This window comes from Thrips palmi, unplaced genomic scaffold (assembly GCF_012932325.1).
Source record: "Thrips palmi isolate BJ-2018 unplaced genomic scaffold, TpBJ-2018v1 HiC_scaffold_16, whole genome shotgun sequence".
NCBI classification, from domain to species: domain Eukaryota; kingdom Metazoa; phylum Arthropoda; class Insecta; order Thysanoptera; family Thripidae; genus Thrips; species Thrips palmi.
Window position 1 is genome coordinate 9,502,843 of NW_023144625.1, and position 115,937 is coordinate 9,618,779.

At 57.1% G+C, this 115,937-nt stretch overlaps 13 protein-coding genes across 22 annotated transcripts in view; 5 read left to right on the forward strand and 8 right to left on the reverse strand.

The window, feature by feature from the left end:
- LOC117642978 (doublesex- and mab-3-related transcription factor A2-like) overlaps positions 1-1,823 on the reverse strand; it is a 47,268-nt gene extending 45,445 nt beyond the window's left edge. Inside the window, exons 1-2 of the mRNA XM_034381615.1 lie at positions 1,688-1,823; positions 1,079-1,401 (exon numbers count right to left, since the gene is read on the reverse strand). Of these exons, the coding sequence (XP_034237506.1) occupies positions 1,079-1,401; positions 1,688-1,756 (392 nt within the window). The 5' untranslated portion in view covers positions 1,757-1,823. The remainder of the gene's footprint in view (positions 1-1,078; positions 1,402-1,687) is intronic.
- Positions 1,824-2,595: 772 nt separating this feature from the next.
- Positions 2,596-14,985, reverse strand: LOC117642979 (doublesex- and mab-3-related transcription factor A2-like). The gene is made up of 3 exons (XM_034381616.1): positions 14,584-14,985; positions 12,684-12,786; positions 2,596-2,774 (listed from the first exon to the last, which is right to left on the reverse strand). The coding sequence occupies exons 1-3, from the start codon at positions 14,848-14,850 to the stop codon at positions 2,596-2,598; spliced, it is 549 nt and encodes a 182-aa protein (XP_034237507.1). The 5' UTR covers positions 14,851-14,985.
- Positions 14,986-23,314: 8,329 nt separating this feature from the next.
- Positions 23,315-25,272, forward strand: LOC117643172. Its single transcript, XM_034381900.1, has 6 exons — positions 23,315-23,472; positions 23,807-24,045; positions 24,119-24,245; positions 24,455-24,631; positions 24,724-24,896; positions 25,025-25,272. The coding sequence occupies exons 1-6, from the start codon at positions 23,409-23,411 to the stop codon at positions 25,148-25,150; spliced, it is 906 nt and encodes a 301-aa protein (XP_034237791.1). The 5' UTR covers positions 23,315-23,408; the 3' UTR covers positions 25,151-25,272.
- Positions 25,273-26,959: 1,687 nt separating this feature from the next.
- On the forward strand, positions 26,960-28,572 carry LOC117643173. The gene is made up of 6 exons (XM_034381901.1): positions 26,960-27,083; positions 27,366-27,604; positions 27,678-27,804; positions 27,878-28,054; positions 28,140-28,312; positions 28,431-28,572. Exons 1-6 carry the CDS (start codon positions 27,020-27,022, stop codon positions 28,536-28,538), a joined length of 888 nt encoding a protein of 295 aa, XP_034237792.1. The 5' UTR covers positions 26,960-27,019; the 3' UTR covers positions 28,539-28,572.
- Positions 28,573-28,680: 108 nt separating this feature from the next.
- On the reverse strand, positions 28,681-41,138 carry LOC117643169 (battenin-like). Of its 3 annotated transcripts, XM_034381890.1 has the most exons (9): positions 40,796-41,138; positions 36,819-37,006; positions 36,483-36,604; positions 35,764-35,925; positions 35,537-35,677; positions 35,029-35,233; positions 34,803-34,952; positions 34,584-34,724; positions 28,681-29,411 (listed from the first exon to the last, which is right to left on the reverse strand). In XM_034381890.1, the coding sequence occupies exons 1-9, from the start codon at positions 40,932-40,934 to the stop codon at positions 29,283-29,285; spliced, it is 1,377 nt and encodes a 458-aa protein (XP_034237781.1). In that variant the 5' UTR covers positions 40,935-41,138; the 3' UTR covers positions 28,681-29,282. The 3 variants fall into 3 exon arrangements, with proteins under 3 accessions (XP_034237781.1, XP_034237780.1, XP_034237783.1); XM_034381889.1 differs by lacking the exon at positions 28,681-29,411 and having other exon boundaries at positions 33,678-34,724; XM_034381892.1 differs by lacking the exons at positions 28,681-29,411; positions 40,796-41,138 and adding an exon at positions 39,173-39,436 and having other exon boundaries at positions 33,678-34,724.
- Positions 31,592-33,644, forward strand: LOC117643171. The gene is made up of 6 exons (XM_034381899.1): positions 31,592-31,745; positions 32,418-32,656; positions 32,730-32,856; positions 32,943-33,119; positions 33,217-33,389; positions 33,498-33,644. The coding sequence occupies exons 1-6, from the start codon at positions 31,682-31,684 to the stop codon at positions 33,603-33,605; spliced, it is 888 nt and encodes a 295-aa protein (XP_034237790.1). The 5' UTR covers positions 31,592-31,681; the 3' UTR covers positions 33,606-33,644.
- A 28-nt stretch (positions 41,139-41,166) lies between the features above and the next one.
- Positions 41,167-47,459, forward strand: LOC117643168 (splicing factor, suppressor of white-apricot homolog). 2 transcript variants are annotated; one of them, XM_034381887.1, is made up of 16 exons: positions 41,167-41,378; positions 41,613-41,788; positions 41,869-42,068; positions 42,159-42,384; positions 42,481-42,545; positions 44,276-44,384; positions 44,527-44,554; positions 44,643-44,773; positions 44,872-45,165; positions 45,258-45,860; positions 45,934-46,014; positions 46,100-46,169; positions 46,256-46,335; positions 46,421-46,484; positions 46,557-46,709; positions 46,786-47,459. In XM_034381887.1, exons 1-16 carry the CDS (start codon positions 41,197-41,199, stop codon positions 47,087-47,089), a joined length of 2,766 nt encoding a protein of 921 aa, XP_034237778.1. In that variant the 5' UTR covers positions 41,167-41,196; the 3' UTR covers positions 47,090-47,459. The 2 variants fall into 2 exon arrangements, with proteins under 2 accessions (XP_034237778.1, XP_034237779.1); XM_034381888.1 differs by having other exon boundaries at positions 46,560-46,709.
- Positions 47,460-47,652: 193 nt separating this feature from the next.
- Positions 47,653-51,712, reverse strand: LOC117643170 (cysteine protease ATG4B). 6 transcript variants are annotated; one of them, XM_034381894.1, is made up of 11 exons: positions 51,522-51,712; positions 50,888-50,976; positions 50,667-50,811; positions 50,417-50,581; positions 50,099-50,276; positions 49,906-49,985; positions 49,702-49,814; positions 49,536-49,614; positions 49,302-49,456; positions 49,049-49,217; positions 47,653-48,922 (listed from the first exon to the last, which is right to left on the reverse strand). In XM_034381894.1, exons 3-11 carry the CDS (start codon positions 50,779-50,781, stop codon positions 48,861-48,863), a joined length of 1,116 nt encoding a protein of 371 aa, XP_034237785.1. In that variant the 5' UTR covers positions 50,782-50,811; positions 50,888-50,976; positions 51,522-51,712; the 3' UTR covers positions 47,653-48,860. The 6 variants fall into 6 exon arrangements, with proteins under 6 accessions (XP_034237785.1, XP_034237787.1, XP_034237784.1 ...); XM_034381896.1 differs by having other exon boundaries at positions 50,667-50,783; positions 50,880-50,976; XM_034381893.1 differs by having other exon boundaries at positions 50,667-50,783; positions 51,522-51,711.
- Positions 51,713-52,403: 691 nt separating this feature from the next.
- LOC117642677 (chitin-binding lectin 1-like) lies at positions 52,404-53,346 on the reverse strand. Its single transcript, XM_034381098.1, has 2 exons — positions 53,241-53,346; positions 52,404-53,130 (listed from the first exon to the last, which is right to left on the reverse strand). Exons 1-2 carry the CDS (start codon positions 53,269-53,271, stop codon positions 52,703-52,705), a joined length of 459 nt encoding a protein of 152 aa, XP_034236989.1. The 5' UTR covers positions 53,272-53,346; the 3' UTR covers positions 52,404-52,702.
- A 451-nt stretch (positions 53,347-53,797) lies between these two features.
- On the reverse strand, positions 53,798-55,252 carry LOC117642980. Its single transcript, XM_034381617.1, has 5 exons — positions 55,204-55,252; positions 55,103-55,131; positions 54,748-55,013; positions 54,630-54,705; positions 53,798-54,561 (listed from the first exon to the last, which is right to left on the reverse strand). Exons 3-5 carry the CDS (start codon positions 55,002-55,004, stop codon positions 53,851-53,853), a joined length of 1,044 nt encoding a protein of 347 aa, XP_034237508.1. The 5' UTR covers positions 55,005-55,013; positions 55,103-55,131; positions 55,204-55,252; the 3' UTR covers positions 53,798-53,850.
- Positions 55,253-56,613: 1,361 nt separating this feature from the next.
- Positions 56,614-59,317, reverse strand: LOC117642315 (zinc metalloproteinase nas-4-like). Of its 2 annotated transcripts, none has more exons than XM_034380388.1 (6): positions 59,268-59,317; positions 58,753-59,175; positions 58,321-58,443; positions 58,051-58,233; positions 57,645-57,778; positions 56,614-56,801 (listed from the first exon to the last, which is right to left on the reverse strand). In XM_034380388.1, exons 2-6 carry the CDS (start codon positions 59,096-59,098, stop codon positions 56,694-56,696), a joined length of 894 nt encoding a protein of 297 aa, XP_034236279.1. In that variant the 5' UTR covers positions 59,099-59,175; positions 59,268-59,317; the 3' UTR covers positions 56,614-56,693. The 2 variants fall into 2 exon arrangements, with proteins under 2 accessions (XP_034236279.1, XP_034236280.1); XM_034380389.1 differs by lacking the exon at positions 56,614-56,801 and adding an exon at positions 56,815-56,964.
- A 1,032-nt stretch (positions 59,318-60,349) lies between these two features.
- LOC117642598 (ubiquitin recognition factor in ER-associated degradation protein 1) lies at positions 60,350-62,521 on the forward strand. Its single transcript, XM_034380903.1, has 7 exons — positions 60,350-60,527; positions 60,940-61,054; positions 61,147-61,301; positions 61,386-61,658; positions 61,752-61,876; positions 61,960-62,116; positions 62,205-62,521. The coding sequence occupies exons 1-7, from the start codon at positions 60,525-60,527 to the stop codon at positions 62,274-62,276; spliced, it is 900 nt and encodes a 299-aa protein (XP_034236794.1). The 5' UTR covers positions 60,350-60,524; the 3' UTR covers positions 62,277-62,521.
- A 123-nt stretch (positions 62,522-62,644) lies between these two features.
- On the reverse strand, positions 62,645-105,032 carry LOC117642597 (D(4) dopamine receptor). Its single transcript, XM_034380902.1, has 7 exons — positions 104,657-105,032; positions 86,252-86,576; positions 66,313-66,703; positions 65,897-66,232; positions 64,607-65,325; positions 64,149-64,348; positions 62,645-64,044 (listed from the first exon to the last, which is right to left on the reverse strand). Exons 3-7 carry the CDS (start codon positions 66,686-66,688, stop codon positions 63,804-63,806), a joined length of 1,872 nt encoding a protein of 623 aa, XP_034236793.1. The 5' UTR covers positions 66,689-66,703; positions 86,252-86,576; positions 104,657-105,032; the 3' UTR covers positions 62,645-63,803.
- Positions 105,033-115,937: the final 10,905 nt, after the last annotated feature.

Sequence of the window (115,937 nt, forward strand, 5' to 3'; positions counted from 1 at the left end):
TGTGACCCCATCAATGGATTGCTCTCCGAACGAGGAATCCATTGGTGGGGTCACACGTTCGGTTCGAGTCCTGTTCAGCGACTCTGGAGCTCAAAACGCGTCTAGAGTTTTGGCCGCCTCCACCGGTCCTCTGTCCCACTGTGCGTCGCCGCGCTGCCCCGCGTATCGCCGCGCCGCGCGCTGCCGAGTGAGCGACCCATTCCCCGGATCCGTTATCTCAAGAAGCACCTTTCTCGCCCCACGTGCCGTGCCCCCACAGTGGCGTGGCGGGACGCGGTGCGGCGGCGACGCGACGCGGCTAGTCACGGCGCGACGCGCCCCCTGGCTCTGGCGGTCCTGCAGACTGATTCCGCGTCGCTCTGTCCCTCTCCCACCTTTCGGGGGACGCCCCGTGAGCGCGAGAGAGACAGAGCGACGAAAACGACTCTTGGACTCAGTCTGCAGGCCCTGGCGGCAGCTGCCTGCCTCTCTCGTCAAACCGACGCGGCAGGGACGGGGACAGAAGACGGGGACAGAAAGCGGGAAGCACGGGGTTCTCGCGGCCCGGGGCCCGGGGAGGAGCGCGCCATGGACGGACGGTCTCCAAACACACGGTGAGGCATTCATCTTTGGTTTGCGCTGCAAGGTTTCTCCGGCGACATGCAAATATAGTAACTAAAACAGTTGGGGGCTGCTCTCTTTTGTACTCACGGCTGTTCTCGGAGAGGCCCCCGACAAAGAGCATTCGAATGCCAGCATGCCGGCTTAGCCTGATTCGCGTCATGCTGCATCACCTGGGGCGCCGATGAGCAGACGCACTCACACACTCACTCCCTCTCCCATACACACGCGCGCGCACACACACGCGCGCACACACACACACACACACACACACGCACGCACGCTCACATCACAACATCACCTCGCCGGCGATGACGCTCTCAATCACAGAGGAAGACGGCCCGGCCGCGGCCGGCGCGCGCGGCGCTACTCCGAGTAGCTGGTCTTGTCGGAGCCGGAGCCGGGCGAGGACGCGGTGTTGGCGTCGTGGTGGTGCGCGGGGCCGTGCGGGCCGAGCAGCGGCAGGGCGTAGTCCAGCGGCCCGGGCGGCCGGATGACGGTGGGCAAGTACCCCGTGCCGGCGTACGGCGCGGCCAGGAAGCGTCGAGGGCTGTAGCGCTGCGGCGGCGCCAGCGGCGAGAAGGCCGACTTGGGCTCGGCCTCCACCGCGGCCGCCACCACGGCCTCCTGGTCCAGGCACAGCATCAGGTCCATGGCCTGCAGCACGTCGCCGCGGCACCGCGACAGCAGCGCCTCCACGTCGCTGCGCCGCCGCCCCGGGAACACGCGCAGGAGGACGTCCACCGGGGACCGCTGCTGCTGCTGCTGCTGCTGCTGCTGTTGCTGTTGCTGCATCTGTTGCTGCAAAGAAACGTGAGAGTTTAGATTCGGCTCAGCTCAGTACGGGGTGCAAGGCGGACAGTGGGCCAGAAGGCCGGTGGAGGCGGACAAAACTCTGGACGCGTTTTGAGCTCCAGAGTCGCTAAACAGGACTCGAATCGAACGTATGACCCCACTAAATGGATTGCTCCTCCGAGGGAGGGTCACACGCTCGGATTGAGCCCCATCCAACGACTCTGTGGAGCTCAAAAACCGTCGGCCGCCTCCACCGGTCTTCTGGTCCTCTGTGAGGCGCCCCTTCGCTTACCATGGAGTGGTTGAGCTGCACGAAGGCCTGGTGCTGCTGGAAGTGCTGGTACTGCTGCGGGTACTGCATGAACTGGTGCTGCAGGTGGTGCTGCTGGATCTCCTCCCGCCGCAGGTCCCGCTCTCGCTCCCGTTCGCGCTCCCGTTCGCGCTCCCGCTCGCGCCGGCTCCTCAACGCCGCGGCCGAGGGCTTCTTGGGCAGGGACAGGTTCTCCGGGAGGGTGAGGGGCAGCGGCAGGTGCGGGGGCGTGAGCCGCGGGTGGGGGCCGTCGCCGTCCTCGGAGCCCAGGTGGTCGGCGTCCTCGCCGCTGGCCGCCGCCTCGGGGGACGGCGTCGGCGGTCCGCTCGTGTGCACTGTGGAGAGAGGGGCGGTCAGAAACCCCTCCACAGTGGGCCAGAAGACCGGCGGAGGCGGCCAAAACTCTAGACGCGTTTTGAGCTCCGGAGTCGCTAAATGGGACTCGAACCGGACGTGTGATCCCACGAATGGATTCCTCTCCGAACGAGGAATCCATTGGTGGGGTCACACGTTCGGTTCGAGTCTTGTTAAGCAGCTCTGGAGCTCAAAACGCGTCTAGAGCGAGGGGGAAACGACTTCGGTTATCCGATGTACAGCAAATTGGTTATCCGCTATCCGGATAACCAGAAATTTCGAAGTGATCCGGGGAAATTCTGAGGTAATCCGGGGAAATTCTGAGGTAATCCGGGGTAATCCGGCGTAATCCAATGGTAATCCTGGAAATTTTTCGATGTAATCCGGAGGTAATCCGCGGGTTATCCGGGGTTATCCCTATCCGATGTACACAAAATTTCTCAGTCGTTTCCCCCTCGGTCTAGAGTTTTGGCCGCCTCCACCGGTCTTCTGGCCCACTGTGCAATCAACGCGAGGCTGAGTCAGCTCCAGCATGTTCAAGGTTCCGGGTACTCACTGAGCGGCAGGGGCTGGTCGTTGTCCTGCTCCGGCGGCGTGCCCGACCTGCTGGACCGAACGCTGCCGGCCCTCTTGCCGCCGGACTCGGACCGGTCGTCGTCGCCGTCGTCCTCGTCGTCGCCGTCGCCGTCCACCGATATCCGCGCCCGCTTCACACCTGCGGAAGCACAAGCAGCGCACGATCAAGCCCACCGTCTCGGTTACACACTGTAGTGGGGGTGGAAACAGGAAAACGGGCAAGCTGAGACGCCGCTACACTTTAAAGTAGCCAAGGACAGCCGATTCAGTGGAGTCGTTTCGTCGCTCTGTCTCTGTCGCACTCATGGCGCCGTCCATAAGGGTGCGAGAGAGACGGAGCGACAAATCGCTCTTTTGAATGGCGCGGCTGGCACTCCCCTCGCCGCCGCCACTGCACTGCCGCGCCACTGCGACACCAGATGCCTATCTTCCGGGGGCTGCCTTTTCCACTCCGTGTTTTATCCCCCGGTTTGTCATTGTTCACTTTATTGCTATTCTTTCGCGCGCGACACTCGACACGGGATGCTTATTGACACTCGCTGACAAAGGACACCTTGCCGAGCGGCGGATGATGCCGCGCTCCACATCGCGCCACCCTCCGCAGGCCGAGAGTCGTCGCCCTGTCTCTCTCGCACTCACGGGGCGTCCCGTACAGGTGCGAGAGAGACAGAGCGACGAAAGCGACTCTCGGAATCAGCCGGCCGGCCCTTTGGCCCTTTGGCCCGTGACGTCGCACTTCGCACTTCGCGCGCAACACACTAGGCAAAAGGGGCGCGAAAAAATAATTTGAAGGCGAGCGCCGCCAGCGGGAGATTATTGTAAAATACACGCACACCGACACACACACACACACACACACACACACACACACACACACACACACACACACGCACGCACGCACGCACGCACGCACGCAAGCAAGACGAAACTGGGGCGTAAGGCGCGCGTCTCGCCGCGGCCAGGTGAAATACAAGAAAAGCAATATGTCCCCGACAATGGGTTCGCGAGGAGGGCGGGGCGAGGCGGGGTGGGCGGGGCAGGGCGGGGCGGGGCGGGGCGGGGCGGGGCGGGTGGGGCCTCTACTTTGTCGTGGATTCAAAACGCTGATGCTATATCGTAATCATATTCCGCCCCGCCTTTCTCGTCCTGAATGGTTGCAGCTTCCAATGAAGAATCCTGCTCTCCGCGCGCCCCGCGCTGCAAACATTCTATTAAGTTTTTTATCCCACTTCAGATTGATCTCTCTCTCTCTCTCTCTCTCTCTCTCTCTCTCTCTCTCTCTCTCTCTCTCTCTCTCTCTCTCTCTCTCTCTCTCTCTCTCTCTCGCTCCCTCGTGCAAAAGAGCTTTCCGATCGGACCGGCGGCGGCGGGGATGAAAAATCATGATGAACGGGACTGATTTTTCATATCGAGCGGGGAGAATGATTAACAATGACTGCGGATGAGTCGGTGTCACAATTGTGACAGCGGGGCGGGAAGCGTGACCCGAGTTGACGCCCCTGCGACGGGCCTGTGGCCTGCGGGCTTCGGAAGAGTCGTTTCATCGCTCTGTCTCTGTCGCACTCATGGGGCTCTCCGTCAGGGTGCGAGAGGGACAGAGCGCCGAAGGGGAGGCCCGCCCCGCGCGAGGCTAGGAGGGTGGCCGCGGGCCTGGGGCTTGGGGGGACGCGGCCAAACCGCCGGCCCACCGCCCTGCTCTCACCGCACCCACCAGAGAACCGTAGCGGAAAAATGCCATAGCGGAGAGTGTGATATCCAATTCCTCGGTGTGTCGGGGTCGGTGTGACTGTCGGCGGCGCGGCGGCGCGGTAGGGGTGGCGGGCCGCGGGGCGCTCTCCATCGACAAGTAGAGTCTCTTTGAGGAGGCGCCAAAGGTCCCTGCCGCCACGTCACCTCCACGACAACGCACACGTTGGCGAGAAGGACTCCGCCTCGGCGGCGGGCCCCCGGGCCTCGGGCATAACATTTATGTGCAATATCGGGGACGTCCCTGTAGCCAGGGGGAGGTGCTAGGCGCTCCAGGACGGCGGCGACACTTCGGCGTGGAAACCCGTCGGAGAACCGTTCCGTCGCTCTGTCTCTCTCGCACCCCTACGGGCCCTACGAGCCGCCCTGCGAGTGCGACAGAGACAGCGAGACGAAACGAGCTCCACGATGAGAATAAAAGCGGCGTTTAATTCACATCTCGGCTAAAACGCTGCGCCGCCGCCGCCGTCCGCTCCGCTGCAGGCCGTGCAGTTCCCAGAGTCGCTCTGTCTCTCTCGCACCTACACGGGACGCGCCATGAGTGCGAGAGAGACAGAGCGACGAAAACGACTCTCGGAATCAGTCTGCAGGCCGTGCAGGCCGAGAGGGTGGAGACGCCGCGTCACCCCTTCCCTCCGCCCCGCCCCGCCCCGCCCCGCCCCGCCCCGCGGCTGGTGGTCCTGGTGGTCTGTGACAGACGCGGCCGTGTGCTCGCGTGGCTGGCTGCCGCCTGCCTGCCTGCTGGCTGCCTGCTGGCTGGCGGCGTGTTGAGTTACGGCTGTGGGAGGGTCCAGGGCGGCCCGGTCCGGCGCCTCTCGCCGCGCAGTGCCATGGCTGTGCCCGCCGCGTGTGCGCACATTATCCTAAACACTGACAATAGCTCGCCGATTTACTGCCCCGTTCCCCGGCCAGGCACTGGCCAGGGCCCCGTAAACAACTGGAAGTCGCTTTCGTCGCTCTGTCTCTCTCGCACCCGTGCGCGGAGTAAGGCCCCGCGCGTGCGTGCGAGAGAGACAGAGCGCGCTGGACGCATAAGCGCCGCAGCCGTCACCACCTGCGTGCTGCCAGATTATTCATTACAGAATCAATGGCTTCATCTCCTCCTCTGCGGGCTGAGTCCTGAACCGTACTTATCTGTCTCTCTCGCACGCACGGGCTGAGCCACAGGGGGGCGAGAGAGACGAGCGCATAGTGGGATTCGAAGACCGGAGGAGGCGGCCAAAACTCTAGACGCGTTTGGATCTCAAGAGTCACCAAATGGAACTCGAACCGACGTGTGACCCCACCGATGGATTGCTCTCCGAACGAGGAATCCATTGGTGGGGTCACACGGTCGGTTCGAGTCCCATTTAGCGACTCTGGAGCTCAAAACGCGTCCAGGATTGGCTGTCGCTCCACCGGTCTTCTGGCCCACTGTGGAGCGGGGCGCGCCTCGTCCAACCGGCCAGGCAGTCAGGCAGGCGTTCTAACCGCGAAGCCTCGCCGACTATCGCAGTGAAAAAACACATTCGCTATGGAAAGTTATCGGACCAGGCGGGCGAGGGCCTCTCCGCTTCCGCCAGGGGGAAACTGAATTCACGCGCGTTTCTAAAACGTTTTCGCGTTGCTCTCTCGCGACTCGCTCTTTGATTCACGGTTTGGAATACACTATTCGTTTGCGCGATTGCGCGCGAAGCGGAGGCAGAAGCACTGAGGAGGAGCCGGGATCTGGGGCGGCCGTTTTCTACTCATTCGTTCCACATCATAACACAAATACAAACAACACCTTCGCTGGGAAAGCTCCGGCTCGGCGCGGCTCGGCGCGGCTCGGCGCGGTGCGGAGCGCGGCCGAGTGAGAGAGGAAGAGAAGGGGCGAGGGGAGGGCGTGGCGGCCACATCGTTTGCGCCGCGTGGCGGGCACGCGTGCCGGGCACGCGCCGGATCAATCATACGGTCACTGCGGGCTGGCGCTCTGTCTCTCTCGCACCCCTGCGGAACGCGCCGTGAGTGCGAGAGAGACGGGGCGACGAGAGCGAGCGCGCGGTTAGCAGCCTGCTGCGGTCGCCGCGGAAACCCTTCGCACCACCGCGACGACCGCGACGACCGCGACGACCGTGACGACCACGACGACCGCGACGACCGCGACGACCACGACGACCGCGAACCACGACGACCGCGAACCACGACGACCACGACGACCGCGACTACCGCGAGCGCAGAACGCCACCAAGCAGACCCATTCGAGGAGAGTTTTCGTTTTACGACACCTTCGCCTCGCGAGGTCGACCTCCTCCTCCTCCCTCGCCACCCCCGGCCTCCTTGAAGAACCTCCCCACGCCGCTCAAGGTATCCCGCCTTTGTGCTGGCGCCCTGGGCCCCGGCTTGCCAGTGGGCCGTAGACTGATTCCGAGAGTCCCTTTCGTCGCTCTGTCTCTCTCGCACTCATGGGGCGCCCCGTATGGGTGCGAGAGAGACAGAGCGACGAACACGACTCTCGGCATCAGTCTGCTGGCGCCCTCCCAGCCCAGCCGGCCGGCCCCATTGTCCCACGAGGGATGGATAGTATGTAGTCTAAACGCGCGGAATGAACGCGCCGCTCGTCACTAATGACTCCGACCTCGCGTCGCTCCGTCTCTCTCGCACCCGTGGGGCGCGCCGTGGGAGAGCGAGAGAGACAGAGCGACGTCTCGGCCGAAAAGTAACCAGCGCGGGGGTTCGCAATCATTATCCTGGCGCCGCGGCCGGCCGAGGCTGCATCCTTGAATGGAGCGCCCCGCACTCACTCGCACTCACTGGCGTGGAAACATATAATAATTCCGGCCGCACTAACACACAGGCACACGCACAGACACACAGACACACGCACACACACTCACACACACGCACAGACACAGAGCGACACACACGGAGGACGGCCAAGGCTGGCCAAAAGCGACCCCTACATGAATGGCGCCCTGCACAGTGCCCTGCCGCCACCCTGAAACCGGCCATACAGAGAGTCACCAAGTTATATGAAATGCCGCTCGCCCCGCCCCCGCCGGGGCCTGGGCCCCGGAGCCCTCCACTGGCAGTAAGCTACAGTAATAGCCCCGCCACGCCCCGCCACGCCCTCGGCCACCCTTTATGAAACGGTTTTATGGTTTCTGCGCTTGTGGCCGCTACTATAGAGACAAAGGAATTTCACAATAAGCCCGGGGCAGGAATTTTCTGATTGGCGACCAAGGCGGAGGTCCGGCCGGGCGGCCCGGCAGCCCTGAGCTGCGCGCGAGGTCGCCGACGACCGCCAATCGATAACTGGTGCCGGTTACACCGTTACCACCTTCGGCGTGGACATCGTCTGCTGCGTCGCACATCGACTAATCCGCGCAAATTTTGTTTTGTATTCAAATTTGGGACAACACTGCCTTGGTCTAACTCGAGATTTTTGGAAAGAAAATGAACTACTCTCATACCGAAGTTTCAAACATAAAACCACTAGGATTCTTAATCGAAACTTAGGGTTCAATACTTCAGATATTTTTTCATCCCATCCAAGCCTAGAAAGTAAGAAAAAATACAGATGGCGAAAAACATGTTTCGAAAGGGGGAGTTGTTTTTGCATTTCAGATAAGTCCAGTTTTGCTTCCACGTTCATTGGAGAACCAAGGGGATGTTGGAAGTGAGAGAGGAGAGAGCGGGAGAGAGAGAGAGAGAGGGGGGGGGGGGGGGGGGGAAGGAGGGCACTGGAGAGGGCTGAGCCCGAGTGGCCACAGCTGACCATATAATCGGCTCTGGCCGCAGTTGTACTGTATTTCCGCAGAATATGCCACTCGACGTTGAACACATACAAAACACAGCGCTGGAGTGGCGCCGCCGCTCGACCCGGCCGACCCCGGCGAGCTGCGCGGCCATAGCTATACGCGGAGTACAGTGTAGTGGTAGTGGCGGGGCCCTCGCGGGGCGCGGCGGGGCCGGGCCAAGCCGCGCGCAGCCCCGCGCCAGCAGTTCGGTTGTGACATTTGTGTTTTGCAATGGCCACCGCGTTGACAGAGAGGCCGGCGAGGCTCCGCTAGTTTCCCCACGTCGACACACATTTTCATCTCTTGGCGAGCCGTGTCACGTGCGCACACACTCACAAACACACACACTCACATACACTCGGCCTCGTTTACTTCCGCTCCAAGTTCCAACTTTACTCGCGCGGTTGTGAGCCACGCACTCCGGTGTGAAAATAAGCCAACACCTTGTAAATCCGCATCTAATTGCGAGTGGCGCCGGGCGTGGTGGGGCGGGGCGGGGCGGGGCGGGGCGGGGCTCGCGGAGGCACTTGTGGCGCGCGGAGGGCGACTAATTGCGATAATGTCGGTACTTGCATCCCAAGTGCTTTCCAGACTAGCCAGGGTTATTATTTCATTTGGTCAGTCTCAATGCCGCGCCGTTTCCTTTCCCATTTCTCCCTTATTTATTTTCCTTTTGCTTATCGCAGCTTTCTTATTTCTGCTTCTCTCTCTCTTTCTCCTTTGATTGCGAATGCCCTAATGCCAACGCCGGGCATTGACTAGCGCGCGTGAGAGAGAGAGAGAGAGAGAGTGAGAGAGAGAGAGAGAGAGAGAGAGAGAGAGAGAGAGAGAGAGAGAGAGAGGGGGGGGGGGGGAAGTAAAGGGCGTTTGCGCCGCCTGAAAACGAAAGATCGAGAGTCAAACTGAGCGAAGAAAGAGTGCAGAAGTTTTGGAGCGGCGAGTCGTTCATTGTTGGCAACGCAGATCCGCCTTGGCCAGAACGAAACTATCGAAGGATTCTGGGAACGGTAACCAAGACAGGAACTTGGGGAATAAGTCGCAGGGCAACGAGGAAAGCGGAGAGGAGCACTGACCGAACTTGGGAATTTTTGAGTAAATCAATTTGTTTTAGTTTGTTCCATTTGCCCCAAGTAAATTATCATGGATCAGAAGAACCATTTTGTGGATGAGCGCGCATGGCGCTCAAGATACTGCTAGAATCTCGATTTTCCTTCTTATGGCTTCATCGGCATGGCAAACAAAAACAAGGGAGGGAGGTAAAACATAAACGCCCCAGTCTTGCCCGTTTAGGTGCACGGTGTGGCGTGGCGGCGAGGCTGCAGACTCATTCCGAGAGTCATTTTCGTCGCTCCGTCTCTCTCCTGCCGTTAGGGGAAGGACGTCCCATGAGCGCGAGAGAGACCGAGCGACAAAAACGACTCTCGGAATCAGTTTTGCTGGCTGGGCCGGGCGCCAGCACCGCTGGCCCGGCAGCCACACCACTCGAATCAGAAATTGCTTTCGCATGACACGTCGTCGCCTCGCAGCCAGGCAGCCAGCCAGGCAGCCAGCCAGGCAGCCAGCCAAAGCGGGGTGTCGAACCTCACGCACACACGCACACACGCACACACACTGACACGCGCGGGGGCACAAACGGAAATTGAGAATATGAGCGAATGGCAGCGCGGCGCGCCCGACGTGTCTCGTTGAACGTTATCTTTGAAGTCCGCCCCCGTTTCCCGCGTTTTTGTCCCGCCTTTTTCCGAGGCGTTGTTCGCGGGATTCCCGGAAAGTGGCCAGAATGAGGTCGGGAAAAAAGAGAGACCCAAAGTGGGCGGACTCGGTCTCGAACGAATCCAACACGTCCAAATGGCCGCGTGCCGCATCCGACCGACCGGCGGCTGTTGACACACAGTGGGCCAGAAGGCCGGTGGAGGCGGCCAAAACTCTACACGCGTTTTGAGCCCCAGAGTCGCGAAATGGGACTCGAACCGAACGTGTGACCCCACCAATGGATTCCTCGTTCGGAGAGCAATCCATTGGTGGGGTCACACGTAAGGTTCGAGTTCCATTCAGTGACTCTGGAACTCAAAACGCGTCTCTAGAGTTTTGGCCGCCTCCACCGGCCTTCTGGCCCACTGTGTGACACTGCCGACTTGATTGTGGCGTTGGCGTTGACGTACCCACGGCGGGTACTCGTCTGGATTTGCGTTCCGTTCCCCGAGCCCAATTACCATGTCGAGGCACCTCGAGACGCTCCCAGGGATGATGCTACTCATGGAGGAGGAGCGGCGGATAGCAGCTGCTGCGATTCGCTGCTGTCCTCCATGATGCCCGTGATGCACCCGACGAGCCGTCGTGTCGTGTACATGCAAATAACGCCAAGCACTCCGGCGGGCTCGTGTGTGTGTGTGTGTGTGTATGCTGGTAGAAACGCCATTACAATATGCCATCTCTTCTTGAAGACGCCTCAGTCGCGGGCTCACTAACACACACAAACACACACACACACACACACGCACACACACACACACACACACACACTCACACTCACACACTCACACACACGTGCGTGCGCGTGGTGAGACTCGCACACGCTCACACAGCCGAATTCCATTTCCCAACGCGGAGTGTAAATAAATGCCAACACTTTTTCGTCTCGCTCCCACCCGCTAGCCTGGCCGCGCATCGCGCCGCTCTCTCCCTCTCTCTCTCTCTCTCTCCCGCTTCTCTTTTTTTCCCATCCCGTTTTCGTCCTCTTTTTCAGCGCGGCGACGCGCGATGGCCGATGGCTGATTTCCCCGATGGCGCAGCCCAGCCGAAAATTCCGGCCACCCTCCGGCCGGAAAATAGTCCGGCCGGACTCCGTTATGACTCCGGCCGTATTTTGGGTAAATTTCCGGCCGGGACGCGGAGTCCGGCCGGAGCAGACATCAGTCACTCTGACCACAAAGACCATGGGACAGTGTCCAAGGTATGGTCGGAAGGTCAATTTTCGATTCTGAGTCGATTGGTACCATCGCCATACCCGTAGGACCATCCGTTCGCAAAATGACCCAAAAAGTGGAGCGGGTTGCCTACCCAATTGTCATACAATTGTGCCTACCTTCTGGGCGGTGGCTCGGGTCCGGCCGGAATCTGAGGCTCCGGCCGGAGATTTTCAAAAGTTCCGGCCGGAACGAAAAGTTCCGACCGGACTTCAAAAATGTCCGGCCGGACCGAGAAATCCGGCCGTAAAAAAGCCACCTCCGGCCGGAAAAAGGCTAAGTTCCGGCCGGAACTAGAAATTCCGGCCGGAATCAGGGCCGGAATTTTCGGCTGGGAGAAGGCAAATGCAGGCAAATGCCGAGTGCGAAATGCGTCTGATAATGTGCTTCCGCCTGGAGAGCTTTTTCAAATTACCCGCCATCCCATTTCCCCGCTCCGCCCTCCTCCGCCCTTCCTTCCCGCCCCCGAGTCGGAGTTGCCCGTCTCTCCCTCTCACCCTCTCGCACTCGTGGGGCGTTTCGTACGCGTGCGATAGAGACAGGCCGACGAGAGCCCCAGCTCTCTCGGAGTGACCGACTTGCCGAGCGATTCAGAAAGAGTCGTTAGGTCACTCTCTGTCGCACTCATGGGGCTTTACGTAAGGGCGTGCGAGAGAGACAGAGCGACAAGCCGCTCTGCTGAGTCGCTGGGCTGCCGGGGCGCGACCTCAGAGAGCCCCGCTCCGTGGCGGAGGCGGTGGCGGACGGAGACGAGGGGGGAACAGCTTCCCACATCCATTGTACAAAATTTCACACTAAATTCTTGTGGACTTTTTTATGCATAGTTATGCATGCTCAGAAACGTCCATATGTTATGCATAATATTATGCATCACTGTGTACATTTTATGCAGGAAGATGCATAAAATGTACACAGTGATGCATAATTTTATACATAACATATGGACGATTCTGAGCATGCATAACTATGCATAAAAACTGCGTCTTTATGCATTTAAAAAGTCCATAAGAATTTAGTGTGTTGACCAGAGTCCACATTGGCGAAAACGCCTGTAAGTAGGCAACGTGTGTGGCAAAAACGCCTGTAAGTAGGCAACGTGTGTGGCAAAAGCGCCTGTAAGTAGGCAACGTGTGTGGCAAAAACGCCTGTAAGTAGGCAACGTGTGTGGCAAAAACGCCTGTAAGTAGGCAACGTGTGTGGCAAAAACGCCTGTAAGTAGGCAACGTGTGTGGCAAAAACGCCTGTTAGTAGGTGACGTGTGTGGCAAAAACGCCTGTAAGTAGGCAACGTGTGTGGCAAAAACGCCAGAAATCTTGCACATTCAGACAATCATAGTGCACAAAATTTTACGGTGGGTCGCCCCTCGGGCGGAGACCTCGACGCCGGGTTGGGTTGAGTACTCACTGTTGGGGCTGTCCCGGCTGTCCCTGCTGTCCCGGCTGTCCCTGCTGCCGGGCTCGGCGCCGGGGAAGGCGGGCTGCGTCCGCGGCAGCAGCCCGGCCAGGCCGAGGTCCGTGGCGCCGGGCGTGGCGGCCGGCGGCGAGGTGAGCGGCGCGCTCAGGGGCGGCGACGGCCCGCCGACGGGGGCGCCGTTGGAGCCGGCGCCGGGCGGCGTCGCGTACATCAGCCCCAGCTCGCGCGCCTCGCTCTCCTCCTGCGCTTGCTGCCGGCGGAGCGCGACCTGCAACAACACGACGACCCTCACCATCACGAACGCCATCGCGACGACGCGCAGTGGGCCAGAAGACCGGCGGAGCCGGTCAAACCTCCAGACGCGGTTTGAGAACCAAACGTGCGACCAATGGATTCCTCGTTCGGAGAGCAATCCATTGGTGGGGTCACACGTTAGGTTCGACTACCATTTAGCGACTCTAGAGCTCAAAACGCGTCAAGAATTTTGGCCGCCTCCAGCGGTCTTCTAGCCCACTGCAACGCCGAGCTGGCGGACACGCCCCTTCAGCCGCAACAGCCGCGCCACCAGCAGATCGACTCTGCACCGTCGTCCTTTCCTCCCTCTGTCTCTGTCGCACTCACGGGGCGTCCCATCAGGGTGCGAGAGAGACAGAGCGACGCTGCGGCATCGCCCGACAGGGCCACAGAGGGCGGAGTGGGCGCCGCCGCCCCCGCGGGGCCAGGGCAGGCCAGGGCCTTCAACAAGTGACAGCGCGCTACAAAAAGAACACTGAAGCAGCGCGCTCTGCTCTGCCGCACTGCTCCCGTGGAGGCGCTTTGTGGCTCGAGCGCTCTCCACACGAGAGCTCTACACCTGGCTCATTAAGACACGCGCCTTAACACGCGTGCTTGGAGCGCGTTCCATCGTGCGGCCTGCCCGGCGGCTGGACACCGACCAAGGGGACTCCAGCCAAAGTTTGTACACCAAAATTCATCAAACTTGTGATATTCACTAAAATTCAGTAAAATCATCAAAATTTATTATGATTAAATTCTTCTCAAAATTCAGTAGTTTTTGCCTAAAATTTATCAAAATTCAACTGAAGTTCATTGGATTTGTTCACTGAAATTCACAGTGATGTTTCTTTGACACCGACACCGCGCTTCTACTGCACTCAAATGACCAACCGGGCTCGGATGCGTCAAAATGGACACGCTGGCTAGCTCAGCATTTTAGTTCAGTACATTTAGCTGAATCTGTATAAAGCTGTATATGAAATAGTAGAACAGTTAATGATGAGAGGATATCCAGGGGGTGGCGGACGTTTTGAACGTTTAAAACCCTCGATTGGGTGCTTTGCTCAGTAATTATCTACACAGTCAGCCTGAGACACCGCGTTAAATAAGCTTCTGGACCTGGAAAACAACTTAACAAAATAAAAGTAACTTTTACTGTTAAAAATACGTAAATGGGAATGTCAAAAAAAGTTTGTTCCAAAGGCCGCTACTCAGTCCATGATCATTTATAAACGTAGTCAACACCGTTCACTAACAAAATATTTTAAGATCAAATCTCCCGGACAGCCTTTTGAATACAATGCGAAACACGTCCGAATGGTTTCAAAAGCGTCTCTCTGCTCTCGACCACACAAAATATCGTTGTCCGCGGGGCTGCTATCGGACGCGACATACATGGCATCTATGACAGTTCGACCGCTACATCTTTGACAGTCTCCGATTGCGGTTGCGACACATTGTGACAGTGACTGTGACGCGACGGTGACAGTAGTAGGGGTCCACCAAAGTAGCGGGCGGCCTGGTGTGTCCCACCAGGGGCAGATCCAAACGACCCGTTACAATGTCCGACCTGGTTTGGGTTGGATTCGGTTGTCTATTGCACTGACAAAACCTTACATACTATTTCAGGCCTTACAAAGCAAAGCAGTTTGTTAGAACAAAGTATTTTGAGCATAGATAAGCTTACAAAGAAAATACTTCGTACGTAATTTACGAACTATTTCTTCGTCTAACAAAGTAGATTAGTCTGTACGTATGTACGTTCAAAATACTTGGTAAGGTTACCTACCTGGGCGGCCATGACGCGCTGCCTCTCCGCGATGAGGGTGCACTTGGCGCACACGCAGTCCCGCCAGCGGCAGTAGCGCTTGTGGCCCTTGAGGGCGGAGACGACGCCGTGGTTGCGGCAGCGGGCGCATTTGGGGGTGCGCTGGTAGCGCTCCGAGGCGCGCAGGAAGAAGGCGGGCGGGATGCCGCCCAGCACGGGGTGCTGCGACATGGCCAGGGCCGCCGTCATGTCCATGCCGGCCGACATGTCCATCCCGGACATGGCCATGAGGCCCGCGCCGAGGGCCAGCCTACTGTCTCATCCGCTGCGCGGCGGCAGCAACAGGCTCACAACACACAAACACACACACACACACACTGGCGCAGAGGGGCTGTCGTGGTCCTGGGTCGCGTGGCGCGCGGTCGCCGGTTCGACATGGAATGAACAGGCTTCCTTCCCGGCCGCCCCGCTGCCGCCTCGCCGCCTCCACCGACGCCTTCTCCAGCGGCCGGGCAGGCCGGGCCAGCCAGGCCGCGCTCCCATTGGCTGGCCGCGCCGGGGGTGGGGGAGGCCCGGCACCCGCGGCCAACCACGGCGCGGCCAGCGCCGCGTCCCCCCCGCCGAGGCCGCCGACGCTGCATCCAGGCGGCCGCGTCGCCCCGCGTCGCCGCGCGGCCCGGGGGGGTCGGCGTGGGTCTGCGCGGAGGGGGCAGCCAGCCAGGCCAGCCGGGGACAATGGCTACACGTATCTGTTACGGAGGTGTCCTCTTACAGGAAGCTGCAGCTAGTTATGAATGATATGTTGTACATTATTTCATGTTTCCTTCGGGACTGCCTGTGATTCCTTTCCATTGTGCGCGCGGATGTGCCACGGTGTGCGTGCCTGCATATCGGCCGTCGCATTATAGGCCAATTCTGCTGTCTCGCAGGACGCGTCTAGCAGGATCCGCGTCTGTGAGTGTGAATTGAGTTCAAGTGCGTCAGTAGTGGAGCTAGAGTTGAGTAACCTCGTGTGGAGTTTCAATTTTATTCTACACTGTAAGAAATTCCGTACTTTTGTACGGAAATGGTGCAGAAAAATATAGTACGGAGGTACGGAGAAAAGAACGGAACGTTCCGTACTTGCTCCATATGAACCCATGTAAATTGGTACGGAAATAAAAGTACGGAACGTTCCGTAGTAGGCAAGTACGGACGGTCCAGGCAAATTATTGACCAGACATGTTCCGTACTTTTTTCTCACAGTGTATGAATGAATACGCTGAGCCGAGTCCGATGATCCTTTACTCCAGAGTTTCGGACGAGTCCAATTGTTGAGCTGTCAAAAATTAGGTGTGTTTTCTGTGATCTAACAGTCAGTTCACGTTCACGCACAGTTCAAAGTGGTCTACACAGGCTTTAGGGGAAATAATTTGAAACTAATGGTAGTGCAAGTCTATGAGAATCCCCAAAAATATTTTTTTGCAAAATATGATTAGAAAAGAGCTCCGTACGTTTTCTCGCAAATGTGCTGTCAAATGGAAAACTTTACTGGCTTACGCATTTTCAGCTCTCATCGCGCCAGCTGAACCATGCTTCGGTTAGCGTCAGCACCATCAACCCTTCACTCCTTCCCCCTCAGACCAAAAATAAACGAAATAAAAAAAAAACATCGCTTGATTTTTTTAGTGGAGGTCTCCGCAAGTAGTTCGATACAGCTCAGCCAATTACCCGGACGAATCCATGTCTGAATATCATACTGTGCTTCGCAACCCGTGACGGTGGTTGCGAGTGTGTGCGAGTGAGTGTGTGTATGTGTGTGTATGTGTCCGCGGCGCGCCGTGTGTTCTCCAGTCGGAGGGGGAGGAGCCTCATGGAGTCTCCAGGAGCAGGCCCCGCCTCCAGCGCCGCGTCCCGCCGCGTCCCGCCGCGTCCCTCACCCCCTTCCCTCGGCCGGCACTGGAGCGGCACTGGAGCGAGACTGGAGCGGCGGCAGACGACGTGACGCGGTTGCCAACATTTTTATTATTCAACACGTGAGCCGTCTGCATCTTCAACCGCCCACTTCTTTTTGGACACACTTTTTAAAAACTTTTAGGTTTTTCTTTACGTTTTTTTTTAAAAAACAATGCCGATTTTGAGGGTTTGTATCCTTATTTTAAGAAACATGCCAAATTGTGCATCTTGTCTAGCTGACTTGACGTACCATCAATGCCAAGCGCCAATAGACTCTTGAACACATGTGCCCCCTTTCTTCCCCCCCCCCCCCCTGCGCACTCCCCACAACTCTGGGGGACACACAACTTGCGCTGGGAGGCAATAGAGCGTAGGTGAGACACATTATCGGATTTCCGACCCGAAATCGCATTACTACAGGACAGTAGCCAACGATAATGCCGGTCGAATTAACAACAATAATCAAGTCATGTATCGAGTTGCAACTGTTGTTTCCGGACCATTGGGCGGCATTTGTGTGGGCCGGTGGAGTAATCTTTAAGTGGATTGCTGGACTGCCATTGTGTGTGCACTTTTGCGGTCGGGTCTTCGATATCCCGGTCGGCCGTGGCCGTGTGGTCACGAATGCCACCCGCAAACCGTATGTCACCAAAAATGACGTTTTGTTTCTCAGAAATTTTGTCAAAATTTAAGGATTTTGTTTTAGTTTGAACAAAGTCAGTCTGCTCGTCGTGAATGCAGGTCATTGCGGTAGGCTTGCTATGCCAGGTTTTTCTGATTGCCTTCGGAAAGGAAGCCTGTGCACATTCGCTCAAGCCGCTATCAATGCCTTATGCCGAGCTCAATTCAATTCTGAAAAATATTTCATTTATACTTTATTAAGATTTTTGATATTTTTTTTGCGGTGTGGCCAATTGGAGGGTTGGTCTGGCCGGGGTCGACCGCGCTCGCTGTACAGTGTGCAGTCCCACTTGCAGTGATCTCCAATCCAAACTCGGTGGAGCTGAATGAAGAGACAACAGTCTCATTGCGAGTCTGTCCGATGCAGGCCAGCGGGGCGGGGCGGGGCGGGGCGGGGTGTGGCGGGGAAGGGCGAGCTGACGCACCCGCCACCCCTCCCCCTCCCCCTCCCCTCCCCCTCCCCTCCCCTCCCCTCCCCCTCCCCTCCCCTCCCCCTCCCCTCCCCTCCCCCTCCCCCACGCTCACCCCCGAAACGCGAAACACTTCTTGATGTACTTCTTCTCCTCCTTTCAGGGAACAAAACGCGCGCGGACGTGACGCATCTCGCGCCCTCTGACTGCTACACTGGAAAAACTGGATCCGCAGAGCAGTAGTTTAGAAGCAGCTTCTTGTTCGCGTCTTCCCTCACACAGTCTGCGAGCAAAATAAAAATCGAGACGCGGGAAATTTTATCCGCGCGCAGAAACTGTTTGTCGGAGGAAATTAACCCCCATCCCCCTGGCTATAGCACTGCGAAATAATTTGGCGCAACCGCGCCGTTCGGATTCGGTTTCACTTGCTGCTGCTCTGCCCCCGCAATCACACACGCCGCCCCTTCTTGTGGTCCAACCCGCCCCGCCACGCCCCGCCCCGCCCCGCCCCGTACTTTTGTCCCTGCCACGATATCGCATCCAGAGAATCCCACGACGGCGAACGATTACCAACATAGCCACTCCCTGATATAAATTAAAGACAAGGAGCGCGCACAATGGGGAAGGCTTACACAGGTGTGGGGGTGGGGGCACTGTGGGAAGCGGAAGGCGGGGGGAGGGGGAGGGGGTGGGGGTCGCTATTGAAAGCAGACGGCCGCGCGGTGCGCACCTGATTCAAAACACGAACCCTTTCCCTATCTGTATCAGTCGTCGGGAGGGGGTGGGGGCGGGGGCCAGGCGGAGGGGGCGGCGGGGGCGGCGGGGGCCCGCACTGCACAGCCGCGAGCACAGCCCGAAAAGGAGGTTTGACTCCACAATGAAGGAGCAGAAGAAAAGAAAGACAACAAGCCTGTTTACGTGGGAGGATAATGCCACAGAAGCGCTCCGGACTGGTGCCGAAACCGCGCTGCGTCGCTCTGTCTCTCTCGCACCCCTCTCGGACGCCCGGCGAGTGCGAGCGAGACGGGATGAGCGACGAAAGCTCCGTTCGGAATCGGCTCGCCGGTCTGTATTCCCTTTTCATCCCCGGTACTCCTGAGTCCGGACAGTGATACGCCTCGGCCTCGCGTGAGTACGGCCGGCGGGCGTACAGTACCGGCACAGTCTCTGTCTCTCTTCCTCCCAGTTCGGCGCTCAGTCGCCAGGGGCGCTACAATCCGCCGTGAGAAACCGAAATCGCGCGCACGGAGGACAAGACAAGTGACAATTGATGCGATGCAGCTTTCGAAGGAAGGGATCTTTCTTCCCTCTTGGATAAATTAATTGAATTCGCTTATCGTGGCTCTGGGGCGGCCTTGTTCATTTTCTGTTGCGGCTCTGGAGCACTCTGGAGGCCGTCGGACTGCGTCGGGCGACTGTGTCGGCGGCCGCGGCCACAAAGCGACATCTTGTTGCGACGCGACGTTCAGGGCTGCCTGCACATCAAAGGATGAAACGTGCCGCCCGGCACCGCCCGGCCGCGTCTTGCATGTTTGGGGCGGCCGCCGCTGCACACACACACACGCACACGCGCACACACACACACACACACACACACACGTGCCGCTCCGGGTGACATGTTCGAGTGGCTCTCCGGGTCGTCGCCGCGGTGCTGAGCCGCTGCGGCCCAACCCTTCAACGTCGCCGCCGTGCACGGCGACCTCGGCGTCCTCGGCTCCTGGTTCGGAGGTCGTGATTGGCGGCACTAGCCCGGGGTCGGCGTCGGCGTCCTCGACGTCTACCCTCTCTTTCTGACCGATTATTGCCCTATTTGGCGGCGGGCTTCGGCCTGGCTGGCGGGGGCCTGGGAAATGGTTCGCAGTAGCGGACCGCGGTGCAGCACTGCAGGTGGTGCTCCAGAACATTCCTGTGCAACTGTGTTGAGTCTGGCGGGCCGGCGGGCCGCGCCTCGGGCGCGGTGCGTCGTCTCGGATTACGCCGGGGCCCTTGCACTTGCATTGTGCGCGCCGCCACCGCCTACTACACTACAAGCAGCGCCTCGCCGATGACCAGCGCGCGTTCCCACTGTGCTTACAGTGTGCTCACTGCCTCTCGGCCTTGACGGGCTCCTCGCTGCTGCAGGGTGCAGCGGTAATCCCCGTAGCATGCGCTTTTCCCGCGGGCGCCCTGCATACTCCGAGTCCGCGCGCAGCGGTTCGTCGCTCTGTCTCTCTCGCGCCCTTGCGGAACACCCCGGGAGTGCGAGAGGGATAGAGCGACGAAACGACGGCTTGGAACCAGCCTGCCGCTCAAAGCGAGCTGCAGCCCAACAGACAAATAATTCAAAGGGTTACAAAGAAATATTTTCTTCAATTTAAAGGAAGAATCTCTCAGATTTTAAGAAGCCACACTGTTAGAAAAAGACCACAACGAAAATGCGAGAATTCCTGGCAAATTTTTTATCATGAATATTTATTGTACTTTCTAAGTACAACAATTGTTGTACAAAGTACTTAGACAGCATGACGAGTACTGTGCAGTGCATGCCTCTTTGTGGCTCCGTACAATTTTGGTTGCACTTTTCTACCCTTGTTGTACTTTTATTGTACAGTTTTTGTTGTACTTTTTGTTGAACTTTCTCTTACAGTGCCCCTTGAATTCAAAAATATTCCCTTAGAAAACAAAACAGAATTATTAGAACTTTTTTTTTTTTCAGGTGGGCTTGGCCCCGTTATTGAAAACCTTGACTCCCTTTCGCGCACTCCTTGCTCGGCTCGGCAGTTTGGCGACCGCTTGCTTCCCGTTTCTCGATTTACATTTTTTTTCCCCTTCCGGCCGTCCCGGAGGCGCCCGGAGGCTGGCCCGCCCGCGATGACCCCTTTCTGCCGACTCGGCCCGACTGCCGGACTCGGCAATAACATGTGGCCGCGAGGTGGGAGGTTAGAATAAAGGCGCCGCAGCGACGCGGCGTGCCTGCGCCAGAGTGTCCGGCAGCCCCGCGCGAGACTGATTCCGAGGGTCGCTTCCGTCGCTCTGTCTCTCTCGCGCCTACGCGGGACGCCCCGTGAGAGCGAGAGAGAGAGAAAGAGACAGAGCGACGAAACGATCTTTCTTCGGAATCAGTCTGGTGGCGGACGGCCGATATCTCACGCTAGCCAAGACGCAAAAAAGGAGGAAAGGGGACGCCGACGTCGGCGGAAAGAGCGCGCCACGGAAATGTCCGAGTAAAAAGGTAAAAAACGTCTCTGGGCCGATTTCCTCGGAGTCACATCATTCTCGCGTTTTTAATCTCTGCGGATCCGCACTAACTTTTCACGGATCCGCTGCGCGCATAGAGAGTTCATATGAATGGATTAAGCTGGCATGGCAATTCGGATGATTTCACCAGGTACAAAGATTTATTGTTATTTGTACAAATTTGTCTATCTGTATTACGCGGATCGCTGTTCGTAGGAGTTTTGAATGCCGGATCCCCAGTCTATACACGATTTCTTGAAGTGTTTACCCCCTCGTGTTCGACAGCACAGGTTTCGACTTTACGTTACGCAGTACGACTGGAGTCACACTCGAGGGGTCCAATCCAAAAGATCTTATCTGGGCGTTCCCTAAAGACAATCTTATCTGAAACGCCGGCGAATTTCACTCAGTTTGACCGTTTGGGAGGGGTACGAGGGTAAGCGGAATATATTTCTACATGCACTATTGGTTTCTTTGATATTTCATCTTCACATTTCAGTGAATTCATTCACAAATGATATTGATTTGTACCTGATCAAATGATCAAACTCAGTGAAATTCACCTGCGTTTAAAATAAGATTGTCTTGGTGGGAACGCCCAGATAAGATCTTTTGAATAGGACCCCTCGCACTGTCCGTCGTCGGACACACAGGCTGAGGCGACGTCGTCCCACCTCTCGCAACATTTCCGACACGAGTTGGTTGACAAACGGGGACCCAGCCCCACGTCGCGCCAACACACGCGAAAAAGATCCGCGGCCGCCGCCAAAGAATCGCTTCTATCCCCGAGCAAAGCACCGCAAAAGCACCGCGAAGCCTGGCAAAGCGCAAAGCCCACTCCACGGCGCTGTTATGTCCTGTCTGGTCCACCTCTTTGGTTGGACACCATCCTCGTTATTTATATTCCTAGGCCAAATCGTACAAAGGCGCATGACGGCGCTCGCCTCTGTGTGTGTTTGTGTGTGTTTGTGTGTGTGTGTGTGTGTGTGTGTGTGTGTGTGTGTGTGTGTGTGTGTGGAGACGCGACTCACAGTCACATACACTCACAGGGCCGCTGAGCGCCCCCTGGGTCCAGTCGCGCACACACACTCACACACACCCCCACGCACGCACACACACTCACACACACACACACAAGGCGCGGGGTGGAAAACGAAAGGGTGTTGGAGGACGTCGTTAGGCTGGCCGTCTTGACCACTCGACGGCGCCGGCCGGCGGCGTGCGGCGGACGGCGGCCCGGTCGGTCCGCCCCCAAAAGAGCGAGGAAGACGTCGGCGAGGAGACCCGAGGCAACCCAAGGCAGGCGCGTGCGGTGTCTCTTCCGTCCGACTCGTTTATTTATTTCCGATCCGCTTTTTTCCGCCGAGAAGGCCGCCGTCGTTGTCGTCGTCGTCGTCCCGGTGGAGGCGTTGCGCCGGGTGGCTCCCGCAGTGGCTGCCCGGTTCACTGTCTGTCTGTCTGTCTGTCTATCTGTCTGTCTGTCTGCGGGTGAAAATGGCCAGATAAATCTCCAGCCAGGAAGGGAAAGGGTGTGATGGAGCGAGTGGTCAGTCGCACACACGACCACGACGCCGGATAGCAAGGCGGTGGAGCAAGGGATGTGAGCAGGGCGCCGAGCAAGGCGGTGGCTGAGACAGCGTGAGCACGGCGGTCAAGGCAGGAGGTAAGGCGAGGGTGGTGAGCACACTGCTAATCCAATTGTGGGACAGGCATGCACTAGGTAACGTGGGACAAACTGTCCCACGATTGTAAGCGAGGGACAAAATGTCCCACGTTTGAAAGCGTGGGACAAAGTGTCCCACGCTTACGGTGTGGGACAAACCGTGTCCCACGCTTGCAAGTCCCACACTTGAATTCAGTGCAAAGTGGCTTGCGGCATCGGGTACCGATCCTAACCCTAATCCCTATAGCGGCCCGCCTCCACTCCGCACCGGCGGTCGAGTCATTAATCGCAATCCTAGCGCCTGCCAGGTAGGCCGTGAAGCTGTACCGCCACACACCGGTGCGAAGACGGTGGCCCACCTTGCCCCAGGGATAGGGCTATCCCTATTGATATTGCTATTAACGGCTGGACTTCAATAGATTGAGTCGAAGACGCATTTTTCAGCGACCGGCCGCACTCCGTTTACCGGCACAAAGAACTGCTCTTTGTAATACGAAGAAAACGGCGGCTTCGCAGCCTGCGAAGGAAATAGTTTGTAATACGAACAATTCTCTTTGTAATACAAAGAAAAAATTCTTCGTAGCCTACGAAGAACTTCTTCGCAGCCTGCAAAGGATTTCTCCTTTGTATTACAAGGAAAATCGTTCGTATTACAAACAATTTCCTTCGCAGGCTGCGAAGCCGCCGCCGTTTTCTTCGTATTACAAAGAGCAGTTCTTTGTAGGAATTAATCTGTGTCGTTTTTCTCGAATGACGCACCACGGCACGAGCTTCTTCGATTTCAGGATCATAGCATCTGGCGTAATGTCCCGGCCAGCTGTGTCAACGTATGTCATCCCAGCACTGTTTTCGACGCGGCCCGCGGAAGCCCGGCTCACAGCCTTAAAAGGTCACCTCGTGCCGTTCGGTGCCTGTTCGACGGTCCACTCCGCACCAACAACATGCTCCGCATCCTTATCGTCGCGGCCGCGGCCGTCGCCCTGGCCGGCAGCGCCCAGGCAGGCTGTAAGTAGGGCGCGATGCACTGTGGGCTGGTTCGAACCGACCGGTTCGAGTAGTGTTTAGCAAATCTGGAGCTGAAAAACGCGTCTAGAAGTTTGGTCGCCTCCACCGGTCTCCTGGCCTCCTGGCCCACTGTTCGATGGTGCAGATTCGGGCAGTGCGTGTACTGGCAGAAAACGAAGCCTTTCTTCAAGCGTCGTGGTTGAAATTTGGCCGGTTCATACGCTTGACTTGAGGCGTAGTAGCAGCATGCAACTCGGTGCAACTACTTGTTCTTCCTGGCCCTGGTGAAAGCAACACCACATTTGATTCTTTTTTGTTTCCTCTGCGATACCAGTGCTGAGTGCCGGAACCACGCCCAACAAGTTCATCGTCACCTACAGCATCGTGCCCGACCTGTTCCACCAGTTCAGCTTCTACACCATGCCCCGCACCATCAAGGAGGCCGAGAAAGACCACTTCACCCAGGTTTCCGCCAACGACGTCGACAGCACCACCCTGTGGTGCCGCAAGAACGACTTCAGGGTGTGCGTCTACTTCGACAAGCAGGGCAGCGTCGCCGGAATCCAGCTTTCCGTGAGTGGCTAACGTGAGGGAAGACCCAACAGTGACGTCAATCAAGAGTCTGATTTGGATAATTGCTGTGCAGGCTAGAGTGAGCGAGATCGACAACGGCAAAAACGCCCCCCTGAACCTCGTCGCCATCCCCGAGTGGCGCCGCCAGACCCTCCTCGGCGAGGACGTCTACTCCACCGTCGCCTACTTCCTGTCCCGCGGTAAGCTATGCAGCTCTGACCAGAAAACGAAGAACCCTGGGCCCTCGCGGTCGAGAGTCACCTGCAATGCTAGCCAAGGCGGCAGATGCCATAACCCGCGAGAACCCCGGGCTCTTCGTTCTCTGCTCAGAGTATACATTCCATTAACACAAAGTTGTCGTGAGCTGTTCACCAACTGCAACACGTACTCATGACGTATCTGCGCACAGAGGAGCTCGTGGCCGGTGGCCGCAGCCTCTCCAAGGAGACCCACACCGCCCCCAACGGCCTGTACCTCCTCCAGACTAACGAGGAGGGCGTCGAGACTGGTCTGCTGCACGTCGCCACCGCCCAGTCCGAAGCCGAGGCCGCCGGCTTCAACGAACAGGCCTGCTTCTTGGGCATGGGTACGTGACGTGTCGCTGACGCCAGGCTTGGAGGTACTTCGTGCGCTGAGATGGGCGTTGACGAAAGTCTGATGCGAACCTTTTGTGCGCAGGCAAGCACTACTTCCAGAACCTCAAGAAGGACGGCACCTGCGAGGCCCACCGCCCATACTTCCTGCTGTTCGGACCCAAGACCAAGCAGCTCCAGGGCTTCGGCTTCGTGCAGTACGGCAAGGTCAGCCAGGGCCGCGGCTGGTTCGAGACTCCCCCAGCGCTCGTCGCCAAGGTGCGTGACAATCCTTACCTGACCTAACTAGGCCTGGCTGGCCCAACTGGGCCTAACCAGGCCATACTTACCAAACCAAATTCTCACCTCAAAGGACTGGCAGTCTCTAACTTGATGTTTCATTGCAGAAAATCGCTCCCAACTCCCCCGACTGCATGACCAAGTGGATCAACTCGTACGGTCTGTTCACCATGCACGTCTTCTTCGTGGACAAGCCCTACTACACCACCTGTTGCACAAAGAGCCTCTTTTAATTTCTTAAATCCGAGCCTCAGATGATGTATACTCTGCATGATTCCTGCATGGTTATGAAAATCTGAATGTGTAACGTGACGTTACGGAGTTGACCTTGAATACATCCATTTGAATCTCCGTACTTCGGACCAAGGTGCTTATTTTTCCTGATCCCATAGCCACATTACAGCACTTGCTACTACACCATTCTGAGCACAGCGCAACGCGTAATAAGTAGAGTCGACCAGCTACCTCACTCAGGTAGTCTTAGTGACCTCCCAACATGCCGCGTCTATGAGGCACGTGTTCATTCCACTCACAAAAGTAAATAAATAATCCATCTACACACGAGGTGATTAAATTTTGCGCAGAAAAGTATGGCATTTACGCGCCAAACTTCGTATACTGCCACTTGTGAAACCATCCCCATTGTAAGGGCGCAGGTTTCACAGCCTTGCAATCTGGCAAAAGGTTGTCTCTTTTGTCCTGCAGTGCTGCGACACTAGTAAGCAAACATCTTCTGTAGAACAGGCTACCACTACACTTGCTTGTGTACTCTTTCGACAGCCACCTGTTCTAGGCGTCTTATTGGCAGCAAACTAGAAGCACACGTGTCTGTTTTCCACTTTTGCCACTCTCGAGTCGACCTCCACTCACCAGCACCTCCCATTAGCAGGGTCATTTGCCGGCCTGCAAAAATCAACTTGTCTTCCAAGCAAACCATTACTTATGGCCCAAATAGACCAAGTCCCTCCATACACCATTTTCATGGTTGAGTATATTGCTCCGAACTACGAATCCTGCTCGCCGTGCTACCACTTTGCTGCGGCAGAGCTCGAATCGCTATATAATGAACAATACTACTCTCTTCATGCATCAAAGCCGCTTTCTCCTCCAGACGTGCCACTTCGTTCTGAAGTTTTTTCTTCAAAGACTCTAATTTTGATTATTTCTTTTGTCGTGCGCTGCACCTCGTGCAGCACATAGGAGTGCTTATTATTCAATACTCAGTATTGTAATCAGCTTTACCTTCTGCTTTGTCCTTTGGGGACGCTCACACCCACCAGTGACCCCCGGTGTAGTTGGGAGTGTCGATCGGCTGAGCACTGCTTCCCATGCGACCTTAACACTGACTCTTAGGATATTTTTTAGGGGGGTTAATAAAGGAATCAAAGACTTACTGAAGGTTGGGCGACCAAGTAGTTTCTGTTGATGAAAGGTGAATCCAGTTGGGGGCCGAGGCCGATACACCCTTACTTATTTCCGCGACAAAATTTTTGTCGTCTATATACGGCGATGAAGTGATGTCACAATGACACAACCGAGGGGCCGACAACTTCCCTTACTCGTGTACGAGGGAGTATACGTAATAAAGGTAATATAGAGGTAGGCGACATTGTGATAATAGACAAGTAATATATGGTAATTTTCAGGTAATATAACGACCGCGTACAAGGCACTATATGAATTGTCGACCCCTTGGACACAAGTGGCCTTTAAGTAATTTATTTCTGAATGATTAATAAATTTATCCACTTTGTAATGCTGAAACCGATGTAGCTGAAACCTCCATGCTCATATAAGGCTTTGACAATTGATAAAACTTTCTTTGTTAATTTTGGATATTTTTTACACCAGAGACCCCACTTAACACATGCCCTCAACATTAACCGTCAGGTACGGATGATTTGTGATCCCGGGTGAAATCACCCCCATTAAAAGCCGGACACGTGGTATCTGTAAGGAGTAACCGTGTGGCGTGACGACCCGGCCAGCTGAGTCAACCCAGTGCGCAGTTCGGCAAATGCCCGCCCAAGCCGGCGCGCTGCTTAAAAAGGGTTGGCCGCGGCGTGCGGTGTCTGTTCGAGGCTCCACTCCACGCCGACAACATGCTCCGCATCCTTATCGTCGCGGCCGCGGCCGTCGCCCTGGCCGGCAGCGCCCAGGCAGGCTGTAAGTCCGACTGCGGCTGTGCCGTTGTAGTGATAGGGCAGTGCGTGACGGAGAAAGACGACGTTTCGTTTCAATGTCACGACCCGTTGTCCATATTTAAGATACAAAGTTGTTACTTTACAACATTTTGCAATGGAGCCTATACAAGCAAATGCAATTTGATTTTTTTTTGTGGCAAAATTTTGGAGTGAAAAACTTAAGGGGCGACGCAATGTAGCTAAAAGCAAAGCACGTTTCTATTGTAAGAGTTAGTAGTAAAAGTATTTGTCACGTCTGCAATAGGGCTCGACGCCGGAACCACGCCCAACAAGTTCATCGTCACCTACAGCATCGTGCCCGACCTGACGCACTCCTTCAGCTTCTACAACATGCCCCGCACCATCAAGGAGGCCGAGAACGACCACTTCACCCAGGTGTCCGCCAACGACGTCGACAGCACCACCCTGTGGTGCCGCAAGAACGACTTCAGGGTTTGCGTCTACTTCGACAAGCAGGGCAGCGTCGCCGGTATCCAGCTTTCCGTAAGTGGCCACCGCGCGGGAATTCCCAACAGTGACGTCAATCAAGAGTCTGATTTGGAAATGTGCTGTGCAGGCTAGAGTGAGCGAGATCGACAACGGCAAAAACGCTCCCCTGGACATCCTCGCCATCCCTGAGTGGCGCCGCCAGACCCTCCTCGGCGAGGACGTCTACTCCACCGTCGCCTACTTCCTGTCCCGCGGTAAGCCACAACCCGTTAGCAACAAGTTGTCGCAAACTGTTCGCCGACTGCAACTACTCGCGTCTGCCCACAGAGGAGCTCGTGGCCGGCGGCCGTACCCTGTCCGCGGACACCCACACCGCCCCCAACGGCCTGTACCTCCTCCAGACCGACAAGGAGGGCGTTGAGACCGGTCTGCTGCACGTCGCCACCTCCGAGTCCGCGGCCGAGGCCTCCGGCTTCAACGAACAGGCCTGCTTCTTCGGCATGGGTACGTGATTTCAATGTCGCTGACGCCAAGCTCGGCGGTACTGGCAGCACTGAGGCCCAGTCTGACGACCTCCTCTTGTTCGCAGGCAAGCACTACTTCCAGAACCTCAAGAAGGACGGCACCTGCGACGCCCACCGCCCCTACTTCCTGCTGTTCGGACCCAAGACCAAGCAGCTCCAGGGCTTCGGCTTCGTGCAGTACGGCAAGGTCAGCCAGGGCCGCGGCTGGTTCGAGACTCCCCCAGCGCTCGTCGCCAAGGTGCGTGACAATCCTAACCTAACATAACCTAACCTGGTCCAAACTGAACCCAAGCATGCCCACCCCAAAGGGTTTGTCCAAGAGGACTGTTAGTTTCTGACTTGATGTTTTCTTGCAGAAAATCGCCCCCAACTCCCCTGAGTGCATGACCAAGTGGATCAACTCGTACGGTCTGTTCACCATGCACGTCTTCTTCGTGGACAAGCCCTACTACACCCGCTGCTAATCGCAACAAATAATAAATAGTGTTAAACCACCCACCTCACGTGTTCTTTATGACCTCCCATCATGTCGAGTGTATAAAGTGTTTATTTCACTCACACAAATAAATAATGAATATACATACATGGTAATTAAATATTGCGCGCTAAAGTATGGCGATCACTCGACAAACTGATTACTCTTCTCGGGAAGCTATTCCTATACTCCTTACATTCTAAGGGCAAATTTCACAGCCTTGCGATCTGACAAAAGATTTGTCTATTCTGTCCTGCAGTGATGCCAAAATAGGTAAACATTCTTGCGGTGCACCAGTGTGGAACAGGTTGCTGACTAACCTGCCTAGGAGGCAACTTCTCGAAAGCAGTGCCTCGTGGACGGTTTGAGGTCGGCAACCCTTTCTACACTTACACTGATGCACAGTGGTAATTTTCGCACACTCACGTGGCAACACGTGCTATGAACAGGCTACCAGTCAACTTGATTGTGTACTTTGCCGAGGCCACATGTTCCGGACGCCTTCTTGACAGCAAACTAGAAGCACACAGGTGTCTGTTTCTCACTTTTGCCTCTCTCGAGGTGACTTCAACTCACTAGCGCCTCGCAACGGCACGGCCGTTTGCTGGCTTCCGACGGCCTTCGAGTGTTTTCGAGGTCTTCTGACGGTCGTCGACGGCTTTTGAAGGTCTTCGACGGTTGCCGCGGGCTTGCGACAGCCTTCAGGGGCGTCGTTGGGGGTAGACACGCGGTGTCACGAGGGCGCGGGCAGCTGGCAGAGCAGGTTGTGTGCGGGGATGGCCACCAATCCCGCCGTGAAGATGCCCAGGGCGTCGGCCACCGAGGACATGGCCATGGAGAACTCCCGCTTCTCCGGCACCACCTTTCCTGCTCTACAAACTCAAGTGTGTACATCGTACACTCCACCTGGAGTGTCATGCATGTACATTTCAACCTGGAGTGTACTTAGCATGCACACTTCAACCTGGAGTGTACTTGGCATGTACACTCCAGGTTGGCGTGTACTTGACAAGTACATGCCAGGTGGCTCATACACTGTTAAAAAATATATAGTCAAATTCCTATACATGTATATGAAGTTATTTTCATATACACGTATGAACCATGCACTCGTATGGCAATTTTCCTACACATCGGTACGGCATTCTCCCATCCCTTGTGTAGGATTTTTCCTATACATCGGAATGGCGCAACTGCAATGCATGCATAGGATTTCCACCAAAATGTGTAAATTGGGCAGGCCGAAGCGGATGCACTGTCAGATATTCAATGGCAATATTCAAACGGCTGCATTTTCCGCCTCGAGTATGGATCTTTAGTGATTCTTCACCCCCGTCTTCCACATTGGCAAAGTCCGACTCCACTACTTGAACACCCAAAGTGAAATAACACCTGAGTAAAAATGATGTAAGAGTTGAAAATACCTTCAACTTTCTAACAATGAAATAGGACGCGAGCCCCCTGACCCAACCAAATTCCTAGCCGCAGCGTACACCGAGAAGTAAGTCGGTCAAAACGACACTAGCGCCATCTAGCGGATAATCCGGACAGCGGGCAAACAAGCAGCTTTTGTGACTTTGAACGTTGTTGACAAATAATCGTATTCAATACAAGTGTTTTAAGAAAATACAACAATGAATCGCTGTTAGTTAATAAGGTTGATGGCAGATTCATTTTTCAGTTGGCCAGTTGGCCCCCAAAAGGCCCCGGCAGATAAGACCGCAAAAGGCCCCCGATCATCATTGTTTTTACCCTTCATGACCAACTTTGTGAGGCTGCCGCTCCCACACAAGTTGCGGTCAATAGCCTTCCCGTACAGGACATGAAAGACTAGGGTCTTAAGAATTCTAGGGCGTCGAGGGAGGCCTTTTACGGCAACTAGATTGGACACAGTGGCCGTCCAAAGTCAGCAAAATCAGCAAATTTCCGATATTCGACTACTTTTTGACCAACTTGGTCGGAAAATCATTGCGGTCAAAGGCAAAATCGTTGTGGTCAACGTCTTCCCTATACAGGGCATGAAAGAGTAGGGTCTTGAGAATACTAGGACGTTGAGGGAGGCCTTTTACGGCAACTAGATTGGACACAGTGGCCGTCCAAAGTCAGCAAAATCAGCAAATTTCCGAGATTCGACCACTTTTTGACCAACTTTGGTCCCAAAATCGTTGCGGTCAAAGGCAAAATCGTTGTGGTCAACGTCTTCCCTATACAGGGCATGAAAGAGTAGGGTCTTGAGAATACTAGGACGTTGAGGAAGGCCTTTTACGGCAACTAGATTGGACACAGTGGCCGCCCAAAGTCAGCAAAATCAGCAAATTTCCGAGATTCGACCACTTTTTGACCAACTTTGGTCCCTAAATCGTTGCGGTCAAAGACAAAATCGTTGTGGTCAACGTCTTCCCGATACAGGGCATGAAAGAGTAGGGTCTTAAGAATACTAGGACGTCGAGGGAGGCCGTTGGCCGCTACTAGATCGAAGCAGTGGCCGCTCAAATTCAGCGAAAACGGCTACTTTCGGAGATTCAATCACTTTTTGACCAACTTCGTGACGTTACTGGTCACAAATCCAAAGGCCCCGGCAGATTTTTCTGCCTGTCTGCCCTGGGCAGTCCGAGCCTGCATGTATAGGAATATTCCTATACATTTTCAACCCGTAGAGCAAAAAACCTATACAAATCGGAATATTACATCTATTGGAATTTCAGTAATTCCTATACATGTAATTATAGGAATTTTCCTAGACCACTGAATGGTAAAATTCCGAACGTTTTTTACAGTGACAGCTTCACTACCATGTAATGAAAATGTAATTAAATTTTTTTAACAGTCTGCAGGCACGCTTAAATTTAGAGCGTACCTGGTAAGCACACTCCAATGTAAAGCGTGCCTGCCTTCCAAGCACGCTCCAATTTAAAGCGTGCCTGCCAGGCACGCTCCAATTTAAAGCGTGCTTCTTGGCATGCTGCAAATAGAGCGCCGTGTCATGCACACATTTCAGTTTGCAGAGTGATGTCCCGGCCAGCTGTGTCAATGTATCGGTCAACCCAGCACCGTTTTAACGCGGGCCGCGGAGGCCCCGGCTCACGTCCTGCCGGTCGGTGCCTGTTCGACGGTCCACTCCGCACCAACAACATGCTCCGCATCCTGATCGCCGCGGCCGCGGCCGTCGCCCTGGCCGGCAGCGCCCAGGCAGGCTGTAAGTCCGACTGCGGCTGTGCTGTTGTAGTGATAGGGCAGTGCGTGACGGAAAAAGACGATCGACGTTTCATTTCAATGTCACCCCATTCTCCATATTTAGGATACAAAGTCGTTACATTACAACGTTTTGCAATGAAGCCTAGAAAAGCAAAAGAAATAAGATTTTTAGCAGATGATACCTTTACTTAAAACATACTTTACAAGACACATAAAGGTGTCAGCTAGCTTTTACTCGAGAGTCCAAAAACCAAGTGCGTATCCTAACAATATAATAGGGGCTGGCTTGGCTGGGCGGGCTGGTGCGTCTGTGGCCGCGCCGCAGCCTCCGTGGAATTTAACAATCCTTTCCCGCTACAGCGCAGAGGCACCGGGTGCTCCCAATCCAACGGGCACGGCGTGGCGGTGCAGGCCACGGCACAAAGGACTCAGTTTTTAAACACTATCTTTGGAATAAGCCCATACTACCCCGGAGAAGAAAACCAAACGAGTATTCTGCTTTCATTAGCGTTCGTTGAATGAGATTTTTGTGGCAAAACTTTACAATGAAACAACAGTAAAAAGGCTCTTTCATCGCAAAAATTAAGGGGTGACGCAATGTAGCTAATATCGATGCCATTTCTATTACAAGAGTTCGAAGTAAAAGTATACTTTGTCCCGTCTGTGATACCAGTGCTCGACGCCGGAACCACGCCCAACAAGTTCATCGTCACCTACAGCATCGTGCCCGACCCCACGCACTCCTTCAACTTCTACAACATGCCCCGCACCATCAAGGAGGCCGAGAACGACCACTTCACCCAGGTGTCCGCCAACGACGTCGACAGCACCACCCTGTGGTGCCGCAAGAACGACTTCCGGGTGTGCGTCTACTTCGACAAGCAGGGCAGCGTCGCCGGAATCCAGATTTCCGTGAGTGGCCAACGTGAGGGAAGACCCAGCAGTGAGGTTACTCGAGGGTCTGACCTGGAAATGTGCTGTGCAGGTTAGAGTGAGCGAGATCGACACAGCGAAAAACGCCCCCCTGGACATCCTCGCCATCCCCGAGTGGCGCCGCCAGACCCTCCTCGGCGAGGACGTCTACTCCACCGTCGCCTACTTCCAGTCCCGCGGTGAGTAGAAGTCCGTAAGCAACAAGTTGGAGTTGTCACAAACTGTTCGCCGACTGCAACTCCTAACTACTCGCGTGTGCCCTCAGAGGAGCTCCAATCCGGTGGCCGCAGCCTCTCCGAGGACACCCACACCGCCCCCAACGGCCTGTACATCCTCCAGACTAACGAGGAGGGCGTCGAGACTGGTCTGCTGCACGTCGCCACCGCCCAGTCCGAAGCCGAGGCCGCCGGCTTTTACGAACAGGCCTGCTTTTTCGGCATGGGTACGTGACGTGTCGCTGACGCCAAGCTTGGAGGTACTTGGTGCACTGAGGCCAAGATGGACGCTGACGAAGTCTGATGCGAACCTCTTTTGTGCAGGCAAGCACTACTACCAGAACCTCAAGAAGGACGGCACCTGCGAGGCCCACCGCCCATACTTCCTGCTGTTCGGACCCAAGACCAAGCAGCTCCAGGGCTTCGGCTTCGTGCAGTACGGCAAGGTCAGCCAGGGCCGCGGCTGGTTCGAGAATCCCCCAGCGCTCGTCTCCAAGGTGCGTGACAATCCTAACCTAACCTGGTCCAAACTAAACCCAAGCATGCCCACCCCAAAGGGTTGTCCAACAGGACCGGCAGTCTCTAACTTGGATGTTTTCTTGCAGATAATCAAGCCCAACTCCCCCGAGTGCTTGACCAAGTGGATCAAATCGTACGGTCAATTCGGCATGCACGTGTACTTCGTGGACAAGCCCTACTTCACTCGCTGCTAATCGCAACAAATCGCCCAATAAAAAGCGTTACACCATCCACCTCACGTGTTCTTTAAGACCGCTCCAATCATGTCGAGTGATAAAGTGTTTATTTCACTCACACAAATAAATAATGAATATTCATACATGGTAATTAAACATTGCTCGCTAAAGTATGGCGATCACACGACAAACTTAGTACTCTACCCGGGAAGCTATTCCTATTTTCCTTATACATTCTAAGGGCACATTTCACAGCCTTGCGATCTGACAAAAGATTGTCTATTCTGTCTGCAGTGTTGCCAAAATACGTTAACACTCTTGCGGCGCACCAGTGTGGAAAGAATAGCTGACAACAACCAGCTTAAGAGCCAAACGTGTCAAAAGCAGTGCCTCGTGGACGGTCTGAGGTCGGCAACCCTTTCTACACTGCTGCACAGAGCACGGTAAAAACGGTTCCTGGTTCTCCCAGGAACCCTCTGGAAATCGCCTATGTCTTCGCCATAGGGCTCCTGGGAAAACCAGATACCGTTTTTACCGTGAGGTGATTTTCGCACACTCACTTGGCAACACGTGCTAAGAACAGTCTACTACTTGTTTGTGTACTTTTCCGAGGCCCCCTGTTCTGGACGCCTTCTTGGCAGCAAACTAGAAGGACACAGGTGTCTGTTTCTCACTTTTGCCTCTCTCGAGGCGACTTCTACTCACTAGCGCCTCGCAACTGCACGGCCGTTGGCTGGCTTCCGACGGCCTTTGAGTGTTTTCGAGGCCTTCTGACCTGACGCTCGTCGACGGCTTTTGAAGGTCTTCGACGGTTGCCGCGGGCTTGCGACAGCCTTCAGGGGCGTCGTTGGGGGTAGACACGCGGTGTCACGAGGGCGCGGGCAGCTGGCAGAGCAGGTTGTGTGCGGGGATGGCCACCAATCCCGCCGTGAAGATGCCCAGGGCGTCGGCCACCGAGGACATGGCCATGGAGAACTCCCGCTTCTCCGGCACCACCTTGGTGGAGATGCAGAAGAAGGTCCTGACGTAGGCCGCGCCGCCGAGCAGGCCCTCCCACACCACCAGCACCGCCACGACCCACACCGACCCCGACATCCTGTACACGGCCTCCAGGGTGAAGTACACCACGTTCAGGCCCTGGAGCAAAACAAGCAGTCAGAGTTATTTTCCCCTGCAGCATTGTACGCCGTTCCCGAGTTTGTTTTATGGACAAACCTGCAGGACGGCCAGGATCCACGTCCTCTCCATAGGCACGTAGCCACCGGAGGTTCGCGAGACGAAGACGCCGATCTGGTAGAGCGCCTGGAACATCTTGTACTGCTGGGCCTGCGTCAGCCACTCGGACTCGTACCGGATCAGCTCGTACTGCAAGCAAGCGCCAAGCAAGTTAGGGCAACGCTACCGACAATCGACTTCTGTGCAGCCCTCCGCGCAGCCTTACCAGCCCCTGGTTGATGAAGTACTCGAACAAGTAGACGGCGAACAGAGGGAAGATGTACTTGAAGAGCGGCGGGATGTCGCCCAGCTTGTCCACGAAGGACGCGGTGGACGAGAACATGGGCACGCCGTCGCGCACCTTGTCGGGCTGCTTCACGGCCTTGTCCTCCTTGACGTCGATGCGCGGCCGCACCAGCAGCACCCAGAACCTGCCGACCGAGCACCTCGCCGTCAGTGATGGCGGTGCACAGTGGGCCAGAGGACCGGCGGAGGCGGCCAAAACTCCAGACGCGTTTTGAGCTCCAGAGTCGCTAAATGGTACTCGAACCGAACATGTGACCCCACCAATGGATTCCTCGTCCGGAGAGCAATCCATTGGTGGGGTCACATGTTCGGTTCGAGTCCCTTTTAGCGACTCTGGAGCTCAAAACGCGGCTAGAGTTTTGGCCGCCTGCACCGGTCTTCTGGCCCACTGTGCGGTGGGGGAGGGGCGGATCGCGCCGGGTACTCACGCCAGCGCCACGGCGGCGGGGACCACGTTCATGATGAGCAGCGCGTCCCTGGGCGAGAGCAGCGTGGTGAGCCCCAGGTACGACACGGCGCCCAGCACGCCGGCCGCGCCCGTCCCCGACGACCACATGGTGACCACGCTCCTGAATCAGACGACGGGGATGAGTGAGTGCACCACTGCCACGGTTCCAACGTCACCAAAGACACGTCTTCCACGCGGGCCACGCACTTGTCCTTGAAGAAGGCGGTGTAGGCGAGCAGCGACGCCTCGCCGAGGCCCTGCGCCAGCGACATGGCGGCCACGCCGGCCAGCGCCACCCACAGCTCGGACGCGAAGGCCACCAGCAGGAAGCCCAGCACGTTGTTCACCACGACGACGGACATGCGGAGGCTGCGGACATGGAGAAGACCACCCTGCAGACTGCAGTCCCAGAGCGGTGCGCGTTGGGTTGCCAACTCGCCGGGCGCCAGAGCCTCGCCGGCAGTGGGGCGCGTCGACGAACTGCGCGAGTCCCCGCCGCCGGACGGTCGGCAACCCAACCAACGCGGTGGCTTCACTTGCTCTGCTCGGGGGAAAGCAGCACGGCACGGCACTGCGATTTGCATCAGCTGTCAGTCACGCCCGCCCCGGCCATCACGGTGACTCTGACCGCTCTGTCCAGCGGGATCGCTGTCCTTTGTTCGATTCCCGCCAAGGGCAGCCTTTTTTCGGGATCGCGTGATCGCGAATTGAGCTGTCGCTGCAGCGACCGCCGCTCCAAGTAGTTTCCGCGGCCGCGCCAACAAAGTGGCCGACCGATGGCCGCGGCATGGAGGCCGAGAAGAGCTTCCTGGTGCCGGCCGCTTCCGTGGATGCGACGCTCCATCGCCGTCGCACGCGCCGAACGACCGTGGCCCGGGATCGATTCCCGCCGCCGCCACAGTCGTTTTCCCAGTGTCCCCGCTTACTTTATCCAGAGCGGCAGGAAGGGCGAGAGGAACTTGATGACGAGGCTGGGCAGGATGTCGGCGAGCAGGATGGCCCCCGTGGACAGGTAGTTGCACTGCCGCGGACCCGGCATCGGCCTCGCCTGCGGGCACGCCAAACGCGGAAAGCAGAATGCAATGAGCGATGCCGCGACAGTGTTGCCAACGAAAGGGAAATAAAACTGGCCTCGACAGACTTGACTTGGAATTTGAATGTTGCAGCGATCCGGTTTGCGAGCGCGGCGCGTTCACACGCGACCGAACGCGTGCCGCGTGCCGCGCGCCGCGAAGGCGGCCGTGATCTGAAAAGTGCTGTACCTCGGCCAGGAAGTTCTTGTGCAGGATGTCGTAGGCGGCCGAGATCATGACCACGTAGCCGTAGTTGTTGCACAGGCCGAGCACCCAGAACGCGGCGCGCGTCCGGAGTCTTGGGGGGCCGTCGGCACCGGAACCACCGGGACCCCTCCCCGGGGTGCGCGTCGCAGCCTCCACCTCGCGGACGTCCACTGTGAACAACAACAACAACAACAGAAACATCAATCAACAAAAACTCAAAATAATGGATGAGATTTTCTTTTGACGTCATCCTCGCGCGAGCGCATTTCATTTCCTCGCGACGCGCCGGGGTCAAAATGTCGCTTCGATTACCCGCGCGCTCGGCCGGCCGCCCGCGGAATAAGGTGTACAAGGACGCATCGCAAAGACAGGAAAACACCGCCCCGTTTTTTCAATCACTCTTACTTTCGCTGATCGCGTCGCGTCCATTGCCGAGCCATTAGGCGATTCAATAACTCCGTGTCTCTTGGCGCCTCGCTGGGCGCCTCGCGCGGACCCTCGCAGACGCCCTTGACCTACACGGCGACGACAAGTAGCAAGTCGCCAACCGGCCGACCGGCCGACCGGGTGGCCGGCTCCATGCCAGTCCATTCCGTCACGTGACCGTCTTCTGAATCAATGACCTGCTGACTTTACTGCGTCCCGCTCGCGTCCGTCCAGCCGTCTTGGCGGATATGAGAAAAGTAACCCGGAGGTGTTGCTACCGAACAACCGGTACGATGTTCGGGGCGCCGTGCACCGAGTGGCGTACTTTGAAATTTCTGTGCCCGTGCACCATGTTTTGGTATGTTTGAAGCTTGTACGCGAGAGGGCCACCACTCTGAGCACCACTCGCATTTCAGGTGTACACAAGATTACGGTATTACGGTAAATTTACTGGGGATTAAGCGTGAAATTTTGTAGAATTGGTTCAAAAACGTTGAAAAATGGCTCTAAAACGTTGAAAAATGACTCAAAAACGTTGAAAATAGACAGAATTTCTGAAGGATCACGTGATTACGGCATGGATTATCGGAGATCACCAGCCAATTTGTGCGGGTGGTGGCCCCCTCGCTTGTACCGGTCGCTGTTTACGAGAGACAGACACCTGTATTTCGTAGCGGGTCACTCCGTCCGGGTCGCCCATCCGTCTGTCCACCGTAAGTCCGTCCTTTCCGCCGCAGCTATCGACCTCCGCGGCGCACGTCGCACAGTGGGCCAGAAAACCGGTGGAGCGGCCAAAATTCGAGACGCGTTTTGAGCTCCAGAGTCGCTAAATGGGACTCGAACCGAATGTGTGACCCCACCAATGGATTCCTCGTTCGGAGAGCAATCCATTGGTGGGGTCACACGTTCGGTTCGAGTCCCATTTGGCGACTCTGGAGCTCAAAACGCGTCTAGAATTTCGGCCGCTCCGCCGGCCTTCTGGCTCACTGTGCGTCGCCTTGCCCAGCCTTGCCAGGAATGTGACGAGTGTAGCGGCTGCCCCGCGTGGGAATCTAGCCGCACTGGCCGCCAATAATGGGATCAATCTGCACAGCGATTGTCTTTATCGCCGGAGAAGAGATGTTGTTATGGCCTGGCCTCGCCTCGCCGGCCTACTCGGCCTAGTCGGCCACTCAAACTTGAACTATTATTTTGAACTACTATCTCGATGCACTTGCACTACACAATGCCGCCAGAGGCAGCCAGAGGAAGAGCGAAGCGGGTCAGCAGACCGATTCCGAGAGTCGCTCTGTCTCCCTCGCACTCGCTCGCACCTATACGGGACGCCCCGTGAGTGCGAGAGAGACAGAGCGATGAAAACGACTCTCATTCTTCGGTATACAGCTCGTTCCGTGCAGGTCGGGGGGAATTCCGCCATCCAGAGCAGAGCGGCCCAGTACCAGTAGTCCGCGACACTAAGGTTTCCACGTTCCGGGGGGCTGGATGCTGAATGGACCATTCCCACAAGTTTTCCGCGCCTAGAGTCATAGGAGCCGTGCACGCTGCTTCCCGGATGGGCCGTGTTCGTCCTTGGTTTTTGGTGGTACAAAGTTGGTTCTCCGAGTGCGGTATGGTATCGGTCCGTGCGTTGAGGGTCGAAGTTTCGCGACGATCGGTGCATCAGTGTTCGAGTTTCGTGCAAATTAGTGTTCTGCCCTTTGTACTACGGCCTGCAGCGTCCCTCCAGGCCCTAGGCACCAGGGGTGGCAAAAGCAGTTCTCGTGAAAATCAAACCAACTTTTCCGAAAACTTTAAGCCTTTTACGTCGCTGTGTATCCCTCGCACTCGTGGCGGCCCGTACAGGTGCGAGGGAGACAGAGCGACGAAAACGACTCTCGGAGCCAGTCTGCAGGACGTGCCCGCCCCCTTACCTCCCACGCGGGTCTCCCGCGTGCCTCCCTTGCTGCAGCCCATGGGAGCGTCGTCGTCGTCGTCGTCGTCGTCGTCGTCGTCGTCGTCGTCGTCGTGGAGGTCGCCGTCGGCAAAAGGACCCGTGCTCGCGGCAGCGCGGCGTGGCTGGGAGCGCGGCGGTCGAGTGCTACCCGAGCGAACCCGTCAATAACTAAACTTGTCGGCAAATCCCGGCGGCGACGTCCTGCATGCCTGAATGGGGGAATGGCGGCATGGGCGTTGAGCGTTGCGCCCCGTCTGCCGCCGCACCGCCACACTGCCGCGCCCCCCTCCACGCCACGCCAGCCGCCAGCCCCTAGCAAGGCGTGACACGCCGTGACACGCCGTGACACGGCGGCGTGACGGCGCCTCGTCCACCACGGCGGCCACGGCCGGTCACCGCGCCGTCACACTCAAATCGCAGTGCCGCGGCGCCGCGGTCCACTCGGGGACTGTCGGGGAGGGAGGCTCTGCTTGCTCTGCTTTGCGGCGCCGCGGCGCACAGTGGACCAGAAGACCGATAGAGCGTCCAAAGCTCTAGACGCGTTTTGATCTCCAGAGTCAGTAAATGGGACTCGAACCGAACGTGTGACCCCACCAATGGATTCCTCGTTCGGAGAGCAATCCATTGGTGGGGTCACACGTTTGGTTCGAGTCCCATTCACTGACTATGGAGATCAAAACGCGTTTGGAGCTTTGGATGCCTCCACCGGTCTTCTGGTCCACTGTGCGCCACGGCACACCCCGTTCGGAGAGCAATCCATTGGTGGGGTCACGCGTTCGGTTCGAGTCCTGGTTAGCTACTCTTGGAGCTCCAAAACGCGTCTAGAATTTTGGCCGCCTCCACCGGTCGTCTGGCCCACTGTGCGGTGTGGCAGAGCAACGCCAGGCAGAGCTCTGCGCGGCCGAGCGAGACGAGACCGTCGAGGCCACCGAGCAGTCCGAGTCGCAGTACGTATACCTCCTCCAGCTCCGCGAACGGTAGCTCGGCGTGCCCGGAGTCCGCTGGCTGCAGAGCCGCCATCTGACACGCGGTCGGCGCGTGGCGCCGCGGCGTTGCGTAAGTCGCCGCCAAGGGTGCAAAAGAGTGCAAAGGCGAGGGCGGACCCGGCCTTTGCCTGGCCCCGCTCCAACCCCAACCAGATACCGGCCACAACAGCGCCAGCGCACTGCAATGTAGGTCAGGATCGCACCCTGCACCGGTTTGCGAGCGCGCTCGTCGGCGCGGCAGACCGATGGGCATCCCGTATGGGTGTGAGAGAGACGGAGCGACGAAAAACGACTCTCGGAATCTGTCTGCTCTTGGCACTCCGCCTGCACGAGGAAGCAGAGCGAACTTGAGGGCGTCGACAGGAGGCAGTCCAGTCCCGCTTGTCGTTATCTTTCCACGCGTTTCTCATGACGCGAGGGGTGGCCCAAAGTCACTCTGTCTCTCTCGCTCCGTTACGGGACGCCGCATGAGTGGGAGACGGACCGAGCGACGAAACCGACTCTCGGAATCCGCAAATCCGCGCGCACTTCGCGGGCGCCTACTTGTCCTCAGGTGGGCACAGGTGGTCCTTCCCTTTTGCGGTGCCGGATGGGTGGACCAGCCTCACACTTACTTGCTTTACTTTTCACTGGTTGGCGAGGTGTCCCGTCCACGTCGTCCACAATATCCATGTCCACGTTCACAACGGCGTCCACGACGCGCCTCCGTTTGAAAGGACGCCGCCGAACGCGCGCGCGCGCTCCCAGAGACATCCGATTGCTACCAATAAACAAATCATTTAAGTGGGGTCGGGCTCCTGACTTGAAACCTTGGCTTCGATTGCGCCACGGAAAATAACCTTAACGACATTTAATTCGCTGCCATTTATCATTCTTGCTCGTGTCAGGCTACGCACTGCCATTCAAGTGCCGCGAAATGTTGACTTAAACGTTTGGGTGTTGGTAACAGAATGGGCCTGCTCACTGTTGTTGTTTGTTTTTGTTATTGTTATTTTTGGCAAGTTAAAAAAGCATCATGGCGTCGGCGAGGCCACAGCGCTTCGATCCTTCCGCAATTAGGAAAAAAGATGAGACAGAAGAATTGCTTGTGTTTGGATATTCGTGTAAATTATTTAGGGATGATGAAAAGGCATTATACATCGACCAAGGCAAACACCTGATCCCTTGGATGGGTGATGACACCCTCAAAATAGACAGGTAACCTCAATCGATCACTCACCCACGTATTAAATAAATCTGACTGCTGTGCTTGTATTTGAACGTGAGGGAATCCTACTCCTGCCTTTTCATTTTCCTTACGTTTAGTTAAATTTTCAACCGATTTAGAGACGACGGAAGGGAGGGGCCTCTCTTGCTCTTGACACTAGGCAGCACCTATGTTATGCTTGTCTTAGACTATTTTCACATTCTTCCTCTTTTCATGTTTGCCAGATACGACGTTAGAGGCACCGTGTACGATCTCCGTCCTCTAGAACCTCTTGGCGGTGGCGCTTCAGACGCATTGTGGTCGACCCTTTCAGATGCTGAAAGGAAGGTCGAGCAACTTTGTGATGAAGAACGTTACCGAGCACTGTACCACAATGAGGCGGAAGAAGCCATGTACCAAGGTAAGTACTGTCATAGAAACAAAGATTTTCTTTTTTCAATTTACCTTCTTTTTTAAACCTGGAATTTCTTATTTTTGTAGAGGAAGAGTTGAAGAGACTGCACAAAGCCTTAGATCCCCAGAACTCATATGGTCAAGTTCCATTCAGTTACGATAATGAGACAGAGCAAGACGAATCTGCTGCGCCCTCAAACAAAGAGCCTAATGATGAAGCTGCTGAGGAGGAGGATGAACCGTTCATCCCTCCCCAGGAATTAGATATTCCAGTCGGCATGGTTTTGGTGAGATTTTCTTAATCTTTTAGAGGTTACAATGAACACCATTACTCAGTTAGCTGGTTTGTTACAATGTGTTTTTCCATCTTGTTTCAGCCGGAACGCACTAAACTCAATGCCATCATTGAGAAGACAGCTTCCTTTATCAATACTCAAGGCCCTCAGATGGAGATAATTCTTAAGATGAAACAAGCAAACAACCCTCAGTTCTCATTTCTCTCATTTGATTGTCCTCTCCACGCATATTATAGGCACTTGCTGATGGCCATTAAAACTGGTAGATACCGGACCAGACAAGAAAAGAAGCAGCAAGAACAGAATGGTTAGTTATTATACCCCTCTGATTAATGTCATACTGTACATCTTTCCTTGATTTCTGACTGATCTTGGTTCTCTCTTTCCTTTTTTTCGTTTTCAGATTTAGAGAATTCTGACCATTACCTTCATCCAAGCCTTGCCACTGCACCAAAACCTGTTGAATTGGTAGGTTTAATAGCCAATAGCATTCTTTCTCGATGCCCAGTGTTTTGGAACTCTGTTGTTGAAACTCGCAGAAAGCTAACCATGCTTGCACCATTTTTATGTTTGTTTTGCCTTAATTTGCCAACCAAAAGCTTGAAATTCTTAAAAAAAAATTTGTTTTGAACTTGTTAATTTCCATTATCAATAGAAGAAAATTTATATTTCTTTAATTCACGTGTACTTGTGTTGTTACTTTATCATGAAAAGAAGACAGGAACTTTACTCATTTGCAAGCATGATTAGTATTGGCTAGAAGTCCTGGTTTGAAGTGTGGACGTTGTAGCATTGAGGGGAACAAAAGAAAAAAGTCTTGATTCTCAAAATCTGATTGGATGCCATATCAGTTCCAAAATCGAGTCAAAATGTATCCTCAATTTTGAAGTTGGTTGACAGGTGTTTTATTGTGTAGCTTTTACCATTTTTTTTATTTAGCACCTTACAAAATGCATATCATGAGGACCATTCGGAAGGTGAGTATTTGCAGAAAGTTTCTGACCTGTATTTATGTTACATGGACCGTTTGCTAAAAATCAACTTAAATTTTTGAACTTGTTTCTCAAAAATTTGTGTTGCAATACAATGACACTAGTCACTAGCCTTTCTCTTGAATTTTAATCAGCAGTTCTGCTTCTGTATCTCTTGTTCTACAATTTGGATGTTTCATCCTCAAGTAGTGAAAGAAATACTATCTGTTGACTTCTAGTGAAGAAAAGAAAGTGCTAGATTGCAATTCTTGTTCTTCCCAAAAGAACAGACGTAACTTCTCAGTATTTACTTACAGCAAGTGGCACTTTTTGTTTAAATTGTGTGGTTGGTATTCTATTGGCACGTACTGCAACTATTCTAGCAATTTCATACTAAATCATTTTCAAATATTTGGTCTCAAAGTTATGGTTTGTATCATGTCTTTTTATTCTCTAGCAGTATGTGTCAATGATTTTATCTATATTTCAATTGATAACTACTGTGCTACCCACAACTAACTTTTCTGGTGCTGATCTTTACTGCATAATGACATGTATAAATTTTTTCTTGATTAAATTAATTTTAATAAGTACTATTATTTCAAGGTGATAATCAACTGTTTATTTCTGATTTCAGGACATCTCTAAAGAGCAAGTTCATTGGAGATATGCTGGATCTTATAGAATTGGTGGCTAAATGCTTAGGGGTAAACACATGTTCTGATTTCATAAATTAAACCATTTATCCATCAAGAAATAGTGTAAATGGTTTGATTTATGATGGCGCTAGGTACACCATAACAAATTTCAATGCAACCATGTTTGGTTCCAATTGATTTTGGTACTGACCTGGTGAAGTATCACCCAATGTATAGTGAAAAGAAATGTATCCACAGAGGCTTCAGCTGTCGTTAGAGAAGCATTATCACACACCACATTGCTTGTTTGTTTGACACATTATGGGAGCTTGAACTGTGACAACATTGTTTGACTGTTTGGTAATTTGTCACATTTCTCAATATTATCTAATCTTATCCTTATAAAGGCATTTAAAGCCTGCAGTGAATTTTTTGAAATACTATTGTACAAATTTTAAATGAGGTGTGTGCTCTGGGTGTTCATTTTAAAAGCCGTCCTCCAATGTTATATAACTTGTTTAAGCTAAACAAAGAAGATGTTTAAAAATCATAGAAAGGTGCAGCCATTCATTTATGGCTTCTGTTACAGGCTCCCAGCATTCCCAGCATCAGCTACAAACCATCTGCAGATTGTGCATATTCCATGCTGGTCAACAAATTCAAAGATAGGCAGGCCAAGCTGACAGATGACACCTCAGGTTAGAATTTATATAGTCTTTGCACTCCTTGCCCACAAGCAGAACATCAGAAATTTTTTGTTTAGGGTTGTTTTTTTTTTTTTTTTTTTTTTTTTTTTTTTTTGTAATTTAAACATTCTAATAAAATATTTCCATGTTTTAGGATCCTCATCCCCAGGAGACGGAACTGGGTAAGGATCCACATCCAATCAAAATATGACTGTCCTTCTGCATTGTATATTTTCAAAGTCTTTATTAGAAAAACTGTTTTTGTTTCAGACAAAATGACAGCCCATTGGATCCTTCAACCATAATAGCACCACCTTCAGAAATTCAAGTGATCATTGATAAAATGGCTAGCTATGTCATTAAAAATGGAAGGGACTTTGAATCAGTTGTGCGCAATAAAGGTGAGGTGATGTTTTGTTAGAGTGTATTTTTGCATTCTAGTTTAATTTTGTTTGCATTGAAAATATTTTGTCTTTATAATTCTAAATATTATTTTCAGGTGATGAAAGATTTGCCTTCTTGGACCCTGGGCATCAGTACCACCGATATTACGATCACAAAGTGCGGGTGTATCAAGGGCTAGAACAGCCACGAAATTTCACCCAGGGAGTAGCTACTGCCAGCAAGAACACAGGCACTCCAAATCCAATTCAAAATCCCATTAAGAAAAAACCACCTCAAGAGAAAAATAAACGTCCGATTCTCCTTCCTGGCTATGAATACAGTGATGACTCCTCTGAGTCTGAAGGCGATGAGTCTGATACAGAAGATTCAAGAGGAAAGCCTAAACTAGGTAAGAGAGCCTGGCCATTTACAATTCACGTTCCCTTGGTTGACTTTCTGTCAACACTATTCTAACATGATTCTTTGATTCCCTAAATCCAGCACCAGTCTGTTTCTCCATAAAGAAGCCCAAGGAAGCAGAAATACTGAAAGAAGTCAAAAGTGCTCTTCCTGTTGAGGAAGAAAGTTCAGAAGAAGATGTTGAAGGTGATGGAGAAACAGCACCAAAGCCAAGTAGTTCTGCACCAGATACAAACCCAATTGATGTACCGCCTCCTGCTTTGCCAAACCGGGAGGAAGAGATGAAAAGGCTTCAGCAGTTGCTAAAAGAAAAAGAAAGGCAACTCAAAGAACAGGAAAGACTAAGAAAAATTTCTGAAAAGCGGAGTCAGGACATATTTCAAATTGAGTCTACCCCTAAACCAAGTTTGCCTCCATTGCCTGAATCTGCTCCACCACCACCTCTACCACCACCAGTCGTTGTAGAAACACTTGAGCCAGAACCTAAGTGTGCAGTTGAAACCCATGAAACTTTGGACATTGCAATGCCTGAGGAAATAAAAATTGTGGGGAATGAAACATCTGCCACTACAAAGAAAAATGAAACTGAAACAAAAGTAAAACCTTTTAGTTCAGATGACCTTCTGAAGGAAATATCTGAAACAGAAATAATTGATCTCACTGAAGATGCTCCTAAAATATCTGGTAAAATTAATTAATAATAATCCTTAAATTTTTCTGCACTCTGTGTTTTACATCATTCCTTTTGTTTTTCTAGACACCACACGTCTCGAAAGGAAAAGAAAAGCAGCTGCATTTTTAAGCAGACTTCAAAAGGATCGTCCCTTTAAAAGAAACGGTAATACAGTGAATGTTGTTTGCATTATGAATTGTTCTAAAGGTTTATTGTTTTGTTTTCTGCACTGGGTACATGTTGATTACAGGTGCTTCCTGCCCTGCCAGTGATTCTGATGCAGCATCAAGGCATTCAACTCCATCTCCAACTTATTTAAAGTGTGTGCCTCAATTTCTCCGCCTGTTTTGACTCTGTTGGATTCAGCTTTACATAACTTCATCTATATTGGTTTGTTTTCTTGCAGGAGGGAAAAGTTAGACTCCACTTTGACTAGTTTCCATGAGGCAGGCATTCCTAAAACATCTTTAATGGCTAGACTTGCAGGTGGTTTATTTCTTCATGTGGTATTCAGGATTTAATTTTTTATTTTACATACTGTATTGACCAATTTTACTGTGTGCAATTTCAGCTTCCACTGAGATGTCCAGACAAAGAAAAGCTGACAAAAATGATGTGTCCAAGGAAAAGTCAAGGTGCTCTGTCAGTAATAGTCTTATTTTACGAGTGTCATGCGCTATTTAACTGTCTTTTTCATTTCATTCCAGTAGCCAACGTAAGTCAGAAAGTCCTGTGAAGTCATCAAAGGAAAGAGAAGAGAAATCTCATCATAGACAAAGGAGGAAAAAGGATTCCTCATCACCCTCTGAATTGGAACATGACAGATCTCGATCTCGATCCCGCTCCATGTCCTACTCCAGGTTAGGACAAAATAATCACATAGTCCTTTTTAATTGAAATGATATAATCTCTCCTTACCAAAATTTAATCTCGCAGGTCTCCTTCCCACAAGCGGCGCCAAGGTGATGACAGTGATACTGAATATCGGAGCCACAGGCACCACAAGGAAGGAAAGAGTAGCCACCGAAAAAAGTACGATGCAGTTGAATCAATAGACCCGCCAAGAGAGCATAATCGACATCATCGCAGGCATGAAGAGGAAAGAAGAAGTCATAGTTACAGTCATAGTCACAACTCTAACCGTAGTCGAGGACATAGTCATACACAGGGCCGAACTCAGAGCAATAACCACTCCAGGAAGACTGATGTACAAGGAAGTGATAGTGACTCAACTGACTAACAAAAAGTCACTTAGCTAGTTCAATTTTCTTTCTTATTTCACCTTTTGATGTGATTGTTCCAGTCTGTTTAGGAAACTCAGCACGTCATTCTGTGTGCCATGACTGGAAATTTTCTCTTCGTATTGTTATTACGTCTTTACAAAAAGTGTTCAGCAGTGACTAGATATAATTTTTGTTGTACAAATAATTGGCAACCAAAGATGGTGTACATTTCACAATTTCACAAGTTTTTTTTTTTTTTCTAAGCTTAAAATTAAAATTATGAATTACTGATTTTCTCCCTTTTTTTGAATACTTTTGGTAAAAGACCATTTTTTACCTCGTCTTTTAAATTTAATAAAAACTTCTGTGATCATGTTTTACTCTGGATTGAAACTTATTTTTTTCTGAGAGGCTTACCTCTTAACTACTTTCCCTTCCCCTACCCGCAAAAACTACTACTACAACAAACATTTTAAAAGGCAGTAGAAGAGGCCTCTCCTCTACAGCAGTTTTGCTGGCTGGTAAGCAATTGTCTCATTGAATGATAATCCTAGAAGGTGGTAGGGAATAAGGAAGAAAGTCCGGTGAAATAGCTTAAATTTATTTAAAAATATATTTTATCTTTCAATAGCATGAACTGAATTTTACTCAATTTCGTTTGGCAAAACCATGGGAATACCACACAAAACTTTTGCCAAATGAAAAACAAACAAAAAGTTTATATACGTAACAGGTAGCATCATGAAGTACATAGCTTGGTTGGAAACAAGGGAGCTGCACTTCAGCTATGAAGCTGTCCATGCAAGGCTGCCAAAGCAACTCTCAACAAATAAATTTCAACTTAACATTCATTTCAAAACAAATAAGAAAAACAAAAAAAAAAGAAATTATAATTAACAAGTAAAAGTACAAGAACCACATTGAGACGTAAAAGTGCCTAGGAACATGAATTTCTCTTGAAATAGTGGATGACCATAAATAGAAAACCAGTAGACATCTGCTAAGGTGCACAATTAACGGAAATTGCAAGCGCAAGTCAATCACTCCACTTAAAAGCAGGCTTAAATTAGAAGACGAAATGATACATCAAATCTATGACCTACCTGTTGGTTTTTCTACTCACTAGCACCTCTAAATAGCTTTTCATGGATTTCGTCTTTGGGTAACTTGACTAAATATATATTCATAAGTAATAAATATTGAAAAATCACAGTGATTGTACAAGAGACAAGATATTGAACTATGATACCACCTGGAAATGTTAAAATGGTTCGGGCCCACACATAGTGTAACATCTAGGGGCATGTTGAGCTGTGATTTTAACTGCATATCATTTCAAAGTACATTGGAGCACATGACCATTACAATAACAGATAAAGAATCTGACCCAGTAGCCAGTAATTGGAGGTACAGACAGTAAATTCTGTCACATATTCGATTCAGGCCACAAACCCTAGGATTAAATTTTGTATTTGTCACAACACATTTTGTGACCAAGAAATTTTTCAGTGTATTTTTTTTCTTTTTTTTTTAAAGAAAGAGACACTGACTGCAATAGAAAACAGTGAAAATCACACAAAATGAAACACTGTTTTCATGGATTCCTCAACTCAGTTGTTCAAATAAGTCCATACAATTAGAACATTTTTTTTCTTCTTAAAAACTAAGAAAACAAATACGATGGTAACAGGTAAATGTATAAAAAGGCAACAAACATTACTCCCTACAATAGTTTTCCTGTGCTTTGTTAGTAATTTTCAAAAGTAGGAAATGATTTAAGATTGCCTTTCACCCTAATAATTCAAAGTCTTCATCAGACTCATCAAGCGTGCTGTCCATGTTCTCACTCGCTGTAAAGAAAGCAGCATTGGTAGTTACTTGGAATACTTTGACAGGGACAAAAATTGGTGGATTTTCTGGTATATACCATGAGAAAGGCCTTTCTCATGTATATACACAAATAACAATATCATTACCTTCTTGAGCCCAGGCACCTAATAGGTCGTCTTGCTTACTGACAGGTGACCAACGATCAGGTTTGTCTTCACAGACTTCAAATAGTGGCTGCTTTTCCTGTTCCACTATCCTCTCGCGGAACAATTGGCACAAAGAATCCAATTCATGTTCCGTTGGGCAAAAGAAGCACTGAAACAAACATACCAGGACATTACACTCTCGGCTGAAAATATCTTCAAGAATCTTACCAAGAAAGGCATCTTCATCACTAACCACAGCAAGGGATGGATCCATATTTAAAATGGGTAGTCGACTTGCATGCTGGCAATGGTAAGTCTGATCTGCTTGACGCTCACATTCATTGTCTTTTCCCTCAACAAAACATGTCTGTTGTGTTGTATGAGGGTCTAGATAGATGACTTCATCACCTGAGCAAAAGGCAGAAAAGGATTGATTGATTAGTAAAACCCAGGGTAAATATGAATAATAATGAATACCGATACATACCTACACAACCTATAAAGTACAATGCGTGATTTGGTTTGCCACCAATAACACCCAAAGATTGTCGGAATGAGAAGCAAGTCTAGAAAATTATAAATCAGTAAATGTTAAAGGTGGACATTCACTACTGTATTAAAATAAGTAAAGATAATAAAAATTGTGCAAATACCTTGAGTCCTTTCATGTAAATAGGATTAATGTCACTTAGACCAAGTCTTAATGGTATGACCAAGACCAGTGGTTTCCACCTACTCCCTGGCTCCGTGCCCCGACATAGCTGTTCTATTGATAAAATAATCAGGCATATCACACCAAGAGAGGGTGGGAAATACATAAAATAAAATTTATAATTACATCAAAATTATGTACTTACTGATCTCATTTATAACTATGGTATTGTCCAAAGCAACATGGAATGCCACTGAGCTCCATTCGTCATAGAAGGCTAGTTTCCTGATGATTAGAGAGAAAGAATATTTTCATGACTTAATACAATAAAACCAATTTTTGGAAAGACGACTCATAGAACTAGGGCCAGTATGATAGATAATATGATTAGTACTCACTTGAGGACTTGCGCCACTGTGTTGGGCCCGAACCACTGGCCCACTTCCTTTCCTTCAGTCGCACCCATAAGTGCAACTTGGTGAATGGAATATACAGCACATCGCCTGTCTTCAAAAAGGCGCAAAATTCGCAAGTATGGCTGAGATTTGGTGTCAGAGTTCCACACCCAATCTCGACCTGGAATTACATAATTCACATTAAGAAAGAAAATAGAGAGTAATGTTTACGGAGAGTTAATTAGTGTAGCAATACAAAGTTCCACTGAACAGAAAAGCAACATTTTCTTAAATATTCGTTATCAGAGAGCAATATCTTACCCAAGTGAAGATTAAGAAGCGCTTGGGCCAAAACCATCTGTCCACAACGAAGCATGCAACCCCAACCTTTATCTGATGTCAGTCCAGAGTCTCCAATTGGCACAAAGCCTCGTCTGTATGTAAACCACAATCGCGACCGGATATCTTGACGAATCAGTTCCAGATCTGAAAATTTCAAGACAGAAGAGGTAAAAGGTAAGAACATTGCTGTGGTAACTGACATATGAAAGGCGTGAGCAAAGTGGCATACCATCTATGGCGCTATATTTCTTCCCCAGGATCCAAACAGGTTCCTTTGTGTTGGGGATGTCATCTGGCTCCAGTTGTACTTCATTAGTAAGATATGCTTCAAACATCATATCCATGGCTGTAGGAAAAGCGGACACTGTAGTAACCTGATAGATTTATTAAAGCATAAGATTTTTCAACGTAGCTGACTTAAAGTATTAATAAAAATACAAACTCTCTTACTGCAATTAAAATAGAAGCAAAGCTCCGAACAAGAAGTGTTCAATCCTTAAAATTGCCAGTTATGACCAGGTAGGAACAAGTGAACAGCCCTGAATAAAGAGTTCATGGTTGTTAATACAAAGAGTAAAAAATTTAAATTACGAAAACTGCACAAGACAAAATCATAACCTTAAAGACAGGCAAAATAACACCCAAGAGCCATTTCAGAAAGAAAATGTCAATAAACTCAACTAAATTGACAGGTTTCTAGTACAATTCATAAATAAAGCTTAAAATTTATCCATGTCAAGGATGCCATCAAAAGCACAAAAATTAATGGAAATTGAAACATATGCAACCTAATAAAATCTTGTCATAATGTCAAATAAAAAACAGCTGACCCAGGCCCAGCTGTCTGAGAGCCATGACGACATAAAACACGATAAAGGTCGCTACGAATGAAGATAACCGTGCTCTTATGTCATAGGAAAATTGAAAACACATTTAGAGTCATTTCCGTTGGTACTGAACCGGCTGTTCCCCAAAGAGTCGAATCACTCAGAATAAAACAAACACGAAAAAGGTGTCCAAACAAAGAAATTTTCTGCTCTTAGGCCTTGCTTGTTTATACTTGTCTAGGGATTCGTTCGGGTACCTTTCACGGCAGTTCATAGCAGATGTTTCTTGTGGCGAATACTTTTAAACGTCATGGAAAGATAAAAACCATACCCTGGGAGATAACTGAAACATTGAACTAAATTCGATACTACTGTGACTCTAGTGTGAGTGCACCTCCCATGCACACAAACACACTCACTCACACAACCTTCTCACAGACACGAGGCAAGGATGCTTGAGCAACTTGGGAAATACGGTATTCGCAGAACAGGCCCCACATCCGGTTTCGTCTCTCAATCTCGGAACTCCGGGGAACTTTGGATTGGTTTGTTGTTCTTGCATGGGGTAGGAAGCAGCGCAAAGACAGTGTTTGGTTCGTGTTTCCAAGGAATAGGGAATAAAACGTGAAATTTACATGGGTATTGTCAAAGAGCTTTAATAATGCGGGATCTTGTGCCTTTCTCGTTGTCATTTCAGGTTTTATCGTAATAAAAGCCGTCTCAAAATGTAAAACTTAATGATTGGTGTCACGGAGGGTGGCTTGGACTCACACTCGTAAACTTTCAGCTCGACTCAACCAAAATCATGGCTGTGCGCCGCTGCGCAGAGTGGAGTGTTCCCTCCAGCGCCTGTGGATCGGAGGGTAGGCAGTCCCGCACGCCGCGCCCGCTCTACGGGCCCACCCCGCACTTCGCAGGCGCTCGCCCGTTCCACAGTGGGGGAGGCGGCCAAAACCCCGGACGCGTTTTGAGCTCCAGAGTCGCTAAATGGGACTCGAACCGAGGGTGTGACCCCACCAATGAATTGCTCTCCGAACGAGGAATCCATTGGTAGGGTCACACGTTCGGTTCGAGTCCCATTCAGCGACTCTGGAGCTCAAAACGCGTCTAGAGTTTTGGCCGCCTCCACCGGCTTCTGGCCCACTGTGCGTTCGCCTAGATAAGCGAAGCGAAGCGCTCCGCGCCCGCGGCTCGAGGCTCATGGGTTACTTTCCGGATTCGATGAACTTTATTGATATTCAGGCTTTCACAGTTTCAAAGAGTTTGCTAACAGTGGGGACGCTGCCCTCCCCAAAAAAACACGAAACGCTCACAGTGACGTCATTTTGATGTCAATATGACAAATTATTGTCAAAATTTCGACCAAAACAGCATAATTTTGACGTGATTTTGACGTCCTTTGACTGTTTCGTGTTCTTTGGATCGCTCTCGCTCCGCCTCACTCGCGCAGGGCGGCCTCCACCTCCTGCTGGTTGGACGGGCCGAAGACGTCCTGCCAGTCCATGCCGTTGAAGAGGTCCGCGTTGCTGGTGCCGCCGTTCTCGCCGACCTCCAGGCACTCCTGGCATTCGATGCACTCGTCGGGGCCTTCGGTGGTCGTCGTAGAGGGCTCGGTGGTCGTCGTGGAGGGCTGAGACGACGTCGTCGTCGTCGTCGGGGAGGGTGGAGGCGTCCCCGTGTAGGGCGGCGGAGGCCTCGTCGTCGACACCGGTTTGGGGGACGTGGGCGGCTTGAGGAAGCCTCCGCCTGCACCGCCGAAGATGCCCCCGAAGGCCGGAATGTTGTCCAGAAAGCCCCGGCCCTCCTGGGCCTCATCCTGGGCCTCATCCTGGGCCGCATCCTGGGCCGCGCACGCCGCCAACGCGCCTGTGGACACGGCGGACATCAGGGCCACTCCAATTTGCAAGATTGAGGCCACGGGTTCGAAAAGGACAAGAACCCCCGCGGCATCGTCGAGCCGAAACCACGCCACTCACCCATCAGGCAAAGCAGTGCCGCCGTCCTCATGGTGTTCCTCGGAGCGTCGGGGACCGTGTGTGGGCGCGCGTGCTGCCTGGCGGTCCCTGCGTTTCGGCCGTTTCGGGTGTGGGCCTACTTAAGTCTACGCCTAGGCAGCCCGGGCGAGTCCGGCCGCTCTAGGCCCGGAGGTGCCAGCCTGTATCGCCCGAATCCTGATATGCATATCACCCGGCGTGCGGTAAAATAGTCGTGTGCCGACGCGGTGGACGTTGAACGTTTCGGCGGGAACTGGTTTCACGCTTCCCAGTGCACTCGACCTGGGAAAGGCGCACAGAAATGATCGAAATTATTTTGCTTCATGTTTGGGGTGGGAGTAGTATCGACATCGACGCCTTCAATCTCGCAAAACAGTCGTCTGTAGGACGATTATTAAAAGAAATAAAAAGATTTGAGATGCTCAAACTTCGAGTGACGATTTTCACCAGTTAGGATACGAAATTTATCTGTGCTAAAGTTATTTTCTGAACTGAATCCTGGCCTCTTTGGCCTTGAACAATGAGAACAAAACGCAAGGTACTTAACTCAAATTTTGTTTATTAATAAAAACGAAAGACAAGGTACAGTGTGTCAACCGCCGCCGCCGGGCAGCTGGGGGATCTGCGGCATGTTGGAGATGAAGCCCTGGATCTGCTGGCCCATGTCGGTGGCGGCGGAGCCGGGCATGATGACGGCCTGGAAGGTGCCCACGATCATGCGCGAGTCCTCCATGGCCCCTCCGAGGCCCTGCAGCTGGCCCGGCAGCTGGTTCTGCACCGTCTCCAGGAAGGACCCCGGCGCCGCGGTCGTCGCGTCTGCGCGGCCTTGGACACTGTCGTCGGCGACCTGGACGCCGTCGTCGGCGACCTGGGTGGCGCCAGGCGCCTGGCGGACCACGATGCGCAGCGCACGCCGGTTGCGGAGGTGTTGACGTTCATCCCGCAGGCCGAGGCCCCCGTCGTCGTCGCCGCCGTCACCGTCGCCTTCATCAGTGTAGTCCGGGTCGAAGGCGCTCGCGATGGCCTCGCCGATCCCTTGCAGCTGGCCCGGCAGCTGGTTCTGCATCGTCTCCAGGAAGGACCCCGACTCCGACTCCGGCGTCGCGGTAGTCGCATCCGCGCGGCCCTGGGGGCCGTCGTCGGCGACCTGGATGGCGCCGGGCTCCTGGTGCACCGCGACGCGGACCGCGCGCCGGCTGCGGAGATGTTCCCGCCGCAGGCCGAGATCCTCGTCCTCCTGCTCGTCGTCGTCGTCCGCACCCAAGGCGTCGACGTCGTCCTCCAGGACGCGAGTCTCCCGTGGCTGCAAAATCTAGGTTCAAGTACCAAGTATACTTACCGCACTTGTTCTCTGACTCGGGTTTGGCTTACCTCCATTTGATCTGGTTCCAGGGCGGACTTGAGGCTGCGGCCGAGTCGCAGCAGCACGACGTCGTCGCCGTCCCCGAGGCCAGCGCCGCCAGCGCCGCCCTCCGCGGCGGGGAGCGGCGTCAGGGGGTCCAAGCTGGAGAAGAAGCGCATGGCGCCAGGGCCCTCCACGGGGTCCTCCGCGAACTGCGTCCCCAGCAGCCTGGCCAGGAAGGCCGCCGCGCCACCGTCGTCCTCATGGTCCTCCTCCTCCTCCTCGACGTCCCTCACGGCCAGGGGCGGCGCCTGCAGCGGTACCAGCAGCACCTCGTCGCCGAGGCCGTCCCTCACCGGGTACTCCCGCGGGGCGCCCATGTCCTCCTCCAAGGAGGGCGCCATCCGCACCAACTGCAAGTTCCGGACCGTGACCACTTAGCACACTTACCGGATTGCAAAGCGGGGCTGCTGCATTTCTACATCGCCACGGCGGGACTCACCGCGATCTGCGCCGGCCTGCCGTCGGTCACTGCCAAACACGTTCAAAGATTCCGTCAAGACCGCGCTCAAGATCGAGCTGCACCGCCACCACCACGCTTACCTGAGGCCAGGGCCAAGGCCGCCGCCGCCAGGACGCTCCGGAGCACGCCGTGCATGCCTGCGGCCTTCGGGGAGGTGTCCACGCCGCGAACCTGGCGTCGGCGTCGCGGTGTCGCCCTCGGACTGCGCGCGGCCTGCGTCCCGCCCCGCCGCCTCGCCCCGCCCTCACCACCCCTCGCCTCCCCTCCCACCCTGAGGGCTTTCGCACGGAGAGGAAGCGCGGCTTCGAGTTCTGGCAGTGCAGTGACGGCAGCAGGTGCTGTCGCTGTCTGTCCACGCTGTCTTTCGCTGTCGCCGCGATAGCCAACTACTTTTCAGGACGAAAGAACCGGAACGCGGGCAAGGGGGCAGCCAGGGCAGCGGCCGAGGCAGAGATAGCGGCGCTCCAACACGGGGGTCGTTTTGCACAACACGAACCCGCCTACCGCCTCCTCTTCCTTCTTTGTGTGGGCGTGTAATTATGCCGCCGGCTTGTCCTGTCACGGTTTTTAATTTGTTTTTTTTGTTTATGGGGGACATGTAATAATGGTTCGTACTCAACTTAACGACGTTGTCAAAAAAAAATCGACGACTCATTTGTGAAAAAGTACATTTGAAGAGCTGGGAATGTGTTTTCAGAGCCCTTCTTTCAAACTCTGGTTTCGTTTCCAGCGTCTCTCAACCGGCCCCCATACATTCTAGAAAGACGTTGTCATTGTGGGGGAATTCATAAAGAAGAGTAAATATGTTTCATCACCTTTATTCAAAACGTAGGCAAAACACTTCGACATTACATCCTCTCCTCTTCTCTCTCAATCCTGATTCTCCAGGATTTTATTTCCAGTTTTACATAAAAACGCTGACGACAGCAGGCGAAGTTCCGAAAGAACAACACGAAACGCTCACCGTGACGCCATTTCATGTCAATATGACTATATAGTCGTTCAAATTTCTAAAATGACGTCATTTTGAGTTCGTTCGTGTTTCGCGTTCGTTGGGCTGGCGGCCCGTGGTCGAAGGGCTGCGAGTGCATTGGCTGCATTGGCTGCATTGGCTGCATTGGCGTTCGACGGGCGAGCGAGTTTGCTTTCCCCGGGAATGCCACGCTTGCAGACGAAATGAGATCAAACCGCGTTGGGAATTCCCTCGCGTCATCCTGGGTCGGATGGATCGTCGCGGAGCGAGTCGTGGAGGCACTCCGCACAGTGGGCCAGAAGACCGGTGGAGGCGGCTAAAACTCCAGACGCGTTTTGAGCCCCAGAGTCGCTAAACAGGGCTCGAACCGAACGTGTGACCCCACCAATGGATTCCTCGGACGAAGAGCAATCCATTGGTGGGATCACACGTTCGGTTCGAGTCCCATTTAGCGACTCTGGAGCTCAAAACGCGAGTTTTGGCCGCCTCCACCGGTCTTCTGGCCCACTGTGCTCCGTCGAGGACCCTCCTCTTCTTCTCCTGCTCCAGCGCGGCCGGTCTCAGTCGTTGGCGCGCCGGGCGGCGTCGGGGAGGCGCTCAGTCCTCCAGCATGGTCTTGCTGCCCACGCACTTGTACATGGTCTGGAGCTTCTTGATGTCGCCGGCGCTGAAGCCGTCGCGCTGGCCGAGCTCGCCGCCGTAGCCCTGCGCGACCACCACACACATTACTCGCACGCTGTTGGCGCTGCAGCGCCGCAGCTCACAGGCCGGACGTCCTGCCCGAGCACTTGTACATGGCGCGCAGCTTCTTGATGTCCCCCCGGCTGAACCCGTCCCTCTGCCCCATGGTGACCCCGCCGCCGCCAACCTGCGGTCAGCCAGGGCTCAGTGCTGCCAGCACTCAAAAATCCTTGCAAAGTATTCTCGGGCATCGTATTGCAAACTCTCTTACAAACTATCTTCTTTGCATTGCGAAGTATTTCTTTGCAACTTGCAAAGAAAATGCTTTGCAACGTTACTAACCAATGCTTCGCAACGTTGCAAACGTTTTTCTTTGCAACTTACGAACTATTTCTTTGCAATGCGAAGAAAAAAGTTCGCAAGGGAGTTTGTAATACAATGCCGGAGAATACTTTGTACTGAAAAGTACTTTTCTTTGCAAGCTTTTCTGAGTGAGATGCAGGCGAAAATTGCCTCCACGGAACGGTGTCGAAAGGGTTGCCAACCTCAGCTTGCGTGCCAGGCAACCTCTCGGTGGCGAAGGCAAGACATTGCTTAGAGGCAGGCTGAGGTTGCCATCCTCAGCTTGCGTGCCAGGCAACCTCTCGGTGGCGAAGCCAAGACTGCTTAGAGGCAGGCTGAGGTTGGCAACCCCGCGGCAACCCTTTCGGTGCATACTTGTGGGAATTTTCGTCCACTTCCGAGGCAGCACTGTTCTGCTATCGAAAGACCCATTTCTTCCACCCCTCCCAAGGCATTATGGAAGCAGGGGGAAAGAAAATGAGGAAATGTCCGCCCGGCCGGGAGTCGAACCCGAGCTCTCCTTACCCTGGCAGAGATGGTGTCCGCGCCGTCCTTGGTGAAGGCCTTGGCCGAGTAGTGCATGACGCTGCGGTAGTCGTAGTTGACGCCCTGGCCGTCCGTCGTCGACTGGTCGGCCTTGTCGAAGTTGTTGTTACGACCTGCAAACCAACGGATCGGACTCGTGAACGCGGGTTCAAATCCCACCCAAACCGTCGATTTTATTTCGGCTTTTTCTCGTTGCGAGGTCCGGACGAGGGGGGAACAGCTTCCCACATTCATTGTACAAAATTTGCCCACATTCCACATTCAGGTGGCAAAAACGCCTGTAAGTAGGCAACTGGCAAAAACGCAAAAAATCTTGCACAATCTTGCACATTCACACAATCATTGTAAACAAAATTTTACAGTGGGGCACCCCTCGGGTACGGACCTGACTGGATGTGCTGCCAGTTGATGGTGACGTAGGAGTCGCGCTCCCACCGGTTCTGCTCGTGCATGAAGCCCATGGCGTGCATCAGCTCGTGCATGGGCGTGCCGATCTTCGTCAGGCAGCCGGGGGACTGCAGGTTCACCTCCTGCCGCCCGGACACGCGGCCCACGGACGACCAGCACCCTGCGCCACAAAAAAAAAAAATTATTAATTATGAAACTTTAATAACTGTTTAATTTTGGTTTTCAACTAGCACCCCCAGCCACCAACCTGTGTTGCCGTTGGTGATGTACAGGTAGTCGTAGTCGGTGCCGCGGCGAGGCACGAACCGGATGCACGTGTGCTTGTGGTACTCCTCCATGGCGTTCAGGATCATCTGGCGGTCCGAGTTGGCTGTCGAATTCACCCGCAATTAGAAAGACCGAGCACTTTTGCTGCCGTCGGCGGGACGCGGAACGAGATCTCGAAGAGCACTCACAGAAGCCGTACGAGATCTCGAAGAGCACTTACAGAAGCCGTACGAGATCTCGAAGAGCACTCACAGAAGCCGTACGAGATCTCGAAGAGCTCTTACAGAAGCCGTACGAGATCTCGAAGAGCACTTACAGAAGCCGTACGAGATCTCGAAGAGCACTTACAGAAGCCGTACGAGATCTCGAAGAGCACTTACAGAAGCCGTACGAGATCTCGAAGAGCACTTACAGAAGCCGTACGAGATCTCGAAGGGGACGACGGCGCCGGGCCAGCGGGCGGAGGGCGCCTTGAGGCCGTTGCGGCCCAGGCCGGCGTTGGCGGCGCCCTTGTTGGTGAACAGGATGTCGCCCTGCGTGTACTCGCCCAGCTCCTCGGGGTTCATGCCGGACTCGGGCTTGAACGACTTGACCAGCTCGCCCGTGCGCTCGCTGGGCTCGCCGTAGATGGCCGCGCCGAAGCTGGTGATGAGCTTCCAGAAGGCGGTGCCGTCCGCCGGCACGGGGTAGGCGTGCAGCGGGCCGGGCTGCGCCAGGGCCAGCACCAGCACCGTCACCACGGTCTTGGCCAGCGCCATGCTGCTGCAGAGAAGACCGGCTTGACGAGGACGTCCGACGTGCGGCTGGTTCGGCGCGGTGGCTGCTGCGGACTTCCCTGCAGACAGCCGTCGGTCACTCTGTCTCTCTCGCACTCCTTCGGGACGCAGCAAAGAGATAAAGAAGGCAGATCGCGCGCATAGCACTCACCGTGGACTCTCCTGAGCGGGTGCGGGGCGCGCTGCGGCGGCCGGGACAGGTGTCGGCCGAGTGAGGAGCTTTTCCGGCGCCCCGGCCGGATATATAGACGGCGGCATGGACACGTGGAGGCATGGCGGCGAGGTGCAGGGCGGGTCCGTCCAGCCCCGGCATGGCCCGGCATGGCCCGGCATGGCCCGGCATGGCCCGGCATGGCCCGGCATGGCCAGCCGGTAATTGGTTTCGGTTTTCCAGGAGCCCGTCGTCGCCCTCGCCCCAAGTCGAGTGGCGCGGGACTCCGCCCGGAAGACAGGCGCCGGAACATTCTGTGACTCATTACTTGGAAAAGTCCAAGGTGGCGCGGCGCGCCCCCGCCCGGAGCCACCGCCGCCGGAGTCACCGCCAGTGTTCTGTCCCTCTCGCACCCTCACGGATCGCCCCTCGAGTGCGAGAGAGACAGAGCGGCGAACCGCTGCGCTGAGTCCCGCTCGGCGCGCGAATCCAGCCGGCGGGGAGGCGCCCTCGCCTTTGTCCTGCTATGTCGCCTGGATGGAATGGAACACCGAGGAACAAGCCCATTACCCGGGACTTCCCCCCGGACGGCCTACAGTGTCGCAACTCGCGGGTGGTCGCGGCGGACTTACGCGGCTCTGCGGCCGGAAGCGCCCCCGCGATAGGAGTGGAAGCGATGACCGTCCTGACGAACCACTCAGGAGGCGCCGACAGGCCGGAATAAGGAATAAGGCACCAGCCGCGGCCGGCCGGCCACACATCTTGGGGACGACCTGTTTTGCACCCAACACAAGTTTCAATTATCACAGTCTTTTGTTTTTCCTTCTTTAACAATTTTTGTTTTTGCTGACGAAGAAAAATAAAAGTGTTTTTGAAACAAAACAAGTAAGGTAATTGGACCAGAAATTGAAGAGTATGACTTTTGCTCGATGTTATTTTTGAACGGACGCGATTTGGTCGATTTGGCGAGCTGCAGGGATGCGGGTCCGTTCCGTTCGGCGCTTGAATTCAAAAGTGGCGGGGGAAACAGCTGCTTGGCCTCCTACTTCCGCAACCCCCACCCCCCTTGTCTTTCCCTCTCTTTCGCACAGGCTGACGTTATTTATACTTTCGTCTGTTTCTCTCCTCACATCTGATTGTTTGGCACTGTCCTTAGCGTTTCGCCGTCTGCTGGGACTGTGTAGCCGATTTTTGAGAAATTTTATGGTTTTTACTTTTATATTTACGACCAAATCCAAGTAATACCGACACACCAAGATGGTAATTATTTTTTCTAAATGCATTCCGCTGATTCATTGACGGTTTCTAGGTTATGTTGCTATTTGTTTTCTCCCCAATCTGACAAAGAATCATTATAGTTTGTGCTTCATGATGGCCAATTCCTCGTCTCCAGTTTCATTGAAATGATTGTTGGCCTTTGTTTTGCCTGGCCATTACGTTTTCTCATTTTAAGAAAATTTTTATTGACCTCCTGCAAGTGTCATTCATCCAAGGGGACATTCTTTAGTTAAGCTGCTTTGTTTTTCACTATGGTCAGTTCATTTACTGTGTTGGAGTCCTACTTTAGTGTGGCCCTTTGTTTTACTTTGTTTCGCCAGGGTCCTTGGGAATTATGCTCGGCTAATGTGCTGTCATAAGCCATCTGTTAGTTATGACATATCCTTTGTTTCAGTTCGGGTTTAACATGTTTCCGGAGACCCTTCGGCCCTTCAATGTGCAGTATAAATGTTTTTCCGTTTCAATGTTGCCTGGGAATGAAAGAGATGATGTTGAGCGAGGCGGCAAAAGTACGTACTGAGAAGAAGTAAACTGTTCTCTTTGAAAATACATATTTTGTAAGCTATTGCTTTAATATCGTTGTAATTTTTTAAAATTACAGTTATAATGCCCCCATCAGCTCTTGATCAACTAACGCGGCTCAACATTAACTATCCTATGGTTTTCAAGCTGACAAATAGAAAAACAGAACGCATCACTCATTGTGGTGTTTTAGAATTTGTAGCTGATGAAGGGAAAGTTTACTTACCTCACTGGGTTAGTCATTAAACTCTTTTTCTTTACTAATCTGTTTCCATTTTAATCTTTTGCTTTGATGATCAAAAATGTTCCTTGTTTCAGATGATGCACAATCTTTTGCTTGAAGAGGGAGACTTCCTCAATGTAGAGAGCACACATTTGCCTGTAGCAACATTTTCATGCTTTCAACCACAGTCTGTTGATTTTCTAGATATTACAAATCCCAAGGCTGTGTTAGAAAATGGACTCCGTTCCTTTGCATGTCTTACTAAAGGAGATGTAATAGCCATCAAATACAATGACAAAGTGTATGAACTTTCTGTCTTGGAAACGAAACCCGGACCTGCTGTTGTCATTATCGAATGTGATATGAACGTAAGCTTTTAAAGTTTTTTGTGAAATTGTGCCACACACCACCTATTGATTGATGTAGAAAATTTTTAACATAAGACTTTATAATGCTTCCAGGTTGACTTTGCTGCTCCTGTTGGATACAAAGAGCCAGTACGGAATCAAGAAGAAATGCAGGTTGATCCTGCAGAACTAATGCCAGAACCCACTGGATTCATTGCTTTCAAGGGTGAAGGAAATAGGTAAAATGATAGGTTTTGTTGGCTCTTTCTCTTTCCTTAACTTTAAAAAAAAAATTATTTTCATGAAACCAAATATTCTACAGGCTTGATGGCAAGAAAAAGAAGACAACCTCTATATCTGAGGAACCTCCCGTTGCTAAACCAGTTCCATACCAAAGGGGCATCCCTGATTACAACTACCAAATTGGCACTCTTAAGTTTTTGAGGAATTCCAAACCAGCTTCATCCAAAGATCCCAATGTAAGACTTTTCTATTATTCTTACCTTGTCTCAATCATTTGATTCTGTGAATGAAGTTTGCTATTTCGTCTATATACCTATGTTGCAGGCTGAAGATGGCAGTGAAGAGTTTAAGGCATTTGGTGGTGCAGGCAACTCACTCCGGAGCAAAAAAGCGTGATAATGACCAGCTGTGATTAAATTTTGTATAATATTTCGTTTGCCCTGATACTTTGTAAATGCTGAATGCTTGTCATGTCACAATTTTGTTCATAGTTTGTAATTAATTATTCTTGTGTTTATGTTTTGTTTTGTTGCTGACGTTCATGTTGATTATTCATCAACCAACTATTTATATGTGAATGAATAACAATTAAAAATTGAAGGGTATTGTGAGGCTTTTACAATACCAAGTCAAGCAATGTATCATATAATTTTTAATTTTCTCGAGCTTTCCTACCATTTGCAGTTCTTGTTAGTCAACGAACATGTTGTGTAATGGTCTGCAAATTGTGACACGGACGTTTTAAAATAACGTTTAACAACTTATCATGTTTCTTAAATAAATTTATTTTTGACAAAAATATTATAAATTTGGGGAGGGAGTAGGACAAGGATGGGTCAATTTTGTAGTTTGTGAACATGCTTGATACTTTTCATTTACACAGCTAAACTTTGTCATGTTCACCTGGTTTACAGGATTTAGTTAACAAGCCTTACTCTAAGACATTTCAAGAACAAAGAACAATTATTATGTACACGTATCAATGCTAATTATCACAGTATTCATTTAATCACAAACTTAGTGTTTGTGAGAGCAATGCCTAGTGTAAAAAATGAATGAATGATCCCCCATTGAAGCTGAAGCAAATGGCCCCTGAGATTGTTTATGCCCTTGAGGCACATGAGATGCAAAATTTCTTCTGGTATAGATGTAGTTTAAGATCTTCAAGGAAAATAACATTTCTCTCAGTTTAAGTCTGTACATAATTTGAGATATTCATCAGACTATAAACATGGGAAAGAAATTGATTACCTCTCCAAAATAATATTATTCAATTAAACTATGACTAGTGATCCCATGTAAGAGTTATGAGATAATATTCTCCATTTGGCTCTTTATCCAAAAGTTGGATAAAAATAGCAGGTTTTTGAGAATACAAGTACAGCCAGAAGTCGCCTGTTATTCTCACATGAAGACATGGAAAAGTCAGACAAGTTCGGTTGTTTTGGGGGTTAAACAGAATCAAATACAAAGCACACAACAAACACGTGTATAGTCAGAAAGCGGTCACATGACAGACAAACAGTTGGAGCACATCGAGAGGCCACCTTTCAGACGCTTTCGTGATTGTCGGGGGGCTTCTGAAGAGAAACAGAACAGATCTAAGAAGACAACAGCAGAACACGCCAAGGCAAGGCTCACAACGGAGGAACACCGCAGTCATTAATATCACTTGTGCATCTTGAGGACCAAACAGTTTAATATCATTGGGCAAAAAGTCCTTGGCACTAGAATGGCACGGCCGCGGCCTCGGGTCGCGGGGCGAGCTGCTCTCCTGTCGAACGATTCCACCGCCCGCACTCCTCGCGCTCTGTCTCTCTCGCATTCATGGGGCGCCCCGTACAGGTGCGAGAGAGACAGAGCGACGAAAACGACTCTCCGAGTCGGTCAGTCTGCAGCGCTGGCACACTGGCAGCGCTCCCCTCACTCGTCCGCGGTGTCGGTAGAGAGCGCGGAGCCCTGCGACGAGGACGCCCCCGACGAGAAGGAGCTGCGGGCGGTGTCCACGGCCAGCGCCGAGGCCAGCGCGTCCTCGGGCAGCAGGTGCGCCGACCACAGCGGCACTCCGGGCGACGTCGCCGGCAGCAGCGACACGGACACCGTCAGGGCGCTGGCGTCGTCGTCGCCGCCCTTGCCGATGCCCGAGATCGTCAGGGCCGACGTGCTGTGAGGGAGAGAGATGGGTAAGTGAATGCGGTTCAATCATCATCAGGCAGAAGCCGGCGGGGGTAGAGGTTCGTTTCACGTCGTCTTGTCCACGTCGCCTACCTGTCCGACGGCGTGCTGCAGTCCTCGGCCAGGCTCGCCATCAGGTTGTGGGGGAGCAGCCTCCGCGCGCTGCCGCCCCCGCCCCCCGCGCCGCCGTTCACCTGGAGGCGGCTCTTGCTCTTGATGCCGGACGCCCCCAGGGTGCCGCGGCCGCGCTCCAGCGAGCCCTTGCGACCGCGCGGGCACAGCATGCGCCGAACCTGGAGAGCAACGAGAAGAGTTAGATAATCCACGGGGTGGCACAGTGGGCCAGAAGACCGGTGGAGGCGGCCAAAACTCAAGACGCGTTTTGAGCTCCAGAGTCGCTAAATAGGACTCGAACCGAACGTTTAACCCCACCAATGGACTGCTCTTCGAACGAGGAATCCATTGGTGGGGTCACACGTTCAGTTCGAGTCCTATTTAGCGACTCTGGAGCTCAAAACGCGTCTAGAGTAGACGGGCGGGGCACTGCGCACCTCTTTCTGCACGCGGCGGTTCCGGAAGGCGAACAAGCAGGGCGAGATGCAGACGGCGGCGGCGAGGGCGGCCAGCGCCAGGGCGTCGAGGTGGCGCGGCAGGGCGGGCGAGGCCAAGGGCGAGGCCCTGCCCGGCGTGGCGGGCCGCGGTAGCGCGGCGTGCAGCACCAGCACGGCCACGTAGGGCGCCCAGCAGCCCAGCGCCATGACCACCACGATGGCGGACACGCGCGCCGCACGGCCCTCCTCGCGGTAGCGGAACAGCGACGCGTTGGAGATGCGGCAGCGCAGCGACGACACGAGCCACGCCGACGCCGAGCGCACGGGCAGCGTCGGCGGGGAGATTGTGACGGTGACGGCGTGCGCGTGCGGGCAGCTGCTGCGCCGCCGCTCCGACCGCGGCGGCATCATCATGCCCGTCGTCGTGGAGGACGACGCCGAGCTGGTCTCGGCGCGCTCCGCCTCGCCCGCCGCGGACGTGAGCGAGCTGCGGCGGCTGGCGGGCAGCTGGAGGTGCTGGTCCACGGCCGCGGCTGCGGCGGCCGCCTCCATGGCCGCGGCGTCCATGACGGGCGCGCTGCGGCTGACGGGCAGGCCTGGCGGCGTGGCCCGGCTGTGGCCGCTCAGAAAGCTCGTCGGCGTGGGCCCCACCCCCACGCAGCGCACCCCGCACTCGGAGCAGCTGGACTCGGGGGGAGGCGTGGACGGCGCCACGGAGCCTGCGAACACAGCCAAGGAGACTCATTAGACCAACGCGACCAACATAAAACACATCAGATGCGACACGGAAGGTCTTCCCCGAGAGGGAGTCGAGGGATCTGCGAGCCTTCCGAACAGTCGCTTCGTCGCTCTGTCTCTGTCGCTCTCACGGCACGGGGCGTCCCGTAGGTGCGCGAAAGAGGGAAAGAGGCAGAGTCGACGAAACAACTCTTCAGATTCGCTCGGCTGAAGGTAAACGCGCAGGCCAGGCGTCGCCGGCGTCGCCAGGCGTGGGCACGGCGGCCCGGGAATGTGAGGGCCGGCCGGGCCGGCAGAGGCAGGACAGGTGCAGTGTAGGTACGCGTGGGAGTGCGAGAGGGAGAGGAGCGTTGGAGCAGGCGGCGGCAGCGCCCGCGGAGTAGGCCGCCCGCACGCATGGCGGCCGCTGCGTTGCCTACCGCCCGCAGCGCAGGCGGACTCGGCACGCCGCTTGGCTTCTGGCTCGGCTTGCCACGCGATAACCACACGTGTCCCTGTGGCGGGCCCGGCCCGGCGGGCTGTCCCTGGACCTGGACTCGCTCCTACACTCACCTGAGCCGTTGCGCCGCGTCCGCTGCGAGTTGCGGTGCGCCGCGCTGTAGATGGACACGTAGATCCAGCAGAGCGCGGCGAACGGGATGACGAAGACGACGACGGCGAACACGCCCGCGTACACGCGCCGGTACAAGGACACGCCGTCCTGGTCGCCGTCGGGGAGGTCGCGCAGCCCGCAGGAGGCCCACAGGCCGGCGCCGCGCGGCTCTAGCGCGCCCAGGATGCCGGCGAGCAGCGCGCACAGCCAGGCCGCGGCCAGCATGGCCACGCTCCGGACGGCGTCCACCTTGGAGTGGTAGCGCAGCGGGTCCACCACGGCGTAGTACTGGTCCACTGCGGGGGCAAGAAACCAACGGTTAGTCGTTTGCACGGAGTGCGAGAGAGAAACTCGTGGCACGCAGTGTACTACACACCCGCGATGAGCAGCACGCCGAGGATGGAGGCGGTGCAGTAGCCGGCGGCCACGCCCTCGCTGATGGAGCACAGCGCCGAGCCGCCCGCCATGGACGTGGCGCTGTCCAGCAGCAGCAGCGGCAGCAGCGACGCGCACGCCACCAGGTTCACCACGAGCAGGTTCATGACGAAGCGGTTGGACAGCGTGCGCAGCCCCGGGCCGCGGCAGAAGGCGACCAGCGCGAGGGCGTTGGCCGCCGCGCCCAGGAGCAGCAGCAGCAGCAGCAGCCCGCGCCCGGACCACAGCAGCACCGCCACGAGCGTGTCCTGGTCGTCGTCGGCGTGCTGGGGGTCCCCGTGGACCGCCCCCGCCGCGGACTCCGTCTCGCCGGCCATGCCATAGGTATCAGGCTGGAAGCAGAACAAGTGCACGTTTGAGAACGGGGTCACTTTGCAGTGGACAGTCAGCGGCAGTGGGTCGAAGCCCCTGCAGCGTAGGCACACACGCGGCATGCGCGCGCGGCGGGCTGGCCTACCCCGCCAGGCTGTCCGCCCCGAGGTGCCCCGCGGTGGCGAAGCCCGAAGCGAAGTGGGTCGGCAGTGCAGTGGGCGCGACGCGACGCCACGCGGCCCTCCTTTGGCCTCTCGACGTAACGGCGTCACCGGCTGCACTGGCCGCGCCACTGACAAGGCAGCGCCGTGGCGACGCCGCCGTGCCGTGGTCCGCATGCCGAGCGCCGCCAGCGCCGCCCGGACGCCGCCGCTCTTCCGTTTCCGCCCCGAGCGGCAGAGTCGCTTTCGTCGCCCCGTCTCTCTCGCACTCATGGGGCGTTCCGTACAGGTGAGAGAGAGACAGAGCGACGAAAACGACTCGCCGGTTCAGTCTGCACATCGCAAGCAGCCCGTCGTCAAGCCCGGGGCAAGGACGCCCTCGCGGCGGTGGCCAGGCGCAGGCGGGCTGCCGTCTGATTCCGAACACTGCTTCGTCACTCTGTCTCTCTCGCACCGCCCCATGAGTGCGAGAGAGACAGAGCGACGAAAGCAGTGCTCGGAATCAGACGGCAGCCCCACCCGGCGCCATTCGATGCGACGCTGGGCGACGCCGTCAACTGGAGTCAATGGGTATTCCTCCCCCGGGCCGAGGCCGCCGCCGTCTAGTCGCCGCGGTGCTGGTGGGGGCAGCGAGTGGCCGCAGGAAATGCATCAGCTCGCCTGATCGATTCGTCACTGTCTCTCTCGCACCCCAAGCGGACGCCCCATGAGTGCGAGAGAGACAGAGCGACGAAACGATCCTTTCGGAATCAGGCGTCAGATCGCCATCGCCGCCACGCCCCGCCGGCTCGCGCGCAGCCAGCCAGGCCAAACCGGCAGGCGGGCGGCAGGCAGGCTGCCAGGAAGACTGGCGGCAGCCGTCTGATTCCGAACACTGCCTCGTCGCTCTGTCTCTCTCGCACCCCGACGGACCGCCCCATGAGTGCGAGAGAGACAGAGCGACGAAAGCAGTGTTCGGAATCAGACGGCAGGAGCCAGGCAGGAGCAGGTCGGGCTGGGATGTCATTATCTCTGATGGGGTACGAATGGACTCGTTAGCAAGGCGTTAGCGCGCGTTAGCGAGCGTTAGCGCCACCACGCACCGCCGCCTCCAATCGGTTCCCGGCGCCGCGGCTCGGCTCGACACGGCGCGGCGGCAGATCGCGCGTGTGCGCAGGGTCTAATCAAGCCTGCAGGCGTCTAGCCTCGCGGCGTGCCGCGGCGTGGCGCGGCATCCACCGTCTCGTCTGTCGAAGGGGAACAATGTGGACGCGGACACAAAGCGCCTGCGAACGGGGTCACTCACTGACACCGCGGCCGCGAGCGGCAGCGGCTATAGCGCGCCGCACAGTGGGCCAGACGACCGGAGGAGGCGGACAAAACTCTAGACGCGTTGTGAGCTCCAGAGTCGCTAAATGGGCCTCGAACCGAACGTGTGACCCCAATAGGTTGCTCTCCGAACGAGGAATCCATTGGTGAGGTCACACGTGCGGTTCGAGGCCCATTTAGCGACTCTGGAGCTCAAAACGCGTCTAGAGTTTTGTCCGCCTCCACCGGTCTTCTGGCCCACTGTGCGCCGCCAACCAAGCCGCCGGCACCGGCGGCGGCCGGCCGGGATGGGATTATTGCGCCGCTCAGCGAAATCCAATATTGGCGTCCAGTTTCTCTTTGATCGGATTATCAGAAACGCGGCCGGACCGTCACGTGTGGGTTCCGCGTGACGAGTGTGGGAACCGCGTGACAGTGTGTGTGCCACGTGACGGGTGTGGGAAAAGAGTGTGGGTGCCACGTGATAGTAGTGTGGGTGCTCGGAGACGGCCTGCCGAATGGCCGGTGACCGCGGCAGGGTACTCAGCAGTGACGACGAGTGACGAGGGCAGGACACCCGCTGCCCGGCAACACCCGGCTGGTTTGTCCGGGCGCGGCGCGCACGTCGGAAGCGCCTTCGCGAAGGACTCAAAGAGCGCCGAGAGCGTCACAGTGGACGGCACCGCGGAGCCCGCCTAGCGACAAGTACACTCCGCGCCAAAACCACAACGGCGCCCCCCTCGTGACACCCGGACGAAAGTAAAGTGCCACGCCTGCTGACTTTGAATGGCGCGCTCCGCCCGCTCCCCGCTCTGTCCGCGGCACTGAACTCTGTGCTCGACTCGTCGCGCTGCTGCGGAAGGACGGGCGCCGTGGTCACCGAGGTGGTCACCGAGGTGGTCACCTAGGAGGTCACCGAGGTGGTCACCGAGGTGGTCACCGAGGTGGTCACCTAGGAGGTCACAGAGGTGGTCACCGAGGAGGTCACCGAGGCGGTCACCGAGGTGGTCACCGAGGTGGTCACCTAGGAGGTCACCTAGGAGGTCACAGAGGTGGTCACCGAGGAGGTCACCGAGGCGGTCACCGAGGAGGTCACCGAGGCGGTCACCGAGGTGGTCACCGAGGCGGTCACCGAGGTGGTCACCACCCGGGCAGACAGCGCCGAAGAATCTTCTCGTCGCTCCGTCTCCCTCGCACCTCGACGGGACGCGCTGCGAGCGCGACAGAGACAGAGCGACACGAGACTTCGGAGTCGCCCTGCAGGTGCAGAAGTGCGGCACCTGCTGCAAGAGCCGCGCCAGGCGATCCCAGCTGCCTCCGCAGTCCCTTGCAGTGGCCGGACGCGGTGGCGACGAGTGGCGACACACTTGCAGTGGGACGGAGGCGGTCAAAATCCCGGGCGCGTTTTATGCTCCAGAGTCGCTAATGGGACTTGAATCGATCGTGTGACCCCACCAATGAATTGCCCTCCGCACGAGGAATCCATTGGTGGCGTCACACGCTCGGTTCGAGTCCTTTTTAGCGACTCTAGCTCAAAAACACGTCTACAGTTTCGGCCGCCGGCGCCGCCGGGCAAATCGGTGACGTCGTGGGACCGCGCCGCGCCGCCACGGGGGGTCCCTTCGTTACACTGACGAGGTTTTTGTTTTGGCGGTCGCCCTCATTGGGCCGATGACGCTGTCGGCCGGTGCCCTTGAGACCTTGGGGCGGGCCCTTTATGTAAGTCCCCCAATCCTGCAGCCTCCATGGAAGCCTCCAGGCCTGCAGGCCACTGTGCCCGCGCAGGAAGGAACCCCGCGGAGCAGCGGGCCGACCTGCCGTGACTACCGGCCGACAGACAGCAAGACAGACGGACAGACCGACTCGTCCCGTTTGTATTCCTGCTGCACACTTCCCTTCGGGCACCTGGCTGCATCATTTGTTACCCCTACACTATAAAGTCCTTACAGATACCCGGAGTTCGTGCGTTGCCGCGCGGATAGGCCTGTGCAGTCATAAGACGGATGGAACTGAGTTCGTAAAACAGATGACTTTGGTCGTAATTCAAAGTTTTTGCAGTGTCCGAAACCGAAAAGACTCTACTGAAAAGACTTTACTAATAGATAAAAAGGATCTCAAGGACTGCCTGCCGCGCCTCAGCAGTGGTGACAATGGCAACAAAAAGAGGTGTGACTCTAGCCGCTTGTTTCCGTCTGTCCCTTCGATTCGATTCGCCTCGCCCGCCTTCCTGCCTTCCGGTGGCATCTTGCTTCCGGCCTTCCGGTCTTACAGTGGCGTCGCCGCATCGCCGCGACGCGCAGGGCGCCAGGGCTCGACGGCAACGGATCAGCGACCGCGGAGCCGCGGAGTCTGAGACCAGACCGCGTGGCCGGCATGGATGCAGCCGCACTTGCAGTGCAGGCCAACAGAACCGTGACGAAGCGGCCGGCGGCGCACAGTGGGCCAGAAGACCGGTGGAGGCGGCCAAAACTCTAGACGCGTTTTGAGCTCCAGAGTCGCTAAGCAGGACTCGAACCGAACGTGTGACCCCACCAATGGATTCCTCGTTCGGAGAGCAATCCATTGGTGGGGTCACACGTTTGGTTCGAGTCCCATTTAGCGACTCTGGAGCTCAAAACACGTCTATAGTTTTGTCCGCCTCCACCTGTCTTCTGGCCCACTGTGCGGCGGGGACTGGCACCACAGCATAGCGAGCACCGCGGACTCATTCCGTGAGTCACTCTGTCTCTCTCGCGCCCATACGGTACGCCCGGGCCGCCCCATGAGTGCGAGAGAGACAGGACGAGCAGCACGGTCCCACGAGAGACCGCAAGGCTGCACCTCGAGTCGTTCGCATTCGGTTCGGCACTCGCCATTTCAATGGAACAACCGCCGTCACAGGTTCCAAGAAAACTTTTCATTTTTCAGTGGCGTGCCGCGTGTGCTGTGTGTCCTGCCCGCGGCTACTCTCGGTCCTGGCGCGGAACAGTCCGCAGTGGGCCAGAAGACCGGTGGAGCGGCCAAAATTCGAGACGCGTTTTGAGCTCCAGAGTCGCTAAACAGGACTCGAACCGAACGAGTGACCCTACCAATGGATTGCTCTCCGAACGAGGAATTCATTGGTGGGGTCACACGTGGGTTGAGGCCCATTTAGCGACTCTGGAGCTCAAAACGCGTCTCGGATTTTGGCCGCTCCACCGGTCTTCTGGCCCACTGTGCAGCCTTGCCCCTTTATCCAGGACCAAACCAGCCGGCCCGGCTAAGCCCGGCCAGCCAGTAGTAATGAGAGATGAAGAACGGCGGCTGTGACAGCTGCAGTTGCTTACACAGCTGTCCCGCGGGCTGGAGCGCGCGGCGTGGCGTGCGTGTGTGTGTGCGTGTGTGTGTGTGTGTGTGAGTGTGTGTGTGTGCCCCATTCACTCGGCGGTTCAAACGGCAGGGGAGGGGAGGTGGGCGTCGTCTCCAAGGTCAGCCGTCAAGGCCGCGGGCGATCAGGGCGTGGCGGCGGAGCAACGACCAGGAGCATCACCGCCGCCGTCCTGACGCAACGAAGCGCCGAGCCGCCACTGCGCCGCCATCGCGCGGGGGAATCTGCAAACCCGCTTTCGCTCCTGCACACTGATTCCGTGAGTCGCGATCGTCGCTCTGTCTCTCTCGCACTCGTGAAGCGTCCCGTATGAGTGCGAGAGAGAGAGAGAGAGAGAGAGAGAGAGAGAGAGAGAGAGAGAGAGAGAGAGAGAGAGAGAGAGAGAGAGAGAGAGAGAGAGAGAGAGCGAGAGAGAGAGAGAGAGAGAGAGAGAGACGGAGCGTCGGAAGCGACTCTCAGATTCGGCCTCCTGCAGGGCGGCGGGCAGCCGAGTGAACGTTACCGATTTCGGGGCGTCAATGGCCGCCGCCACCACACTGCCATGGGGCCGCGGACTCTGGAGCGATGAGTCACGCCCCGACGGCTTGAAGGCTTGACGGCGGAGTGGCGCTGGCGTGGCGCGCACGTGCGAGCCCGTCGCGGAGTACAGCCCGCGGCGCGCCGCCACAGCGCCGCCGGAGCGCGCGCGCCAAGCCCTTCATTCGGCGGCCCGACCCGGGGCGGACTCGAACCCGCGACCTTGCCCTGCGCGTGCTGTGTGGCAACCGACGCGGCCAACGCGCAGCCAATCAGGCCGGCCAGTCAGGCAGCCAATTAGGGCCCTCGGCGCTCGGCCCGATCCGACCTAGCTTCATTGTCCCATTGTGGCGGTCGGCCGACTCACTCCGAGAGTCCCTGTCGTCGCTCTGTCTCTCTCGCACCTACACGGGACGCCTCGCGAGTCGGAGAGAGACGGACCGTCTTTCGGAATCAGTCCGCGGCCGAGGCAGCCCGAGGCAGCGGGCTTGTCAGTGGCGCCGGCCGCGGGGACGCGAACCGCTGGGCGGGCTGCAGCGGGACGCCGGCCGTGACGAGGACGAAGGCCTGCTGCGGCATGGCTGTGGCGCCCAGGGTGGCCGAAGGGCCGGGGTGTGACGTACGCGAAGCAGACCACCGCACAGCGTACTAGTGTACTCGACGGGGCGTATTTGTGTACTCGATGCGGCGTACTAGTGTACTCGACGCGGCGTTCGTATGCTAGTGTACCCGGCGCGGCGTACTAGTGTCATGGCGGTCGGTGTTCGAATACTAGTGTACCCGGCGCGGTGTACTAGTGTCCTGGCGGTCGGTGTTCGAATACTAGTGTACCCAGCGCGGCGCACTAGTCTCCTGGCGGTCGGCGTTCGAATACTAGTGTACCCGGCGCGGTGTACTAGTGTCCTGGCGGTCGGCGTTCGAATACTAGTGTACCCGGCGCGGTGTACTAGTGTCCTGGCGGTCGGCGTTCGAATACTAGTGTACCCAGCGCGGCGCACTAGTATCCTGGCGCTCGGCGCTCGTAGTGTACCCGGCGCGGCGTACTAGTGTATACACGCCGCGACCGCCCCGTGAGAACGCGCGGCACCGCGCTGACCGTTGCCCCTAATCCATATTCCCTGCAGCGCCGCGCCCAGCCCGCTCCGGCCGCCGCGGCCGCGGAGACCCTCGGCGACGACGGGGACCCTCGCCTCGGCGACGAGCAGCGGCCCCCAGCCAGGACTGCCCAGAATTCAGATAGGAAAGGCGGTCAATTTATGCTGAGCGCCAAGTCGCACTTTGCCTGAATGTGCTCGCGACCGCGACCCGGGAGGGACCCGGCGGGGACCCGGCTCGCGCTAACCCGCCGACTGGCCGCCGCGGCGCTCAGCATGGCTCAGCAGCATCGGCCACTTGTCCGCGTGTTCGGTGTGCTGGCTCGGCCCTGGTGGAGGGGGCTCGGTAAAGGTGACCTTCCGCGTTGAACACCAACCATGTGACAGGAGCCGAATGGCCCGGGTGGGCCCGGGCCTGTCCATGCCGCGCTGCCGCCGCGCCCCTGGGGCCGTAGACTCGCGTAGACTCGGCCCTAGGGCCTAACCCGCGCCGACACAGCCAAAAATTACGGCTTCATCCTCGATCCGGATTCTGTCGGGCACTGTCGTCACAGAGCTAGATGACACGGCAACAGTGACGCTGTCCGCTGGCCAAACACTCGCATTGCCTATTATTAAAGTCACGCGGCCTGTCTGCCTGCCTGTCGGTCTGTCCGTCGTCGGCCTCTCTCTCCCTTTCCCCACGATCGTTTACCCGCCATTACGTTTTGACTGTTTGGCATCCCCCTTCCCCTTCAGCACAGCTCGGAAAGTTCCGCCTTTCCGCGATAAGTGCCTGTAATAGAATCATTCAGCCGGCCTGGCTCTTCTCTCTCTCTCTCTCTCTCTCTCTCTCTCTCTCTCTCTCTCTCTCTCTCTCTCTCTCTCTCTCTCTCTCCTCTCTCCCTCTCTCTCCTCTCTCTCTCCTCCTCTCTCTCTCTCTCTCTCTCTCTCTCTCTCTCTCTCTCTCTCTCTCTCTCTCTCTCTCTCTCTCTCTCTCTGCCTTTCGCCAGATGACCCACAGGTCTCGGGGCCGTGACCAGGATCACCGGCCGCCCGGTGCAGACAGACCGCCACACTGTAGGGAAAAACACTCCATGTTGCATTCAGGGAAAACCCGCCAAATTAATTCTGCAATTACAAACGAGCTAATCAATCGACTTTCAAATATTTTGGCGCGCCGAATTCGCTGCCCGCGGCCCGCGGCCCCAGCAGCGCGCGGCCCTGTGCCCAAAGGCCCAAAGGTAGCCGCGCCCGCCTTTATGGGGCACGCCACAAAAGGTGCGCGTTTGCTGTGCGTTCGCACGTACGGGTGTCCGCCGGGGAAGTCCCCACCCACGGGCCGCCGCCCGCACAGTGGGCCAGAAGACCGAAACTCTAGACGCGTTTTGAGCTCCCAGAGTCGCTAAATGGGGCTCGAACCGGACGTGTGACCTTACCTATGGATTCCTCGTTCGGAGAGCAATCCATTGGTGGGGTCACACGTTCGGTTCGAGACCCATTCAGCGACTCTGGAGGTCAAAACGCGTCTAGAGTTTTGGCCGCCTCCACCGGTCTTCTGGCCCACTGTGGCCGGCCAGGCCGCCACCTCAGACCCACAACAGCCTGTTGATAGCACCGCCAGGGGGCAGCACCGCCACAGGCCACAGGGGGTGGCCAGCCGGTGGCGGCTGGGCCTCCGAAAGAAACAAGAGTTAAAAATACTCCAGCCGCGAACAACGGAACCGCGTCTAGATATCGGAACCCAGCCGAGCTAATGATGATAAAATGGTAACCAGGCGGCGGAGACGAGTCGGACACCAGCAGGGCGCTGGCCGGCCGGGCCGCCGCGTGGCCGGGCGACGACACGACGGCACGACGCACTGCTTGGCGACAGACAGATCTAGAGTGACGACCGGGCGGCGCAGGTTCAAGGAACAAGGTTGGAAAGGGGGGCGTGGCAGGGCACAGCTCGGCGGGGCCCCGCAGCAGCGCGCCGCCGCCCTTGGGGCCCGGACCGAGCCCTGCGCGCCTACTGCGCCTGCTGCTACTGCGGCGCGCCGCCGCCAGCAAGCTCACTGCTCCCTGCCGAGGACGGCCGGGCCGGCGAGGCTGTGCACGCCGGCGGCACGCCGGCACCACGCCCTGCAGCACGCCCTGCGCGTGGACGGCACGCCGGCCGCGCCAACAGGATGCACCGAGCCGAGTGCTGCTGCGCGAAAAGGAAGGCACGCGCGCCCGGCAGACTGATTGCGAGAGTCGTTTTCGTCGCTCTGTCTCTCTCGCACCCACACGGAACGCCCTACGAGTGCGAGAGAGACAGAACGACGAAGCAGTGTTCGGAATCAGTCTGCAGACGGCCGGACTCAGAGACGGCCGCGCGCGTCTCGGGGTCGGAAACGGCCGGGGAGCCGTCGTGCGGATTCTGGGGCACGGCGTGGCGGCCCTGACCTTGGCGACGTCGCCGTGGAGGTCGCCGCCCCGGCCCGCCTGCCTCTGACTGCCTGCAGCGACGCCCATCCATCCCATTACTGCACCGAGCACGGCGAGCATCGCACCAGGCAGCAAGCAGCCGGCCCACTTGACCCACATGTGTGTTTACCTCGCCCCGCCCCGCCCCGCCCCCACTATCGTCCGGTGCTCCTTCAACCCTGAAGCCGCCGTCCCGCCACGGCCGGCGTCACTGACCACCTCTTCCCAATGCACATTTATCTCGACGAGGAAAAAGCGCGAGGAGAGGTATGAGAAATTGACGTGTCGGAGTGACCAAGGACTCGCAACATCCTCCTCGCACATCCGGCGGCGTCCGTGCAAGTGTGTGTGTGTGTGTGTGTGTGTGTGTGTGTGTGTGTGTGTGTGTGTGTGTGTGGTGAGTGCACACGCGGCGCTAGACGGCGGGCGGGGGCGAGCGGTGCTGCAGGTGCGCAACACACAGCCAGCAACACAGCAGACAGCGCGGAGTGCGGCGCATCCTGCTCCTGCCTCCTGCCGCACAGCACAGCCTGGCCGGCCTGACCACTACACCGCGAGGACGAGGACGAGGAACAGCGAGGCAGCAAGGCGGTGGCGGAAAGGGAAACGCACAGTGGGGCCGCCGTTTCGGCGCGTTTCGCCGCGTTTCGCAAAGGCGGCGCTCTTGCTGCGCCACTGGAACGCAACACAACACTCTCTGGCAGCCGCCACACAGTGGACCAGAAGATCGGCGGAAGCGGCCAAAACCCTAGACGCGTTTTGAGCTCCAGTGTCCGCTGAACAGGCCTCCAATCGAACGTGTGACCTTACCTATGGATTCCTTGTTCGGAGAGCAATCCATTGGTGGGGTCACACGTTCGGTTCGAGTCCCATTAAGCGACTCTGGAGCTCAAAACGTGTCTAGAGTTTTGGCCGCCTCCACCGTTCTTCTGGCCCACTGTGCGCCGCATCACACGGACGAGTCTCCACTCCGTTCTCCAGCAACTGTCATATTTACAGTGGACCGACCCGACGACGACAGTGTCACGTCACATCGTCTAGTGTGTAGAGAGTCCAGTCCGGACGGCAAACTTTGCAAAGCCATTTCCCCGGCAAACGCAAACAAGGCGCTCCGTTCGCGCAAGGACGTCGTAAAGCTAAGCAAACGGCGCTTCAATTACAAATACACACACACACACACACAAACTCGCAAATCGTTCGCAAACACAAACGGAAAGATACAGTGTGTGTGGGAATTCTTTGATACACTGCGAAGAACATCTCCAACGCCTTCTCGACTCGAGTGCAGGGAAGAGAATGGCCTGATAAGAGCAAAAGAAGTCTTTGTCGTCTTCTTCCCCCCCTTTTTTTTGGTGAGTGGTTTTTCTTTGTCATTTCTAGACGCTGCTTTTTGCCACGGCTACTGCACGCGTATTCCGACTGCGCCCCGCCCCGTCCCGCCCCGCCCCGGCCTTGGGCCACTGCAGTGTAGTAGAGACAGATGCGCCCATTGAGTGTCTTCGGGAATCAATGGGCTGGGCCCGGCGTGGCCCGGCGCCACCGGTGCGTGGGCGGCGGAGCGTGGCGGCAATCTGTCACCTCACTCTCTCTCTCTCTCTCTCTGACTCTCTCACTCACGCTCTCGCCAACGCGGCACAGCGCGGCGGGCAGCAGCCGGAGCACTCGGGCGAACAGACGAATCGGCGCGACACCGCCCGCGGCACGGATTGGCGGAGTCCGACGGAGTGCACTGAGTCACCGTCCACAATCAGGGCGCTGGGGACGTCCTCGGGGAAGCGAAGCGCCGCCACCGTTCTGCAAAGCGGCAGAGCGCAGCGGCAGACCGCCGCTGCGGCCGTGCCCCGTCCAGCCCAGCCAGGCTCCACTGTTAGCCTATCAGTGGACTGATTCCGAGGGTCGCTTCGCTTCTCCGTCTCTCTCGCACTCATGGGCCGCGCCGTGCACGTGCGAGAGAGACAGAGCGACGAAACAGGCGGAAGATTCCTCGCGGCGCCTTATCACGTGACTCACACCTGCAGTGGAGCGACGCGGCGGAGACGTCTGCCTCTCCACTGCGAAAGCCGCACCGGCGGCACGGCCTGCAGCGAGGCGCGCAGCGCGCAGACAGCGGGGGCAATGTGGGCCCCGATGTGGGTCACTGGGCCAGCGCGGCCAACCCTCATCGCTCAGGGGGTGCCCTAGGCCCCCACGGCTCCCGCGATGTGGTGCTGATGGAGTAAAGAGCCCCATTTACGCCCCCCGCCAGTGTGTGCGTGCGTGTGTGTGAGTGCGTGCGCTTGTGACTGTGTGTGCGTGAGTTGCAGACACGCGTGCACCCCCCCCCCCCCCCTCCCCCCTCAAGGAGCCCCACTGCCCTGCATTCCCGCTCCTGCGGCAGGGCCACTGGCACTTCTTCCACTTCGTTTTCTTCTTCTCTCGCTTTCTATCTATCTAGCTTTCTTGGTTTATTCTGACAAAAAAAAAAGAAAAGAAAAACTTTAACGCTAACTTGAACTTGAAAGTAGATGGCCGGAAGGAACTTCACTCTAAATTATTATCTCGAAAAATAATGAGAGGCACGCTTGGGGTTCACCTGCGAAAACTAACTCAAAGCGACGGGCGGAAAAAAAGAAAACCACAAAACACCGCAGTGATTGTTATGTGGCATCATTCGGTCCTGGAGCGAAGGAACGAAAGTGATTGGTCGTGCGTGGGAACGCGGACGCATGGCGATGGCGAGACGCGACGTTGATGGCCGCGTTCACTGTCGTTCGCGGGGCGTTCGGGCGCCCTGCATTCCGAGAGTCGTTTCCGTCGCCCTGTCTCTGCCGCACTCGCGGGACGTCCTCGTGTAAGCGAGAGAGAGAGAGAGAGAGAGAGAGAGAGAGAGAGAGAGAGAGAGAGAGAGAGAGAGAGAGAGAGAGAGAGAGAGAGAGAGAGAGAGAGAGAGAGAGAGAGAGAGAGAGAGAGAGAGAGAGAGAGAGAGAGAGAGAGAGAGAGCGACAAAAACGACTCCTCGCGGAATCAGTCTGCGAGCGTCGCGAACTCGTAAACCGCGTCCCGGATTACGTTGCCGAAGAGAAGAGTGATGTGACCGGCCGGTCACCGCCACCGCCCACGACGCGGACGTGCACGCGAAGGCCGTGGCGCCCCTTTGGGGCCCCGACCGCCAGACTCTTGCTTTCGTCGGGCTAACGGCCGCGGCCGCGTTCGCCGCGTTCGCCGCGCTCCGGCCAGGGACTTCGGGACTTTCCACCGCTTTCCGCCACTCTCGGTTTATTCTCGCTTTCCGTGTTCCATTCGGACGGAAACGCGCTTCGGCGGCAGTGCAACAAAATAACAACGTGTCGGCTAGAAGCGCGTCGGCGTGTTGCTCCTGCGCTCCTCGCCGATGTCGACGGACAAGACGACCGCGGCTCAAGCTCAAGGAGACTGAAGCGAACGCCTGGAAGGTAGGCAATGCGCACACGGCTGTGCGGCGGGTTGCCTAACCGATGTGCTGCAGGCGGCAGCCTGGCGGGTAGGCAATGCAGACACGGCGGTGCGGCGGGTTGCCTAACCGACGTTCTGCAGGCGGCAAGGCAAGGGAACAACGCCCGGCGAGTAGGCAATGCGCACACGGCGGTGCGGCGGGTAGCCTAACCCAACACACTGCAGGCGTCACGGCCCTCTTCCTCCACGCGCCGCCAAAAAAGGCCCGGGCCACCTCTCGCCCCTTGACGGCGGCGAGCTAATCCTGGCGGCGTGCGAGACTGAGACCCGTCCGCGGCGTCCGCTCGCAGAAGCACCGCACCGACAAGGCAGTAAAGATAAGCAGCGCGGCAGCGCACTGACCTAGGACACGGCGGCGGCCTCGCCCCGCCCGCCTCGCCGCCCAAACGCGTCCGCGGTCCGCACAGTGGGCCAGAAGACCGGTGGAGGCGGCCAAAACTCTAGACGCGCTTTGGGCTCCAGAGTCGCTAAATGGGACTCGAACCGAACGTGTGACCGCACCAATGGATTGCTCTTCGAACGAGGAATCCATTGGTGGGGTCACACGTTCGGTTCGAGGCCTGCTTAGCGACTCTGGAGCACTGAACGCGTCTAGAGTTTTGGCGCCTCCACCGGTCTTTTGGCCCACTGTGCGGGCCCCGCTGCTCCCTGCTCGCCCTATCGGCCCATACCGGCCAGGGAAAGTGTTCGGCGTGGGCGGGGCCGAGCGGGCGGGCTGCGCGGCCCGTACCGTGCCCAGGCCGTGCCGAACGCTTTGACGGACGTGAGCCCCATTTTATGAGCGACATAAATAACCGTTTCGCGGAGCAAGCCGGATGCTCACGGATGCACGCCGGTCGCGTCGTTTCGGCAAGTCAGCCCCGCCGGGCGGCTTCGAAGGATCACGCTGTCTCTCTCGCACCGCGACGGCACTCCGCAAGAGTGCAAGAGAGAGAGAGAGAGAGAGAGAGAGAGAGAGAGAGAGAGAGAGAGAGAGAGAGAGAGAGAGAGAGAGCGACCGTTCGGAATCACTCCACAGGTCGCCGTCGTCGTCGCCGAGGTGCCGCGGCCACAAAGTTGCAAAGCAGGCAGGCGGCTGCGGCTGCTGGTGGGGAGAAAGGCGAGCTTGACCGCGACCGCGGCACCGCGGCACCGGGACGAGCGGAGCGCGCCGCGAGGAGGTCAAGCCGAGCCGGGCCACGCCGAGCCGAGCCGGGGCGCCTCGCTGCATAGCACACTGCATGGCGAGAGGTTTCCGTGCCAATGTCAAGAGCAGCACGACGACGGTGTGCATGGTCTTTAGCCCGTCCAGGCGGCGTGGCCACTTATGCCGGGCAGGACGCCGCGCGGCGTGCACGCCAACCAGGCCGCGACGCAAAAGGGCAGCCGAGCCGAGCCAAGCCGAGCAGCCTGACTCTTCAAGCCGCCGGGTGCCGGGCAGGCAGGCACTGCCAGGGCGCCGAAAAGGAGCGCACAGTGGGCCAGAAGACCGGTGGAGGCGGCCAAAACTCTTGACGCGTTTTGAGCTCGAGCTCCAGAGTCGCTGAATAAGCCTCGAACCGAACGTGTGACCCCACCAATGGATTCCTCGTTCGGAGAGCAATCTACAGGTGAGGTCACGCGTTCGGTTCGAGTCCCATTTAGAGACTTTGGAGCTCAAAACGCGTGCGGGATTTTGACCGCCTCCACCGGCCTCCTGGTCCACTGTGGAGCGGGCGCCCTACGCTGCAGGCTGTCGCTCTGTCCCTCTCGCACTCACGGGGCGTCCCCTGTAAGTGCGAGAGAGACAGAGCGTCGAAACGTCATGGACGTCATGGACCAGCCGGCCTCACATATCGAGCAGAGCAGTAGATAAATTCCAACGAGCCGTGCTTCTTCTCTCGGCACGCGCGAGCGAAAAGCAAAAAGCAACAAACCGCCGTGCCGTCGCCGCGCCGCCAGTGCAGTGCAAGGTGCAGGCCGGCGCGTGCGACTCAGACCGACTCCGCGCCGCTTAATGTAGGCTTTCGCCCGCCTTCGCGTTGCCCAATCGGCCGGCAGACTGATTTCGAGTCGCTCTGTCTCTCTCGCACCGGCAGGACGCCCATAATGAGTGCGAGAGAGACCGAGTCAGTCAGCTGAGCAGCCCAGCCGACTCGATGTAAAGGAGCCTAGCTCCCGATCGGCCGCGCCAAACCGCCGAGTCTCTCAGCGGGAGTCCCCATCCCCATCGCGGCGGCTCACAGTGGGCCTGGAGGCGGCCAAAACTCTAGACGCGTTTTGGAGCTCCAGAGTCGCTAAATGGGACTCGAACCGAACGTGTGACCCCACCAATAGATTGCTCTCCGAACGAGGAATCCATTGGTGGGGTCACACGACGTTCGATTCGAGGCCTGTTCGGCGACTCTGGAGCTCAAAACACGTCTAGTGTTTTGGCCGCTTCCGCCGGTCTTCTGGCCCACTGTGATGTGCGGCCCGGCCCGGCCGACGAGCGGCGGAGCGGTGACCATTCCGTTAACGCGCTCTAGAGCGGCGGCTCGGCCACGGCATCCGCGACGGCCGACTGGAGCTTAAACAGCGCGCCGAGGAGTTATTGCTCACGTATTAATAGAACGCGCCGCGAGGGGCAGCGGGACAAGGAGTGCGAAAACGGTACGGAGAAAAAAGGGGCAGGGGAGGGGGAATCGAATTACCACGCGCGTCGCCTCGCCAGACCAGAGCACCTTCCGCGGGGTCCCCGATCGACGGCAAACGGCAGCCGGCGATTTCAAGGACAGATCGTCCAGGGGGGAGGGGCGCTGTAGCGAAAGTAGCCGACTTGCAACAGTTAGCCTTCCTTTTAGGTGGTTCCCATCCCCCCTTTCTCCCCCTTCGTTTCACCTGGACCCGCCACTGGGTGATTCAACCGCCGTCGCAGTCGTTGGCACCGGCGCCGCCCCCGCGGATTCCAGCGGCACAGCGTTATTCGCTTGGCGCTCGGTTTCGGGAGCGCGGCGTCGGCCGAGTCGAGCATCGACACGAACGGAACGGCACGGCAGCATCGTGACCGGCCTCGTGCCACACGACTGTCTCGTGCCTCGCGGGGAAGCGGCGACGCGCGGCAACGGCACCGCCAGTACTTATTGGTGATAAATGGAGTGGGAATGGCACGGCCCGGCACGGCAGCCAACAACCCGAGCAGTGGCGCGGCACAGTGGGCCAGAAGACCGGTGGCGGCGGCCAAGACTCCAGACGCGTTTTGAGCTCCAGAGTCGCTAAACAGGCCTCGAACCGAACGTGTGACCCCACCAATGGATTGCTCTCTGAACGAGGAATCCATTGGTGCGGTCACACGTTAGGTTCGAGGCCTGTTTAGCGACTCTGGAGCTCAAAACGCGTCTAGAGTTTTGGCCGCCTCCACCGGTCTTCTGGCCCACTGTGCGCGGCCCCGCCCCGCCCCGCCCCGATGGGATGATAGTACTGTTCGGGGGACACGGCTGCGCCGCGTGGCCCGATGGCCCGACCCGAGGGGCCCGGCCCGGTCCGCCGAGCACCGCGTCAACCGGCCGGACTCCGTCGGCGTCCCTCGCCAAAGAATACCCACGAAACACGCCGAGTCGCTTTTGCAGTGTCGGCCACTGATCCGGACGGGGGCCCCGGCGGGGCACGCGGTGCGCACGCGTCGCGCACGTGCGAGCCGCGTGCAGCCAATCAGGCGTCGCTTTCAAATATTTATAGAAATAAGGCGGCAGACTGCCTGGCGTCTGGCGCGGTCTGGCGCCGCCACGTTTCGCGAGGCCCCGCTAACGCGCGCTAACGCCAACGCGACGGCACGCTTATTCTCTCTCTCTCTCTCTCTCTCTCTCTCTCTCTCTCTCTCTCTCTCTCTCTCTCTCTCTCTCTCTCTCGCACGCACTGAACGGTGCGGGGGTGCGAGAGAGACAGCACCACAATTCGGAACCGGCCGGCCGAAGACAGACCGGCCGCAGACGCCCGCTTTGCTCACAGTACTTTTGTTTCTTCCACTTTTTTTCGGCGATCTGGGCGGGGGCTCCGAAGAGCGACACATTGAGATAGTGCGCGCGGTGCCCCCGCCCCCTGGCTTCGCGCCACGCACCAGGCAACAACAACAACAACAACAACAACAACAACGCCTGGCAGGGCAGGGCCGCCCCCCGCAGACGCCTTGCCTCTTTTTACAGCCTCGGCGTCATCGGCGGGGCGGGGCGCTGCCCGTTACGTCACCAACCACCACGCCACTGTACTCGCACACGTGCAGTGCCGTGCCGTGCACTTTGCACGCCTCGCCTGCCTGCCGCCCTGCCGCCACCACACCAGAAACAACAACAACAACAAGAGCCGATACTGCAGCGGCGGGGGCGGGCGCGTGGCAAGGCGGGCAAGGCCGGCAGGGCCTCCAGGACGACCAGCAGGTGCAGCGGGTGGCCGTCGACGGCGTTGCCGCGCGGCCAGAGTCCGTCCTGCTCCGCCCCGTGACCAGCTGCTGCTCGGAGTGTCCGTCGAGACGCAGAGCCTCCCCCTCCCCCCTCCCCCCCGCAGCGGGCCGGTCCGTGTGCCTCGAGTACTATACACGGACGCGCTGCTGTGCTGCTGTGTACACAAATGTCAATGACGGAAAAGTCCGCCCGATCGCGCCTCAATGACCCGCTGGCCATTGCCGGCCGGCCGTGCCGAGAGTCGCTCCGTCTCTCTCGCACCCGAACGGGACGCGCCACGAGTGCGAGAGAGACAGAGCGATGCTCGGGAGGCGTCTGGCAGCCCGGCAGGGTGGCGGCCGGATGGTGGCGCCGGGGCGCGGGAAAGCCTTCGACGCGCGTCCAAGTCGGACCGAGCCAAGCCAGAAACAAAAGAGGTCTGCGCGGCGTTGGCGTTTGGCTTTGGCGTTTGGGCAGAAAGGGAAACATTCCCGGGGCGGCGCGTGGCCGCGTGGCCCCGTGGCGCACGTGGCCAGAGAGACAGAGCGATGCTCGGGAGGCGTCTGGCAGCCGGCAGGGTGGCGGCCGCGATGACGTGGCCGCCGGAGCCGGCAGCCGTTCGATCGGTCCCATAGCGGACCGAGCCAAGCCAGAAACAAAAGCGGTCTGAGCTGGCCGCTGGCTTTGGCTGTGGCGTTTGGGCAGAAGGTGGAAACATTTCCGGGGCTGGCGCGGACCGCGTGCCCGGGCGGCACAGCGGGCAGAAGACGGGGAGGCGGCCAAAACTCTAGACGCGTTTTGAGCTCCAGAGTCGCTTAATAGGACGCGAATTGAACGTGTGATCCCACCAATGGATTGCTCTGGTCACACGTTCGATTCGAGTCCCATTTAGCGACTCTGGAGCTCAAAACGCGTCTTGAGTTTTGGCCGCCTCCACCGGTCTTCTGGCCCACTGTGGGGCGGGCGCGAGGGCTGCGCGCACACTTTGGCTCGCGGACCGCGGCACCGCGCGGCACCGCGGCATAAAGGGAGAAAAGACGAAAATACGCGCGTCGCCGTCGGGAGAGGGGCGGGGCGAGGCGGGGCGGGGCGGGGCGACTGCCAATGCCCCCGCGAGGCACTTCGCGCCGCTACCGCGCTCCGCACTGCAAGAGCAACAACGAACGGCAAGTGCCGCGCCAAAACACGAACGGATTGTGGATCCCTCCGCTCCGCGAGGACCGTGTCGTCGCTCCGTCCGTCTCTGTCGCACTCCACTCCTCGGCACGCCGCGCCTTGAGTGCGACAGAGACGGAGCGACGAAGCGCGGTCTTTCGGCACGGGGACCTTGCTGCGCTTTCCATCGCCATCACCAGCGGCGGAGCGGCGGAGCGGCGGCAGTGGAAAATGCGAAATGCGAATGCGGGCAGATTCAGCGCAGAACTTGCCGCGCGATCCCCTGTGCTTCCTCCCCGAGGCCACGCCGGCTGAGGCTACCGAGGCTACGGTCCGCGCAAACGCCCCGCTCGTCATCTTCCTGCACACCGATTCCGATAGTCGTCGCTCTATGTCTCTCTCGCGCCTACAGGGGACGCCCCTTGAGTGCGAGAGAGACAGAGCGACGAAAAAGACTCCCCCGGAACCAGTCTGCAGAGCATCATCCTGCCCAGCGCGCGGAAAGACGCGCACCGCACTGCGAGACGACGACGCCACCACCCGTTGCCATGGCGACCGCGCCGCGCAGCATGACAACACTACCGTACACCACGCACGCTTCATAATTCCGTCTCATTTTTTCTCAAAGTACACGCGAAACACACGGACAGGCCGGGAGCAGAAAATAAGAATGCTTTGCAGGCAATTTGCGTACATAGGTAGCCCCTTCCCCCCTCCCCCTCCTCCTCCTGCACACCGCTGTAAAACACACAAGCCCATCACACACAACGAGGGCTCGCCGCCGCGGGCTTGCCGTGTATCGTGATTGCTTTGACTTTCCGCCGCAGTAGCAACACAGCCGCTGCACTCGAAAAGTGGGCCTTTGCGCAATGGACACACACACACACACACACACACACACACACACACACACACACACACACACACACACACACTCACTCACCACTCTCTCACTCTCTCACACACACACACACGCACACACACAATGCAGCAGCGGCTGTGCGGCGGCACTTTACCGTTACGTCATATATGCATCAAGTGCAGGCGGCCGGTCGGTCCCTCTTGGAGTCCTTCCTCCACCTTCCGCCGGCACATGGCAGTGTGGCAGCGCGGCAGCATCCAAATGGCGTCTAATGACACCGGTAACCTGGCGGTACTAACATAGTAGTAGTATGGCGTGATGGCTGGGCGCGGCTGGCAGTGAACAACGTGCCCCAGCCTCAGAGTGAGCCGCCTCGCCGTCCCGTTCGAACCCTCCGATACACTACAACACACTACTACGACGGTTCCTTGGCGCTTTCTCAGGTCCGCCGACCTGTGTCAACAACAGCAGACTGATTCCGAGACAGTGGCTCTGTCTCTCTCGCACCCGATCGGGCCGCCCCACGAAAGCGAGAGAGAGAGAGAGAGAGAGAGAGAGAGAGAGAGAGAGAGAGAGAGAGAGAGAGAGAGAGAGAGAGAGAGAGACACGGCGACGAAGACGGACTCTCTGAGTGAGTCTGCAGGTTCGCATAAGCCCGCTCTACTTCTATATTCGAGTCCCGGCGAGCCTGCGGTGCGCTTGGGTTAGTCAACCCGACGACACAAACAGACGAACAACAACCGGCAGCCCAGCAGACCGATTCCGAGAGTCGTTTTCGTCGCTCTGTCTCTCTCGCACCGATACGGCAGTCCCCACGAGTGCGAGAGAGACAGAGCGACGACTCTCAGCAGTTGGCGGAGTTGGCTGGCTCACCTGTGTCTGGTGGTCCAGGAGGCTGGCGAAGGTGGCGAAGGCCCGCAGGCTGGCGGCGGCCTGCAGGCTGGCGGCCTCCCTGCCGGCGGTATCCAGTCTTGAGGCGGGACTCGTCAGTGCAGGCAGCGGTTAGTCATTAACGGGTTAGTCCTTGGTCCGGATTCAGGTTCAGATGGGTCGGTCCGTGCTTCGGATTCAGGTTCAGATGGGTTTCCGGGGCAGGCCCCGCTCCCTCCGCCTGGCGACGCAGGCGACGATGCGGTCGACGGCCCTGGCCTGGCCAAGGGGCATCATGGCCACTGCGGGGGAGTGCGGCACCATGGACCTGCAACACGAGGAGCAACGCGTCAACCAGGGTCGGCCATCACACTGCAAGACTGCACCGACGACTCGAAGACTCCGGACTCGGCTCGACGGCGAGGTCGATATCAGGACCCGGCGCGGCGACAGTGACACTGCGCTGCGCTGCGGACGGACGAGACCCACATGGCCGAGCACTTCGACAACAGGAAGGCGGAGTGCGGGGGTCCAAAGGGCGAGGGACATGTGTCGTTTTGACGCACGCCGTGACGTCACGTGGGGCCCACGTGCAGGGCACGCGGGGGGCAGCGGCGAGGTCCGCGAGCACGCCGACGACGACGCGCAACGACGGCGTGCTCCAGGGGTAAACGTGACGCGAGCTACCGTGACGCCGGGCGCTCGCACACACAAACACACTCACACGCCGACACACTCGCATACGCACGCAGGTGGCCCCCGGCGACCCGCCGGCCTCGCGGCTCGCGTTCAAAAACACACACAACCCGGACTGATCAATCGGCGCGCGGGGCGAAATGAGGGCGGCGGTGGCGGCAATAGCACCGGGACGTCATCCCCGTCGGCGTGGCCGTCACCGTCGTCGCCGTGGCGGACGTCATCGGAGTCACTGCCAACAAACATATCGCCGCCGCGTCGCCGCGCTACCTTCGGTCTTTCTTTGGGACGCGCGGCGCGGCGGCGCCCCGTGTGTCCGCCCGAGGTGCCCGTCACGCCGTCACCGTCAAGGATGTATCCCACGCCGCCGCCACACTTCGGGAACCGTCCTTTGGCCACGGTTTGGCCGCCCTTTGGGCCACCTTTGCGACTCTCTAACCACCCCTTTGGGCCACCTTTGCGACTCTCTAGCCACCCCTTTGGGCCACCTTTGCGACTCTCTAGCCAACCCTTTGGGTCACCTTTGCGACTCTCTAGCCACCCCTTTGGGCCACCTTAGCGACTCTCTAGCCAACCCTTTGGGTCACCTTTGCGGCTCTCTAGCCAACCCTTTGGGTCACCTTTGCGGCTCTCTAGCCAACCCTTTGGGTCACCTTAGCGACTCTCTAGCCAACCCTTTGGGCCACCTTAGCGACTCTCTAGCCAACCCTTTGGGCCACCTTAGCGACTCTCTAGCCAACCCTTTGGGCCACCTTAGCGACTCTCTAGCCACCCCTTTGGGCCACCTTTGCGACTCTATAGCCACCCCTTCAGACCACCTTTCGAACGCCACCCTCTGTGAACGCCCTCTGGCCAACTTCTCGACGGCCTCTAACCACTTTGACACACCCGTTGGCCACTGTTAGCACGCCCTTTGGCCACTTTTTGCTCGCCATTTGAATACCTTTTGAGCGCCCTTCGGCCACCTTTTGGACACCTCTTTTGCAACACTTTATGGACGCTTCTGGACCGCCCATTGTCCACCTCTTTAGTCGCCCTTTGGTAGCCACTTGTCGCCCACTGTCCGCTGCCCGTTTAGCGCCCCGCTGTCCAATCCGAAGCCCGCACAATGCCCGCCGAGCCACAACAAGGACGGCCCCGCCCCGCCTCGCCCAGAGGGCCCGCCACCCGATTTGGCTGTCAAACACTCTGGCGCGCCAGGCCAGACCCACGGCCCGGCGGCGGGCTGACGCTAGCCAACGCTAGCTGACGCCGGCGGCCTGACCGTTGCATAATGCATGCTGCGAGGTGTCTGGACAGGACAGCGAGGCCCTAGCAGCCCAGCGCGACAATGCCCTGCCGGCCGGGCCCGAATTAGACGGCCTGCGCTCGCAATTATACCACTGCCACAGCGCCAATCCGCGCGTTGGTGTGGGTGTGATAGTGTGTGTAGGTACACATGTGTAAGTGTAGGTGAGTAAGGTGTGTGTGTGTGTGTGTGTGCGCGCGCGAGTGTGTGTGTGTGTGTGTGTGTGTACTAGGACTATTTGCGTGCTCTGTGTGTGTGTGTTTGTGTGTGTGTTTGTTTGTTTGTTTGTGTGAGTGCGTCCGCGGACAAAAAGAATCCCGCGGGATCCACCTGGATGATGTTCCCGGAAACCAAAACCGCGCAGAAAGGAAAGGGAAGAACACGTGTTTTCCCGCAGCTTCCCATGCGCCACGCGAGTCCGCGGAGACGGCCGAGCACGGTGCCGGTACACTTGTCGCCGGTGCACTGTGCACGGCGCACGGCGGCGGAAAAAAATGACAATAACAGCGAGAAATGAACGTGACGGAGCAACGGACGAGCCATTCCACCATTCGCGGAATGCGCCGCTCGCGTTGACGTCGTCCGTCCGTTCGCGGCCGGCGCACCGATTCCGAGAGTCGTCGCTCTGTCTCTCTCGCACTCATGGGGCGCCCCGTAGAGGTGCGAGAGAGACAGAGCGACGACTGGCGTCGCGCAGACGAGACGAGACGTCTCGATCGGCCGAAAGGTGCGTCCGCCTGCTGGACGACGATAGCGTCGGAATGCCCGCCGGCCGCGTCGCTCTGTCTCTCTCGCACTCACGGGGCGTCCCGCAGCGGCGCGAGAGAGACAGCGTCGTCCGAAGGAACGCGGCGAAACGATTAATCGTGGCGACTATTAGTGGCGTGGCTCGCCGTGGTCGTCGCGACGCTCGGTCGCAGTTTCCCACTTTTCGTGTCGTCTGGACCCCCTCGAACGCTGACGCTCCGATTTGGCGTTGTTTTCCCTCGGTGTCGCTTCCTCACGACGTCTCAGACCAAAAACAAGAACTGCTTTTTCTTATCAATAAATATCGAGAGGAAAAGAAATGTTGAAAAACAATTTGTTTAATCATTATTTCACTTTTATTTTCGTTTGCTATTTCTTTTTTTGCTGATTGCATTTCCTTATCAAAGTACTGCAGCAACTGAGAAGGACTGAAAACGGCAGTGTCGCTCCAGCGGGACTGTGCTTCGCTAGGACTCAAGTTTGCTGAAGTGGGGGCAAAATTCTACCCCCTTTGACCCCGAGGCTAAATAACACCGATTTTGCGAACCCCCAAGGTTAGCTGATGGAGGCAATCCATTTTGCGGTACCGTTGGCGAGTCTGTTTGCACTCGGACCAAACAGCGTCAAAGAGTTTGGCCCCCAGGACACAAGTGCGCCACCTCCGGGTTTTGTGCGCGGAGAACCGTCATGGAGGCAAGGAGGGGTAAAGCGTGCGGACTTGGAGAAAAGAAAACGGGCAAATCCAACCGACTTGGATATTTCGAACTTAGGCGCACCAGGATCAGGAACGGTGCACATCCGTTGCTACCAATGTCAAACAGCAATTATGTTACGCTGGTTTAAAAGCCAGCGTACCGTTTTGCAAATTAGGGGCAAAATTGTTCGCTACTTCAGCGAAACCAAAGTCGCTAACACATTTCCTAGCCAATATTCCGTGTCTGCCCCAGCGTTCATGAATCGCAATCCCAGCAATATTTGTTTGCTATTCCAGCGAATATTTGTTTGGCGAACAAAAGTTCGCTGTTTCAGCGAATTTGCCCCTTGTCTCAAATCTAGAAGGCCAAAATTCGCTGAGTCAGCGATTTTCTCGCTAAATCAGCGAATTTCTTTTTTTCCGTGAAAGCAGCCGCAGTGGCGGCCAGACGGGACGGCGCTGCGCCGCGCCGCACAGTGGGCCAGAAGACCGCTGGAGCGGCCAAAATTCTACATGCCCTTTGAGCTCCAGAGTCGCTAAATGGGACACAAACCGACCGTGTGACCCCACCAATGGATTCCTCGTTCGGAGAGCAATCCATTGGTGGGGTCACACGTTCGGTTCGAGTCCTGTTTAGCGACTCTGGAGCTCAAAACGCGTCTAGAGTTTTGGCCGCCTCCACCGGTCTTCTGGCCCACTGTGCGCCGCACCTCCGCGGCTATCTCGTCGGCGCGGCCGCGCGGCCCACACCGACGCGATGCGCGGGGGCAAGGAGATCGGCGGCTAAAAGCGGCGGACATTCCGAAAACGAGACAACGAGACAACGAGACGCGACGCCACCAGTGCCACTACACTGCCACTCGCACCGACACTATCGACTATCGACCCACTTTACCGGCCGCACCGAGAGAGCGAGGGAGACGGAGTCACGCTATCCCTTTCCTATCGCAATGACAGCCGCAATTATCTCTCTCTCCATTCAAATCCCCCGCCACGCGTCACCATTGTGCTATTCACGTCGGTCTATCTCGCGATCCGAAAATGTAGTATACATAAACGGCGCGCGTCGATACGACAGGCAATGACAGCGAGTCGTTTTCGTCGCTCTGTCTCTCTCGCGCCCCCGTGGAGCGCACCGTGAGTGCGAGTGCGACAGAGGCAGGGCGACGAGACGTACAGTGAGCCAGTAGACTGGTGGAGGCGACCAAAACTCTAGACGCATTTTGAGCTCCAGAGTCGCTGAATGGGACTCGAACCGAACGTGTGACCCCACCAATAGATTGCTCTCCGAACGAGGAATCCATTGGTGGGGTCACACGTTCGGTTCGAGTCCCATTTAGCGACTCTGGAGCTCAAAAAGCGTCTAGAGTTTTGGCCGCCTCCACCGGTCTTCTGGCCCACTGTGAGACGATTCTCCGGTTCGGCAGGGCGGCGACGCCATCCGTCAGCGCGTCTCCGACGCGGTCTCCGCGGCCCTGGCAGCGGAAACGGACCATTCGCGAACAGGCCCCCGACGACACGACGACGTCGCCGACGTCAAGCAAGGCATAAGCGGTGGCCATTCGCATTCGCATTCACATTCGGCTTTACGACAACGACTTGCAAGTTGAAATTCTGGCCGGGTTCACATCCTGGCGTCCACGCGCGCCGCGGACGGCAAGTCCCCGCTGAGAAAGTCCCGTCCCGCCGAGGTCGCCGCCGACGACAGCGGCATAGGCAACCCCCCGGCGCCGGCGGTTTCCGTGTTGACGTTGGCCGGCAAGAGGCCAGGCAAGCGCGAAAATCCGTAATGAAAACGCCCTCTTCCCACCCCACCTCCTAGCCTCGCGCCGACCCGCGCCACGGTCGGCGACATCAGCCTCGTTAAATCATCGCTAGATAGCGGCCGGCGGAGCGCGCGGTTCCGTTCAGTAGCCACTCCCATTCCAAAGAGCAGATCGCAATGATTCCCTTCCCGCTCCCGGGGGCCTCCCTTCCCTCCACTCGCTTTGCTCTTCTTGCTCTGCTGTCTCGTCGTACGCTTTGACGCCAGTCAGTGCCCATCAGTCCCATCTCGCTTTGCATAACCGCGGGGCGGGGCGGGGCGGGGCGGGGCGGGGCGGGGCGAGGCGGGGCGTGGGCATCAGCTGACCGGCCCGCCGCGCCGCCGGAGAGCGATACGACTCCCCGCGATGTAGGCCGTCGGCGTCGCCATCCCGACCGCCCGCAAATCGCTTCGCTGTCTTTTTTCCCTCGCGACGCACGTATTGGACACCGCCAACATCGGCGAGGGTCCCACGCTGCCGCCGCCGCCTCCCCGCGCGCCAAGAGGGTACACTGCACCGCCTGCCGGCAAGCACAGGAGGGGCGGGGCTGGCGGTCGGGCAGTACAGTACCGCAGGGGAGCGCGGCCGCGGCCAGAAGAGGCTGCAGGCAGGGCAGGGGTACGGCACTGCGGGCATGGCGAGCCACAGTGGGCCAGAAGACCGGTGGCGGCGGGCAAAACTCTAGACGCGTTTTGAGCTCCAGAGTCGCTAAACAGGACTAGAATCGAACGTGTGACCCCACCAATGGATTGCTCTCCGAACGAGGAATCCATTGGTGGGGTCACACGTTCGGTTCGAGTCCCATTTAGCGACTCTGGAGCTCAAAACGCGTCCAGAGTTTTGCCCGCCGCCACCGGTCTTCTGGCCCACTGTGCGGGCACGGCCAACGGGTATCGTACCGCAACACGCTGTCTGGCCCGGCCGACCGCGTGGTGAAACGTCACAATCACGGGCAGCGCGAACTGGTACCGCACTGGTGCCCGCCCCGCCCGGCCCCGCCCCGCCCCGCCTCCTCGATCAAGCTGGACGCATTGCTGGCGCGCCGCCCAATGACGGCATTGCCAAGGCGAGTTCGTAAAAAAAATGATCCTCTCCGGGCGGGAATCGAACCGCGGACCTTCACCACCGCCTCGCATTGTTTTACGGCAACCGCAACCCACCTGACCTTCCGCACGGCGGACGCCAGGCAACGGCAGTGGTGGACTGATTCCGAGTCGTTTTCGTCGCTCTGTCTCGCTCGCACCAAAAGGGGATGGCCCGTGGGTGCGAGAGAGACAGAGCGACGAAGGCGACTCTCGGAACCAGGCTGCGCTCATAAAGCGCCTACCGCCTCGCGCCGTATGTCAAATCGGGGCATGCGCGGCAGTAAAAATAAAAAGACGGGAATAAAATAAAGATCTAAGTCGCGAGCGGCGAGGCTGGCGAGGTTGGCGGGGTGCTCGGCGGCGGCCGGGACTGCCGGCATCGGCGGCGCTCATTTTGGCGGCGCTTTGGCCGCCGCGCGGCAGTCATTTGTCTCGCCAGCACTGCCAGCAGTGATTCGACTTGAGTCGTGTCATCAGAGCGGAGCGCGGAGCCACTGCCGCCTGCTGGAGCACAGCGGCTGCCTCCAGTCCTCCAGTCGGCCGGCCAGGTGTTCTGACCTCCACTTGTCCAGCAGCAGCTGCGCCGCCAGTCCCACCCGAGACCATTCCGGCCGCCGTTTAGGAGGGCCGCCGCCGCCCGCGATTTCCCGCGCCGCGGCCGCGACCTCCCCGCCCCGCCCCGCCCGCCCCGCCCCGCCCCGCCCCGCCCCGCCCCGCCCCGCCCCGCCCCGCCCCGCCCCGCCACACCACGCCCCGCGATGCCGCGCCCCGCCCACGCACGCCGCGGGTGACCTAATCGACGCCCTGGAGGCCCTGGCGGTGGCGATGGCGCTAGTCCAAGCCGTCAAGGTGGCAGTGAGGAGTGGAGGCTGACGGGGCTTGTATTTTCGGGGAGATTATGAAGCCTGGTCCGCATCACCGACCGGGACGGCCCAGGGTGACGCGCCGGCCATCACTGTGTGGGAGTCCGCGGCCAGCCGCCGGGGCGGGGCGGGGAGGGGAGGGGCGGGGCGCTGCGGATTTAGCGAAGGCAGAGGGAGGCTCGCTTTCGGCACCACGCCGTCACGGCGGCGTCACAACGTCACACTTTCTCCGAATCGACGACGACGCTCCGATGGAAGAGCGAAGAGCGTCAAGTGGCTCGAGAAGGCGGCGCACAGTGGGCCAGAAGACCGGTGGAGGCGGCCGAAACTCTAGTCGCGTTTTGAGCTCCAGAGTCGCTAAACAGGACTCGAACCGAACGTGTGACCCCACCAATGGATTCCTCGTTCGGAGAGCAATCCATTGGTAGGGTCACACGTCCGGTTCGAGTCCCATTCAGCGACTCTGGAGCTTGAAACACGTCTAGAATTTTTAACGCCTCCACCGGTCTTCTGGCCCACTGTGCGGTGGCGCCCGCCCCCGCGCACCGCGGCGCACCGCGGACCAAACGGGAAAGCTTGCTGCTCTGCAGTTTGGTTCGCGGCCGCGATTCAGAAGGAGAAGGACGTCCTGTTGCCGTTTGCCGGACCACGGCGGTGTCGTCTTGCGGCCGAAAGATCGGCCGATCTCGCACCGATCTCGCACCGTTGCAGCCTTGACGTGCTTTGTTCGCCGATAAGGGACGGGCAGACAGACAGACAGACAGACAGACAGACAGACAGACAGACAGACAGACAGACAGACAGACAGACAAGCAGGCAGACAGACAGACAGACAGACAGACAGACAGACAGACAGACAGACAGACAGACAGACAGACAGGCGGACAAGTACTCCTGCAGACAGGGAAGTCCACCTCGCCTCAGTCAAGTGCTGCGACGGCCGACGGCGACGACGATGCTCGAACCAACAGCCGGGTAATAAGGATTCAGTAAACAGAGAGGTGCACACGGAACTACTGTTTCGAAAAAGGACGAAGGTACTCTACAAATCGAAGAGTGTACATGGTATGCTCTAACTGGAGCATGCCTGCAAGCACGCTCTAGCAGCGCATGCCTGCCGTCATGCTCAACTAGTGCATATGCCATGTACACGCTAACTGAAGCATGCAGTCAGGCTTAAGGGATAGGGAGTTGTCTGCATCGAGGAAGCGTGTACAGGAGTATGCGCTAGTAAGTGCATGCTTGGCAGGCATGCGCTAGTTAGAGCGTGCTTGCAGGCATGCTCCAGTTAGAGCATACCATGTACACTCTTCGATTTGTAGAGGTACGTAGCGGGCTCTCTCGCACCGACACCTCTCTGACCCTCTCACTCTCTATCCCGATTTGGTCACGCGCAGTCGCACAAGGAAGAGACAGAGAGAGGGAGAGAGAGGGAGAGAGAGAAAGAGAGAGACCCGGCGGGAATTCCCCACCGTGGCCAGCCAGCAGCGACAACGCGACGAACGCAACGCACCCACACACACAGACACAGACACACACACACACACACACACACACACACACACACACACACACACACACACACACACACACACACACACACACACACACACACACACACACACACGTCCACGTCGACGTCGCGGGTTCGATACCCGCGCCGGAATAAAGAGACTCCTTTTGTGCCGTCTCTGGTCGCGGCACTGCTATGTCACTTTCACTGCCAGAGTCCTTACCCTGCGTACCGGCCTGGGAGGACACGCCCCCAGGGACTGTCACACTGTGACAGTGTCACAGCCTTCACGGACGCCGGGAAAATGACCAGTGCGCGGCCCTCCACAGTGGGCCAGAAGACCGGTGGAGGCGGACAAAACTCTAGACGCGTTTTGAGCTCCAGAGTCGCTAAACAGGACTCGAGCCGAACGTCTGATCCCACCAATGGATTGCTCTCCGAACGAGGAATCCATTGGTGGGGGTCACACGTTCGGTTCGAGTCCCATTCAGCGACTCTGGAGCTCAAAACGCGTCGAGAGTTTTGGCCGCCTCCACCGGTCCTCTGGACCACTGTGCCCTCCGCGGCCCTTCGGACACAAAGAGGCGCGCCGCGTCACATTTTCCGTGGCTCGGCGTGACGAAGAGTAACGACGGACAAGGCAATGCCCTCCGCTCTGGGCAGCGGCGGCGTCCGCGGGGGAGCCCTGCGCGTAGCTAGAAGGCAGGCAACATCGCGACGGACACACTGTTTCGCCTTTTTCCAGTGTCAGCACCGCGTGATGCCGCGAGAACCGATCGCCGCCGCGGTCCACGACGCCGACCCGACCCCGCAAAACGGAGAAGTGGCCGTCGTCGCCGACGTCCGCGCCGAGTCGCTATTCTCGGAGGCCGAAACGAAAACGCGGTCGCCGCGTTGTGCCGAAGCTGCAGTTGCTTTCCGTGGGAAATCGGAGAGGCCTGCGTATTGCCGGCGTGGCCGAGTGGCTGGCAGAGCCGGGCCGCGACGGGCCGCAGTGGGCCAGAAGACCGGTGGAGGCGGCCAAAACTCTAGACGCGTTTTGAGCTCCAGAGTCGCTAAGCAGGCCTCGAACCGAACGTGTGACCCCACCAATGGATTCCTCGTTCGAAGAGCAATCCATTGGTGGGGTCACACGTTTGGTTCGAGTCCTGTTTAGCGACTCCGGAGCTCAAAACGCGTCTAGAGTTTTGGCCGCCTGCACCGGTCTTCTGGCCCACTGTGCGGGCCGCGACGGGCACCCACGGGGACTGGATGTTGAAGGGCGGGACGCGGCGCGAACGCGCGCTGCGGCGGCGGCTGCTGGCGGCCTGGCGGGGCCGGCCGTGGAGGTGGGCGGTGGCAATGCAACCTGCGAAGGCCACCACAACCTCCACTGGCATCGCGCGGGGCGTGGCGGGGCGTGGCGGGGCGTGGCGGGGCGTGGCCGCGGATCGCGACACACACACATACACGCACATGCACACACACACACACACGCGCGCGCGCGCGGGCGGCCGCAGTCTGCGGCGGCGGCGGCGGGCGGAAGGTGAGAATTTTTCGCAAACACACACACTGGCCAGACTCGATTTGATTCGCGCAATCATTTTCCGTCATCGCCGTGCTAATGGCCGGCCAGGGCACGGCTCCAGCTTCCAGCACACCGCTGGAGCGCGGCTCGACTTGATGAGGACCGGCAGCAGCCAGGCCCGCCGCCCGCCGCGAGCCGAAAAGATGAAAATCAGCGGCAAAAAGAGAACAACAGCAAGAACCGAAAAGGAGTAAAGGCCGGGTGAGATGGGTGAGAGATGGCCGCCGCCAGATTACGAGCGGGCAAACACGTGAACGTGAGTGAGCGAGTGAGGAGAACTTGACGGACAGTCGTCCGGTCAGCAAAGCGGAGGTCGGCAGAGAGGAGTATGCATGAGGCATGCTATTCCCATCCCACCGCCAGTCGTTTCAGTAATTCAAATCGAAAAGGAAAAGTGCAGTGGCGGAGAGGCTGCGACAGGGAGCCGTTTTCGTCGCTCTGTCTCTCTCGCACTCGTGGTGCGTCCCGTATGGGTGCGAGAGAGACAGAGCGACGAAGACGACTCTCGGAATGAGTCTGCAGCGGCACGCGCCGAATCTCCCTCCAGCTGGCACGGGGTGTCGTCGACGCGCAGCGCGCAGCAGCCTCATTCCGAGGAGAGTCCTTTCCATCGCTCTGTCTCTCTCGCACGCATGCGGCGCCCCGCGGGGGTGCGAGAGAGACAGAGCGACGGCACTGACCCTCGGAATGAGTCTCCACGGGTGCCGCGCGCGCGCACCGCCGCCAAGGGCACGCCGTCGATACGCCCTTCGCGGGGATCGTGCTCTGACTTTACAATTCGGCGGCCGAGCCGAGGCAGTCAAGTCACCGCGGCGTGGCGACGCGTGGCGCGCGGCAGAGGCGCGAGGGACGTGCCAAAACGCACGCAAGGAGGCGAACGTGGCGACGCGTGGGAGTGAGTGAGTGAGTGAGTGAGTGAGTGAGTGAGTGAGTGAGTGAGTGAGTGAGTGAGTGAGTGAGTGAGTGAGTGAGTGAGTGAGTGAGTGAGTGAGTGAGTGAGTATGAGTGAGTGAGTGAGTGAGTGAGTGAGTGAGTGAGTGAGTGAGTGAGTGAGTGAGTGAGTGAGTGAGTGAGTGAGTGAGTGAGTAGTGAGTGAGTGAGTGAGTGAGTGAGTGAGTGAGTGAGAGAGAGAGAGAGAGAGAGAGAGAGAGAGAGAGAGAGAACAGTGTGTGTGTCAAGTCCTGCTGCAGGACGATGATTCCGTATGCAGCACTTGGTGTCTCTGTCTCTCTCCCACCTGCTTGTCGACGTGACTGGACGTCCTGGAAGTCCTGGACGCCCCAGAGGCAACGAAGAACGAAACGCTTCCTGCGCCCGGACGGGAATTTAGGCGCTGGGCGGATCGTGTCGTATGCTAATGTCCGGGCCACCTGTCACGGCCCGGCCACGCCCTCGCGGCCCGGACGCGCCTCACCAATTTTTTCGAACGCGCGTCCCTGACGGTATTCGAACCCGCGAACGCGGAACGCCGCGAGCCGACGGCTCCACGGCGCTGCTATGCCACGGCGTTGACCCCCTTCGTGGCGTCCGGCCGCCTCCGGCCCATCATGGACATGCAGTGCGTCGGGAAGGCGAGGCGTGTCGACACCGCGTGCCGTAACGCCGTAACTGCACGACCTGCAAGCGGAGTCCGAAACGGTGCTTTGCCACGCCGTCTCTCTCGCACTCACGGGGCGTCCCGTAGGGGTGCGAGAGAGACAGAGCGACGAAGCGCCATTTCGGAAGGGGTTCGCGTCCGTCTGGGCGGCCGGCCGACGGCGCCACACCGCCACACTGTCAAAGGCCCGGCCGCCCGCGCCGACATGGAGGCCGGAGGGTCGGAGCGCCAACCAGTCCGACAGGCCGACAGGTTGGCATGCGTGGAATGCCCGGCCTGCCGGCCCTACGCCCTCCGCCCCCTCCGCCCCTCGCACCCCGGGGGGCACCACTGCAGCCAGGTAGCGCTCCGAGGGTAAATAACGCACAATGGGCCAGAAAACCGGCGGAGGCGGCCAAAATTCTAGACGCGTTTTGAGCACCAGAGTCGCTAAACAGGACTCGAACCGAAAGTGTGACCCCACCAATGGATTCCTCGTCCTGAGAGCAATCCATTGGTGGGGTCACACGTTCGGTTCGAGTCCCATTTAGCGACTCTGGAGCTCAGAACGCGTCTAGAATTTTGGCCGCCTCCGCCGGTTTCTGGCCCACTGTGTAACGGCGGGGAAGCCAAGCCGCTGTCTCTCTCGCACCCACACACGCCACACGAGTGCGACATTGTAATCCGGTAGTGCGACGGAGACAGAGGGTCGAAACGGTCCTTTCAGAATCATTGCGGCCGGGACGGCTAGCACCGCGTGGCCGTGGCGTGCACCGCCAGCGTACCGGTGCGCTCCCATGTAGTAAGACGAAATGACATAACCGCGAACCCTGCCGCGGCCGTCACGCCCCGCCCCGCCGCGCCTCTGGTCGTGATAGCGCGTTGCCCCACATCCAGCCATCCATCCCAGATCCTCGAAGGGCTTTGCGCTTGGCGGGGCGGGGCGGCGTCGCGGCCAAGACGCGCAGACAGAGGCACGTGCGGCGCCAAATCGTGGCCAACGCCAAGGGCACGCCGCGGCTCCGCGGCACCGCGGCGCTAAGGCTTCGCGGCGACCCCTGACCCGCCCGCGGCCGCCCGCCACTGCACAGAGGGCCAAGCGACCGGTGGAGAAGGGAAAAAATTCTAAACGCGTTTTGAGCTATTGAGTCGCTAAACAGGACTCGAACCGAGCTTGTGACCCCACCAATGGATTCCTCGCCCGGAGAGCAATCCATTGGTGGGGTCACACGTTCGGTTCGAGTCCTGCATAGCGACTCTGGAGCTCGAAACACGTCTAGAATTTTTACCGCCTCCGCCGGTCTTCTGGCTCACTGTGCGCACTGTTCACCCGGTCGGGGTTCGACCAGCACTTCATGACGGCCACCTGGCCCCAGGCAGCAGGCCGAGTCGCTCTGTCTCTCTTGCACTCATGGAGCGTCCCGCTAATGAGAGAGAGAGAGAGAGAGAGAGAGAGAGAGAGAGAGAGAGAGAGACAGACAGAGAGACAGGGTGACGAAAACGACTCTGTGAATCAGTCTGCGAGTGGCGGCGCGGCGCGGCCCGGCGGACCGCCCGCAAAGCTGAGGCAGGCTGGCGGCAAGCTGCCCCGGGGGACGCGAAGGCACCGCGAAGCACCGCCAAGGCGGCGTCCACTCGACGCCACTCACTCCAGGCACGATTGACAAATGACGAGTCACGGCACGGCTGGCAGGTGGACACGTCAGTCCGTCCGTCGAGGCGGTCGAGATGACACACTCACACACACACAGACAGACACAAACACACAAACACGCGCGCACGGCGGGGAAATGCGCTGCAGACGGGGTCCGTTTAGCGAGTGACTTGGTTAGTTTTAAACGCCGCGGGGGTCAAAGTCTGCGTCCGCGCGCTGGCCGGGCCGAGGGCCGGGCCGACGGCGAGCCTGCGGGCCGCGGGATTGTGGATCGTATCGGGGGAGATGGAGAGCCACTGCCACTGTCACACAGTGGGCCAGAAGATCGGTGGAGGCGGCCAAAACACTAGACGCGTTTTGAGCTACAGAGTCGCTAAACAGGACTCGAACCGAACGTGTGACCCCACCAATGGAGTCCTCGTTCGGAGAGCAATCCATTGGTGGGGTCACACGTTCGGTTCGAGTCCCATTTAGCGACTCTGGAGCTCAAAACGCGTCTAGAGTTTTGGCCGCCTCCACCAGCTTCTGGCCCACTGTGCACTGCCACTGTCACCACCCCGGTCACGCCGGAGAGTCGCAGAGTGCACTTGTGAGGCTTTGGCGTTGGAACTAAACCCCTTTCAGAGCCCCGCGGCTTGGGGACGCATGACGGACGAGGGGGCGGGGCGGGGGCGCTATGGGGGATGCGATTACTGCGCCCCCGAGGGACGGCCGACGACGGCCGTTCCCACAGGCGGGGAAAGTGGGGTCGTGCACACAAACACAAGTATGACTCACACATACACACACACACACACACACACACACACACACACACACACCACACACACAGATGCAGACACACGCACAGGCGCGGCGCAAGCTCGTTATCGCGCCGCTTCCAAAAAGGCCCAGGAACACAGACACACACACGAACACACACGAACACACACGAACACACACACACACACACACACACAGTCCCACGGCGACGCATCCCGGCGGGCGCCTCGGCGCATTGCTCTCGCTGCTATCGATGCAGCAGTCCCTCGATTTGTGCTGCTCGGGCCACTTTCAGGGTCACGCCGCCCTGAGTCCCGCCGCGCCCCGCCGCGCGTGTCCTTATCTGGGCACGTGGCGGGGCGAGGCGGGGACTCAGCTCCACTTTTGGAGCTGGTTCCAGCGGTAACTATTGAAAGCCGCTACAGGGAAAGATTCCCGGCATTCCATGTGGAACGCTACACACAATTATCTCCCCCGCGTTACGTGGTTTGTTGCACAGGTCTATTCCCGGCGTCCCTGGGCTGGCGTGGTTGCCGCTGCCTTGGTGCTGCCTTGGGGCCCAGGGCCTGGGGCACTGCTACCACAGTGTAGTGCCACCACTCTACCAAAAATGTCCTGTAAATGCCGTTAATTTATTACCAGTTTTCACTGTAGGTCAATTCACAGCGTTTGCTGTGAACTAGTTCACGGCGTTCACTGTGATCTCGGTTACAGTGTTCACTGTGATCTGGTCCCCAGTAAACACTGTGAGATTGACGCCGCTGAGCACTGAAGTACTGCAAATCAGGCTCCAATTCACGGCGTTTACTGTGGCCAGATCACAGTGAACACTGTAACCGAGATCACAGTGAACGCCGTGAACTCGTTCACAGCAAACGCCGTGAATTGCATAACAGCAAACATTGGTAATAAATTAACGGCGTTGACAGGACATTTTTTGTAGAGTGACTGCACGTCGCGCCGCCAGCACGCCACGTCGCTTCGCACCTCGCTTTCCGAATTCCTCATCCGCGTCCTTCGTCTCCTCCATCGACAGGCGTCGTCTGCTCGGCGTCGTCTGCTCGGCGTCGTCTGCTCGGCGTCGTCTGCTCGGCGTCGTCTGCTCGCCGTCGTCTGCTCGCCGTCGTCTGCTCGCCGTCGTCTGCTCGCCGTCTGCTCGGCGTCGTCTGCTCGGCGTCGTCTGCTCGTCGTCTGCTCGCTGGCGCCGCCTCGGCTGCCTCTGCCTCGTGCTTGGGCCTCTCATTGCCATAACTCAATCGCACTGATAGTGTGTGTACGTTGCGGTTCACTGAGGTTCACTGGCCGCACGGCGCTTAGCGCCGCAGCGCTCATTCGGTCCGTCTCTCTCGCACCCATACGGGACGCCGCCTCATTTAGTGCGAGAGAGAGAGAGAGAGAGAGGGGGGGGGGCTCTCGGAAAGAGTCCGCTGCGCTGCTGCGCTTGGGCGCGCTTCTTGCATCATGATGCGGGCCTTCAGGGCCTTCGCCCGTAAGCCGAGCCGCGGATGCAGCCTGCCGCGCCGCCGCGCCGCTACCGCCATGCCGGAGGGGCGGGAGCGGCCGGAGCCCGCACCGGGGAGGGGGGTGCACAGTGGGCCAGAAGACCGGTGGAGGCGGCCAAAACTCTCGACGCGTTTTGAGCTCCAGAGTCGCTAAGCAGGCCTCAAACCGAACGTGTGACTCCACCAATGGATTGCTCGTGCGGAGAGCAATCTATAGGTGGGGTCACCACACGTTCGGTTCGAGTCCCATTTAGCGACTCTGGAGCTCAAAACGCATCCAGAGTTTTGTCCGCCTCCACCGGCCTTCTGGCCCACTGTGGGGTGGGGCTGAGGGGTGGGGCGGGGGGGCGGGGTTGAGGTAGGGCTCGGGAGTGACTCATGCAGGGCCGGCGGCGGAGGGCGGAGCGCGGTGCGGCTTGCAGGGAAGGGGACATGCACACGCACACACCGACGCACAGACACGAGCACACACACATTCTCAGACCGCGCCGCAGAGGCCCGTCCCAGAGGTTACTGCTCGCTCCACTCTCGGCGGCCCACAGTGTGCCCACAGGCCGGCCGCGGCCGGCCGGCCAGTCTTGGCGACCAAATCAAAGTCGCGGATTCCATTACTTTTATCGCGTTTCGTTATCGAAGGCCGGCCTCGCCAAAGCTCACGCACACACGCACACATACACGCACACACACACACACACACACACACACACACACACACACACAGGCGCACGACACGCACTGGCCACTTTGGCACTGCTAGGGTCGGCTAGGTGCGTGGGGGCGGTGGCTCTTTGCGTGGGAAGTGGAGACGCCGAGATAAGCGGACACGGCGGACACACCCCCTTCAGGCCGGGGCGGGGTGGGGGCGGGGTGGGGGCGGGGTGGGGGCGGGGTGGGGCGGGGCGGGGCGGGGCGGGGCGCCCAATCCGCCCGGAAGCGAGTCATCAACTGGCGTCAAATAAGTAAGACTCGCCGCACAGCGCGCGTACCCGGTATGCTGAGGTTGGCGGCGTCGTGCTGCAGCCTGCTGTGCCGCGAGCGCGCGCGCGCGCACACACACACTCACACACACACGCACACACGCACAGGTTGACACGGTCGGCGACGGCAAGGAAATTTCCTGCCACCAGACGCGGCCTACGGCTGGGCACGCTCACGGCGACGACGAGGAGGAAAGTCCCTGCAGGCTGGCTGATTCCGAAGGGGGAGGTCCTCTCTCTCTCTCTCTCTCTCTCTCTCTCTCTCTCTCTCTCTCTCTCTCTCTCTCTCTCGCACCAATACGGGACGCCCGTCTCGAGGGCGCCGGCGTGGTGACCGGGAATGCGGTGCTGGCGGGTAAAGACGTAAAGACGCGGTGCTCGGGATGCTCTAGGGTCCGCTTCAGTCCCACCAGAACCGATATATACCTGTATATACCTGAAGAGGACGAGCCGTTCTAATAAAGGGGGTGTCAACTCCCTCCAGACGACGCCGAAAAGACGACGACGACGGCAGAGAAACTCCTGCAGACAGGACGACAGGGACTCGAGACGGTGCCGAGACGGCGCTCCGCCCTTTGCTGTCGTTACCCTACGCCGTCCGGCCGGCCGTCCCACACAAAGAGAGGTAGCGACGCGAATCTAGCGACACTGCCGAGCACGACCTCAGCGCGCGCGCGCGCGTGTGTGTGTGTGTGTGTGTGTGTGGTGTGTGTGTGTGAGAGAGAGAGAGAGAGAGAGAGAGAGAGAGAGAGAGAGAGAGAGAGAGAGAGAGAGAGAGAGTGTGTGTGTGTGTGTGAGAGAGAGAGAGAGAGAGAGAGAGAGAGAGAGAGAGAGAGTGGTGGGAACCGGCGAGCCATCGACAACATTGGTTCTCATTTGCTGCGCTTTACCCCGCCCCGCCCCGCCCCGCCCCGCCCCGCCCCGCCCCACACGTCCGACGGCAGGTACTTGTTGTCCTAGGTCGGCGCGTCCGCCTCCTCCGCAGTCCCTCCAGTTTGCTCCAGAGGTCCTTTCCAGCGCTTTCTCCTGCTGCGCGCGGCCTCACACACAAACACGGACCGCGGCGGTCAAGCCTCACCCGCACCTCGAAGACCTTAAGGACCTTTAGCCGGGCGCGCGTGAGGTCATCGTCGGGCAGGCCGTCGTGCACGCGGCGCTGCTCGGCCGTGCGGGGGCGGGCCTGGCGGGCTTGGCGGACGCGTGTGCAGCACGGCTTGCGTCACGCGAGCCTCCGAAGACCGATCGGCCGGACGGACGGGCCGAGAAGCACCGAGGTTCGGCAGTTCGGCGACCAAAGCGAACGGTTCTTCGCAGAAGCGCGGCACAGTGGGCCAGAAACCGGCGGAGGCGGCCAAAATTCGAGACGCGTTTTGAGCTCCAGAGTCACTAAGCAGGACTCGAACCGAACGTGTGACCCCACCAATGGATTCCTCGTCCTGAGAGCAATCCATTGGTGGGGTCACACGGTCGGTTCGAGTCCCATTTAGCGACTCTGGAGCTCAAAACGCGTCTCGAATTTTGGCCGCCTCCGCCGGTTTCTGGCCCACTGTGCGCGGGGCAAGCCCGCCAGCGGCCGGCACCTGTCGCCCCCGGGGGTCCTTTTGTTGTTGCTGCTGCTGCAAGGCTGCTGCTGTTGTTGTTAAACGGGTGGCCCTGCAGCGCAAACTCCAGAAACTCACCGGTGCGGCGGCGGTGCGACGGTTCCCCGGCGGTGCGTGCGTCCTGCGCCTTCCTCACGACGGCCGGTGCATTTCTCCGGAGCGGCTCTCGCACCTCTTCCCGGGAAAGAAATTGGCACCAGTTCCTGAGACGACGCGACAACGCACAACACTTTTCTTCCAGGCACTTTTTAAGCGGTCTTGTTTACTTCGTTGCTTGCTGCACACACAGGCAGATAGACACGCACACAAACACACACGCGCACGAGGCGAGACTCGTCCCGGCGAGAGGGACGCTCTGCTTCGCTCTGCTTGCCGCGAGTCGCGCGTGTCTTGGCCGCGGAGGCCGTCTGCTCCTGCACGCGAAGCACGCGCACTGTAAGTCGCGCTCGACCGCCGGCCGAACACTGACTGAGCTGGCGGCTGGCGCTGGCGCTGGCGGCAAGCGAAGTCGGCCGCCACCCTGCCTGGCTGCCTGCCTGACTGCCCGCCAGGCTGCCTGCCCGCCAAGCGGAGCGCGGGGCCGCGGGGGATTGAAAGGGAGGGGGCGGGGAGACGCCGCGGTGCCGTGGTCCAGCCGGAAAGCATCCCGTCAATGGGGGATTAGTGAGAGCACGCCGGCCATTCAAAGGTGTTTTAATTCATTCGGCTTCAAGCTTCTTGTGGTGCAGTGCTGCCACATCAGTAGGAAAACATTCTCTTAGTACAGCCGAAGGGTTGCCAACCGCGTCCTGCCGACCAGACAACTTCTCGACAACGAAGCCAAGATATTGCCTAAAGACAGGGTTACGTTTTTGGCAAATCCTTTCGTGCATGGTGATAATTTTCGTTAAGGCTTCAGGCTTAGACAGGTCTAAGGCTTCGGAGAGCAATCCATTGGTGGGGTCACTCGTCCGATTCGAGTCCCATTTAGCGACTCTGGAGCTCAAAACGCGTCTAGAGTTTTGGCCACCTCCGCCGGTCTTCTGGCCCACTGTGGGTCGGTCTTCGTCCACGCGCGCGTACGCGGTCGTCCACCTTGGGCGACGCGACGGAGGGAGGGAGGCACTCCGTTTGGAACGGAACGAGGAGTCGAGATATTCTAATTGCCGCACACTCATCCGGGCCAACGACGCGCCGACACGGCCGCGCTCTCGGAAGGCCCGGAAAGCCCGACGCCTTCCATCATTACATCCATGTTCTCCGAAGTCGGCTTCGCGCGGGGGCGCGCCGCGCCGGCCCGGTCCCGCAAGGTATATGCTCCCCGAAATTAATAATTATTATTCAAAATGATTTTCGGAACGCAGGCGGCCGCGGCGGCGAGCCAGCAGACTCCTTCAGCAGGCGGGGACACCGGCAGAGGCTTTCTTCACCACGACGGTGACGACATCCACGACGTCCAGGACGACTCGGAATCCAGCAGCAGCGGCAAGGGAGGCTGTTCGTTCACCCAGAAAAGCTCGAGTGTACACTACATGCACAGTGCCAAGTACACTGCCAACGCGGCGCGCTGCTCTGGCGGAAATGATGCCGCCGTCGCGGTGGTCTTCTCCTTCTCGAAGCACAGCGCCGGGGGTCGCATAGGGTTGCCTCACGCGGCCGTGACGCACAGGGAAGCCCTGCAGCAGCAGACTGATTCCCGAAGTCATTTCCATCGGTCTGTCTCTCTCGCACTCATGGAGCGTCCCATAAAGGTGCGAGAGAGACAGAGCGACGGTTCTCGGAATCAGTCTGCAGCAGGGCGTGCGCGCGCAGAAGGCCCAGAAGGCCCTGATGGAGGAGGCGTGCCGCGCGTAATGGTCCTGCTGGACATGATGAATGGGACGCGCGGCGCGGCGGGGCGATTCGGCCAAATGCGTCCGAGGACGATCACGCCGTCGCCGTGCTTCCTGCGTGTTGACATCGCCGAGGTGCGCGGCGGCGCGGCGGTGCTGGAGGAGCCAGACAAGACCGACGCCGCGGCGACGCGGCGGGGTTGCGCGCGCGACCCTTAGCGACCAGCCATATTAATCCGGTTGCAAAACCCGGATCGAAACCGCACGAACCGGGACCGGCGGCGGCCTGGCCGGCCGGGGCCTGGCGGCCGGTGGCCGCTCCGCCCCGCGCCGCTGACAGTGTGGTGCGTGGCGGCTATTTCGAGACATCGGCCGGCCGGCCCGCGTCCGCACGTCGCGCCGGGCCGTCTTGTGCCCGGTGCCGCCCTGGGCATGCCTCGCGCTTCGGACCAAACGCCCGAATCAGGCACTTTTCCCACTGCGTTCTTGTTTTTTGGCCGTGCGGCCGCCGGCGCGCCCGTGCGAGCGCAGAGAGCAGTGAATGAGTGGGCGTAGCCGCACAGTGGGACAGAAGACCGGCGGAGGCGGCCAAAACTCTAGACGCGTTTTGAGCTCCAGAGTCGCTAAATGGGACTCGAACCGAACGTGTGACCCCACCAATGGATTGCTCTCCGAACGAGGAATCCATTGGTGGGGTCACACGTTCGATTCGAGTCCTGTTTAGCGACTCTGGAGCTCAAAACGCGTCTAGAGTTTTGTCCGCCTCCACCGGTCTTCTGGCCCACTGTGAGCCGTCGAGGAGGTGGCCTGGTGGCGAGCACTGCAGACCTGCAGACGGACTGCGAGAGCCGTTTTCGTCGCTGTCTCTCTCTCGCCCCCATGGGAAACGCCCCGTGAGTGCGAGTGAGACAGAGCGACGAAAAGGACTCTCGGAAGCAGTCTGCTGCCGACACTACCGGCAGGCGAGGATAGACCAGGTGGCCAGGGACTCGGCGAGTACACCCTTTCCCGCCGTGGGGCGTTGCCCCGGCTGCCCGCCCCGCCAGTTTCGTTATTTTCCTTCCGCGATTCCCCCTTCCTGATCGAGATGTTTAATTTTCTTTCAGCGGTTCATTTGTTTCTTAGCGTTCCTTTTGATCCTTTCTGGCATTGCCGCTGGCTCGCGGTACATGGACGTTTGTGTCGGAAGGAGCCCGGCAAGGAACGCATTGGCAGTCTCGCCAACCTGCCAGCATGCTGCCAGTCGGCCGGTCGTCATTGTTGCCAACTGAATATCATACGCTTCAGCGAGCACGCCCTCAGATTAAGTGGCAGTTTCTCATCGGCGAAGTGTGGGACCCGGACTGGAGCACCGTGAAAAAAGCGAGAGGAATTTCTTGCGCGGCATGATTCATCCTGGCGTCCGCAGAGAAATTAATAAGAATAAAATACACATCAGAGTTGCATTGTTCATTTATTTTCTTCGTGGGTGATTTCATTGAAATGACACTGGTAATATTTCTGTACCATGAGACAGCATGTCGGGGCTGCCCCGCCAGGGCCCCGCCCGACTTGTGACGACCGTGGATTTCCTGGGTGATGCTCTGGAGGTGTGCTCGGTGACGTCAGCCTTCCCTCCAGTTCGGTCTCGGCTTTACAAAAGAGAAAAAAGTCTCCGTGCCAGACTGTCAGACCGCCGGGCTCTACCTTTGTCGTTTTCGTGGGAGGTGCACCTGATCCCCACTCATGATCCCTGTCTAAAAGTGTGTTCCCGCCCTTTCCCACGGCCCCACTTTGACCGCGCGCACTGCCGTCGTGAAGGTGTCTGTGTGTACTTTTACAGTGCGTGAGTGCACATGAAAGGGGGAGGAGGCTCTCCGCCACCCCCAACAACTGCCACCAGCTCATCCTGGACCCGTCCTGACCGCCCCTTACAGCTCGGTTATAGGGCTCTACCGTGTGAAACGCACCGGCTCCGCCTTGGACCGCGCGCGCCAACACAAGGCGCACACACACGCACACACCGACACACACACACACACCTGCGCGCGCGCTGGCAGAGGAGAGAAGACGCATCTCTCGTCCGTCGGTCCTTGTACGGTCAGGGGCGTTAATTAGAATGCGGACACCATTACCGCCACGCGGAGCAGAAAAGGAAAAGAAAAAGAAACGCCTCTCTAGAAAGAAAAGCGTAACGATGTCCGCTCCGGCCGGGGCTCGGCTTGGCTCGGCTTGGCTCCGCTTGGCGCTCGGTGAGCCTCGCCGAGACGGACGAGGAAGGCTCGAGGAAGGCGCTGCCGGCGCTGCCACACAATGGACAGACTTAGTTACTCGACGTGAACGCGTGTCCTGTCTGAGTGTCGCGGTGGTGACCGCCCCGCCCACGCCGTACGCATAACGCGTTCCTTGGTCCCCGCGGTCCCCGTGGGTGGACGGACTGCGAATAAGGCAAGGGCCGGTAAGGGCAGCACGAAAGGGCGTGAACGGCGCGACGCGACGTCGGCTTCACGCCTGGGCGGGCCGTCGTCGCCGCGACGCGCCGCGAGGCACATCGTCATCGTCGTCATCGGCGCTGTTAGGCCTCAGCAGACCTTTAGCGTTCGAGTAAGCAACTACAACAAACACAGAACTCAGACTGCAAACCTCAAATGCAGGCTGTTTCTTGTCTGAGGCAGTCACCCTCTACTGGGGGGGTATGGGGCAACCTCCGTGGAAGTATGACCCATCCCAGGTTGATGAAAGTGAGGTTCGTTGCCTTTGGACCCTTGAGTGTTGTGGAGACAGTTGAGGATGCATTGCGGTGTAGCATGGCGCCAGTCCTGCTCCTCTCGTAGTTGTCGAACCTCTTCATCAGTGTACACACTGGAGGCGAGGCGCCCCGACGACCGGTACCGGCGGCGCCAAGGACCTCGCGATGCATAAAGACAGTAGTCGACGCCCCGGACGGGGAGAAATGCCGCTGTCTCAGGTAAAGTTCGGGCAGCCATAACCTCAAAATAGTCGCAGGAGTCGAAGTTTGAATGCGGTCGCTGCTTCCAGCAGGCCTCGCTACCGGGAGAAACCGCGGGTGCACCACCACTCCGGCAACCCTACAAATCAACTGAATATCCGGCTTTTCATCCCTTGATGACATCGCTTGAATAAATTGCTCTCATAAAGTGGAGCTGTTGAACTAATTTTCCAAAATTCCACGCGGAGTCCTCAGTACAATGCCTTTATTTCTGCGCCAAGAGTTGGCCGCCTCGGCAGAGACGCGACTCCAGCGAGCGGACACCGCGTGGCACTGGCAGGCCCAACATATCGCCCGACTGTCGCTTTCGATCCCCGAAGGGCGGCGGCCGGCGCGAAAATGGCTCGACATGTGTGCGGCACACTGTGCGGCAGGCGGCCGAGTACACGGCGCCGAAAATAGAGCGACGTACCTGATAAATTATTTCGGAGCGGGCCGCGTCACCGGGCCGACTGTACTCCTGTACTCCACCTGCAGCGACCGATTGGGTAACATCATTCGGCGCTACTAATCGCACACGTGGATCGCGAGCACTGCCAACTGCACACAATACAGGAGGCGGCGTCGCGTCTTGAGGGTACGCTTTATTTCGGTTGGGTTGGCAGCTCGGGTTTTGGCACACGCCGCTGACAGCCGATTCGCACCACACCGCCGCTGCCTGCGTCTTGAGCGACAAAAATAAGAAAAATATGGAATACCAAAAGTGTGAGCAGGACGTATACTAAAAGAAAGACGGCTGGCGGGTAACCGATTACGTGGGGTGGTTCGACCTTTACCGTGAGACGGTCAAGGCGGCAAGGGCGGTGAGCGCTCCGATGCCCCGCGATGCTCAGCGACTTGACTCGGCGCCAAACGCGAGGGGTGAATCACTCAGCGTTCTGGTGTACACATGAGTACAGGAGTACGGGTGAGTACACCTTGCTTTACTCCTAAATTTCACAATTTTAAATTTTTAAGGCTTTATTTAGCGTTTTTAACGGCACTCAACGTTAAATCGGTCGTAAAACTAGAGCATTTCGTCCTTTTTAAACTTGTGAGTACACTGAGTACGGGCAAATTTGTACACATGAGTACACTAGTGATTCACCCCTCGGCCAAACGGCTGTCGGTCGGGACGACGGGGTGGAGCGGTCAGCCTGGCTGGTGGAGCCGAGCAAGCGGAGCGGTTCTCTTTCCATTCAGACAAACTATGACAATCAGCACAGCATGCATTCACTCAGAGCGCAGCGCAAAAAAAGAACTATCAGTACCGCCAATTTTTTTTGTGGTATGGCAAGAAGAAAAAAGTTCTGCCAACAGCAAAAAGGTAAATGTAAAGTGTCAAAAAAGGTGGCTACGCTTTTTTTTAGCGAAAGTGGAAGTTTACTACCGGCAGAGTTATAGTTTTTCAACTACCGAAAAGTCGAAGCGACCAGCAAACAATGGTTTTACTTCTGCTCGTTTGCGTGTGCAGCGTGTGCAGCTTGTGCAGCTTGTGCAGCCGGGACACGACCGGGCCTGATCAGCGGATTGCAATGTGCAAAGCCACACCTGTATGTAGTGTCCGCACGCCTCGGCGGCCACGGCATCGCGCATCGCGGCGCATCGCGGTGTAGTGGTCGAGGTTTAGTGCGAAGCTAATGACCCTACGCGTCGCCGCATCGCCAGCAGACACTCTCTCTCTCTCTCTCTCTCTCTCTCTCTCTCTCTCTCTCTCTCTCTCTCTCTCTCTCTCTCTCTCTCTCTCTCTCTCTCTCTGCCTCTCTCGCACCTAGACGGGGCGCCACGTGAGTGCGAGAGAGACAGAGCGACGAAAACGACTCTCGGAATCATTCTGCAGCAGCAGCCTAAACACAGACGAATTTGTTGCAGGGTAGTGTTTTGACGTGAGGCGAAGGCGTTTATTTAATTTTGAGCCTGCCGTCCAGCTGCACGGAATACTGCGCCTTGCAGGAGGCGGCGGCGATGCGATGCGAGGGTCATTGGCTCCAACCCTGACCACCGCGCCGATGCATGCCGATGCGGACATGACACTGCTCGCCCTGCATGCAGGTGTGGCTCACACCCGCCAAAATTTAACGGGACATGAATGGTACAATTTCACGAACACTGCAAGAAAAAGTGTGAATAGTGCAACAAAAGTACAACAAAAAAAACTGTACAATAAAAGTACAACAGTGATCGTAGAAAGTACAACGAAAATTGTACAAACCACAACGAGGCCTGGACTGCACAGAACTCGTCGTATGTCAGTTCCATTGTACTTTGCACGTAGTACTTTGAGAGTACAATAAATTTCTGATAAAAAAAATTGCGCCAGGAATTTGTGTACTTTTGTTGTGGCTTTCTTGCAGTGAATGGTCATTGTTTGTTTGCAGTACATACGTACAGGCTTACCAACTTCAATTTACGAAAGTCTCTTGTTTTCTCTACGAGACAATCACTGGAAAGCAAAACACACGCCGTCGCTGTATTTAAACTCTGGACCTGGCTCGCCCCAAATACTCCACCGCAAAACGCCTCGCCGCCGGTCGGGCGGCGCGGAGACGGGGTTATCGTTTGATTGAATTCTAACGAGGCGCTTGGCGGTCCACTGCGCTGCGCATCTATCCAGTGTGCCACCACACGGCTCAGGAAAGTCTCGGGACCACCGGCCGAGGACGAATGCGGAAAAGGGTTGGAGATAAGCGACGCGCTCCAGGCCCTCCATGACGTCATTTGATGTCAAAATTGTCACAACTTCGACCAAAAGACCCAAAGAACAGAAAAAGATCACGATGATGTCAAATGATTGGTGACAAGATGACATCATTGCCGAAAGTTAGCGTTTTTAACATCAAGTGCATGCATGATGCATATCCTTTTAATGAATACTGTATGATATCTTACGAAGTCAGTTTGACCCAACTACCCAGTCAAATTCCAGTCACGAGGGGTCACTGATGCAGAGTGCGAATTTTATCAAATTTAGCTTACTTGACGTCAACATGACCTTGTTCTCTGGGGAATGTCATTGACCCACCGACAGTCGTATTGGCGTGTCATTTTGACTTATTTTACAACTTTACGCGTGTTTCGTGTTATTTGGGCTGCTACTGCAAGGCCTGGCTAGGCTAGGCCAAGCCACGAGGACAGAACGAGGTGGCGATACCCAAACGGAACCCAAACGGAGGCTTCGGGTTTCGCGGAGGTCGCTGACCGAGCGAGCGAAAGGCCACTCGAAACTTGGCACTTGGCTCAGTCGGCCGAGTCCGCCGTCCGCACCGCCGTGGAGGGCAAGTTCGCCGTTTGCAGGCCAAGCTGAAGGGTCACGGGGGGCTGGCCCATGGGCTGGCCCGCGGCCCGAGGGTTGGCCCGGCTCGCCACGCCCACCCAGGTTCTGAACTGAACCCGGGAATGCGGCAGGGCACGGTAAAAGTGCCGCGAGGGGACCTCACTTGGACTGGTGACTGGACTGAATTTACACTTTAGAATGTAAAACTTACGAAATGCGTTACAAAAAATGCCGCCAATGGGGGCAAATTTACGCGTTTCTGCCGGCTTTCTAAGTGACCAGGCTGAGACAAGGCAGTGACTGGAGTCAGGGGTGTACACTGATGACTGGCCGAAGTGACGCACCCCTCGAAGTGCCGCCATTTCTGTAAAGCTGTCAAATTGGACAAGTTTGAAAATTCCGGAAAATTCACTCGAGCGACGAAGAAGTCTGCTTCCTTGTGGACGCCCCCCCTCCCCGGCACCCAGCATGCAGCATTGCGAACCAAGAGCCAAGCAGGGGAAGCTCCACCAGTGCAGCACTGCAGCAGGCTGCTGCCGAGGCAGCGCTTGGCGGCGACGGCAACAAAGAAATCGACATTTTAATCGCGTCTTGTGCAACAACAATTTTTCACGCTACCGGCGGGAAAAAAAGACAAACAAAGACGCATCGGCGGCACGAGCGCTACGCGCTGCTTTATGAATGAAGAGCGCCTCCGATCGCGCCGATTAAAATGGCGCGAAAAAGCACCTCGCCGCGTTTGGCGCCTTTTTGCTCGTTTTCGCTTCTCCAGCTGCCGGGACTGGGAGCCACTCAACCCTGACCGTGCCACCTTGTCACGCCGATCAGCGCGCAGTTTTTATTGTTTTTGTTTTTCCACCCTCTTTTTTTACGCATCAACAACCCGTTCGGCGAGTAATTGATGTATCGTTGCGCAATAACGGCAACGCGTGAACCAGTTCCATCTGCTGCTACTTCGTGTCACTTTGTGTTCTCGCCTTCGGTCCGCCACCATCACTCAATGACTCGATGCAGCACGAGGGTTTTGACGTTCGTACATCATCAGGTCCCGTTGAGCTTCGACACCTGTATAGTACCGCGCCGACTGGCTCGCCGCTGGGACTGCTTTTCTGCTGCACCTGCACTGACTGACAAACGAGTGCAAATAACGCGCTTCTCTGAGGGAGCAGCCCAGATAAAGGGTTGCAGCGCACAGTGGGCCAGAAGACCGGAGCTGGCAGACAAAACTCTAGACGCGTTTTGAGCTCCAGAGTCACTGAACGGGCATCCAACCGAACGTGTGACCCCAACAATGGATTCCTCGTTCGGAGAGCAATCCATTGGTGTGGTCACACGTTCGGTTCGAGTCCTGTTTAGCGACTCTGGAGCTCAAAACGCGTCCGGGATTTCGACCGCCTTCACCGGTCTTCGGGCAAATCCAACTGTGCTGCGCCTTCCCTTCCGCGCTGCCCAAAGTGGCGTGCGATGCCGATCGGGGAATGGGCGTGACTCACCCCGTTCGCTCTGCGTAGCGCTGCGTAGCCGTGGCGTGGCTCTGCGGTGCGCGAGGTGCCCGCGGTGTCCCCGGGGCCGCACCTGCTCCAAAGCGATGACCCGCGCCGCGCGCACGCATCATCGGCACCACAAAATCGAGACAAAGTAGAAAAACAGCGAAACCGCGCGCCCTGCCCCGGTGGGGCCCACTGGAATGTCCCCGCGCGTCTCCCGCTCCGTCGTCGCCACCGCCACATCTGTGTCTTTTTTAGGCGGCCCGCCTAGGCCAGGTGGGCCCTACACCGTGACACACACACACACACACACACACACACACACACCATCTCACACACACCATCTCTCACTCACACACACACACACACACACACACACGTGCGATACTTGCAAAACCCCACGCGGCCAACAACGTGGACGGACTTTCACTGCCACGGCAATAATATGCCAGGCAGCGCGGTCCGCGGGACGCAAAGCAACGCAAAGCGACGCAAAGGGAATTGCCGCCGCGAAAACGATTTGGCGGCATTTGTAGGAAAGCGCGCGCACACGCCGACGGCCGGCCGAAGACGGCTATTTAAATGCTGCACCACGCCGCGCGGTCGCGGGCTCAACGGCGGAGAGTCGTTGTCGTCGCTCTGTCTCTCTCGCAACTACTTACACGGCGCGCTCCATGAGAGCGAGAGAGACGGAGCGACGAAAACGGGGTTCAGTCAGCTGGTGGCCGCAGACCGGGACGGGATGACCTCACGGCCGGCTGGCCGGCCGGGGCGCGTGTACGCTTATCCGATTTGGTGTATTTGTCAAAGCCGGCCGCGATGTCGCGTCTTACACGGACTCGCGTAATCGAATTCAACCGAGAGAACAGTGAACGTGCGTCTGGGAGGCAAGGCCGTGCGTCTGGAAAGCAAGGCCGTGGTGCCAGACGCAGGCTAGCGCTGCCATGGCGCTGCTAGCGCAGGCCCGCCACCACCCGCCGCGCTTCGACGCACCTGGACGCACCCGCGGTCGCCTCCAATGTTATTATTCCTTGTAAATCCGAGCGGAGACAAATTGGTCACCGCCTTCGCCGCGTGTTGTCCGTGTTCTCCGCCTCGGTGACGCTGCAAGGCAGTGCGTTGCGTCACCGGGGGGCTGTAGTGTTCCTTGCGGGAAGAAAATTAATTTCAGCCGAAATGCAACACTGCGCGTATAGCAACCTCTATGCAGAGCAGACTGCTACCGAGAGTCGATTTCGCCGCTCTGCCTCTCTCGCGCTTCCCTACAGGTGCGAGAGAGGCAGAGCGACGAAAACGGGTCCCGGAATCAGTCTGCTGGCCAGCAAGTCGCGAAGCCTGGCGAAGCCCATCTCCCGGTCACCGCCACCGCCCCGTCGACGCCCCGTCGTCGTACAGTGGCGTGGTCGGCGCAGCGCGGCGGCGGCGGGTGGCTCAGCGCCAGAAAACAGCGCGCAAACCACCGCAGACTTCCTAGGTCAGCAGCTGCCGTGCTGACAGCAGTCGCTTACAAGTCACTTCCACCCACCGCCAGTACCACCGCACCGTAATAAAAACTATCCCAATGCGCGACGTCTGCTCTCTCCCCTCTCGCTTTTCGCACGACGAGGCTCACCGACCGACCAGCCCCTAGCTCATGCACTCGCGTGTGTGTTTTGCAGCGTGGCACCCCAGAAATACGGCTTTGTCGCTCACTCCCGCGCCTCGAGGAGTACCCAGCTAGAATCAAGTGTTCAAAACGAAGATTTGACTGGGACTCGATGAGAAATCCGTCGATTCTACGTCACATCGACGAACCAAAGCCGTTTTTTATGGAAACCTT

What these genes read in the sequence shown, in the direction of transcription:
- LOC117642979 (XM_034381616.1), bottom strand. Translation starts at nt 14,850, where the DNA reads ATGGCCATGTCCGGGATGGACATGTCGGCCGGCATGGACATGACGGCG. An exon ending in AGCGCGTCATGGCCGCCCAG is followed by an intron (nt 12,787 to 14,583) that starts GTAGGTAACCTT and finishes GTGTTGTTGCAG; the next exon opens with GTCGCGCTCCGCCGGCAGCA. An exon ending in CTCCAACGGCGCCCCCGTCG is followed by an intron (nt 2,775 to 12,683) that starts GCGGGCCGTCGC and finishes GTGCTTCCGCAG; the next exon opens with GTGTGAAGCGGGCGCGGATA.
- LOC117643172 (XM_034381900.1), top strand. Translation starts at nt 23,409, where the DNA reads ATGCTCCGCATCCTTATCGTCGCGGCCGCGGCCGTCGCCCTGGCCGGC. An exon ending in CGGCAGCGCCCAGGCAGGCT is followed by an intron (nt 23,473 to 23,806) that starts GTAAGTAGGGCG and finishes CTGCGATACCAG; the next exon opens with TGCTGAGTGCCGGAACCACG. An exon ending in TCGCCGGAATCCAGCTTTCC is followed by an intron (nt 24,046 to 24,118) that starts GTGAGTGGCTAA and finishes ATTGCTGTGCAG; the next exon opens with GCTAGAGTGAGCGAGATCGA.
- LOC117643173 (XM_034381901.1), top strand. Translation starts at nt 27,020, where the DNA reads ATGCTCCGCATCCTTATCGTCGCGGCCGCGGCCGTCGCCCTGGCCGGC. An exon ending in CGCCTACTTCCTGTCCCGCG is followed by an intron (nt 27,805 to 27,877) that starts GTAAGCCACAAC and finishes GTCTGCCCACAG; the next exon opens with AGGAGCTCGTGGCCGGCGGC. An exon ending in CCCCAGCGCTCGTCGCCAAG is followed by an intron (nt 28,313 to 28,430) that starts GTGCGTGACAAT and finishes GTTTTCTTGCAG; the next exon opens with AAAATCGCCCCCAACTCCCC.
- LOC117643171 (XM_034381899.1), top strand. Translation starts at nt 31,682, where the DNA reads ATGCTCCGCATCCTGATCGCCGCGGCCGCGGCCGTCGCCCTGGCCGGC. An exon ending in CGGCAGCGCCCAGGCAGGCT is followed by an intron (nt 31,746 to 32,417) that starts GTAAGTCCGACT and finishes CTGTGATACCAG; the next exon opens with TGCTCGACGCCGGAACCACG. An exon ending in CGCCTACTTCCAGTCCCGCG is followed by an intron (nt 32,857 to 32,942) that starts GTGAGTAGAAGT and finishes GTGTGCCCTCAG; the next exon opens with AGGAGCTCCAATCCGGTGGC.
- LOC117643169 (XM_034381890.1), bottom strand. Translation starts at nt 40,934, where the DNA reads ATGTCTCTGGGAGCGCGCGCGCGCGTTCGGCGGCGTCCTTTCAAACGG. An exon ending in ACCGCCTTCTTCAAGGACAA is followed by an intron (nt 35,678 to 35,763) that starts GTGCGTGGCCCG and finishes CGTCTGATTCAG; the next exon opens with GAGCGTGGTCACCATGTGGT. An exon ending in ACTTCATCAACCAGGGGCTG is followed by an intron (nt 34,953 to 35,028) that starts GTAAGGCTGCGC and finishes GCTTGCTTGCAG; the next exon opens with TACGAGCTGATCCGGTACGA.
- LOC117643168 (XM_034381887.1), top strand. Translation starts at nt 41,197, where the DNA reads ATGGCGTCGGCGAGGCCACAGCGCTTCGATCCTTCCGCAATTAGGAAA. An exon ending in TCGTCCCTTTAAAAGAAACG is followed by an intron (nt 46,015 to 46,099) that starts GTAATACAGTGA and finishes TGTTGATTACAG; the next exon opens with GTGCTTCCTGCCCTGCCAGT. An exon ending in TTTAATGGCTAGACTTGCAG is followed by an intron (nt 46,336 to 46,420) that starts GTGGTTTATTTC and finishes GTGCAATTTCAG; the next exon opens with CTTCCACTGAGATGTCCAGA.
- LOC117643170 (XM_034381894.1), bottom strand. Translation starts at nt 50,781, where the DNA reads ATGGATATGATGTTTGAAGCATATCTTACTAATGAAGTACAACTGGAG. An exon ending in GCTTCTTAATCTTCACTTGG is followed by an intron (nt 50,277 to 50,416) that starts GTAAGATATTGC and finishes ATGTAATTCCAG; the next exon opens with GTCGAGATTGGGTGTGGAAC. An exon ending in ACAGTGGCGCAAGTCCTCAA is followed by an intron (nt 49,986 to 50,098) that starts GTGAGTACTAAT and finishes TCTAATCATCAG; the next exon opens with GAAACTAGCCTTCTATGACG.
- LOC117642677 (XM_034381098.1), bottom strand. Translation starts at nt 53,271, where the DNA reads ATGAGGACGGCGGCACTGCTTTGCCTGATGG. An exon ending in GGCACTGCTTTGCCTGATGG is followed by an intron (nt 53,131 to 53,240) that starts GTGAGTGGCGTG and finishes CCGTGTCCACAG; the next exon opens with GCGCGTTGGCGGCGTGCGCG.
- LOC117642980 (XM_034381617.1), bottom strand. Translation starts at nt 55,004, where the DNA reads ATGGCGCCCTCCTTGGAGGAGGACATGGGCGCCCCGCGGGAGTACCCG. An exon ending in TCCAGCTTGGACCCCCTGAC is followed by an intron (nt 54,706 to 54,747) that starts GCCGCTCCCCGC and finishes CGGCGCTGGCCT; the next exon opens with CGGGGACGGCGACGACGTCG. An exon ending in TGGAACCAGATCAAATGGAG is followed by an intron (nt 54,562 to 54,629) that starts GTAAGCCAAACC and finishes TAGATTTTGCAG; the next exon opens with CCACGGGAGACTCGCGTCCT.
- LOC117642315 (XM_034380388.1), bottom strand. Translation starts at nt 59,098, where the DNA reads ATGGCGCTGGCCAAGACCGTGGTGACGGTGCTGGTGCTGGCCCTGGCG. An exon ending in CGAGATCTCGTACGGCTTCT is followed by an intron (nt 58,444 to 58,752) that starts GTAAGTGCTCTT and finishes TGAATTCGACAG; the next exon opens with CCAACTCGGACCGCCAGATG. An exon ending in CGGACACCATCTCTGCCAGG is followed by an intron (nt 56,802 to 57,644) that starts GTAAGGAGAGCT and finishes GTGGTCGCGCAG; the next exon opens with GGCTACGGCGGCGAGCTCGG.
- LOC117642598 (XM_034380903.1), top strand. An exon ending in TGTTGAGCGAGGCGGCAAAA is followed by an intron (nt 61,055 to 61,146) that starts GTACGTACTGAG and finishes TTAAAATTACAG; the next exon opens with TTATAATGCCCCCATCAGCT. An exon ending in TTATCGAATGTGATATGAAC is followed by an intron (nt 61,659 to 61,751) that starts GTAAGCTTTTAA and finishes TAATGCTTCCAG; the next exon opens with GTTGACTTTGCTGCTCCTGT.
- LOC117642597 (XM_034380902.1), bottom strand. Translation starts at nt 66,688, where the DNA reads ATGGCCGGCGAGACGGAGTCCGCGGCGGGGGCGGTCCACGGGGACCCC. An exon ending in GACGCGGCGCAACGGCTCAG is followed by an intron (nt 65,326 to 65,896) that starts GTGAGTGTAGGA and finishes CTGTGTTCGCAG; the next exon opens with GCTCCGTGGCGCCGTCCACG. An exon ending in TGCAGCACGCCGTCGGACAG is followed by an intron (nt 64,045 to 64,148) that starts GTAGGCGACGTG and finishes TCTCCCTCACAG; the next exon opens with CACGTCGGCCCTGACGATCT.